We start from the raw sequence: 144,179 nt of genomic DNA, 5'->3' as shown, positions 1-144,179 counted from the left end.
CAGAGATACGGATCCAAGCCATACCACAGTGACAGTGCCAACAGTGGCAATCAAGAAGTAAAAACATCTCAAAAATGATTAAGAGAAATGGGAGCCCCCCCCCCCCCCAGAGCTAATGGTTTGGCACAGCAGCGCACCATCATCAAAATCTCAAATCCCAACTGTGAAACATGGTGGAGGGGGCATCATTCATGGTTTGGGGCTGCTTTGCTGCCTCAGGGCCTGGGTGGATTGCAGTTATGAATGGAAAAATTAATTTCCAAGTTTACCAAGACATTTTGCAGGAAAAATTAAAACCATCTGTCCGCCAGTTGAAGCTCAACAGAGGATGGATTTTGCAACAGGACAACGACCCAAAACATAGAAGTAAATCAACAACCGAATGGATTCAACAGAGTCCTGACCTCAACCCAATTGAGATGCTTTGGTATGACCTCAAGAGAGTGATTCACACCAGATATCCCAAGAATATTGCTGAACTGAAACTGAAACAGTTTTTAGGTGAGAAATGGTCCAAAATTCCTCCTGACTGTTGTGCAGGTCTGATCTGCAACTACAGGAAACGTTTGGTTGAGGTTGTAGCTGCCAAAGGAGGGTCAACCAGTTATTAAATCCAAAGGTTCACATACTTTTTCCACCCTGCAGTGTGAATGTTAACATGTTGTGTTCAATAAAAACATGCAAACATATGAGTTTTTGTGTGGTATTAGTTTAAGCAGACTGTGTTTGTCTATTTTTGTGACATTGATGAAGATCAGAACACATATTTATTAATTTATGCAGAAATCCAAGAAATCCCAAAGGGTTCACATACTTTCTCTTTAATATATTTAATACATTTTGCAAACATTATGGGAATATTGAGTACAGAATGATCTGCTAAAACTGAACAAAAGCTCAACAAATGTTTTTTGTAGGTTCTGTGCAAAAGGTAATACATCTGCATAAAAACATTACAACAGTCACACAGGATGCTAGCAGTGCTCAGAGGCTAAAGGTTAAGAATACTTCCTTAAAGAAGCAGAAACTGACACAAATACCTAGAAGTTCAATTGCACACTGTACGCTTCTTTGATATCAGCACTGTACAGACCAATATCTTAATTTGTGGGTATGCAGATTTCTGCACTGTTCACTATACCATACTGTTCACTACACTGTTCGTTCTTATCTGCCTTCCACTCAACCCCTTGTATATAGAGCATAGCTGACTGCCAACTGTTTAGTCTGTTCATCACTTCCACCAGAGGCCCAGTAGCATGGACTCAATCAGGTGACAGCTGTTTAGGGTTGCTGCGCTATTGTTAGCGTCACTGCGCTACGTTAACAGCGGAAAATCCACCGCGGTAACCATATGAGGATCATATAGTAGGACTCTTTCACATGCCTAATCTAAACCCTGCCTGAATCCAGGTCATGCCACCCATGCTTCCTCTCCACTTCCAGTGTGCTCAGTCATTCAGCGAGCTGTGTTTAAACGGAGGAGGTAAGCAGCAGCGGAGTGGGCCCATCTGATAAAACACTGCCAGCCTTTATCAGTGTCAAGCTATTAAAGCTTTACAAGCCGCTCATGAGAAGTGCTTTCATGACACAAGTGACTAGATATTGATCAGTCACCACTTACTGTCTTGTCTTGACCTCACAAACCCCTGAACTTTAATTGGCTAACAAGTGGTCACTGGTGTTTGGAAAGATCTGGCCTACCAGAGGTTTCAGATCATTCTTTTTGAGATTCTCACAGGCAATATTGTATACATATGCAAAGTTTATAAGTCTCAATATTGAATGATTGAATGAGTGAATGATATTACACCCTGAAATATCATGCCATATTACCCACCCCTAATTATCACAACAGGATACAACGTTTTGCTGTTTTTATCAAAAGAAAAATTCACACTGTTCTCCTTTCCCATGATAAGTCTACTAGAGCGTTGGAGTTCATTATTAGTATCATGACAGTCTGGATCATTGACTTCTGTTACAAATCTGATCAAATTCTTGTATTTTTTAATATCTCAGTTAGGGGTGTGCCATATCATATCGTATGCAATAATAAACATATTTTTTATTTTGTTGTAGTGTACTCTGATAAATATTTTGATAAAATTCAGTGTTTTGTCATATCGCCAAAAGTATCGTTATCGCGAAAATACCTTGAAATATCGTGATATTATTTTAGGGCTATATCGTCCACCCCTACTCAATATCACAAACAGGGATGTTTGATTAAAACCCAGGTAGGAACCACACCATTCACAGAAAGTGCATAAACACAAACACAATGTTTTTTTGTTTTTTTTTTCATTTATTTTTTTTATAACTTAGCGCTGTATTTCTCCCAAAGGGCAATTTCACACCTATGGTCTGAATCAATTTCTGAGCATTTTCTCCCTCTATTTGGTTTGGTTTCACACAAGCATAAACCTAAATGCACCAAAAAAGTGCACCAATAAACCATGCAAGCACGTTGTCTCCTCTGATTGGTCGAGCTGTCTGGCTCGAGAGCAACAAAGTAAATATAGTTAGAAGATTCTGTGTTTCATGTGTTTTCATGGATTGTCCAAGCATGTCTACAGACCTAAACCCTATAGAGCATCTGTGGAGCATCCTCAAATAGAAGGTAGAGGAGTGCAAAGTGTATAACATCCACCAGCTCCTCTACAGGGATAAGACAAATGTATTTGCACACCTGTGTCAGCAATGGATGCATTTTTAAGTAGCTACAGCATTATACTCTAATCATTTTACAGTATTTCTGTATCTGCAATCATATTTATCACCCAAACAAACTTCCAAACATTTAAATAGTGTAGTGACTCCAACAGTTGTGCGTAGTGTAAATCAGTGTAAATTATGCTTGTATAAATTTATCTCATGCACGTGTTCTGAGAAGACGATGAGAATCAAACACACATTGACGTGAATCTAAATCTGCACATGAATTGAAGTCAGAATCCAGGTCATAGGTCACGTCAGCAGTACTTGCATTCCCTTCCCACCAGCAGCGCACCCATAGTTCCTGCGTTCCTGTACAGTACAGCTCAGCCATGAAGCCACAGCCACACAGCACTCCCAGCAGGATATTCTTGGGATAGTGATGAGGTTTTGGCAAGAACGTGAGAAGGGGAGAGGCTGTTTAAAAAGGGACCGTCCTGACATGTTCCCACACACACACACACACACACACACACACACACACACACACACACACACACACACACACACACACACACACACACACACACACACTCCCTCTCGTGCCTGTCGGTATTTGAGAGGAACCTATCAGAAGTCACTGCTGTTGCTCAAGTACATGAGAGAGTTACACCTCACACATGCACACACACTCTTCAGCAGAGGAATGCTGCCGCACATTCCTCACACCAGCACCCAGCCTGAGTGTTATCAAGACCTTCAGTGGAGGACAAAAACTAAGAAAAGTAACCAAACACGCAGATTAAAGGCCATTTGATCTCTATAAACTCTTAAAGAGACAGTATCAGCAGACAGGCTGTGATAGGAGATATCCTATCAAACTGATCCTACACTTCTCTTTTTATAATTATGGGTAAACATGGGTTCTCATTACTGGTGCTGATGATCCATCCCCACATTTCACACCTGATCCAGGGGATTAATGCCTTCAGTATATGTGAATGTTCTAGACTCAGGTGTGCTACATCTGAAATCTATGAAAGCCCATTTCGCAACTTAGAAAAAAAATAAGAGTCTTCTATTAAGTCATACTTATGAGATACTAAGTCATAATTATGAAATGGTAAGTCATAATTGCCAGATACCAGGTCATAATTATGAGATACTAAGTCTTAAATATGATATACTAAGCTATATTTATGAGATGCCAAGTCAAAATGACAAGATACTAAGATCATAATATTACATCTGAAATCTATGGAAGCCCATTTCACAACTTGGCAAAAAAAAAATAATGGTCTTCCACTAAGTCATAATTATGAAATACTAAGTCGTAATTATGAAATGGTAAGTTAAAATGACAAGGCAGTGAATCCTAATTATGAGACACTAAGTCATAATTTCAAGATACTAAGTCATATTTATCAGATACTAAGATGATAATAGACTAGTGTGTTACATCTGAACTCTATGGAAGCCCATTTCGCAACTTGGAAAAATGAGATGCTAAGTCATTATTATTATGAGATGCTAAGTCATAATTACGAGATACTAGGTCAATTTTATGAGATACTAGGATAAGAAGTCAAAATGACAAGATAGTAAGTCATAATTCAGAGACTCTAAGTATGATAGTCATAATTACGGGATACTAAGTCATAGTCATGATTATGGGACAGTAAGTCATAATTACAAGATAGTAATAATTACAAGATATTAAGTGATAATTATGAAATGGTAAGTCATAATTCCATAATAACAATATACCACCTCAAAATTATGACTAAGCATCTCATAATTGTGACTTACTAACTCAATTACAACTTTGTGGAGGACCCTTACTTTTTTCCCATTGATGAAAATGGGCTTCCATATGAATCTCCCGGATGTTAGAGCTCCAGGGTGAGGCATGAGCACCCTGAGGTGAAAGACTACATTTGTCACTGTAAATACATTATTAACTTATCGCACTATAAATGGACAAATGGATCATTACTGCAGACCGCAATATTGCCCATTGCATTTAATTGAAAGGCGAGCAGAAACCGCTTTCATCTCGCGAGTGTTGCTGCATCCGTTATGAAACCCACATATCTGACTCAATCTTAGCCAGAGCTACTGTAGAATAGTACAGAGTCTCTTAGAGGAACAGAGAAATTACATACTGCTATCCTATGACTTTTGGCACAATAGACTGACTGCACAATAGAAATTATTGTATAGTTTTTCCTTTATTGCTGATAATAAAAATGTGAACAGTAAATTTTGTGACGTGAATAGAGCCCATTAACATGAACGAGCTGATAGATTAAAAAATGCTTTTTTTTATTTATGTAGATTTAGTTTTTTATTATATTGCAATTTAGATGTCTGATTATTTATTAAACATTCTTTGCTCTTTAAAAGGGTGCACATTATTAAATTATTATGGTATTATATTATCATAAAATGAGTCTACAAAACAACATCATCATTTACCACAATCATTTCTGGTACAATTTATTAAAAAAATTAAAAAGCCTAGTAAAAGTTTCTCTGGCATCAGGAAAGTGCTTGGAGAAAATGTAAAAAGTGTAATTTAAGATAAGCTATAAAGTACACCCACAGACACAGAGAAGAAGCACCTGTCTCTCTCTCACAGCTATAAAAGGCCACAGTTACAATTGCTATCAAGAGCTCGTGTTTAATATAGACTTTTATTTTCAGAGTCTTCCAGAAATAAAACTACTCCTACTGGATCATGCTTGCAGTTTCTGATAAAACTCTGCAACAGATTAGTTCAATTTTCCATTAGGCAGGTCAGGAATGAGTGTTGGCCCTGGACACACACACAGTACTGTGCAGTATAATTAGGCACCTAATTAACATCAATTTCTAACTATTTAACTATTACATTTTATTAATAGCTATTAATTTCCTGTATTTACTGTAAAAAACTGCAGTTCACACTAGAACGCATACAGGTGAACATACATACGATTAAAAACTATTTTTTGTGTGTGTAGCCTGGATTCTAGGCAAATGCCACTGCTCACAATCATTACTGCCCACTGCACTGTCCACTGTGGGTGGTAATATTAGCCTTCTGTGGATCGAAGTATGTTAAAAACATCAACTTTATGTCCCATCATCCATCTGGCACCCAATATCAGACCTCACTCCACTCTGATAATTCACGTCACCTTGCCATGAGCATGTTGGCCAGTATCCAACCTCATTAACAAGATAACACCTCAAAAATTTTATAGGCCTAGGCTAGGTTTCTAAGCCATCTTCCAAAGTAAAACCTCAGCTAACAATTTTGGTTCGAAGAACATTCTCTAAATGTTACTATTAACTTTTTTGGAACCTTCAATCTGTCAAGTTTTGCTGGATGTTTTAAGAACGTTTTTTTTCCTGGAAACATTGCTGAAACATCACTTTCATCAATGTTTTAATTATTAGCGTTGAATGTTACTGCACTTTTAACATTTCCATATTGTTAGTATTTGTCTGGCTGGGAACGTTAGGTAAGGAACATTCTAATAAAAATTGTGATGCAAACCATTATTATGTCACACATTTTCATAATGTTTTTGGAACAATATTTTTCTGTAATGTTACAGGCTGGAACCTTTTCGAAATGTTGGAAAAAAATGTTCTTTTAACATTTTCTGTTATTCTCTTCTGGTATGACTGTGTATGCTCTGTTAAAGAAAAACTATGCTAAATCTAAACATTTCTCTAAACATTTCATGGTACTGTATCTGCTTATGTTTAAACAGGCACATAATGTTAGACTTTTCTTTTTAACTTAACTTTTATTCACATTGCTTTTTTTTTGCACCTTTGACAGAAGAGACTGGCTCACAAGCAAAGATCTAGTCAACGGAGAGGAATCAAAGAAGACATTAGACTTATTAGAGTTATCAGTAAATTTATCAAACAGTGAGTAGTTTAATGGATTAAAGCCATTACTGCAACTCTAGTCAACAGCCAACAGCATTCTATATGTGTAACAAATGAACAAATACAGGCGTACATATCCACACTACACCAATTAAGCCTGGCTTTACTAATTTCATTCAGCTTAAATGAGATTATTACATTTATTAATTAAACTCGGATGTCTGAGGGTGGCAGGGTGGTGGAAGTTAGATTGTGCTCTTCTTAGAAGTCAATGGCATTTATAATGAAATTATTTCATTCAGCAAGTCCAGTTCAGTTCAGGAAGAGTGCGTACTAAATATACATCCCAGCGACACAAAGTCGGTCTTGTGTTGGCCGGCTAAGTGGTCAGGAAGCCAGCTGGCCTGCAGACAGTTGGAATCAGCGGCGCTGGATGCGCTGATGTAAAAGGTTCAGACTGACTAGCCCTTCCTCACCCCTGGGCCGGGGCTTTACACTAGCGAGGAAAGCTCGACCTAGTTGGCCAAAGGCAACAGAGAAGACCCCTCACTTAACACCAGAGAGGCCCGCCTCCTTGAAGGCCGGGGGTCTGCGGGTTTAAGGGTCACTGCATCTCATCCTAGGGATTCTGGTGTTCATTAGAGTTGACCCGCGCCAATTTCAGACAGCAGCTGTTCCAATGGGCCCAGAGGAAATGACAATTTGAGTGAGTAATTGGGGGGTGGAGAGATTCCAAAACTGGTTTTGGAAGTTTTACTTCCACTAGGCTTGGGTATCTTGGCGTTTCTGACATTTAACATCTGCTATTAGTCATGTCAGCAGGGAAACATTTATCTTAATCTTCTCTGATGTAACTAAAATACAGATAGGAGTCTTACAAATGTGTCTCCCAAAATGAGAGAAGAGCTTAAGTTGCAACACAGAAGCTGTTTATGAAATATCATCCACAACTGAGGCAAGCTTTATGATTTAGACATTTTTCAGAGGTTCTGAAACCCCAAAGGAGCTTTTCTGACTCTCAATAAATCAGACCAAAAAAAGTCTTTCCACATCCTGGTTCCTAGTTCTTTAAGACTGACCCACCACACAACAGTTCAGCCTTTCCTTCATTCCAACGCACCTAGTCACCCCAATAAAGCAACTACAAGGCCTTCATGAGGGTAGAGTGGGAGGTTGGCCATGTTCCCATTATATGCCTCACTGCACAAAAACGTGAGCCAAAGATTCAGATCGAATGAGTTATGGTTGTATCACCACCACCATAAATCAGGTACACACTCATTCAATAATGGATTTGTGGGCTTATAATAGGAACAAAGTTTCAGATTGGGGGATAATACAAAAAAAAAAATATTTTGTGTTTTTCATGGCGACTCAAATAGCAGGATTGTGAAATGTTGTATTGTATCATATGTACATTGCTTTTTTTTCTCACTGCAGGTGTAAATAAATCAATGTTCATGCTTTCTCAACCTTCTCTATATCTGTGGCAACAGTGGGGTTTGATTACAGCAAAAAAAAAAAAAATCACACATGTCCAAACTGAGCTCTAATAAAAGAAGCAAACAACAAAAGGTCCAAAAACAGGTCCACCAAAAACACCCAACATCTACAAAGGATAGGAGATACATTTGCAGATGTTAACTAGCATTCATTACTAACATAGTGGCTTGGGCTTAAACAGCATAGTTGTGTGGTTTTGTAGTGGGTTGAGTTGAGATTTCTGACAACCTTATTAAAGCAGAAGGGACCAAAACTGCCTTATTTTTAAATAATGTTACTTTAAAGTTTGTCTTAATAAGACATCAAAGGAACATTTTTGAATATTTGATCATTTTCTAATTTCCGTTTCTATTCTACAGCCTGCCCTGGAAAAAGCAGTGCGTGAAGTTTGAAATCTATATACTATACTCCAACAGAATAGACATTGGGTGCCAAGACTTTTGCCACGTCCCACTAAAGCTAAATTACCTGTGGGATATGCATGTGGCTGTATTATATTGAAATGTGTGCGGCTTGTCTTTTCACATGGACTGTTCTAGCCAGATTTCACCAGCCACAATAAACACCACACACTCTACTGACCACTATGGGTAGTAATGCCTTCTATGACATCTTCCCAACGCACACTCAACACATCGCCTTGCTATGAGCATGCTGGCCAGTGTTCAACCTCACTCACAAGATACTACCTCAAGGGCTCCGAGTGATCCAGCAGGCTAAGCGCTGCCACTATGATCAGGCTTGGGCTGCCACTATGATCAGGCTTGGGCTGAACTTCGCCAGTTCGAATCCTGTTCATGTAGCTTGCCATCGGCCCTGAGAGAGCACAACTGGCCTTGCTTTCTCTGGTGGGTAGATGGTGCTCTCTCCCCACATCACTCCAAAGAGATGATGTTGATCAGCACAGGGCATCTGTGAGCTGATGTATCAAAACACGGCAATGCTGCATCAGCGGCAGTTTGAAAAGAGGTGGTGGCTGATTTCAATGATATACAATGATTTCTTGCATGTCAGAGTATAGACATGCATTTCTAACAATTATTCTTGGAATTCAGCAGCTGCCCCTTGACTTCTATTTTGAGGCAGATCTTTCTAAATAAAAGCAAATGCTTCAAAATCTTCACATTGTGGCTGCGAATCTTCACAGTCTGTGAAGCAAATAAATAGTGCTGACAGATACTGGAATATTCCTTTAACCCTTGTGTGCTGTTCGGGTCTGTGGGACCCGTTTTCATTTCTCATCAAATGATACTAAAAATATATTTTTTCTAACTCAAACTCATTGGCATTGGCTCATTTTTTGTGAAAAACATATATCAAAACACATTTTCGATAAACACACATTGTACACCCCCCACCCCCAACACACACACACATTTATATTACATACAGTATGTATAGCCAAGGGCTAAAAAAACATGGCTTCATTTGTAAATTTGAAACTAAACAAATTTTCTACTCATATCTTGAGTTTAATTCATTTCCTTTTACATTTTATTAAAAAACTAATAAAAAAAGAGTAGCACTTTTTAAAAGAAATGTAACATAAGAAAGGTAAAGGGCAAATATTAACCATGTAAGCTGTTTATATTGCTTGAAATTTAGGTGAAGCAAGCATGTGTAAAGCATTTTAATGTAAAATTGCTTAATTTTGCTGAATTAAATACAAGTAACAAAGTAAACGAGGAACAAAAATATGAACACCACACAAGGGTTAAATGCATTTGCTTTTTCAAGCACTTAATGTTGGAAAATGTACTGTAAATGTATGTCTGGATACTTTTTTATTATTTTAAACAAATCGTGAAAGCCTGTGCATTCCTATCATTTTGTAAGTCAGTCCATTGTTTGTACAAAGTGTCACCTAAGCCAACTCTAAAGAGGTAATGAAGTGTGACTAAGACTACAATTTCATGATGACAAACAAAGTCATCTTATGGGGAAATAAAGACCTATAACTTACCATAAACTTTTCAGGCTGAGTATAACACTAAGTAAATTTATGGTGAGTCACAATGACCTGTTAAGCTCAGAATTTGGCAACAAGCTGGAACCTGCTATTGTTGAAGTTGGCTGGAGCGCAAGATTGTAAAAGAAATGCCATCAAAAAAATGTGGAGAGAAAGAGAGAGAAAGAAAGGAAGACTGAACTCCAGTGAACTTGTAGCTGGTCTCAAATGCAGCGCTAACTCGACTAATCTGAGAGAAAAGCTCGCCCAACCAATATACTCAATTTAATAAGCATGTGTAAATCAGAGTCATTGCCCTATAACCTTAAGCCCAGCGAGGTTTATATATTAGCATTCTGGGGAAGTCGTCTTACATCCAGTCCATCTGTTCAACCGCTAGACTTTGCGTCAAACAGCTGTAGAAGGCATATTACACACATTAAACTTGACTGACAGGCACCTCGTGCAACAGGTGCATGAGCTGAATGGAAGGGGGCTGGTTCCAAGAACACCATGCTGTCAGTATAAAAAGTGCTGGAAAGGCCTCCTTTCAAATTTTCATTTCAAGTGGATGTAAAAATGATAAAGTAGTAGAATCACCATAGTTTGGTTTCAAAAGAACAGAACACACTGGAAAAACACAGACATCAACTGTGGTAAGAGTGTTATGGTAGTAGGCTGTAAAGTACTATGCAACTATGTTTATACTAATAAATACCTTTAAAAGGCTAAATAAAGTTTATTACATTTTAACTTGCATCTAAAAATACAATAAGTAAAGTTTTAATGCCCATGTAAAACAAATAAGTAAATACTTCATTTTTTTTTTTTTTAAAAGAGTCACATACAGTCAAACTGATGTTTGATGCATTTTTAGGCTGAGGCTAATCCGCTGTGGTGGGAATCATTTTATACAACAAAAATAGAGATAAGTGTTTTTCATAGGACAGCAACGATATATTGTTCCAGAAATGATTGCGATAAACAATATTATTGACCATTTAAATATCACCGACATAATGATTCTAAAATTGCAAAACAAAGCCTTTATCCTCTTTTAAAGCTCAATTTTATAATTAAGAATAATTTGGGAAATACAGACTTTTTTCTTCACTTCTTCACTACTGCAGTCCACGCTGTGTGGATGCAGTCGCAGTTATCGAAGCATTGGTTTGGTAATGCATGACTGGCTACAATACTCTTCACTGTTATTTATGTGAACAACATACAAGTTAACACAAGAGACAATATCATGATTAGCAAATATTACTGAGGTCATGCATATTTATTGTACGATAAGCTGATGTCAGGCCTTACAAAAACTTTCAAATAATACTGTAAATACCTGCACACACAGAATCTGTGGACAGCATCGAAACAACTGCTAGCATGAGTTCAATGCTAAATCTATTTACAGACTTTTTTTTTTTTACATCTCAAAATGAGGACATGTCCAACGCTGTGGAATCATGTCCCCGGTTACCTAACTAGGGAGTGGACAAAGTCTAAAATAGACAGAGTTCAAATACAATTTTTTTAATAACGGGTTACATTACACAACAACCAAGCTACATGGCTACAACTGACAGATGAGTTGTTTTGTTTTGTGTTGATATACTAAACTACCGTATTTAGCTACATACTAATACTAATTATTAGCACAATAGTTATTTAGCTGTCCTAAAAGTAGTCAACGTGAAAGCATGCCACTAAATAAATTATAAATAATAATCATGAAAAAAAAAACAGCTTAATATGTATTAAAAAATTCTAATATGGCCACTAGTAAGGGACAGAACAGTAGGTTGCCAGAATCTAAAAAAGGAGACTACTCCTTTTTTAATTAGCTTGTCCAGTTGACTCGACGCGGTCAATCAGAGTCAGTCTTGGCAGCGTGAGGCGCTGAGGAAATAAGAGGCCACGTGCAGGAGTCCGTTTTCACTCAAATTTAATGAACATATCTGGAAGTGATGACACATGGGCTGCCAATGTCACCCGCAGGAATGACATCACAGACAGGCAGCCACTGTCCGGTCGGGATGGTTTTTGTACGTCCGCCGGGTCATAAGCGCTGTCCGTTCATATCCGGCCATTAATTTTTTTACGCGCCATGAAAATCTAATGAACAAGGGATGACGCTGTGCGCGCCTATAGAGCTGCTCCTTCATTTCCAGCGGAAAGAAAGACCCTATTGTCAAAGTGGAAGCTTCGGATGACACAGAATTTTTCAATTACACTTTATACGTCCTGTGCTATTTGTTATGGAATGTCAGAGAAAAGACGTACAGAGAGAGCGACACAGAGAGCGGATTGTGACGGAGACGTGTTGAAACACTGATTTTTGAATTATCAGATATTGCGAAACTATTAGCACGCTTGTTTTGTCAGTACGGCACAACCCCGACGAGGCTTCCTGGCAGTGGAGTTTTATTGAATATTTATCTTGGCTTTCCAAGTGTGAAGATCGCTGCATCATCTGGCACACTGCCAGGTACACGATGAGCTGGTATGACATGTCCCAGAGTTCCCTCGGTCTGACTGACGGGCGCCCGCCTCGGGCCTCCAGCTGGAACAGCCGATAAAGGGCCAGGTAATTTCTCACTTCGCTGACTCCTGTCGAGACACTCTGAGGACAAACCCGCTCTCGGGCTGACAGCGGAACGGCCCGGTGCATCTCGCTCAATCTGCCGTAAATTAAACTTGAAACTTGCAGCATCAGAGCTTGCATAAGCAGGCTGTAAAGAAAGCAGCGCACAGCCTCCAAATGCAGCGACCGGTAAATCGCCCGCCATCGCTCCTTCCATTACAAAACGCCAATCAGGATGCCAGAGGAGTATGCAGTGGAAAAAAAACTGTACTGTGCAAAAATGATTATGATATGACAATATATACAAATTAGGGGTGGGCAATATGGCCCCAAAATAATATCGCAATACTTCAGGTGCGATATTTTGCGATAACTAAATTCTTGGCGATATGACAAAACCTTTTTTTCAAGAATATACTTTATATAAAACATAAAAGCTTGATTCAAAACTTGATTGAGCAGAGGAGCTCATTCAGTGGCAGACTGCAGTCCCAGTCCTGCTCCATGGACAGACTCAGGAGTTTTTTTGTCCCTCAGGCCGTGAAAAACTGTTTAACTCCTCTCAGCACAGCAAACTGAAGACTCTGTTATCACTTTTTCACTCCGGCAACTCTGGTTCACTCCATGGACACACCCCCATCTCTGCAGACACACTCAAAGATGCTCTATTAATAGTTCTATCCTATTTTGCACTAGTAGTTTAATTACTATTCACTGTTAACATATCTACAAGTTTGCACTGCTAAATTTAAATTACAACATAACTGTATTTGCACTGTCTGTATGGCTGACATCAGTTATCCTCATAATATACTCATCAACTGGCATTCACTGTCTACTGTGTTCAACTGCACTACCTCCATTACACACACACTAAAGACTGTTTTTTTATACTTTATATTTTATTGTATTTTTATAAGTATTGTTATATCTTATCCTTCTTTTGTAACTTTTGTGTAATATGTACAACCTGCTGCTGGACGTCCAAAAGTTCCCCTCGGGGATCAATAAAGTTTCTATTTATCTATAGATTCAATTATTACTGAATAAAATGTAAAGAATCGAGTAAAAATATGTTTTGCAAACAGTAAAATAAATGTAGTAAACATGCTTATAAAATACAAACATTCAAAAGTAAATACAATAAATTTTCAACAATAAATATCAAATACATCTAATAATCTCAGTGTCTCCCTCATGAAGAAATAAAATACCAAGAGTGAGCAGATCCGTCCTCAAAGATAAATCTGCTACTTAGAAGAATCTAAAGTATCAAACATATTCTGGTTTGTTTAACACTTTTCTTGTACTTGTGTAGCTTTAATTCTCCAATACATAAAGTACAATGTAAAAAAACAAACAAACAAAAAACATTAAAACACAAGGAAACACATTGAATGAGAAAAGGGGTGTCTAAACTTTTGAGAGAACAAAAAGTACATTTTTCTCATTACACAGAAGTTCATCTGAATTTTTACAGTGGATTGTTGGTGAAGATACAGGAAATGTATTATGTATATTCAGTGTTTGCACAGTGAATAGTAAAAGTAATAACTCGGAGCTCTAATCAACAGCTTTGCATCTCACTTTCTCAGACGTTTCAGACGTTTGCACAGTTCCGTATGTCAGCAGTAATGGAATTAGCAGAGGAATGCTGTCGTTCAGCACACACGTGCTTTGGCTCTTGGATTATAGTGACTGTTGACAGAGGGCAGTGACAGGCAGTGATGTAACTCGAGATGACGCGGCTTTCTCTGGTTTATTTTCTCCCCCCCCTACCCCATTAGTTTAGCACTAGTGCTATAACCCACCAATTAACACTGCATAGTTAAACTGCATAGCCAAAAATAAATAAATAAATAAATCACTTCTTTCAAACCACATAAGTGATGATACTCAAGTACTTCCCATAGACTTGTTTATGTGGTGTCTGTATGGTATCCGGTTTACTTGAGATTGCTTTACTGACAGGGGTTTGGGGTAAATGTGTCACGGTTAAGGCATGCTGCTCACACAGTTTTCACTGCTTGTTAACTTTTTTTTTCTTTTTCTTTTTTTGGGTGTGGGGGGTAGTTACTCTTGATTTGTGTTGTATTCAGTGTTCAGTGTCAGTGTCTCCTTAGTACAGCTCCATCTACAACATTATTAAGGACAGAAACTGATTCTCAGTGGGTTGACTACTTTTTTTTTATATTTTATCAAATCTAAATTGGTCTATAACCAAATAATCTGTTTTTTAAATATATATTTTAATATACTATAACAGTTTTTTAAGACGTAAGTAAAATTTAATACAACCCAAAAGGCAAGGACGATGCATATTCACACAGTAACAACTGGTAGTCCTTTGAGTGCTTTTAAATTTAAATAAAATATAACTAATGCTGATGAAAATAATAATATCAGCCAGTGCTTCTAAAACGTTTAGCTAAAGCACTTTCTTACTACTGGAACAAGTGATGAATTGAGTAAGTTTGTTCATCACCTGAAGTGTAATATAATGAGTCACAGTGAGAAACATAAAATGAATGACCATGTGAGCACCTGTCAGCTTAGGTTTCCTAAGGTTAACCAAAGGAAGCAGATTCGAAACCTTTATTATTTTTTATTTAATAATGAATTTTACATTTTCATCTCTATACAAAGTTAGGTAGTATCTTTTCCTTCTCCTACAAAATTAACAGTTTGGAGCCAGTTTAAGGTTCTACTGATGACAATGATATGCTACTTATCACATCAACAACAGCAGAAACACATTTTTTATCATCAGATATACTGGATCAGGATCCGGGCCAATCTGGCATATTTGCAAAAGTGACTAAAGTGCAGTGTTTTAAAGGAACTGGGAACTGAAAAGTCAGGGATGAGGCTCAGACTGGACAAGATATTAGAAACTATGAAGTTTATTTTGTACAAAAAAATACTCAGAAGGTCCCTATATATATAGCGTTAGTGAAAGTGATTTTACATATATTAAATATATACACTTACTTGTCAAAAAAAATAAAAGTCACCACCAAAACAAAAAGGCCACACACTAATATTTGGTTGGACAGCCATTAGCTTTGATTGCAGCACGCATTCAATGTGGCGTTGTTTTGATAAGCTTCTGCAATATAAATCAAAAGATTTATATCAATCCAGTGTTGCATTCATTTTTCACCAAGATCTTGCAGCATTGATGATGGTAGAGTCTGACCACTGCACAAAGTCTTCTCCAGCACATCCCAAAGATTCACAATGAGGTTAAGATCGGAATTCTTTGGTGAACAATCTGTGAAAATTATGATCTCATGATGAGCTCCCTGAATCACTCTTTCACAATTCCAGCCCCATGAATCCTGACAGTCATCTTGGAATATGTCCGTGCCATCAGGGAGGAAAAAAAATCCATGATGAAATAACCTGGTCTATATTCAGTATATTCAGGTAGTCAGCTGACCTCATTCTTTCAGCACATACTGTTGCAGAACCTAGACCTGAACAACAGCTTGTATTTACAGTATTTATTAACAGCACATCTTATCTAAACTGTGCTTAAGGGAATTGACTGGAGGGGCAAAATAACCTGACTGTGACATCTCTATCAATAACAATGCTCCTCACTTAGTTTCATGAGGAACAGGCTAGAATCAGATTTCAGAAATGTTTATAGCAGGCCACAGGGTTGCAGAGGGAACAAAAGCACTGGGCGTTTTTGGGCTGAGGGCAGTGGAACAAGTTAACACGGTTTTCCTCCTACTCATGTGGTTAGGGAGGGCAAACGAGACATGATGTCCACCAGTTCAGCCTCACACACACAAGCACACATGCACTATTTTCCACACAGTTGTGTACATGAGAGTGGGAGAGAGAGAGAGAGAGAGTTAGAGTTAAATTCACCCTCAGAGAGTCAGACAACAGGCCACAAGTGACCACAGTTGCTCTCTTCCACTGCAGTTTGGGCTGGGCTGGATTGCAGGCTTCTATTTTAAAAGGTGTTCTCAATACAGAAGATCATCTCACAATACAGTGTCATGAATGCCCTCTTACTGTCTCACTGCTCAAAATAAGTCCCGCTAAATGTGTGTAAAAGCACACTGGTGGTATATGTGGTTCCCTATATAGTCTTAAATCTCAAACCTTTTCTTTCAATCTTGGCTTATCATGATATAAATCAATTTAACTCAATAAAAAAAAACACTCAAGTACTATAAGTACTATATACAGTACCACTCAAAGGTTTGGACACCCCTCTTCTCATTCTTTGTATGATTTTTTACATTGTAAATTTAATATTGAGGACATTAAAGCTATACAAGAAGACATGCAAACAAAAAAGTGTTAAAACAGAACATGTTTTATAATTTAAGATTCTTTTAGGTACCACATTTAGCTTTGAGGACAGATCTGCACACTCTTGGTATTTTAATCTCAGTATCTTCAAGAGGGAGAGTCACCTGGAATAGCTTTCTCAGCATCTTGAAGAAGTTCCTGGAGCTGCTGAACAATAGCTGCTGCTTTAAGCTGTGAAGCTCCAGCTCATCCCAAATCACCTCAAATTACCATCTCAGTTGGGTTTAGATCAGGGGATTGTGGAGGACAAACACTTTTTTGTTTAAAACAGAATTTTATGTGTGTCACTTAATCATTTTCATGTCTTTAATATTAATCTACAATGTAGACAATAAATAAAATTGAGAAACAGAAGAAGTTGTGTACAAACTTTTGACTGGTACTGTATAAAATGCAAAGTTAATAGAAGCTAATAAAACACTGAATAATAAGTGGACAGAACAGGTGTGTCTGATCTTTTGTTATGGATCATTTTACCTGCTGTTAAATGAATTTAAAATTTGGAGGCAGTAACTTTTAAGCCCCCCTTTAAGTGGGTAAGAGTCACAAGGTCACCTGAGGTCAGGTCCATGGAAGACCACAGTGACCTAGAGGCCGCGGGACAGCTTAGGCACACATCCCTCAGGCACAGACGCTCTCGTCAATCTTGTAACAAAAATGTAATAGCATTTTAAATACATTTTTACATGCATGCACACAATTTTAAAGATAAATATGACTTACCTTCACAATAGCTTATTTTGTGTTTATCAATATTTTGTTTGTATGTTCATGAACGTCAAACACCTCATAAGTTAATACTAAGCAATTTCTGCTCAAATAAGGGAAAATTACCTGTCTCTTATCAAATAGTGAGCATATATTTATCTATACTGTTAAAGCTCAAAGCTCAGATCTCAAATTTGGTCCCTTTTCTAAATCAATGTAGAGTTCTACAGCTCAGCTTCATTAGAAAGTTGTTCTCTAAAGAGTCTGCTACGTATATCCTCTAATTCACCGTACAGTGGTTTAGCTTCTCCCCTGAAGTTACAAGAAGTGTTTCACCTATTTTTTATGTTACTTTTAATAGTGATTTGTAATTTTGAATATACTAGTCCAAAGGTTACAAGACAAGTCGATACTTGTAAGCTGTAAATTGCTGCACATGCAGTCAAAGAAACACTATTTTATCCATACTTTTTAATGTGTTTCTATCTATATAGATAGATCTATGCTGCCTTGTAAAAAAAAAAAAGGCTCCAAGCATTGAGATGAGATATTTCTGCTGGTTCACCTTCATACTGATTATGTTTTCTCATTTCAGCTTACACTGCAACCACATAACTTTTTTTTTCCTCCCCAAAATGAATAAGAAACCAAAAGCAAGTCTAAATAAACCAATATTGGCATTCACATCAAAGAAACAAGGGCCCAGGTTTGCTTTGCTTCGTCAGCCCACGCTCACCAAACAGCTGTTCATTCAGGCCTGTCCCAGCCTTCGCTTTTGTCTGGCTGCAGTGATCAGAAGTGGACTGAGAGAAAACGACTCCATTCATTTCTCCGGGAGCCTTTGAACACCATGCAAGACTGCGCTAAATATTTACATGGGCCCCCGCTGTTTGTTTAAAGGTTGGGGGGGCATACTGGAGAGCGTGGGGCAGAGAGAGAAAGAGAGAGAGAGAAAGAGTGAGAGAGAGAGAGAGAGAGAGAAAGAGAGTGAGAGTGAGTGTTTAGACAAAACACCTTCAGCACTGTGATGACTGCCAGACCACACTGTTTCAGAGGCACTCTGAAAGTTTCTTTACCTCCTTTTCAGGGCATGACAATACAAGAGAGAGTAACTTACACAATCATGACCCTACAGACTGACTCTTCTTAGCTTTAGAGTTGTCTTTCTTTATATGAACACTTAGGCCCAATTCCATTCTACCCCTTGGCCCTACCACTTACCCCTACCCCTTCTTTTTTGAGGGTAAAATCCACCCAATGTGCACCCGGTACCTCATCATGAGCATGAGCATCAAGTTCAGTAAACTAGCTGCTGGGTAACTAGTTAACTTTAGGCTTTTTCAGAAAGGGGGAGGTGGTGCAGAAATTAATTATTATTGTCCATTCCTTAATTTCTCGGTGATGGGGAGCTGAAATTGGCTTATGCCCAATCCCATTTTTACCTCTTGGCGCTACCACTATGGGGTGTCTTAATTGTTGTTAAGCTGGAGGGGAAGGTTAGGGGAAGGGATAGAGCTTGTTAGCCCTTCAAATGAAGATTTTTCAGATGCACTCGAGGGGTATGAGAATCACTGGTAAGATGGCAGCACAAGCAACCAAAGAAACACACAAATGTAAATATTTTCCTTTTTAAAAGTGACAATGAGCACTATATTACCATAGTTTAATGTGTAGTTTCAAAGTTTTGTGGCCAAATTCTTCATAACAAGCATAAAAAAGATTGCTAGTAGTTTGTCTCAGTGGCTAGCTAGCTCGCTAACTTTCCTGTTCTACCTTAAATGGTGCAACAGATGGCAGGGGCTGCAGCATTAAAGGCAGAACGGAAAAGTAAAATAAAATAAAAGCTAATCAAAGCTAATTTCAGCTCCCCATCACAGAGGAATTAAGGAACGGACAATAATAATAATAATCAATTTCTGCACCACCTCCACCCTTTCTGATAACATACAATAAACCCTAAAGTTACTAGTTAGCTAACCAGCAGCCAGGTTACTGAACTTTAGTGCTCCTGATGACGTATTTGAATGTTAGGGTCCTTAGTTAATCCTTAAATCCTTAAAGGGATAGTTCGGTATTTTTGACATGAGTCTGTATGGCATCATCATAACCAGTGTCGTGCATCCACACTGACAGTTTAGGTCAAAGCGAAAGTAGTCCGGCATGTTTGCTGGGGTCAGGAAAATAACTCCTTTTTCTTCCCAAAGCAGTACGTGTTCAAAAGAGTGATTTATTTACATCACAAAAAACTAACCCTGCAAAAGTCACGCCTCGTAAATCACTTGGGTCCTACTTTCTCTCGTTTCGTATCAGTGCGCGTCATTCTGACAGCGAGCTGCGCACGCGTCAACAAGCGAGAAGTAAACAAAGCGACCCAAACACGTAGGCTAGCTGTCAGGTTGCAGCGCTGCGCGCATTGATATGGAACGAGAGAAAGTAGGACCCAAGTGATTTACGAGGCGTGACTTTTGCAGGGTTAGTTTTTTGTGATGTAAATAAATCACTCTTTTGAACACGTACTGCTTTGGGAAGAAAAAGGAGTTATTTTCCTGACCCCAGCAAACATGCCGGACTACTTTCGCTTTGACCTAAACTGGACAAGAACTCGGCTCACAGGACGCTGTGGGGGGTAAGTCAGTGTGGATGCACGACACTGGTTATGATGATGCCATACAGACTCATGTCAAAAATACCGAACTATCCCTTTAAAGTAATATTTCGGTAAATGTTAAACTAACATTTAAGATATCTTAAATGTAGTGAATGTCTCATGAATATTTCCTCAAGAAAATTTACAAGAAATTAATAGCATCTACTGCTGCTGCTGCTCCAGGCTTGATACGCTATTAACTGAACTATGTACCTCTGATGGAGCATGAGTCATATAATATTACAGTACTATAAATGGTATATAAAAGCAGTGAAGAAAACATGTTATCAGTAGGCAGCATTTCTGTTATAGAGTAAGTTGGCTACGACACCGTATACCCAATTAAATATATACATGATGCAAGAATTTAGCCTCCCAAGGAGAATGTTTGTCAGTAGGCTCAACTGTCCTAATGTCTATGGTTACATAGAGGTTGTAACACTCAGTTTATCAGGATTATATCTGGCCAGGCCATATAAAAATGCAAGTGTAAACACACCCAAAAAGCACCCAATTCCAATTGCTTTAACCACGTCAGGAGCTGATCTGATGGTTGGTGTGGTGCAGTGGATAACACCACTACCTGCTAGTGAGCTACCACATTATGTGGATGAATGGGGTTCAATTCCTGGTCTGGGTGACTGTGCTGTGCTTCACCACAGTCCTTGGGGAAAAAAACTCCTAATACTACACTGTCCTACACTGCCCTTCCTCTGCAACAGAATTTACCTTGTAAGTCACTCTGATTAAGCGTGTCAGCTAAATACAATTAATGTTAATGCAAACGTATCTGAGACACATTTGAGAAACAACACATTATTGTTATAGCAGTGTAAACACATCCGTTTCTCCAAGACATATTCAATAACCAGCACTTTCTGCACGCTAAAAAACTCCAGTATAAATTTCCGTCCATCTAATTTATTTTTCATATTCTGTCCAATACTATTGGAATTAAGACCAAATGGCTAAAATCTGATCAAGAATACAATCCACATACTAATCCCATGAAGTGACCAGGTGTAAACATGGTCTAAATTGAAATATAACCTGAATACTGCTTTGATTAGGGGACAAGACTGAAAAATATAGCACACACATTGTGTTTTTTTTTTCATGTTTAGCATGCACTTCAAAATGTGTGTTTCAATTATTTAGCAATCTAAACAGTGTGTTCTCTCTCATTATCTAACAACTAAACTCCTGTCAGTTACAGAAGGGAGCCCAACAGGAAAGAGCAGATAATCTGTAACAGGCACACACTGTATTCTTCCTATAGTGATTCAGCATTAACTGAAAATAACTGACTAGAGGAAAAAACAGACTAAAGGGAGACAGGATGAAATCATTTCAATCACACAAGGAGGTATATTAGGCATATTATTAAAAGAACTTTTAAATCAACAATTCCACATAATCGAATACAATATTAAGCTACTACTGTTGTTGATGCATGGGTATAGAATTCTAAAAGGTGTTTCTACAACCAGTAATGAACACCCTGCTGTGTTCTTAAATTAGTTACTGCCCTTCTAATGAGTCTTTTTTGCTGACACATGCTTTACTTACAAATTACATAACTCCACAGAGATAATACAGGACGCTCTGAAGAAGCTACACATCTAAGAAATACTGAGAGTAATGTCAGTGTTTCATTCTTCATTCCAAAGCCTACACTACAATAGAAAGTGCCTGGGTCCTCGTTCTCAGTAAGAGTGTCCTATTAAGTTTCTTGCTTAGTAGCCTATTGTTCACATATATGGACAGTCTAACAAGGCTTTACTGACATATGAATGTTTTAATGTCAACCGAGTTAATCTCAAACAGCAGAAGCTTACTTAGCAGTCTTACTATGCATTCTGTAGTTTTAGGGGTGGAGCTTCCTATTTATGTCTTATTAATCTCATTTTTAATAATTCTTCCCTAAAAAATGACATTATTTCTCAAGTCTGAACACATTTTACATGCTTTCACCCAAGAAACAGGGATGACTTTACTTAGGGTTCAAGGATTCAAGGGATTCAAGGAGAATTTATTGTCATTCGCATCACATGTGGTACATGAGGTGGAACGAAATTGTGATCTCACGATCCAGTTTTACACCCAAAGAGCTGTTATTAATAGATATATAGATTAAAAAAAAGAATACAATAAAAGAAATAGAATATACAAAATAGATAGATAAATATCCCAAAGAATAAAAAAAATAAATAGAGAGTAGAAAGGTTCAGAGTGCAAGTGTGCTATAGCAGCATGATAATGTGAATTAGAGCAGTGGAGATAAAGTGTCTCAGTGCAAGTAAAGTGACCATGTTGGTAAACAGTAAACAGTAATTTGTCCTTGGTGTCAGTGCAGTGTGTTGTTAAGTGGAGTTTAAGAGTCTTACAGCTTCCGGAATGAAGCTGTTTCTGAGTCTTGTTGTTTTGCACTTAATGCTCCGCAGCCTCCGGCCTGAGGGGAGTGGGACAAAAAGTGCGTGTGCTGGGTGGGTGGGATCCTTCCTGATGCAGGTGGCCCTTTTCCTGCACCTGGAGGTGTAAATGTCTGTGGTGCTGGGGAAGCTAACTCCAACAATCCTCTGTGCAGCCTTCACCACCCTCTGAAGTGCTTTCCTGTCTGCAGCAGAGCAGCTTCCATGCCACACATTGATGCTGGAGCACACGACGCTCTCCACCACACATCTGTAGAAGGAGGTGAGGACTGCGCTCCCGAGTCCAGCTCGTCTCAGCCTCCTGAGGAAGTAGAGCCGCTGATGTGCCTTCCTGACCAGAGTGGAGGTGTTGTTGCTCCAGGTGAGGTTGCTGGTCAGGTGCACACCCAAGTACCTGTAGCTGTCAACCACTTCCACCGCAGATCCTCCAATGTGCAGGGGGAGGTGGGCATGCTTGCCCCTTCTGAAGTCCACAATCATCTCCTTTGTCTTTTTTACATTGATGCAGAGGTTGTTTTCTCTGCACCAATCCTCCAGGTGTTCCACCTCCTGCCTGTAGCTGGACTCATCTCTGTTCGTGATGCATCCAACCACTGCCGTGTCGTCAGCAAACTTCACAATATGACAGCCTGGATGGAGAGGTGAGCAGTCATATGTGAGCAGTGTGAACAGGAGGGGGCTCAGTACACAGCCCTGAGGGGAGCCCCTTCTGCTGGTGTCACGCTGAGGGGCTCCTCTCCTGGTGAGTGTGGGAGTCTGGTGCTGGGGGGTGTGTCAGGGTTCTCAAAGTAACTATGTAACTATGTTTTTAACTATGTTTTTAACAGTGAATTAGCTACAATTTAATGTAATCTGTGGGTGTGTTATCAATAAATCTGCAGGTCAGACCCAATAAATGACAACTGTGAACTGCTAACTGCACTATGTAACTCTGGTGGAGCTGCACAAGTTTTACAATATTACAAGACTACAATTTTGAATAAAGGCAGTGTAGACATATTGTCTAAAATGCTCAAAACAAATTCATTATCTGTTAATGGGCTGCCACATTGGGTTATACCCATATAATATACTAACGGGATATACAATGGGCTACCACATTGTATACCCCATCCTATATTAATGGTGCAGGAATTCAGGCTCCATGCTGTGAACTGAATGACATTTTACCAATTAAAAAAAAAAGTAGATTTTGATGCATCATGCACCCTAACAACTAGGTCTTTCACAATAGTCACATTATTATTGTATACCTTCTTACTGTCCAATATATGGATATTACCTCTTTTATTTTAAATGTTATGGCCTTAATATTGTAATATTTAAAAGAAAAAAACAATATTCTATTTTATTTACAGCATTTTGTAGTATACATGTTCTTAATCATTAAAAGTTGAATGTTCTGACTATGATCAGGAGATCGCCGGTTCGAATCCTGTTCATGTAGCTTGCCATCAGCTACCAGAGCCCTGAGAGGGCACAATTGGCCTTGCTCTCTCTGGGTGGGTAGATGGCGCTCTCTCTCCTCATCACTCCAAAGGGTGATGTCGATTAGCAGAAGGCGTCTGTGAGCTGATGTATCAGAACCGAGTCCGAGAGCGCTGTGATTCTACTCTGCAATGCTGGCGGTGGCTGACTTCACATGTATCGGAGGAGACATGTGCTAGTCTTCACTCTCCTGGTGTTGGGGCATCACTATTGAATGGGGAGGGGAGGAGTCCTAATGAGTGGGTTTGAAAATGGGTTAAAAAAACTAAATAAAATTATTTTTTTAAAAGTTGACTGTAAAAATTGCTTTATTATGCAGCCATATCATTATACAAGTGGCATGAAATTACAATAGTACAGATTATCACAATATACTATATCATCCAAACAAAAACTGCTATAATGACAGGCCTACTACCAACTAACTATACAGTGCTGAACCCACGCTACTCAATGAAGCTTTTACGCTATCTGTGAACATACGGCCTACAGATACAGCAAACTGCTACCACCAGATTTCATTGAAAGTCATTACTGAGGAATGAGCCTAGATTACTTAGGAGTGACCTAGAGAATGAAGGAAATGTCTTTGAGAGAAGTAATCCAGATAAACAGTAGACAATGTTGCAATGACTCTCGCAATAAATCTTTTCCAGTAACTGTATTGGACTGAAGTCTGCGCAATACTGTCTTAAACTAGATGAACCTGTTACATTATACAATGGCCTTCTTCTTCTCTCTCTCTATCTCACACTCGCTCTGTACCTTCTTCTCCACACCTTTCCCAATGTCTGCCTGAAGCAAAACCACAACACCACACTCCTTAACTTTTCTCGTAACCCCATTTTCCCTCTGAATCCTCTTCCCCTGCTGAGAAGCTACAAATGCCCCATTTGTCATCATCACCTTTCCTCTAGGGGCTGCCGTGACCCTGCCAGCTCCCTGCGGAGTGACCTTTGACCTGTAATCGCCTATACTGCTCCATGGGTGAAGGTGTTAACCAACATAAAATACAAAATCCATCTACATAAGCTTGATCTTCGCCTATTTTTTAAAAGGGAGAGAACACCAGCTTAATGCATCCCATTCTAGAAGATGATTTTGATTATTATTCGCTTATATGATATTTTAACAACATTTTTTATCATAGAAAAATACACCCGGCAAGTAGGAAAGAGCAACAGCTAAAAACGGTCTTGTGTTTCTAAAACGTGTCTGGACGCAGTTTATAACAATGCAAGCTGCATTCTGAGCATTTCAGAAGAGACAATATAACCACAGCCAAGCCAAGTGGAATTCTCAACCATCACACCAGACCAGCAGTTTAACAGATCTCTCACCAGTTCACTTCTGTTAACATTAGGGTTGCAACGATATGAGATTTTCACGGTATGATAACCTTCTCAGAAAATACCGCGGTATCACGGTTATCACGGTATCACAGTTTGTTACATATATTATTAAACTGACCCTCAAAAATTAAAACAAAGGTTTTTTGTTCAATTAACTATTTATTGTAGAAACCTTGAACAATTATAATTTTAATGTCTCCTTTAAAAAAAAATAAGCTGTACACCATCAGGTGAAGGAAATCAGGTTTTTCCACTATTCTTAAGGGCATTAAGAGTGTATATATAAAAAAAAAAAATACATATATATATATATATATATATCACACATACACACACACACGTTACACACATTACATGTCCTCTAGGAAGTAAAGATCCTGTATTTAAAATATTCAGTTAAATTATTTAATATCTGATAAACTGAGCCTGGGTCAGTGTCTGATCAACAACTGTTGTAAACGTCCGTTATACTGCCAAGTTGGTATATAACCAGATACTGCAGAAAGAGGGGATTTATAGATTTAGAGATTTCTATTTTAAGGCTTTCACACCGAGTCTGGTTTTAACATATAAAAAACAGGCACGTCAGAATTTGAAAATGAACGCATGTAAATGAACGGCGTCTTTCACATCCAGTCCGGCCAGGACCTTTACACGGACACGTGAATCCGTCGCAGCACGCACTTCACGCCTGTACCTGCGTGCCCAAATTTCGGATAACTCAGCGCGATTGCGGGCGCTTATCGCATGGGTTGTGCACGACTACAAAGAGGTTTTATTTAGGTTCAGATTAAAATTATAAACTAAACACATACTTTGCGCTGCACAGCGGGGTGGTGTTCTCGGAGATGGGAGAACAGGTTTGACGTATGTCCACCTTTACCTTATTACAAATCGGATAACCATCCTCGGGTGCGTTCGGCGGGTACCCGAAATAGTCCCACACTGCTGATTTTAGTTTAGCTTTTTTTAGGCGGACGGAGATTTGTTTATTCTGATGCACTTTCTGCTGTTCTCACCGCTGTGTGCTGAGAAGCTGAAGCGGAGCAGAGTTGCGCATGCGCGGGTGAGTTTCTCCGCTGGCTTGCGTTTTACCGGTAATAAGCAAACACACACGGTATGATAACCGTGCATTTTAATACCACGGTATACCGTGAAACCGGTTACCGCTGCAACCCTAGTTAACATATATGTTACATACTTGTCACTTTAGCACACACTCCTGCACTGTTGACATGTTTAGTTACTGCTAATGGAAGAACAGTGGATTCAGTGGAACAGATTCTCTGTTTTGTTCCCCATAGCCTAATCTAATGAGAGGCATTCTAATTCAACATTATACATTTTTGTAGTATTAAATTATTAGTCTGATAAAAGAAAATGCTATAGCTCAGCATTAAAATAGAAGGTAACACTTTACTTAGATGGTCCATTTTATGGCCTTGTTGATGCTCAACTCACACTGAATTGAATGTCCATGAAATTGAACTTAACCCTATGTTGAATGTAAATTATTCAAAATAGAATCTAAATCATACACCTAACCCTAACCTTAACCCTTAATCAACCCTAAAATCAAACCCTACACCTAACCCTAACCTTAACCCTTAATCAACTCTAAAATCAAACCCTACACCTAACCCTAACCTTAACCCTTAATCAACCCTAAAATCAAACCCTACACCTAACCCTAACCTTAACCCTTAATTAACCCTAAAATCAAACCCTACACCTAACCCTTACCCTAACCATAACCTAAACTTAAAATCAAACCCTACACCTAACCCTAACCTTAACCCTTAATCAACCCTAAAATCAAACCCTACACCTAACACTAACCTTAACCCTTAATCAACCCTAAAATCTAACCCTAAACCTAACCCTTACCCTAACCTTAACCTAAGCTTAAAGTCTAACCCTAAACCCAATCCTAAAATATTAAGATAAGCGTTTTGATTAGAGTTGACTGTAGGGTTAAATTCAATAGAGAATCATTTACTTTCACCTTTTAGTTCATTTGCATTTAATAGACATGTAGTTGAATGTTAGTTGAGCATCAAAGAGGCCATCAAATGGACCATCCAGGTAAAGTGTTACCAAATAGAACATTAAAATCATTGTAATACTCCACAGACCTGTAAGAGAATAGCATCTCTACCTTCCATGTCACAGACTGGATGGGGTAAAGTCATGTGACTAAAAACACATGAGTACATATTTTTTTTCAAGGGGACAGAACATTCATTCATACATATGCAAATTTTATAATTTCATATTGTATACAATAAACGCTACAGGCAAGATTTTTTGTGGACGATATATATATATATATATATATATATATATATATATATATATATATATATATATATATATATATATATATATATATAACCCCAGAAATTATTGCTACAAACAATAAAATAGGACCACCAACATAATAAATGATAATAGAATAGCGAACTCTTTAAAAGGCCGCACATTTTTTTTTATTTTAATTAAACATAGTTTGGGAAATGTGAGTCACAGTTATTGAAGCATTGGTCTTGTATTGCATGTCTGTCTAAAATACTGTTCACTGTTATATATGTGAATAAACAAACATAGACACAATAGACAATATCATGATTATTAAATGTTATTGGGGTCATGTCGATTTACTCTACGATAATTCAATAATGTAATTATCGTTACAGGCCTAACTATAGGTTGTGCTTTGCACCACAAAACTGCACAATATATGAATTAATTTAAGTGCATAAAAGTGCATTGAACAGTGGAATGAAACTAACAGAGCCACATAATGAAATATCATGTGCTTTATTTAATCATTTTGAACATTGTGCTTCAACATTACTGCTGTACATTTTTTGTATGTTTAAAAACTGTTCTCCTTTTCCATGACTTAATAACTCTCTCCAGATATTATTTACCCAATAACAGGGATGCACTGAATGTTTAGCAAACGAAATTAAGAAAAATAACAGAATTAAATCAACATATTTGATAACAAACAATGATGTTATATTAAAAACTGTGGAAAACTGTGGAAAAAAGTGGCAAAATGTAGTGAAAAAAACATGTAAAAGTTTTGGCCAAAAAAAAAAAAAAAATTGAGTGCATTTATTTTACACACAGAGTGCATACAAATCATGTAATTTGTTGGCTCACTGATGTCTGGTGAAATCTGGTAGTAATAATCCTTGTATTTTTCAATATGGCAATTAACATAAAATGTAAATGTCTTACAATGTCAATTTTTTCCAACATCATGCGGTCTTAATCAGGAGTTAACTAAAAGTAGTAGAGATTTGTGCTGTTTGTAATGTGAACATATTTGTAGTCTGTAGGCCAGTTTAAACTGTGGTTAATTGCCCAGGCCTACATGTTACTGCAGTACAAAAATAATTTCTATATCCACAAGGCATGTCTGTTATTGGGGCACAGCACCCATTGAAGCTCTACTGTAGTGTTATATCTCTCTGTGCAAAGCTAATTCAATATTATGCATTTCTCATTTATAGCTTATAGAATATTTTAAAAGAATGCCACTCATTTGTAAGTTAATATGATTTTAATTTAATAAAAGGCATCATATTACATAGTCTTACATAGTCTTTGACCTGTTTAGGTTGAAACATGTTAAATGCAACTCTCAGTACAACTAATTGGTGTTTATAAAACGTATGCATTTTTATGCGGTCTTGAATCCAGAAAACCAATTAAGTTTATGTAATGTAAATAAAATCAGTGCAACATCTGACTTGAGTTTTCCTCGCTGCATCACAACCACAGGCACTCTTACTGTATTACTTATGTTACAGAGATGCACGTGGCGAAGCAGAAGCAGCCACAAGAGTTCATCTTTCCACACTGACTGCCATCAGTCTGTCTCAGCCACAAAAACCAAACTAATTAGCTTGCACTACTGTTGCACTGTTTATTGTGCTGAGCATTGTATCATAGCATGCATCATATTGCTACAGAGTGCACCAGATTTACCCCTGTCTGAAGTTTGATTACCTGAGGCCTAGCATATATAGAAGCAGATCTGAAGCAGAAGTCAGACACTTTTTGACTGTGGACACCGACCTAACATATCTAACATAGCATATCTGCTGTAAACCTTAAAGAACCAACCATGGAAAATCATGTTTAAGTGAATGTAAAAGTTGAACACTGCTTTAAATATATATATAAAAAAAACCATTAGAACAGAACATCTTAAATCCACTATTTTTGTACGATCACAAAAAGCAACTAATTTATATTTTGCAATTTAAGTTTAACTCCTCAATTTTACACTGAAATTAAAAGAAAAAATTCACCCGGGCTATAAGACATTAGACAAAAAGAATATATTGCCCCCCAAAATAATTGGAAAACACACAGTCATACACAACATTTTAAATCACTGATAAAAATTACAATGACCCTTTCAAAGACTAATAAACATGCAACTTTATTTAGGTATTGGAATTGAAACAAAATATTCCAAAAAAATAACATAAAATCACTGTTGTTAAACAAAGATGACATACCAGATCAAAAACATTAATATATTATTTTTAGGAAACACTAAGGGTGGCAATTATGATTGCAGGGCATCTCATGATATATTACAATGTTACCCACAATAACAATATTACGCAACTGTGCTCCTGCCCTACTTGATATATTGCAGGACAATTCTCTACAATACTTCACAGCTTCTGTGTTACTGAAGAGAATAAAATATATATTTATTAGCATCAAATTTACAATACTTAAATGGCCACTATTCCTCACTACAGTGGCTAGGTTTTGATTCATCCGCTCACAGAGAGCTCCATCTACCCACCCAGAGGGAGCAGGGCCAATCGTGCTCCCTCTGAGCGCCAGCAGCTGATGGCACAATGACCAATGTGTCAATAACTGCGACATCATAGACACTGTTATTTTCCAAACTATGATTAATTAAAAAAAAAATGTCTTAAAAAAGGCTATAACTGTTTTGTTATGCTATTCTATTATCATTACATCAGTGGCATTGAAATAGTCTTAAAATAACCATATAAAAGTACATCATCGCAATAATTTCTGGGACGATATATCGTACAGAATTAGTTTTTTGTTTTTGTGACTGGCCTATCCGAAGTTTTACTCTATTAATTTGATTAGAGCCAACACATGAAGTTATAAAGCAGTAACTTTGAAAAGGCATGAAATTTTTCATTAAAAAATATAAATATTTGTAATTTATTGCAAATGAAAGCAATACAACATATTGTTATGATATTTTGTCCCACTTTTAGTGAACACAATGGCTAATTGGCTAATTCTGAGCTCAGCACAACCTCTTTAATAATATCAGCTTCATAACTAAGTACTTCATTAATATCTCCAAAATGCTGACCTTTAACCAACATTAGCCAGGCCACACTTTACTGCTAGCAGGCTAATGTTGGCTTACTTTCCAGATTTTATGGTTAAATGCCCTTTTCAAATCCCCTTTTTTGGTCTGAGTCACTGCTTCTCTGAATGTCTGCTCACAATTCCTTCAGGAGTTGAGTGGGAGAAGACTGCCCTGAGGCCTGTGTCAGCTCCTCTAGCTCTGCACAGACTTCAGAGATTAGAGACACTTCAGAGATATTCCTGCCTGATCCCTCAGCCTCTGCACTGCTACCCCTCTGTATTTGTCATGTCACCCTCTCGTTTGTTTTTGAGAGAGACCACACTGTGAAGTGAGCGTGAGGACAGTTCTCCAGATGAGGGCTGGGAGCGTGATTAACAGCCAGGCTTTAACACACTGTCTCTGAGTCAGTGTGTTTGTTTATGGCGGGTCAGTTAAGAGAGCCGGCCACGTGAGAGGAACACGCTGTCAAAGAACATGAGAACATGTACTGTAAATAAACAGGAGTTAAGTGTACAACACACTTATCTGTACAGATGGAGGAAAAAAACTCAGGGAGAAAGAGCAGCTACTACTGTTTTTTGTTTCTTTGGCTATGTGAGTGTTAGCTTTCCTTGCAGGTAGCATAAACAATGCTAACTGGTGGGGTATTAACTTCCATTGTTTGATAACTTTTATAACTGTCAGGCAAAAGAAAAAAAAGTCATGTACCTCAATTTCTCGTTTTTTATTCATTTATTTTTTACTTTTCTATAAACTGCTACAAATGTTCTTGTTGAATTTACCAACAAGTAGCTACAAACCGACTAGGCCCCTTTTTTATATGTATATGAATTCCATTGAAGTTCAGTGTTTTTTTTATCCCTCCAGTAAAGTTGACTAGCCTTGTACAAAAGTAAACCAAACAAAAAGTGCAATTGTTAGAATTTCATATTGATACTGTACATATGTCATAGACCACTTGACAGTGAGTGGTTATGATCATGACCGGCAACATCTGGCTAGAATTGTCCATGCAAGCAGACCACTGACTGCAAAGTAGTCAGTTAAAGCAGTGTTCTTTACCTTCCAATACAAGTCCCTGTCCCCTGTCAGCACTGTAATTGTAACTTATAAAATTTAATTATATAATTCTGTCTAAAAAACACATATATATATTTTATTACTTTAAGCACGTAATGCTGTATGACATAACAGAGATGTATGCTATTAAAAGCCTTCATGTATAATATATAGTTTGCTTGATTATGTAACAGGAAAGAGAAGAGGGAATGAGGAAAAAAGAAAAATAGAGAAAAATAGAGAGCAAGAAATATTGTTATGAATAGGGATGAATGCAAAGTTTATAAAAAAAAAAAACAAAAAAAAACACCTTGTTCCAAATTAAAAGAGCAGGTGTGAAAGGTGTTGGGGGGGGGGGGGGGGGGGACTTTCTGGATCAAAGAAACCAAATTTGGTCTTAACAAGTGGTCTGGTTCGTCTGCAGTGTAAAAAGGTTATAATCACCCATTAAACTACAAAAGAAGAAAAAGAATCAGAGTTCTGCCAAAATCCGGATTTCATTTACATGTATATACATCACACAGCGGTATGGACATAACAGATTAAGCTAATCAAACCTGTATCTACTGTAACTGTAGATTAACTCAAATTTATAAACAGAAATAAAAATGGAATCCAAAGTAAATCTGTTACTCTTATTCTGCTGTGTGACAGACTCCAGCAGGGAGGCAGAATTTAGCCCAAAACCTGGAAGGGCATCATACAGAATTGATCACAAAACTATACAAACTGAACCAAATGTCTACTTAGACTCTGGTCCAGACTTTTAGGCGTTAAAACACTCAAAAAGAGACACTGAGGAAAAAGATCAGAGTGGAAAAGAGAGAGTGAAATGGAGATTTTTCAATGCAGCTATTTCAAGCTCCTAACATGACAGTGATGCACCCCTACACTAGACATCTCCGCGTGTCTTTCCTCCGCCACTGATTAAATTCTCACTTGATTGACAGGTATGTAAAGGATTATGAGCTAGCTAGAATAATGCTTTTAGTCACCCTTTCATCACTCATATCCTTCTGCTAAAGAAGGGGAACAGTTTTTGAGGGAGTGTTTCGTGCTCAGTTCAGCGATGCAGAAACACAGCTGACAGGCCAAGCCTCGGGGCACGCTCTACCAAGCCCAGATGTGGGGTGCTTTCCCCCGCAAAACAACCGCAACATCCCCTGCGCACCAATACAAACATTATTAGCACTATTAAACCCCTCAGTCCTGATGGTTACGCCTGTAGTTTCAGCCCTGTCACTTAATCCACTCTCCTGTCAGTGCGGTAGATCCCCCTTAAGCAAATGATGTGGAAAAAGTGAGAGACTCTGAAAATTAAAGAGTATCAGAAGAGTCATTTAGTTTATTCAGTTGGGCTCTTATTGGCAGGAGCGTCACATCTACCATAGAATTGCATTTTTCCCGACATTAGTGACGTTAGCATGCCTTCAGAGAGCGCTGATTCAGATGCGTTATACAGCAAGATCAAACACAGCTGGATAACCATACAATTACCCATAAGCTCAGCTGTAAAAAGACGTTCCCTCAAAACTGACAATGTGATTCTTCTACTGAAGAGCTGAAGAGCAAGTTCATACATGAATCCACTTCAGGAACACTTCAGCAACAACGCCCAAGCAACATTATTATAGCTGTGAGAAAAGTTCCCACAATTAATGCTGGGCATTCACCACCGCCCCTCTGACAAACTACCACACCAGTTCTCTCCTCCTGTCACTCGCTCTCATTCACATGCATTCACTGAGAATGAGGTCACAGTTCAGCCTGTCAATCACTCATATCAGCCCGAGGCAGGGAAAAGGAGAGAGAAAGAAAGACAAGAAGGATCACAGATAGATAGACAGACAGACACAGACAGGCAGAGAGAAACTAAAGTAGTTAATCAGATATAGGCACACATACCACAGGGACTTTGTTTTAGTACCCTTTAGGGGCTACTAAAACTATGGGACGTAGCACTTGGCACACTCCACGATCATTAAAGGATACTGAGGCAAAATAAGGAGACTTAGGGCATTTTCACACCTGTAGTTCATTTCTCTGGTCCAGATCAGTTGATGAGTTTGTTTGGTTTGTTTTCACACAAATCTAAACGCATCAAAATGCACCCCATAAAACAACGCAAACGTATCGACTCCTCTGATTGCTCAGAGCTGTGTGATGCGGGAGCAAGATAGTAAATATACAAAGAAGGTTGTGTTCCAGACCAGTGCGTTTATTTGTGCAGTGTGAAGCTGAATGCATAAAAATTGCTGCTGCACTTTGGAACAGTCACTTTAAGTGCCTTTTATGAGGTGCATGCGCACTAGAATGTTAATTTTTGTACATGTGAAAAGGGAATTGAGATGTGAACCGATATGGACGCATAGTGGTTAGCTCCAAGTTGTAGCCTGTGTGTTTTACCAATTATGTTTTCCTGAGAGTGATGGGTGAACTGTGGGTGTTCCATGGCCCAATGAATGGTCTCCATTTCCTTCATAGCAAGTAGCTATCCACCCAGGGAGTATTCGCCCACTGGCCCAGCCAATACAGCTTTTAAACACAGTGTTTTCATTGGGATGTGCAGCAAAGTAAACACAGTAGCGTGCCTGTGACTATGAGCAGTGAACACTGCACATACAGCATTCAGTGTGTAAACAGTGTAGCACGGAGCAGCAGCAGAGACAGCGTTTGTTCGTAGCTGTGATAATTATCCGGCTAATATATCGGGTTACTGCTGCAACTGAACAGCAGCTGTTTATCTACTGTTTATCTAGTTTTCTTGATACTTGGGTCGGATCGAGGCCGGCTCACATTCTCACAACAAGCGAACAGCTCCAGAGTTCCTTTTGGAAGTGGTCTGAGACCACCTCCTCACTCAGGGTCTTGGTACGGTTGTTTTGATCCAAACCTGAGTGTGATTACTGCATTCACACCTGCTGAAACGAACCACACAAAAGGAACAAACAAACCAGTGTCCACTTTAACTGGAAAAAGGCATTGAGTTTTACATTCATTTTCCGTAACAATTTATGTTCAATTATGTTAATGTGTGAGTTCATGTATACACAGTACATTAAATTTAATTTACTAACCATTTATTTCAATTTTTAAGCCAGTCTTAATACATTTTATAGCTGTTTCTTTTACTGTGCCTTTAAGACTGAGACAGCCAAGAGTCAAGAGGATTTTATTGCCATTAAATCTGAGTACACAGTGGAGTGTAATGACTTTCCTCCAGGACACAGCCTATATAAAGTGTAATTGTGCAAACATAAAACTAGACACAACAGACACAGTAAACAGACAGGACAGTGCAGTGCACACACAGCTTGTATTACTGAATGTGAAGAGATACAGGAGGTAAGAATGAAGTATGGAATCAGGACATGACATAGGCACGCGCTGGGAGTATAACCTATACTGTACTAGTACTAGTATAAACTAGTATAAACATAGCAGTCACTGAGGTAAAAGAACACAGTGCTTAGCTATAATACAGTATTTGAATGCATTCTGATAGGTGTGCAAGTAGGTACCAGGTGTGAGCATCAGTCGAGGTGTGTGTGTGTTTGTGTGTGCGCTTGTGTGTGTGTGAGAGAGTGAGTTACATGTGTGTGTGAGTGTGTGTGCGGGGGGTTCAGTTCAGTCCTGTCCTTGTGTGTTAAGGCGTCTGATGGCCGGAAAGGCTCAGCTGGCTAAATGGTGGGGGGGGCGGAGAAGACTTTGTTCTGATTGGCTGTTCTGTACTGTGTCTTACTCGGAAAGCATTAAATAAGCTGTGTGATATCAGAAAAATAGTGTTTTTTTTAAATGTTGATTTTTTAAATGTACTGTGAAGCTTTAGGTGTATTTATTGTAAAATTGTTTTAGTTTGCAGTTTATATGCAGGCACTAAATATTCTGCAGTATTATTTGCTGCGTTATATTATTTTATGCTATATTATTTATTTTGCCACATTATGATTATACTGTTATACTATTATACTATATTCCTGAAATGAATGAATTATTTTAGTTTTCCTATGTCGCCAAGTATATAGTTATCGCAAAAATACCCTGAAATATTGTGATATTGTTTTAGAGCCATATTGCCCACCCCTAACTTGATCACGTCAAAAGAACCTTATCCAACCTGTGTAATCAAACAACTTACCCTTTCATTAAAAACAGATTCTGTCAAAAATAATGCAATAAATGAGCTTAACCAAAACAGAAATATGCACACTAGAAGTTCTCATTTGGTTGATTATGATATATATGTTAACATTTGTAAAGTCTATACAACTTTAAAGTAAAGATTGCTGTTTTAATTCCAAAATACATACATTTATAGATGATTATTTTCTATATTATCTAAGCAAAACTTATTTTATAGATTCAAAATAAAAAAAATGAAAAGCTACATTCTGCAGGATCAATACTTTATAACTGCACCTTTGGCAGTTTTTTAAATCCTTCTTTGGGGAATTTTCACACATTTGTTCTTGAAAAAAGCTTCTATTTGTGTGAGATGCTTGGGCAGTCTTGGATGCCGCATTCTACTGAGGTATATACACAGATTTTCAAATGATGTTCAAGTCAGAGTGCTGTGATGGTCATGGCAAAACATATGAACATAGATTTTAAAACAACTAAATTATAATTATTACAAAATTAAAAAATCTACTCTGCAACTTAAGGTCTCCAAGCACTCTCCAAGCATTAGTCCAGTTGTAGACCACCCAAACAGTCCTCACTGTGGTGTCTCTATTTTGTACGCACCAGAAACAAAGAAAATGAAATTAGCCCATTTAATTACGCTACTCGCTTTCCGGTCATGCATGTTTAATGGAATTAGTTCTTCCTAGCATTCAACATGCAAAATGTATTGAAAACAAAAGACACACACAGAGCATACTTCCACACAGAGATAAACAATCAAAACTATTCACTTTACCTCATTACACTGACTCACCATATTAACCAGTCCAGTGAACCAGGTTGCCCCACTGCCCTGACAAATTCCTCCTCGTTCTCGCTACGGCAAGTAAACACAAGCTTGGTATTTAAAACCGAAGAGCTGGTTCTACTCATTCAGATGATGTTTAACCTGGAACACCTATGTTTATTCTAGCTGAACGCCAGTTTGGTCAAAATTCGGTCTTGTGCTTTCGCACAAAATGGAAGGTGCCCTTAGACTAAGAGTGCAGTAAAATAGTAAAAAGTGTGAGCATAAAAAAGTAGAGGTTAATAGTAGGGGTGGGCAATATTATATCGTATACAATATATCGTGACAGAAATATCATGGTATTAAAAATTCATATCGTGATAATAGGGCTGTTCTCTCTTAAAAGTAGTCTATTATTTACTGTGAAGCTTTAGGTGTATTTATTGTATAATTGTTTTAGTTTGCAGTTTATATGCATGCACTAAATATTCTGCAATATTATTTGCTGCATTATATTATTTTATGCTATATTATTTATTTTGCCACATTATTATTATACTGTTATACTATTAAACTATATTCCTGAAATGAATGAATTATTTTAGTTTTCCTATATCGCCAAGTATATCGTTATTGCAAAAATACCCTGAAATATTGTGATATTATTTTAGAGCCATATCGCCCAACCCTAGTTAATAGTAGAGTGTACTAAAAAAAGAAAAGGCCTCAATAAGAAATATGACACTGATTAAGAGGAACATTAAATAGATAATACATCAATTATTGTCTATACTATTAGAAATGCAACATTGCTATAGTTATTGTTAACTTAACATAACACAGTGTAGAAATATGTTTAATATGTCCAATATGTCAAACATTGCTTGAATCTGTAGAGCCTGCACTTTCGATTGCATTTTACATGAGATCATACATGACTCATACTTGGAGTTACGAGGTTATGAAAGAAGGTTGATATTTTCTTTACTAATTCTGTCTAATTCTTTCCCCTCATTGGAGAAACAAGTTACTTTGAAAGGTTTAATTTAACTAAGTGTCCATTAGTCAGTTTCACACAAATCATTAGACATGATAAAAGGCAAAAGATGAGTTTCTGAACTGTGCTGAGTTATTACAAAGATATTATTAAATACATCAGGAAATATCAAATTTGCAGAGCCAGCACATTTGTTGACTACTGAGGTTAATGACCAGCTGATAGCTTTTTGAGTGAAGCACAACTCAGGGCAGCCAATCAGAGCAGAGCTGATTTGAATGCCTTACATCAGCCTTAAAGAAAAAATCTAAACAAAAAGGCTGTTGGATGTTCTAAATACTCTTTACTCTTTAAAATAAAGGAGTGAATTTGTCGACTTGGTAAAAAAAAATAATAATAAATAATAATAATAATAATTACATTTACATTTTATTTAGGACATTTCAACATTCAACATCAATGTTCCGATGTCAGCGTATGAATGTTTTTACTAAGCAAAAGGTTATTTATCTTTAAAAATTGTAGTACCATTATATCAGTAGAATAAAATGTTCTTATAATAATAAGAATATAGTTTATTGCAATAATTTCTTAACATATCTAAAAATGGTTATGATGGGCCTAACCACTGCCAATTAATTTAAGAACATATTCTCATTTCTGCAAAATACTGATTTTTTCCTGTTATAAAGCCCTAATAATTTGGCACACAGCACTGTTTCCTGTCAGAACAGCAGCAGCTAATGGCTCAAACAATGTCCCTGACGCATTTCATTCACAACGATAAATAGTCATGATTTATACACCTACTATAATCAAGCTTAATCACCGGCAGTATCGTAATAACCCCTACACACACACAAGATCTTTATTTCCTCCCCATGTTTGACTCCTACTAAACAATACAGGCTTCAAAAAGGAAGGGCAGGTTTAATATCTAATCTCTGCTTTAGGATTAAATAGAGCTGCTTCCTGTGGGAGGACCAGCACCTCTTCTATCAGCCCGGGGCTCAGGAACCCTCCACCAAAATAGGTCAGTTGTACAGCATGGAAATGAATCACTCCTTGGTGTGTGTCCGTAGGCAGTGTGTGTGTGTGTGTGTGTGTGTTTGTGCATGTGCTTCCCTAGTATTCAGAGTGCTGGCAAGAAATGAACACACTGTTTGTAGTAGCAGTGAGTCACATGCTAACAGAAGCTGAAAATCGGCCAGTGAGAGCTCCTGCTTTCTTCGCTTTCTCTGTTTTTTTTTTTTCCTCAGCAGCTGCTGGCCATCCCGCTGTCTGGCTTCCAGACATGACTGAACAATCCCTGCACTATCGTTTCCTGTTAGTATATTTTTACAGCTGGTGCTTCCAGTGATTCCATCTATTAGTAGAATAAAATAAACATGTAAAAATGTGCAATAACTTTGTGAATAAAAGCAAACTCAAAACGCATTGCCCATATGCAGCAATACAGAGAGTTCTTAACACTACAGACTGTGCTCATGTGACGTAACAAGGCTGGAGGTAGAGTGAGGTAGAGTTCCACAGTGAAAGCACAAACCAAACTATTTCTCAGCCTGAGAAAAATGACTGCAGTCAAGCTATAAGTGTTGAAAAAAACCTTAAACAAATTTAGGATCTTAATTGTTTGTGTTTCCCATCAATAATTAGGATGTCAAACAGCTATATTGCAAATCACAGTTTTTGTCCATATTGTACATCCATACCTGATATTAAAATTTAAGTTGTCAGTGAACTTAGTCCGTACCTACACAACTCTTTTTTAAAACACAAGATCTGCTGTACCGCCTCCACTAAGTCAACTACATACAACTCTGGAGGAAAAAAAAAGACCACTAAAAAAATTATGAGTTTTCCAAATTGAAAACTTCTACAATATCATCAAGAGAAAGAACAATGATCACAAGCTATCAAATCAAGCTGAACTGTTTGAATTTTTGCACCAGGAGTGGCACAAAGTTATCCAAAAGCAGTGTGTAAGACTGGTGGAGGAGAACATACTAAGATGCATGAAAACTGTGATTAAAAACCCGGACTATTCCACCAAATATTGATTTCTGAACTCTAAAAACTTTATAAATATGAACTTGTTTTCTTTGCATTATTTGAGGTCTGAAAGCTCTGCATCTTTTTTGTTATTTCAGCCATTTCTCATTTTCTGCAAATAAATGCTCTAAATGACAATATATTTTTATTTGGAATTTGGGAGAAATGTTGTCCATAGTTTATAGAATAAAACAACAATACTCAAACATAAACCTATAAATAGCAAAATCAGAGAAATTGATTCAGAAACTGAAGTGGTCTCCTCATTTTTTCCAGAGCTGTAGATGTTTTTTTTCTTCTATAAAGCTGCATTTTGGAGGCACAAGATTTTAGATTAAAGGTATATTAAGCCCTTATTATTAATTATTTGAGCCTACACAAAAGTGGTTCTAGTTTATACTGGCTCATATTTACACTGGTTTTCAAATCAGTTCATTTGATTGGGGACTGTGTAATTGGTCTTCCAAATTGAGGATTAAAAAAATATACATAATAATTTCTCTTTCTAACGGTATGGATCTGATGGTTGATCGTTACATTGTGTCAAGCTTTCACAAAGTAAGGACCAATAAACATGCTCTCAACAAATGACTTGCCATTGTGTAGGTGCAATGTTTTTGCTCATCATTGACTAAATTTTGTCTACATAGGTCAAGCATTGATATTTAGTAGCTCACATATTTAAGAAGGCCTTTTGACTTCCAAGCAGTTCCACAGTAGTTTATAAAAGGTCAAATCCATTCAAATACACTTCAGTCATTCTCAGGACATCCCTACTGTGTGATTTCATACACTCAGATTCCTCGGCTTGCCAGTAAGTGAGATCTGTGTGTGTGTTTGCGTGACACGGCTAAACTCTCACAGTGGGACACTGAAGCTAATCCTGCAGCCCAGCAGGCTAACTGCCCTCAAATGGCCCACAACACCACACCCCACCCAGACACACACACACTGCCGCTGCCCATACGCCTGCCAGCCCTCACCCGCACACACATCTAGGGATTCACACAAGCACTCAGAAACCCTCTTTACAGCTTAGCCTCCAAATAACAGCAGGTTTGCTTCTGTAGCTTTGCCTGTTGAGTATTAAGTGTTTTGAATGTAATTACTGTAATCTGACTTTTTGCCTCAGACTTGTTTACAGTGACGGTTGGACAAAATATACATTTTGCAAAAATGTCCCTTATTTCCTGATTCCTGAACAATTTTATGGAGAGTCTAATTTTATATGAGACTGTAAATTTAATTTTATGTGATTTAATAGCACAACAATTTAGCAGAGTACAGTGCTGAATGCAGATAAGGACTTTTCTCCTATTTGACATAATTATTACTGAAACATTTCTAAAACAACAGCCCTCATCAACCGCAGCAGCCTTAATCCAAAATAGCTTACATGTATTAAACATACAAATTAGAGTGATTAACACCTGTTATTAGATAAAGTAGTTCACTTTTAGCTTACATTATACCTAGCACCATTTACAATTTAAACTTTCTCTATTTATGCCCTCTGCTACAAAAAAGCCCAGATCGATCCATCACAGGCTTAACAATTGGAGATACTATTCTCATCATAAAAGCCTTTTTTTTTTTACCAAAAATACAGGTTATCTTCTGATGTATATGCAGTAGGGGTGGGCGATATGGCTCTAAAATAATATCACGATATTTCAGGGTATTTTTGCGATAACTATATACTTGGCGATATAGAAAAACTCAAATAATTCATTCATTTCAGGAATATAGTTTATTAGTATAACAGAATAATCATAACGTGGCAAAATAAATAATATAGCATAAAATAATTTAATGCAGCAAAAAATATTGCAGAATATTTAGTGCATGCATATAAACTGCAAACTAAAACAATTATGCAATTAATACACTTAAAGCTTCACAGTAAATAATAGACTACTTTTAAGACAGAACAGCCCTATTATCACGATATGGATTTTTAATATCATGATATTTATGTGTCACGATATATTGTATATGATATAATATTGCCCACCCCTAATATGCATCGCTGCACAGTAGAAGAGTTCACCACCACTCCAGTGCCTGCAAGTCAAACAAGATTTGATTTTCCTACGGCTAGTTCTCTTGAAAAGATTTCTTAATCTCAATAGCCATCTCCTGATTTGTGATCATTAATTTCAATGCATAGATTGCCAGGCAGTTTAGAGGAGCCTATAGCTGATTGCTGCAACACGGTTTTAAGAGCATTTATAAAGTTTCTTTAAAAAAAAAGTTTTCCTCAAGAAAACTGTAAAATAGTGCTAAAAAGCTAATTAAGTCCTTGGTACATTTATCAGAGAGCTCAGTTTTGCATGTAACTGTATGCATGTGTTCCTCTGTAAGTGTACTTAAGTGTATGTATGTCATTTTGATGAGTTCTAGCAATAGCAACTAAATCATTACTGACAGAATAACAGACTAGGCCACATTACACATGGAAAAAAGACAGTTGCCTTTATACAGTGTTGTAAGACCCTTACATCACATAACCTAGTGCTGAACAACACGGACAAAATTTACTGCACAACGTGCATCTTAACTTTAGTCAATACGATACAATTCTTGATATCGATATGAACACTATATAGGCCTCTGCCCATGGTGTGTGAGATCAGGCATTGATAAAAGCTGGGCAATCCAGCAAAATGTTACATCACAGTATTGAAAGATCTTATGATACAAAGTATATATTGTGTTTTGACTCGCAGACAAAATACAACAGGAGTGGCAGATTCTTAATTTCTAGATTCATAATATATAAATAATAATAAATAACGATATTTGATTGCCATACTGTCCGTAAAATAATAAAAAATATCACAACACGATAAATCATGAAGATATTGTCCAGCTCTGCATTAAATCTTAAACTCTTTTTACCTCTCTACGATAATATTTTGGAAAAAGCAGCTGACAGCAGATTCTGCTGACAACTGAATGTTTTAAACACTAATGTTCAGTGAAATTCAGTTACTTCTTTTGAAAAAAATGTCTTATCAAGCACAACTCATTTCCAAAGAAAAAATCAGAAACAGGAAGTGGGAAAGGTTATAAAGTGTTGCTTCTCATACTTATGCAAGTAGGCCTGGGATACAAAACAATGACAACTGTATTGACACTGATTATGTAATTGGAGAATTTTTTATAAAATCTAAATTCTGTTTCTGAGCTGGCAACATGTGCTCACCATTCACTAGATGTCCAAGCTAACAGGGCAGAATTAGCTAGACAGGTATGCAACTACTGAACAATTTTATTTTAATTTTCTTAATTTTTACTTAATGTTTTTATACATTAAGTAAATCACAAAACATATTAAATACAGTACAGTTCTGTCATGATTCTTTTTTCTCAACACTGTAGACATAAGGTCTAGCTTATTTCCAATTAGATTCATCAATATGAAACCAAAGCAAAAGTTGCTTTATAGAGTTATAGGAAGTCCAGGACGTGCGATGCCACTTAAGGCAATTAAATCAAACACGTCATGTTGCAATGTTTTGATTCTTGATACAAGAAGTAGATACACAGTGTTGTCTCAGTGTAAGTGTCTGTGTAAGTGAGGTGGGGGAGGTGGGGAGTTCATAAACATGAGGTAACCACATGGTTGGGCACGTGCTTAAAAACGCATGTGTTAAAAGTTGTGCACCTCAGTCCAGCACAGTTTTGTGCAGATATTTCCAGTTACAGCAGAATTAACACGTTTAATCCCATAAAAACACAGTGAGCAGTGAACACTATTTTAGACAGACGTGCAATACCAGACCATAGCTTCGATAACTGTGACTCCACACAGATGGTGTGAACTACTGTAGGTGAAAAATAAGTATAAATTCCCCATTCTATAATTAATTACAATTAAAATGGCTTTGTTATCCTATTCTATTATCAGTATGTCAGTGACATTTAATTGTGTTAAAATGACAATAAAATAGTTTATCACAATAATTTCTGGGGAACATTATTGTGACAGACCTGATGATACGATATAATCCCATCATATTGCCCACCTCTACAACACACCAGAGCATAAGAACTGCAGATGATCAGTGATACTGAATGCTACAGAGATTTTGCCCTGTAGCCCAGCTCTAACTCTCAGCATATCCGAGGACTGTTTTGAGTCAAGAGCCAACCAGCAACACATGGAGGCTGACATCACACCCAAAACCCTCAGCAGCTGTTCAGAGACCATGTGTGTGTATGTGTGTATATAAATGAGAGAGTAGGGGAGAACTCAACTGGCTAAATCAGACCCTCGCTATGAGATTTTAAATTCCCTAAACTATGAACGAGCGGCGTGTCAGGGAGAGCGCTACTTTCAGGTGGTCGTTGTGCGTCTCATTAAGCGTGCAGACGTGGGAGGCCGAGTTTCCAGCAGTGTGCTTTCGTGCGCAGCTCTGGCAGCCAGACAGCTCAGGGTCAGAGCGGCCAAGCAAAACCCAGACACCGCTGCCGCCGCTTAAGCTGTCTGATGGGGGGAGACAACAAGAAAAAAGGGAGAGAGCGAGAGAGAGAGACGTACTACAGAGAGTAGTTCTATATAAGGCCTCTACGAATTATTCTATGACTTCCTTGCTTACATAACGTGCGATGGAAAGCAATGAAGTAAGTAGGAAGGGAAGAGATGGAGAGAGAGATAGGAGGAGTGAGAGAAAAAGCGAGAAGAAGAAGATGGGCTGGGACTGTTTGAAATGTATTTTATGGGTTTATAGTTGTAGCATTAGGCATTCCAGTTAAGAGGGGAAAAAAATCTAATAATCCACCACCAAAGCAATCACAGTTTCTCCAACATTCCACCCACTTTCAGCTTTTCACTTTTTACATCCAGAGAGGGTGTTTTGCTAGTCTGACATTTGCTAGTTTACATTACCAGGCTGAAGTGACTCAAATCTGATTTTTTGCTGAATGTGGCTCAGATCAGATTTTTTTTCATGTCTGTGTGAACATGCCAAATCCGATTTTTTCAAATCAGATGAGTCACTTTCATATGTGGTCCTAAATCGGATATGTATCTAATCCATGGACATGTTAACGTGAATGTAAACATGAATGTGAACAGTCAAATTTAAATTCATGCATCTTTTTGCTTTTACCCATGCGCTACATGCTTCTATCTCATACTCCACACATCTCTTGGTGCAGCTGTGCAGGTATAACTGCAAAAACAGCAAAAGCAAACCGCCTGACCTTTTTTCTCCTCCTGGAACTGAACATGAACTTCAGACCAGCTGTTTACTCTCCACTCCAGCAAAAGATGCTCCACATATGCTCCACAACGTTTATACATGTATCAATGTGCGCTTGTGAAATGTTTCAGGGACAGATTTGTTCACATTACACACAGATACAGCTCACTTACATTTGTGAATGTGAACCGTCAAGATCTGAGCTGAGCAAAAAATCTGATTTGAGCAATGTGGCTTGTAATGTGAACGTAGCCAAAGAGTCCCATTCTGGACAGGCAGACACATCTGCAGATGTCACAGATGAATGTGACCTGGGTTTCACAAAAGACCCTTCGATATAAAATCTGCTCATGCACAGTAGCCAAAAACAGAATTAAGAATAAAAAAGTATTATTGTGGCAAACACTCTTTTAATTAGATATTTTAACACAATTTTATCAGCAATTTAAAATATGTTTTAGAAAATGTATGTGTAAGATTTGTTCAGTTTGGAGCATTTTGGTGTGCCCCATTTATAGATAAAGGAGTTGGATCTTGTGTGCCTGGAAATAACTGGCTTGTAGCATTGCAAAGATGGCAATCAAGTGAACAGACTGAGCATTAGCAGGCATTAGCTATTTGTTAATATAGCAATAGCCTAACAATTTAATTTCCCCAAGAAAAAAGCTTCATCCATTCAAACTGGGGGTTTTATCTGCTGGTTTTGAGGTTTCATATCAGTTCAAAAAGTGCAGAAAGATGATAAATGTGAAGATGTGGAAAGTAATTAATGGAGGAAATGAGCTGCTGATAAGCAGTTGATTGTGTGTTACAGTTTTACAAGCAGGTAGAGTGATGAGGTCAGTAGGAAGTGATGCAGCAGCTTAAAGGAGGAGGCAGGGGAGATGAAGAGAGCAAGAGAAAGAGGGCGAGAGAGAAAGAGAGACGTAATGCACTCAGATCTCCATCTGTCTGAGTGTCTGGCGCAGCAGGGACCATCCATTCCAAAAGGGAGGGATTACATAACCCATGGAAACGAGTCAAGAAAGAGGCCAACAAGTCCGCCTGTGTGCGAGAGTCCCTCCTTTCCTGGCACCCTAAAACACAGCTGATAGCTTTCACTTCCCACAGCTCAGCCTTTAAAGCAGAACTGAAGGAAACCTAGGAGGCCAAGGGAGCAGTTCTCTACACTGCAAGACCGAGGTCTAGCTTTCACAGCATGCAGGACACCATTTAACAAGAGTCTTGACCCTGTTTACACTTGTATCCTGTAGCCATGTGACTTCAGTCACATTTTAGACAAATGCATCTGATTGCTGGGACAAAATATGCGAATTTTACAATTTTACAACAATTCTTACTGGTGTTCTAGTTGTACTCGGAGGGGATCTGGTTGTAGAATGAACCTCAGAGAGACAGATGTGTTTACACTGCTACGACATGTGGCTCTAATATGCATCAGATCACCTCCTAAAGTGGTGATCTGATTTGCATCTGTTTTAAATGCTTAATGTGTGTGTGTTCATAGATAGAAATACGGGTGGATGGATACTTTTGGATGGAAATATTGAATGTATTTTTTAAGGCTTGTTCTTCTCCCAATATAATCCTGATATTTAAGACACAAAAGGAACCAGGTGTGAAGTGGATCAGTGTGTGATTAGTACCATCATAAACTATACTCCTGAATCCAATGTGACTTTTCTAACATGCATGTGCTACATTTGGAAAGTACTGATTAAAGATCTGCTAAGATTAAGCAGTTATGATTCGTTTTATATAAACATTACATTAACATTGAAACAAATGTGCATGTGAAGTTTGAATTATTTTTACTGCACATAATTAAATAGTCTTTGTTTACTTAATTGTGAGTGCCTAGGCGGGTTGTGATCCCTTTTTTTTGGAAATAAATTGTCACAAAAATAATTACGATAAACAATATTATCATCATTTTAAGCCACAGAAACAATGATAATATTGTGCCATCACAATCTCATTTAGGTGCAACAAACTTTAAATACAGAATAAACAATATTCAGACACTGGAATTGTAATGTAAAAATAAATATCCTAAATAAAGAAAACATAAAATAAAACCACTATTTTAATCATAAGAAATTCTCACTGGAGACGACTGATTTAGTCATTGAATCATTGACATCATACTTGTAGGTCAGCTAATATGCTGGCAATATCATGTTGCATTCCACTTAGTAGGCCTCAGGGCCTAATGACTGGTGTTACAGGTTACACAACATGATATAGGCTTGAAAATGATGCATATTAAAATCTCTTTTTGAACACCTCACTATAAATTGATATTCAAATAACCGATTCTTTATTAGGATGCACAAGATCATTAAAATTATAATAGTATTGGCAGACAATTTGTCCTTGGGCTCTGGAATATTGTGCTAATGCTAAATGCTGCCTTTTTGACATTTTTTAAATTATTCTGTTAACCCAGACTGATATTCCAGCTATTCCAGCTATTCTATTTTTAAAAACAAATCTAAATTTACATTACTTCCTTTACATGAAGAGTAAAATGATTCTGGTTGTTCTATACACTGTGTCCAAGTTTCACGATAAACACACCAATACAAATGCTCCAAAAAAATAAAATTAATAGAATAAACTTCATTTACACTGTCTTCCAAAGAAAAAAATATGATTTAGCATTTTTTCCTCTTCTGTAAAGATGCCATTATAGTGATATTAGGGTTTTGCATGACAGCGACAAAAATATAACAAAAACAGCACACACCTCAATAAAACATATTCCCATATTGCTGCATCCGTACTGATGACTAATAACAGCACCACTAGATAAACAGTTCCGGCCTAAACCTTAACTGTAGTCCATCAGCCTAAACCTCAAACCCACAATGCATTAGATACTGGCCCGCAGACAGAGCGCTTTACTCTCAATAAAGTAAAAATACTCTTTTTGTTTCAACACTGTCTTACGAGGTCTGTGAGCTTATTAATAAAAGCATGTGTAAAACCATCTGTGTGTTTCTCCATCTGTCTGCGTGTGTTTGTGTCTGAGCAAGGGACTATTTTTGCCAAGTATGAGATATGTAATTGCATTCTTATTATGGGACTTACTCGTGCATTTACTGCCACGATGAGGCTTTATACGAACCAGAGTGAGCACAAACTCTACAAACATATTCAATGTCAATGTATTTTTGATAGCATACATTTTTGCAGATCCTAATTCATATTTATTATTCACAGAAAGAAAGAACATGTTAAAAGTACCACATCTTTAAAAAAAAATGGTTTATCTAAAGGTTTAAAAATAATATAATAATGTAAAAAAATAGGTAGGAAGATTTACCGGCTGATTATAATGTAAAAATATCTGATTTAACCGCATAAACTATTCATTTAATCCTGGAATTAGAAGAATAAAAAAAAAAAAGACATTGCAGTAATGCAGAGCTTTTGCCCAAAGCAAATCAGCAAGATATACCGAAGCAACATGACTGTATTTCGTTCTGTAAAGAAATATGTTCAGTAAGACGGACACACAGACAATGGCAATGGGTCTGCAGCTAAGTACACTAAGCATACCGCTTTTTCAGGTAAATCTACAGTCGGGCTACATATAAAAGGACAACAGACTTGTACAGATCTGATTAGGTAATTCGTTTAGGTGACTTAAGCAACATTATAGCATTATTAAAGAACACTGACCTATTGAAAAAAATACAAGACAGACTTATGACATGACTGTAATCAGACTTCTATTAAAATAAAATAACAAAAGAAAGATAGCTGCATGCTGATGTTAGCCTGTTAGCTGAATATGGTCAAAAGATGCATGGATATTTCTTGGTCCTAGCAAAACTACAAATACAACATTAATAGATAAATGCTCCTCATTAGAGAGAGAGAAAGAGAGAGAGAGAGAGAGAGAGGATGCACACTAACATTAATATTTTAACTTATAATGACTTTAAATCTATATATATATATAAAATTAGGAATAATAACCTACTGAAAAAAGGACAATAGGTGTGAGTGGCCATTAAACAATTATTTTTATAATAATGCAACAAAACACTGTATGATGATATTAGCCTGCCAGCTGGATATGGTCAAAAGAGTGCTTAGTAAAAAATAAAACTAATAAATGCTTTTCTGTAGAGAGAGCTTACACTAGTATTTTGCTAAACCCAGCATACACACACAAAAATGTTTTAAATTATAATAAAATATAATAAATTATAAATTATAATAATGGAACAAAATAACAATAGCTGCATGCTAATATTAGCCTGTCAGCTGGATATGTCAGAAACAGAACTGATAAATGCACTTCTTTAAAGAGGAAATGCCATGTAGTGTTTTGCTAACACAAAGATATATACTTAAAAATAGCATTTGACATTTTTTTAGGAATAATAAAGTAGGAAAGAATAATACAATTAAAACAAGACAAGAGAAAACATGACTCGAGGTGTATCTGTCATTAGACCATTATTTTTTTGTATAATAATGGAACAAAAGAATAAAAGCTGCACGCTGAAATTAGCATGATACAGTGCTGGAATGTTTATTTTTCCTAAGAATCAGTAGAAACAGTTCTCTCAAGATAACAACCCTTATCTCTACTCAAATTTGCTTGGAAACTGATTCCTATTGCTTTATATTTTAAACAATAACAATGCATAACATATTTGAACATTGCTCTGCGCTAGTCATGCATGTGATTTGGGAAACTGAATACTATGGCTTATTTTTTTCTTATAATTAGCAGATAAATGCACTTCCGCAGAGAATATTTAGCTTAATCTACAATATATACACAAAGAAATGCCATTTTATAATTGTTTTAAATGATAAACAACTGTAAACAAGACAAGACAAGAGGCGTGACTGTCATTAAATCACAATTGTTTTTCTAATAATGGAACAAAAGAATAAAAACTGCATGCTGATGTTAGCTGGTCAGCTGGATATGGTCAAAAAACAGTGCTGGGATTTTTTTTTACAAAGAATTAGTGGAAAAAGAACTGATATATGCACTTTTCTAAAGATAACAACCCTTATCTCTACTTAAATATAATAGAAAACTGATTTATATTGCTTCATATTTATTAAAATAACAATGCCATGACATATAGTAATGAACATTGCTCTGCGCACATGTCATGCATGTGATTTGGAAAACTGACTCCTATGTTTTATTTCTTTCTTATAATTAGCAAATATATGCACTTCTGCAGATAAAATTTTGCTTAATCTAAAATATATACACATAGAAATGGCATTTTAGCAATATTTTAAATAATAAACTACTGAAAACAAGACAAGAGGTGTGACTGTCATTAAACCACAATTGTTTGTATAATAATAGAACAAAAGAATAAAAGCTGCATGCTGATGTTAGCTAGTCAGCATGATTAAAATACAGTGCAGGGATTTTTTTTTATTAAATATAATTGAAAACTGATCCTATTGCATCATATTCAATAACATAACATAATGCCCTAACATATAGTTACAGCATTGCTCTGTCCACATGTCATGCATGTGATTTGGGTAGTCAGATTATATCATTTTTTTGCAACCTGACTGTTTGTTTGCTTGCTTGTTTGATGGATTGATTGGTTGCTGGCACAATGCAAAAAAAATGGGAAACAAAAAGAGGGAAAGAAAGAGAGAGATAGACAGAGAAAGAGAGAGAGAAAAGCTGAAAATAAAGCAGACACTTACCATAAGCTCGTGCCTCTCTGTGCTCATATTTATTGGTTATATATTCCCACTCAGGTGCTGTGGAGCTGCTGTTTGGGGGGACAGTCTGCTTGTCTGCTGGACTCCGCTGCGGTCAGCACCACGCTCACCTCACCTCGCGTCCATGTGCTCGCTGGGCACGAGCGCGCGCGCGCGGAGACTTCTGCGTGCATGCAATACGGTCCCGTACGGTGGGCGTGACGTCACGGGCGCGCGTCTGCGCTGTCACGAGGAAAGATGGAGCACGAGGAGAAAAGTCTCAGCACCGAGGAGCAGATTTTATCTCATGAAAAAAAAAATACGTGTGATAATAATACAAAAATAATAATTCCTCGAACGCTGAAGAACTTGTTGACGCAAGCGAAGATGCTTTCGAGTGAGGGGCATAGCGCGCAGACGCCAGTGCGCGTGCGCGTGTCTGGAGCAGTGATTATGTCTGGCTCATGTGTCTGTCTGTACTGAAGCATGCGCTCGCTGCTCAGAGAAGGGGCGGTGTAGCATCGCCATTCGTTTCAGTGCATCAAATTAGTCCTTCAGTGGAAACATTCACAATGCTCTGCAAATAAAAACTGCAATGCATTGGCAATAACTAGAAAAGATACGTTTAAATTGAGACGTATATGCGTATATTAAACACACAAAATCTGCTAATGTGGTAAGATTGTTTTCATTAGTCTCAAAATGAGAAAAGTAAGACTTAAATCAAGGCTTGCATTTGTACCCAAGTATCAGAATAACGGAAAAAAAAGATTGTGTATGCTCAGTTCAGATAAAATAAGGTGAAAATTCAGGTTAGATTGATTAAGATAATTATTCCTATTATCATTTTTCCTAAAATAAGCAAAATAATATTTTAAGTACAATGCTTACTAAGAAAAAAATAAACAGAAAAAGCATGACCATTAAGACTAAGATGGATGACCATGAGCAGCTACACAAGCTTGTTATTCAGCTTAACCAACAAGACCAAACTGGCTGACCACCATGACCAGCAAGACCAAGCTGGTTGTACATGATGACCAGTAAGACCGAGCTTACTGAACAGCAAGACCAAAATGACCAACAGGACCAAGCTGGTTGTCCAGAATGACCAGCAAAACCAAAAAAAAGTTGTCCATGATAACCAGTAAGACCAGGTTTACTGAACTGCATGACCAGAACATGACTGAACTGGTTGTCCACAATGATGAGTAAGACCAATTTTACTGAACAGCATGACCAGCAAAACCTAGCTGGTTGTCCAGAATGACCAGTAAATCCAATCTGGTAGACCAGAATAACCAGTAAGACCCATCTGGTTGCCCAAAAAGACCAGCAAGATCAAGCTGGTTGTCCAGAATGACCAGTAAGGCCAATCTGGTTGTCCATGATAACCAGTAAGACCAGGTTTACTGAACTGCATGGTCAGCAAAACCAAGCTGGTTGTCCAGACTGACCAAAAAGACCAAGCTTGACCAAGCTGTGCATGATAACCAGTAACACCAGGTTTACTGAACAGCATGACCAGTGAGAACATGCTGATTGTCCAGAATGACCATTATCAAGCTGTCTGACCAGCTTTACCAACAAGACCAATCTGGTTGTCCAGAATGAGCAACAAGACCAAACTGGTTGACCAGAAAGACCAACCCGGTTGTCCAGATTGACAAGTGAGACCAAGCCGGTTGTCCAGGAAGACTAACATGGTTGACCAGCATGACCAGTAAGAACAAGCTGGTTGTCCATCTATCATCAGGGAGTCCCTTGACTAAGAAGATAAAGCTGGTTGTCCATAAGACCAAGCTGACTAACCAGTAAGATCAAATTGGCTTACCACAAGCAGCTACACAAGCTGGTTAACCAGCTTAACTAACAAGACCAAACTATTTGACCACCATGACCAGATAGATCAACCTGACAAACAACCATGATCAGCAAGACCAAGCTGGTTGTATGTGTAAGTATGTGGTATGTATGTAAGTTTGTATATGTGTAAATGTATGTATGACTGTGCCCAGATATGGATTGGCACTCTGTGCTGGGTAAATTTTGTAGTGCCCGATGCAGTCTTCCAGCTGGACGGTCGTTTCTGGTTGAGAGTATGCTGTGCGCTATTGGCTGCCGCTTCTCACTGGTGTGCGGATGAGTGCTGAGTATAAATAGTTGTGTGTAAAACATGTAAATTGTAAAGCGTCCTCGGGTTTTTAGAAAGGCACTATATAAGCTGAACTTCATTCATTCATACAATCGAACTGCCCCCCTGTTGCTACTGTGCATTTTCACCTGATTAACCAGCTTTTAAACACGGTATATTGGTTTCTTAGTAGTTCCTAATATTCAGAGGCGCTCTGCAGGAGGAAGAGCTTTCTCTTATAAAGCTCCCCAACTCTGGAATAATCTCCCCGAATATGTTCAGGACTCAGACACAGTCTCAATCTTTAAGTCTAGACTAAAAAGTAATTGTTTAGTTTAGCTTTCGGTAATTAATGTTTTTTTCCCTTAAGATAAGGCTGCAGATCTGCGGGTTCATGGACAGAGGGAATTGTGGTAAACTGAGATGCTGGTGCTGCTGTTCTCCCACTGCACACGGTCACTCAGGTTTGTGGACGGTGGAGTGGGTGCATGCCAGTGTTTCAGGGAGCCTCCATGTCTATGTTACCTTCTGTCTCTCTCCCTTTAGTTAGGCTGTTTTATTCAGATCTTCCAGAGTCATTAGCCACACTCTGATAATATTTTATACTCTCTGTTTTACATAAATCCAGTCAAAACTAATTCCATCTCTCTGGCTTCTTCCGAGTTACTGACTGCCCACCTGTCTGACCCCCGATACTGATGGATGTTGGACCCTCAGGCTCTCGCGTCTCCTGTCCGCCCAGACTGATGGAAGTTTCTGAAGTCAGCTCTTCTCCATCCACCACCCACCACAGATCAGTTGCTCATCATCCATCTTACCCTCCACTACAGATTACATCCAAGCTTGACCAGTGGTAGAATGTGAGTCTTGGTCCTCCCGCAAGGTTTCTTCCTCCTCCTGCAGCTCTGAGGGAGTTTTTCCTTGCCTCAGCGCTCACTGGGGGTTCTTTATCTTGTATTTCCTATGTTTAATGTTTTGCCTGATTCTTTGTTCTGTGATCATGTTTCTATAAAGCTGCTTTGTGACAACACCAGTTGTTAAAAGTGCTATACAAATAAATTTGATTTGATACATTATTAGAACAATAAAACTAGAAAACATAGTAGAGATGTGTTTGATTCATGTCTAACTGTACCACCCACACAGTTTCTGTTGATCCGCAACAAAACACTGATTTAGTAGCTTAGTTTCTCCTGGCTGTATATAGATACTACTCCCTTTAAGTTTTAGGCAGCTTGTACACCTGACCTAGCTCAGTAAGGGCTTGACAATTAGCTGATGTCCTGGATCAGGTCCAACTAAGCGGGAAGTAGCTGAAACTCAGCAGGGTACCCAGGTATTGGAGTTGAAACCCAGAAGGAAGAAGGAAATATAGTTATTTTACATTTTCGTTTTGTTCACATTGGGAAACATTATGTTTGTAGTTTTTGTAGTTTTCCAACCCTTTATAAAGGCCGTTATCCAAGACTTGTGTTCAGCCTATTTGTGTAATGTTTTTTATTTCTTTTTTAACTTTCAGAAATGCTGTGTAGGACTAGTATAAGTCCCTGTTGAGGATTCCAGCCCTTAGCATCCCTACTTAAATTCACATCTTCATTGATCCATTGGGATTGAAACTCACATATGTTTGAAATTAGCATTTTTATATATGCAGGATATTAAATTGTGTGTATTACTTACTCAAGACTTAGGTGATAACATAAGGACATTATCCCAGACTGTATTTTAATGGGATGGAAGTTTTACAGTTGGGGCAACACCCCCTATCCCTCGCCACCCCAACCAACAAAAAGCTCTGACCAGATTTTTCTGGGTGTGTTTGCTAGGGAGGGGTGGGTCAGAATGTCTGTCTATTATGTACAATGTTTTCTTTTAAAATTGATTGTAAAAATATATTTTAAAAAGTTGCTGACAAATTGCTGACAACACAGCTTGTCTAGTACAGTACATCACACCTGCCATGTCCAGAGATTGAAGAACACTGGTCTAGTTCCTGTATTAGTATTGCCAAAAGAATAGGACTGTTTGGAGCAAGTAAAAATGAATTTTTGCCACCACAGCTAAAACCAAGCATTGGCTTGAGCAGTATAAAGCCCTATTTTCATCCATAACTATAGTGGTACACTTTTTGTGCTATTCAGCCAAAGAGCATTCAAGATGTTTTTTGAGCTGTTGGTTTACACTTTGCAAAATGAAAGATGCTTTAATGTTCTATAAGCCATGCTGTAAGAGAACCGCTTACGGTTCCATGGTTTTAAATGATCTAACTGTAACCAGTTGTAAGAAGTTTGCTCACTTTTGAAAGTCAGCATGGTAATATGTATTAATGATTGTGTCAGTGCAGCAAGTCTACTGAGACTACATGGAACCCTAGGTGTTAAAGGGGCTGGTCAACTGACTTCTAATCTAGCACCTGTAAAATGTATGTTTTTACTTACAGTACAGTAATTATGAGAGTGACGAACTGTAGTGTAGGCTTACACACAGGGTCTAACAGGTTATGCACTAAACACAAATAAATGTTTATTCTGAAATTGCAGGTAAAACTTTATAGCTTTCAATCACTAATATTTTTATTGTATGCTATACATTCTTTGGGCAACTGCTGCACCACATTGAGATGCTTTACATGTAACAGTTTAGGGACCACTACCCTATGGCACTGCACATAAAGTAATTTAAAGTACCTCTATTGTGTGTATACACTGAACCTTTGCCTTTACTAATGAACCCTTTCTGAACCCATTTTACTAAGTGAAAAAAACAATACAAAGACAGTCAGTTTTCATAAAGAAATGCATTTATGATTCTGAATTGTTGAAACATAAACATACAGTGAAACAAAATAGCATCTGAAGAACTCAGACAATACAGATCCAAAAATACGATTCTTAGGAAATATGAATCCATTATATACAAAAAAAACATACAAATTATTTATGTGGGCTGTAAGTACCCTGTGTTTTCTTATTTTAATAACAAAAATAAATGACTTAAATACAAATTATTCTATTTGACCACCTCTTTTAACTTTAAATTGTGGCAGTTTTGAACATGAACAAAAAAGCAAAACCTGACAATATTCAAAAACAAAATTGCATTGAGCATGCAAAATCACAATTATGCCAGCAACAGTCTTTAACTTGCATAAAAAGCTGAAAAAAAAAGTTTTTCTAAAAAGTCTGTTTTCGTTTTCTTATAAAAAAGTCTCTCTGCATCTTTTTGTTCACACAAGTTCATAGCTGGCTCCTCCGTAGCAGCTGTAGTCTGTGTTTTAACTGTTCGCTCTTTCTCCTCAGCTGTTCTTTGATGGACAGCAGCTTCTGTTCGTCTGACTGCATGGTGCGGATGCACTCTGTGGCTTTCTTTAGGATGACCACCTTGGCCGCCTTCTCGTTGTTGGCCACCTCAGGGATCTCGTCCCGCAGGGCGAAAAAGCTCAGTTTGAGTTCATTCCTGCGCTGGCGCTCCAGCACATTGTGAGTCCTCCGTTTGTCGTTGTCCTCAGAGTCTGATGTCCGGGGACTTGTGCACTTCCTCTGCTTGCTGTGTCGGCTGCTGCTAGACAGGGAGACTGGCTCCAAGCGCGCCCGCTTTACTGCGGGCTGCTCGTGTCGTGTTGAGGGGGGTGCGGCGTAATTGTGCTGATGTGTGGAGACGTGACACCTTTTCAGAACCAGTGGACTTAACTGCCTGGACTCGCATGCCTCTGCTTCGCTCCGCCTTTGCCGCTTCTCTACTGTGACCACATCAATCTCCTCATCTTCTTCCTCTTCCTCCTCCTCCTCCTCCTCTTCTTCTTCCTCCTCTTCCTCTTCATCATCATCTGCAAATAAGAATAGAAACCATTAAGTTCACATGTCAAAGATGAACCTTAGAGCTGTGGGAAAAACTGGAATGTAGCAAGTGGTATTCGACACATGCACTCAGGGAGTGAATGAGGGAGGGAGGCAGGGAGTGAGAGCGGGAAAAAAAAAAATCTCTGCATTCCAGTCCCCACCCACTTTCCTCGTCAGCTGATATTTGAACACTGCAGCGTTTAAAGCTTCCCTTATGGCTCTGACTCGTCTAGCTGTTCTAGTCAAGCAAAGTAGTGTGTAGAAAAGGACGGAAGCTTACGCAATCACCACAAACCCGGAACATCCATTGAAAAATCATCAAGGCCACTTGCACTTTCTGAACTCCGACAGCATCCCAACCGGCATAAAAATTACATGAATTACATTTTCCTATCTGCCCACTGGCTCAGATCGTGCCTCCTTAAGACTGCAAACTTAGACATTTGTGCAAGACTAAATGCATAATGTACTTTGAACAGAATGTGAATCCTGCATGTTATTGTTATCATAACACTTTTATACAGACTATGTGTTTGCTCGAAAGGGTATTGATTGCTTTTATTGGGCGTTTGTCTGGGATGAAAAAAGTGAACTAGGTACAGTTCAGCAGTGTTGCTGGGATACATGTGTTAGGTGTTACTAAGGTGCTGCTAGGTGGTTGCTCAGGTGTTGCTATATGATGGAATGCCAATAGAGATAGCTAAACGATGGGCAAACACAATGTGCTAATAGTGCTGTCTCCTGAAACTTATGGCTAAACAGTGCAATGCATATATGATTGGGTGACAGAGCTGTGTCCAGAACTTTTTGGCTAAGTAGGGAATGCATATATGATCAGCTAAAAGAGATTTGTCCAGAAACGTTCGGCTAAATGTTGGGATGCAAAAATAATGGCCTGACAGAGCTGTGTATAAAAACTTTTGGCTAAAGGTCCAAAAACATTTGCCCAAATGGTGAAGTGCAAATATGACGTGCTGATAGAGCCCTGTCCAAAAACATTTGGCTAAACGGTGCAATGCATATTTGATTGGCTAAAAGAGATGTGTCCCGAACTTTTTGGCTAAACATCGGAATGCAAATATGACTGGCGAAAAGAGATTTGTCCGGAAATGTTTGACTAAATGTTATTGGGATGCAAATACAAACTTTCGGCTAAAGGTCCAAAAACATTTGGCCAAATGCTGGAATGCAAATATGACTTGCAGCTAGTTCCCTGTCCAGAAACATTTGGCCAAATGTTGGAATGCAAAGACATTTGGCTTAATGTTAAGAGTGAAAATCTAACTTACAGATAGAGTCATGTTGTAGTCCAAAAAGCTTTAGCTAATAGAGCTGTGTCCAAATACTTATGGCACAATAATGTATTAAATTATTACCTGAATCGCTGCTGCTGCCGCTACAGCTGCTGTTGGGCGGGGTGTCCGGCGTGAACTCCGTCACCCTGGGGGACTCGGTTAGCGGGTAGGGGAACACCACGGAGGGGTCGATGCACTCGGAGGCCGGCGTGCCGAGGTCCTGGAGGTAGGAGGCGGTGCTCATGCGGGCGGTCGCGCTGCGCTCCAGCGCCGAGTCCCGGCGGGCGGCGCGCAGCGAGGCTAGCCGCTCGGAGACCGCCCTCTCCAGCTTGGCGGCGGCCGAGAAGCCGCTCCACATGCAGTCGTGCAGCACGATGTCCTGCGCCTGCGACGAGTCGGCGTCGCAGATGAAGCTCTGGCTCAGCGCGTCGTCCCCCAGCAGCTCCGTGACCATCTCCAGCTGGTCGGCGGTGGACGGCCGGCGGCTGGGCGAGAGCGGGGGCGTGGGCAGCAGCTCGAACTTCTTCCAGATGTCCTCGCTGGGAGCCGGCGGCTGCCGCTGCTGCTGCTGGTAGAAGTCCTCGTGGTCGTCATCGCAGTAGAAGTAGGGCTGGAAGGAGTCGTAGTCGTAGTCGTAGTTGTAGCTCTTACACGACAAGCTCGCACTCATCGGCATGATGGCTCTGAAGGAGGAGGAATGGGGAAAAAATGAAAACGTTAAGCAGCAGACTACTACAGCAGCATCATCATCATCATCATCACCATCATCATCCTGAGCATCAGCAGCGGCATCAGCATGATGCACCAAAACTAGCTAGTTAGATATCTAACTAGTTAACTATAACGTGCACGAGTATGGATGGATATAACTTACATGAATATATGCATGAATGCATGCAATTATCAGTGCAATCGCATGTGCAAGCTACTGTTGCATGCAGCCAGACATCAAATCAAAATATTTTAAAACAAACAAAATTACCTGGAAAATGTATTTTAAAAAAAACATAATTCCGGTGCATTTTTGTCTTTTTTGCACTTGAATGCTCCGCACGAGCTGATACAGCATACAGCGAAACACACACATATAACGTTACATGCATGCAGTAACGTTAGTATGCATGTGTACTAAGCTCATGCATGCATACTATCGTAGTTAGCTAGTTAATTACTTATAGTAGCTAACTATGATTATAATCTTTAGCAAAACTGTTTAAAAATCCCACTGACAAGCAGTCACAACGCAAGCATTAGCTATCTATCGATATATCAATCTGTCTTACTACATCAGTCCCCCAGTAACGTTAACGCTAGTTATCTAACCTATCTATCTACAACACACTCAGACACCCGGCTATATGGTTCACTTAGTAATCTCCAGCCTAAAACTCACCGTGTATCATCCAAAACACTCTGAGAAAAAGGGCAGCGAGGCGAAAACACCACGAAACGATGTGATCAAGAGTTAAATCCAATAGTTCCCGTGTGATCCGGTGGTCTGGGGGTCTCCTACAGCATGCAGAGTGGTGCAGTCAGTGAAGCAGTAGTAGTAGTAGTAGAGCAGTAAACAGTGTAGCAGCAGTAGTAGTAGCTCTGCTCTGTGCTCTCCTCCTCCTGCTGTCAGTGAGAGGACTGGCTCCGCTTGTCATGGCACAGCGGATAAGTCTGGCGTTACGTTGCGCACTGCGCCGTGTGTATATCCATCCGCGCACTTTCCCGCCAAACCACTACGCGTTTGTTAAAGACTGCTGTCTGAGCACGAAATATGCACAAACACATCTCATAATTTCACGTTTCCTGCGTGTACATGCATTTTATCTCGAACCAGTATGATGCTCGTGCAAGGTCGCCCGAAGCGTGCCGGTGCCGGGACTATTTCTCGCGGAAGGGTACATAAGCCCAGCGTGGGCGAATGTCTGTGATGAAGCTGAAGCTGAATGAGTGGAAGAAGCGCAGATGATCACACAGCGGCGCAGAGAGGAGTCCACGCTGGAAATTAACTACAGCCTATTCTGTGTTTGTGGCATTTCCACACCACAACATGCTGACATACTGCACGTCACAGATACATATTTTGAGCAGCAGGCAAATGACATGGAGCACATCATAGCTAAATGGTTTACTATACACAGAAAGGCGTTGGCTACCTAGCTAGTTCATTTGTTTAGGTTTTGAACCATGTATTAGTCCCCTCCACCAGTCCTACACACTGCTTTTGGATAACTTTATGCCACTCCCGGTGCAAAAAAGTCAAGTGGTTCAGCTTGGTTGTGATCAGCCAGTGATCATCCATCTTTCTCTTGATTATGTTCCAGAGGTTTTCAATTAGGTAAAATCAAAGAAACTCGTCATATTTAAGTGGTCTCTTATTTTTTCCAGAACTGTTTATATATCTATCATCGCTCTCCACTGCAAAACAAGTATCTCCATTTTTGATGATTAAAAAAAAAACAAAACAGAAATTCTCTTTTATTTTCCACAAAACGTTAAACCTAAGGTTTTATCTCTCTCCTGTAAAGTAGCTATTTTGGAGATGCTTGTTTTCACAGGACAGTGATGATATACATATGCACTGTGTTTTATGCACATAACTTTAAATAGTGCTTTAAATAAGTTGTTGTCAACTAAGAGCTAAAAATCTGAATCGCTCATATATTTGAAGAATATCAATATTTTTTTAACAATATCGCCCAGCCCTATTAATTAATTCATTAATTAATTTATTTACTTATTTATTGTGATAGAAAATGTTTCATCAATTGTGATATGAAAAACACATACATTGGCAAAGTCATTATATGATTGTATATTATATTGTATAATATATAAATATGTTGCAGTCCATAATGTCCAGCCTTAGCTCTATGTTAGCTAACCTAGGGTAACTGTGCTGAACGTCAGCCTATAGGAAGTAAGAGAGTTATTTAGCTAGATGCCTGGGGAGTAAGTTTGTTTGCTAGGTGTCAGTGAGCTCCAGCTGCTCACAGTGGGGGTGAATGGCTCACTGTGTAGTCTGTGTGATTCACTTGCCAGCCATTTGTCCTTAAGTTGGTTGGACATTCCCATCAGTCTTTAGAAGAAAACAGTACAATTCCCAAAACCAAGGGTCTTTCAGAACATGTACACTGTCGCCTTATGGGCTGAGGGTCTCAAACTGCCAACAGTCTTTTATTTACAATGAGTTACACAGAACTTTCTGGAAACTACAAATAACAAATAATAGTCAGTTATTTAAATTCTCTTAAGTCTCTTTGTTTAGAGCTAATTAGGCAACTTTCCTAGCTAATTAAGCTCTTCACCATCAATATGTTTGCCATATACTCAACTTACAAGGAATGTTCCGGCAACTGTGACTAATGTTATCTAAAAGTTCCCCCAATGTTAATAGCAATTTGTACAGTAGCCTAGTGTTAATAGACCATTCTAAAAATGTTACATGACCTTGAGAATAGTTGCAAATAAGTTTGAGGTCACATGCTGAAAACTTAACTTTACATAAATCAACATAAGAAAAACCTTCTGGAAACATTAAGAAAGCATTCCAACACAACGTTCTGGTAATGTTTAATCGTTGCTGCAAATAAATAATGATGTGCCTGTTAAGAACATTAGACAGATGAACATTATCAGAACGTTTCTTAAACAGTGGTAGTAGAATGTTAAATTGCAGCAATTATGGTTAAAGCAACATAAATATGCTGAAAACGTTAAGAAATTTGAAGAGATTAACATTTCAGGGAAACATTGCAAGTAACTTTCCCACATGCATCATTTTATTAATTAAAAACATTTAATAAATCAAGTTTTGTTATTTTTCCAGTAAGATCAGTTGGCGTAATTCAGTTTTCATTCAACAATCACTTCTTTTAAACGTTTGTTTGGTTTCTCTCTAACAGGAAAACTGTAGGAAAACAGTATTTCCTACCCTTTCCAGCCACACAAGGTTAAATCCAAGGTTCCTTCCAGATGAACACAGACTTCTGACCGCAGATGATAAGGTTTGACTTTGAAAATATGGTGTGTAGCGCCCCCTGCTGTTGCTGGCTGGATTTTTGATTGCAGTGAGGTGGATGCAGATGTAGAGCAGTAGCCTACTTTTTAGCCCTCTTTCTGGAGACCTACCTTAATGCAGGTTTCACCTCCAGCCCCAGTGCAGCACACTTCATTTAGCTTTAGCTCTCAGATTCTAAAGGAAGTAATTAGACTGATCAGTTAAGGCTGCTCAGCTAGATCTCCCTAAGCAGCATTGGTGACTACTGGCCTAGAGGCCCATATCTTCTTTTGCATCTTTGCAGAGATATTTAAGAATTATTTGAGTTTGGAAGTTGACTGCAAGCTTAACATTCTTTATATTCTTAGAAATATCCCATGAAAAATAACAGTTTGTTGGGAACAGAATCTGCAAACTTTAATTACCAACATAACAAAGTATTTAAAAAAAAGTTTTTTAGTATGAAGTATAGCTAAATAATGTAACAGTCGTCTGTGTGCCAGCCATCTGGGAAGCTTATTTTTTCTGTAGCAGAATGGTAACAGCATGCTAGTGTGTGCTGTGCTGGTACAAGTGCATCAGGTGCAGCAGAATCACTGGGGATTTTACACACCTTCAGTGTCACTGATGGGCTGAGAATAGTCCACCCCAGAAAAATCTGGGCCTTCTGGGTTTCTGACTGCAGTGGCCCTGCCTGTGGTCAGAAACAGAATACAGATGGGCTTGCACATGCTGTGCACAGAAAAAAATAAAGTACACTATTGAACCGTACACCTGCAAGGTGCACTAAAACATGTTCACTTTAAACAATAAAAGTTTATTTCTCACTAGTGAGATCTTTTTGGGGCTACACCAAAAGAGCACTTTATTAAGATGCACATGGTCTGCAACTATCCTAAAATATACTGTGGCATTTGATGATTATTAATGTGTTAAAATCTAAGTAGATCAGCAGGTCAACCATAACATCCACTAAGTCAAGTCAAGTCAAGTAGTTTTATTGTCATTACGACATACAGGTCCTTCTCAAAAAATTAGCATATTGTGATAAAGTTCAATGAAATGAAATGAAATGATAAACATTTAACTTTCATATATTTTAGATTCATTGCACACCAACTGAAATATTTCAGGTCTTTTATTGTTTTAATACTGATGATTTTGGCATACAGCTCATGAAAACCCAAAATTCCTATCTCACAAAGTTAGTGTGACGCCCACAAAGTGATGGTCACATTTGTAATTATTTTTTTGTTATTGTTATCATTTTTTGTTTATTTTATTCTGCTACCTTATGAACTTCTGCTGTGAAAGCTCAAATCAGATGTTGTTGTTGCCTAAGATGTCCAGTAGGGTGCACTGTGGCGTTTGATATCTACTGCAGCTAGCAGCTCTGCTTCTCAGACTTGAGAAGCTGCTGAACAGAGAAGCCACGTTTCCTCGTGTCTCATCCTTTTCACCCTGTTTACAGGTGAGAAATGTGGTAAAAGTACACAAAATCTACACTCAGTCGGTCTGTAGACTGTATAAACACATATTTTTTACATATGAGTTAAGTTTGAGCACAGTAGAAGTTCATAAATCTGTTAGACCTTTGTCTAGAAAATGGTGTTGGAGATCAGAAAATGGTGGCTGTGTTAGTGTTCGTGTTTTAAAGCAGTACTCCTTGGCATTTCATTTTCATTATTTTTTATGGTTCTTTGGTTGTATAAATTGAAACTGCAGCACAATTTGCCTGTTTTTGATTATATTTTTTTTATCTAATAACAGTTAAAAGGCAGTATGTTAGTCTTACTTACCTCAGTTTGTATTACTAGTGTGTTTTGTCCTCTAGATATTTTCCTAAGCATGTTAGCCTGTTGGCATCTGAACATCTCTCTACTCGTGTGACTTTATAAATATATTTTTACAGACACAACATATATATATTTCTGTAAAGCTCTTAACACATAAAAAGGGTATCTGCTGATGTGTTATGTGTTAACTTTATGCTCTAAAAGTGTTTAAATATTGCACTGTATCACTAAGTAAGCTACAGTGGGGAAGGAATGTCCTATTAAGCCTTTAGTACTAAGGAATATGTTCAGTTGGGCTATAAAGTATCATTAGCCTTTAGTATACATGAAATTCATGATGTAGTTTAAGAGTTGTATCTATATATGCATATATTTTGTGTTAAATGTATATTTTATATATGAATGTGTCTATATAACTGTATATGTACGGCTATATTTTATATTCTTTTCTTTTATGTTCAATTCATATTATTGATACCAGTAATTAATATTAAAAACACGAGACAGAGACTATAGAAGTAAGAAACTGCTGTTGTTTAATAAAAAGAGACTTGAGAAGCTGCTGAACAGAGAAGCCATGTTTCCTCGTGTCTCATCCTTTTCACCCTGTTTACAGGTATTTAATTTGCTTACACTGACCCTGGGCTCGGGGAGTGTAACAGATTCTTGGGGGCTCGTCCGGGATTGGCGCCCCCTGGTGGTGGGAAGCTGATCCAGTGATTTCTGACATCCGGGACCAAAGAGAGTTGCGGCTGCGTCGAGCGTACGGTGGAAGACTGCTTGGGAACTGGGCATCAGACAAGCTAGATGGAGAAGAAAGGTACCAAGACAGACGATGAAAGGAAGAGTCTGGTGTGGGAAATCAGAAAAGGCCTGTTCACGCTGTCGGCGGAAGAACTTTTCCAGATCGCTAAAACCATCGGCCCTGTACCCGAGAGAGACTCCTCAGAGCTTCGCGATTCGGACCTCGAAGGTTGTTTTGATTATGTAAGCTGTTTTATGTATAGCAAATCTTTACTTGACTCAGAAGACATGGGTATGAGTTCATTGCTAATGTTGAGGGATGTGGTTAATGAAATCCTTGAAACCCGTGGTGCTGCAGCTCAGTTAGTTCACACACAAGCAGGCACAGACTCACATGACACTCATATGCTAGCCTCCCCAGCTAACCCAGGCCTGGGAGACACCACACACCTGTCTGACACCATGACACCTCCTTGTTTACCCAATGTAGCTACCCATAACATGGATGACTCCTCTCACCCAGATTTACAGAGAATGCTAGCGAGTTACGAACAGCTAGGTAGAGAGCTCCAACAATACACAACCATGTCTACACCACCATCAACATTATCGGGAAGCGTACACACTGTTACACCCTCTGGTAAGACCCCACACACTTCTCAATCTGAAAAGCCTACACACACAAGTGATACATTGGTCTCCCTAAGAGATCTCTCATACCTTCATCGCAGGGAGTTTAAAGTACAGGGGGGTCAAATTGGTGACCATAGCTCAGACATCACTTACAATAATATACACAAGCAGATCGAAGAGGGCATCAGAGAGAACTTTAGTGAGGCAGAGATAGTCAGGAGTGTGTTGAGAATAGTAAAACCTGGGCATTTCAAGGATTTGCTCATGAACAAAGAGGATATGACTATCAACGAGCTGAAGATATTCCTACAATCGCACTTAGGGGAGAAAAGCAGCACTGAACTACTGCAAGATCTAATGTGTGCAAAACAGAGTGAGTCCGAGACACCACAGCAATTCCTCTACAGAGTAATGGGGCTAAAACAAAAAGTCCTCTTTGCATCAAAACAAGCTAATGCAGACATAAAGTATAGTCCAGAAACAGTCCAGGGGGTCTTTTTACACACCATATATCAGGGACTGGGCCATAAATACAATGATGTCCGCCGAGAATTGAAGCCACTTCTATCAGACAGCATGGCGACAGATGAGGCAATCTTGAGACAAGTAACAAAGATAACCAGTGACGAAACCGAAAGGCAGCGCAGATTAGGCATGATGCATCGAGCAAAACCGACAGTGGCTCACAGTGCTCAGCTTGAAATGGACAGTCCTAAAACCTACAACCTCAGCCACGATACTCTTGAAAGTAAAAGTAAGAAAGACCCTTTGAAACAGCTTAGTGACAAGATTGATGCTCTTACCAGTGTTGTTGACTCCATGCGGCAGGCAGGCCTGGGTAAACCAATACACACCTGTAAGTGCCAGATGAATAACCCACCTTTAGCTAAGAGGGAGAGAACATATGGATGTACAAAATGTGTTGAAGGAGGCTTACCCCGTTGCAGTCACTGCTTTATCTGTGGTGAGGGAGGACACAGAGCCATTGGCTGCCTCAAGAAAATGGAGCATCCGGGAAACCAGGGCCGGTCATTGGCGAGGGACCACCAGTGATCGGGTCAAATGAGTCCCACTTTAATGACATCCCGGTGCTGCAGTCTATCAGGGAGGGCCAGAGCCATGTGCACATGTGTCCACAAAAGACAATATCTGGAAAGTGTAAACCAAATGTGACTCACCTTTCATCTACGCCTGAGTTGCCAGTCAATAAAAGTGAGCCTGTCGTAAAGCTCATTGGGAAGAAAGCGATTATACATTGCAACCTAAATGGGTTAGCAGTAACAGCTTTACTGGACACGGGGGCCCAAGTAAGCATCATTGACCAGAGTTGGAAAGACCAATACCTACCTAATCATGACACAAGACCCCTCACTGAACACCTTGACGGTGATGAAAAGCTTGAGGTATATGCAGTTAATGGTGACCTTATACCATTTACAGGCTGGGTGGCTATTAATGTCAATCTTCCTGGTACAGAAGACCCTAGTTTGTCTATTAACGTCCCTTTCTTAGTGAGTAACTTACCACTTGAAAGGCCACTGCTAGGGTTTAATGTTATAGAGGAATTAATTCGGGGTCAGCCAGAGCGTGTAATGCCAACACTTGTCAATCTGCTTAGCGGAGCTGTCTCAATCCCAAGTAGTGAGGCCAAGACACTAGTCAACTTTGTACAGACAAGAAAACCCATCATCTTAACGGGACGTCTTCGCGTCAGTGAACAGAATTTTGTTGTCCCTGCTGGACAGGTAGCATGGGTGAAATGTAGAATTCCATACAACATGAACCCAGCCAACTCCTTAATGCTGTTTGAGCCTGTTGAGAACAATGCACTGCTGGACATGCTGGATGTAGGTGAGGGTCTGTTGGAGGTAAAAAATGTGAAGAACCAATATGTTGTGGTGCCAGTTGGGAACCATACAAACCATGATGTAACATTACCACAGAGGTCCCTCATTGGTTCAATTCAGCCAATTGACAAAATCATTCAGACTGGCTCAGCAAAAGCTCAAGAACCCAACATGAGTATTCAAAGAATTACAACAGCATCCACTGACAAGGTTCCTCCACCACAGCTATGGCATCCACCAGTCGATGTTAGTCATCTGGAGCAGAGGCAGCAGGATGTTGTTAAACAGATGTTATTTGAGGAGTCAGCTGCCTTTGCAAGGGACTGCAATGACGTGGGATGCATTCCAAGCCTACAAATGTCCATACAGCTTAAGGACAATTTCCCAGTGCAGAGGACATATTCATCAGTGCCAAAGCCATTGTTTAAAGAAGTGAAGGAATACATCCAGGATCTTTTAGCAAAGGGATGGATAGTTAAATCCAAGTCCCCATACTCTGCTCCCATTGTCTGTGTTCGAAAAAAAGATGGGGCGCTTCGTCTTTGTGTCGACTATCGACTTCTCAATCAGAAGACAATACCAGACAGACATCCTTTGCCGCGCATTGGAGATATCATCAACACACTGGGTGGATATTCATGGTTCAGTATTTTGGACCAAGGAAAGGCATATCATCAAGGCTTTATTGCTGAGGGTTCCAGACACTACACTGCCTTCATCACGCCCTGGGGACTCTATGAATGGGTACGGGTCCCGTTTGGGTTATCTAATGCCCCAGCTGCATTCCAGCGAAGCATGGAGGAAATGTTGGATACCCTCAGAGATGAGTGTTGCGTCCCGTACCTTGATGATATACTTTGCTATGCCAAGTCCTTCGAAGAGCATGTTGAGGGGGTCAGAAAAGTACTCAGAGCACTCCAAGTCCATGGAGTAAAGCTAAGACCCGAAAAATGTGACCTTTTCAAGCAGGAAGTAAGATATGTGGGCCGCTTGGTGTCCAGTGAGGGAGTGAGAATAGACCCAAAGGATTTGGAGGCTGTGCTATGCCTAAAGGGGAAAACACCACAGACTGTTGGCGAGGTCAGGAAACTTTTGGGGTTCCTGAGCTATTATCGATCCTTCATACAGGACTTCTCACGGATAGCCAGACCAATATACCAACTGCTCCAGATGAAGAAAGGAGCATCACAAGTCCAGCTGGCTACACGGAAAAACAAGGGCCCACAACTGCCATCAAAGACCCCTATAGAGTGGACTGGTGAGCACAAGATGGTGCTAGAACAACTAATTGACATGCTGGTAACACCCCCAGTTGTGGCCTATCCCGACTTCACCTTACCATTTACCCTGCACACAGATGCATCAGAAGAGGGTCTTGGTGCCGCCCTGTATCAGCGTCAGGGTGGGAAATTACGAGTGATAGGGTATGGGTCTAGAACATTGACGCAGGCAGAGAGGAACTACCACCTACACAGTGGCAAGCTTGAGTTCTTGGCGCTAAAATGGGCAATTTGCGAAAAGTTTAGGGATTATTTATTCTATGCACCACACTTCACAGTGTATACGGATAACAATCCCCTAACTTATGTCATGAGTACTGCCAAACTCAACGCTGTTGGCCATCGGTGGGTAGGAGAATTGGCAGACTTTTGTTTCGATGTGAAGTATCGACCTGGGAGGGCAAACATCGATGCTGATACGTTGTCACGCATGCCCTTCAACATTGACAAGTACATCCAGGAGTGCACAGAGGGGCTACCTCAGGATGTGGTGCAAGCAGCATGGAAGGGGAGTAAAGTGGCTGAACAAAAGGACGTGGCATGGATTGCTGCCCTACACATTTCTGCTGAAAACCACAATGCTCAGATCTGCAAAATTCTACCACCCATTAGTCATGACGAGTTAGTGAAAGCACAGAGAGAGGATGAATCCATTGGAGAGGTGATAACACTTAAAGAGAAACAGGCAACCCTCACAAGCAACCTGAGACAGAGAGTGAGTGGGACATCAAGAAAGCTTTTGAATGAATGGAGCAGACTACACTTGGAGAATGGACTCCTTTACAGAAAAACTAGTCAGCGAAAGCAACTGGTTCTGCCTACAAAGTACCGACCCATTGCATTAAAACAACTTCACAATGACATGGCCCACGTTGGTACTGAGCGTGTCCTTCACCTGGCAAGAGATAGATTTTATTGGCCATACATGAAGAGAGAAATTGAGGCTTACATCACACGCAAGTGTCCATGTATCGCTCAGAAGAAACCAACCACACACATTCGTGCTCCACTGGGCAGCATCTCCTCCAGTTCACCCCTTGAGCTTGTATGTATAGATTTCTTACATCTAGAGAAAAGCCGAGGAGGATATGAGTACATCTTGGTGCTTGTTGACCACTTCACTAGATTTTCACAGGCGTATGCCACAAAGAACAAGTCTGGGCGGACAGCAGCACAGTGTATCTTTAATGATTTCATTCCTCGTTTTGGTTACCCCTTCAAGTTACATCATGACCAAGGCAGGGAGTTTGAGAATGAGCTCTTTAAGGACCTTCGACGGCTGTCAGGGGTAGGCCACTCCAGAACATCACCCTATCACCCCCAAAATAATCCGGTTGAGAGATTTAATAGAACATTACTGCAGATGTTGCGTACACTAGGAGACAAAGAGAAAGAGAATTGGAAGGAACACCTGCCACAAGTGATTCACGCGTACAATTGTACCCAGCATGAAGCCACTGGGTACTCTCCTTACTTCTTGCTGTATGGCCGTCACCCCCGTTTGCCTGTGGACATTCTGTTTGGGTTACTTGAAGAAGAAGATGGAGTCACACAAAAAGGCTATGCAGAACAGTGGTCTCAAAGAATGGTAGAAGCATACAAGATCGCAAAAGAAAACAGTCGGCGGTCCAGTGCTCGCGGCAAGTCATATTATGACCGAAAGGTAAAGGGTGTGGTCCTGCAGCCTGGAGACAGAGTTCTTGTGAGGAATCTCAGTGAGCGCGGAGGTCCCGGCAAATTAAGATCTTACTGGGAAAGAGTCATCTATGTGGTGAAAAAGCAAGTAGGAGACAATCCAGTGTATGTGGTTGCTCCTGAAATGGGTAGCCCTCACAAAACGAGAACGCTGCACCGCAATCTACTGTTACTTGTTAATGACCTTCCTGTACTTACACCGCCAGTATCAGCCAAGCAACCAGTGAAGACGCAGTCCAAAACAACACATCCGCTGGCAAGTAGAGATCCAGGAAATCACAATTCTGCCAGTGACTCAACTGAGTCTGAGGATGAGCGAAGTCCGGGAGGCTATTGGTTAAGGATACCTGTTCGTGAGAAAACAAGAGAAAGAGAGACCTACCATGAAATACCTACCTTGAGAGAAAGAGAGACCTACCATGAAATACCTACCTTGAGAGAAAGAGAGACCTACCATGAAATACCTACCTTGAGAGAAAGAGATACCTACCATGAAATACCTACCTTGAGAGAAAGACATACCTACCAGAGAGATCCAGCCCAGGAGGAAGAGGGTTCCATCCATGCAAGACCTATAAATGAGGAACAGAACCAAAATGAGCAAATTAGTCAAAGTGAAGATGAACCAACTCAGTCACCTGATTATGAGCCATTACCTGATCTAGTTGAACCTGAGAGGATGAGTGAATGTGGAACTGAACATGAACTATCGCCAACACCTGAAAATAGACATTCCACTAGGGAGAGAAAGCCAAAGCACATTTTCACATATGAAACATTAGGCCAACCCTCCACTCAGCCTTACCCAAGAATTAACACAATTGCAGCTTACACTGGGCCTCATTTACTCACATGCAATCTAGTAAAGCCCTTCACACCACCATTCATACCTGTGACTCCCCCAACACACTCTTATGTACCATTTACATATGTTTCTTATCCCTATACCACTTATGTCAATTGAAGCACAGTGTTAGATGTTAGAAGAAACAGAAAAAAAAGGGGTTTTGTCAAAATAGTTATCTCTGCCAAGGATCATTTTCTTTTGTCAGGGAGAGTGTGACGCCCACAAAGTGATGGTCACATTTGTAATTATTTTTTTGTTATTGTTATCATTTTTTGTTTATTTTATTCTGCTACCTTATGAACTTCTGCTGTGAAAGCTCAAATCAGATGTTGTTGTTGCCTAAGATGTCCAGTAGGGTGCACTGTGGCGTTTGATATCTACTGCAGCTAGCAGCTCTGCTTCTCAGACTTGAGAAGCTGCTGAACAGAGAAGCCACGTTTCCTCGTGTCTCATCCTTTTCACCCTGTTTACAGGTGAGAAATGTGGTAAAAGTACACAAAATCTACACTCAGTCGGTCTGTAGACTGTATAAACACATATTTTTTACATATGAGTTAAGTTTGAGCACAGTAGAAGTTCATAAATCTGTTAGACCTTTGTCTAGAAAATGGTGTTGGAGATCAGAAAATGGTGGCTGTGTTAGTGTTCGTGTTTTAAAGCAGTACTCCTTGGCATTTCATTTTCATTATTTTTTATGGTTCTTTGGTTGTATAAATTGAAACTGCAGCACAATTTGCCTGTTTTTGATTATATTTTTTTTATCTAATAACAGTTAAAAGGCAGTATGTTAGTCTTACTTACCTCAGTTTGTATTACTAGTGTGTTTTGTCCTCTAGATATTTTCCTAAGCATGTTAGCCTGTTGGCATCTGAACATCTCTCTACTCGTGTGACTTTATAAATATATTTTTACAGACACAACATATATATATTTCTGTAAAGCTCTTAACACATAAAAAGGGTATCTGCTGATGTGTTATGTGTTAACTTTATGCTCTAAAAGTGTTTAAATATTGCACTGTATCACTAAGTAAGCTACAGTGGGGAAGGAATGTCCTATTAAGCCTTTAGTACTAAGGAATATGTTCAGTTGGGCTATAAAGTATCATTAGCCTTTAGTATACATGAAATTCATGATGTAGTTTAAGAGTTGTATCTATATATGCATATATTTTGTGTTAAATGTATATTTTATATATGAATGTGTCTATATAACTGTATATGTACGGCTATATTTTATATTCTTTTCTTTTATGTTCAATTCATATTATTGATACCAGTAATTAATATTAAAAACACGAGACAGAGACTATAGAAGTAAGAAACTGCTGTTGTTTAATAAAAAGAGACTTGAGAAGCTGCTGAACAGAGAAGCCACGTTTCCTCGTGTCTCATCCTTTTCACCCTGTTTACAGGTATTTAATTTGCTTACACTGACCCTGGGCTCGGGGAGTGTAACATTAGCATATCATGAAAAGGTTCTCTAAACGAGCTATTAACCTTATCATCTGAATTAACAAATTAACTCTAAACACCTGCAAATGATTCCTGAGGCTTTTAAAAACTCCCAGCCTGGTTCATTACTCAAAACCGCAATCATGGGTAAGACTGCCGACCTGACTGCTGTCCAGAAGGCCATCATTGACACCCTCAAGCAAGAGGGTAAGACACAGGAAGAAATTTCTGAATGAATAGGCTGTTCCCAGAGTGCTGTATCAAGGCACCTCAGTGGGAAGTCTGTGGGAAGGAAAAAGTGTGGCAGAAAACGCTGCACAACGAGAAGAGGTGACCAGACCCTGATGAAGATTGTGGACTACAGAGAAGCAGCACTGGACTGTTGCTCAGTGGTACAAAGTACTTTTTTCGGATGAAAGCAAATTTTGCATGTCATTCGGAAATCAAGGTGCCAGAGTCTGGAGGAAGACTGGGGAGAAGGAAATGCCAAAATGCCTGAAGTCCAGTGTCAAGTACCCACAGTCAGTGATGGTCTGGGGTGCCATGTCAGCTGCTGGTGATGGTCCACTGTGTTTTATCAAGGGCAGGGTCAATGCAGCTAGCTATCAGGAGATTTTGGAGCACTTCATGCTTCCATCTGCTGAAAAGCTTTATGAGGATGATGATTTCATTTTTCATTTTTTTTTTGAGAAGGACCTGTATGTACAGGACATACAGATAATTGAAATTATGCTACTCTCCTTCCCAAATAATGAGAGACACTAAATGTACAATACAACAGGGTCACGGATAAAGACATACGTGAGTCAAGAGATACAAGACAATAGTGCAATAGTGATGGGGTGATCAAAGACAGTACCAGACAGTACCAGTATAAACAGAACCTATATAAATCATTAGTGCAAATACAGAGTGCAAATAACAAGTAAAGTTAATAACATTAATCATCTTTATTACATTAGGCCTGTTATTGCATTGGTCATGTATTAGACAGCAAGTGAACAGTCCATTTTTGAAGTTGATGTGTTGGAAAAACATCTTTTACAAAGGCCAAATAGTGATAGCTTGACAACTGGGTCAAAAAACATCTCTAAAACATAAGTGTGGTATTGTGATGTGTTCCTGGTAAGCAGTGGTGAGTTCTTACCCAAAGTGGTCCCAGGAAACTACAACCATGACAGGGTCTTGGGGCCTCAAAGCTTGTTAATGTGATTCATAGACATAGAGGATCTGACGCTAATATATTGGTGCCATGTATATGTGTAATGTGACAATTTATGGTCATGTCCATTTTACATTCCTTGATCCACAGTGTTATGTGTGTACCAGGCGTTACCACACACAGTAGACAGCACAGTAGGTGGTTATGGTCATGTCCAGTGTGATTTTTATCCTGCCCAGAACGACCATGTGCGTGTTTTTCTCAGAAGACCTCTGAGAAAATTACAGGCTGATTTATCTACTGTTTTTTCACTAAACTCTGTGGTTGTAAGGTAATTTTAGTCCCGTCAGGATGCACATCTGTGAGTTTCGTCACCTCTTGTTTAATAAAATAGCTATTTGTCCACTGATACGCACCGTAATTACACTTTGGTCGCGCATTTCCACGGAGATCCATGTAAACACAACAGTGAGTGGAAATGGAGGAGCTACTGAACACCATATCATGTGAACGAGAAAGTATAAATAATAAAAACTTACTGGTCCTCCTGTTTTTTCAATTGCAGTCTGGATGCAAGAGTTACAACTTAAGACTACAATGAAGTGAGTTCCACATTTTTACACCTAGGATGAACATTTTCTGTAGTCAAGACTTTGTTAAAATGGTACTCTATTTTAATAAAGCATGAATTACTGAGGGTCCTTAGGTGTGGACCACCTGCTGCTTCTCACCTTGTCCACCAATAGAAAGACAACTGAAGCTCCACAGCTGACCAGAAACTATCTGGGTGGTGGGCCGTTCTCAGCATATCAGTGACACTACAATAGTAGAGGCATGTTAGGGTGTGTTGTGCTGGTATGAAGGTGTCATACAGCTCAGTGTCACTGCGGTGTTGGGACTGGTCCACCAGTCAATTTCCTCTTCTCTACTGAACCTAATGTGCTCTGTGTGCCTCTCCTCGTAGATTACAGCAGGGCAATGCTGTAAACCCTGACACACTCATCTCCTATCCCACTGCTGTTGGTGTAATGGACATTGCTCATTGCTGGTTTATTGTGTTTGTTACTATGTAATAGATTTCATTTTGTTGTCCTTGGGAAACATAAATCTGCCACTGACATTTTACACAAACCATCCCACAGGGCTCAATCCTTGGCCCCCTACTTCTTTTCATTATCTACATGTGTCCCTAGGTCAGAACATTCATTGCCATTGTCTTCATGTTTACTGTGACACTGATGACTGATTCTGACTATACTTTATGTCTAATGTTCTGTATTTATGATACTAATCATTGAAGCCATTCTACCTGATACTGAATCCCATTTAAACAGAGCTTTTACTGTCTTACAAAACGATGCCTGCCCATGCCCAATGCCTAACATGAGGAGCACAAGTATGGTCCACCCAATGTCTCTTGACAGTATTAACTGACATTCCAAATGTAATGGGATAGGACAGGGTTGATTTTAGGATCAGAGGGCTAGGGGAACACACCTTCTCATTCAATGTTTCTATTATTTTATTAATTATCATAGATTGTTAATCAATACTGAAGTCATCTAGTCTATAAAGGAACACATTAGGAATCATATAGTAAATTAAAACAAACCAAAATACTCTGTGTAGCATTTAGGTGGCTCTTACCAGAGGAGCTGTTAACTTGTGTTTTTTGAGGCTGGTATCTCTGATGACTGTATCTGGTGCAACAGAGGTAGCTCTTACTCTTAGCTTGAGTTATTTGTGCCATTATATGTTTTAGAACATTGCTCAAATAGGGCTACTCACTGTATACCAACTCTACCTCATCATAAACACATTAAGACTCTTGATGAGTTCAGCACAACTGTTAACTGAAAGCCATTCTAAGTGACCCTACATCATAAAGCTGACTGAGAAAATTCCAAAAAGTGCTAAATTGTCATCTAAGCACGAGATGCTGCTTTGGAGAATTTAAAACATATTCTACTTTGTCTAACTTTTTTGTTCATTAAATTATTTTAGACATTTTTTTCATAGTTTGGATAACTGTAGTATTAAACTACAATCAGAAAATTTAAATGGTGTGTCCAAACTTTTGACCGGTACTGTACATAAATTTGTTGTTTTTTGTGATGTAACAAAAACAATGAACTGTTTTTGAATCTGTTAGTGTTCTATTAAATGGGTTCTTTTGATAAAGAAATGTATTACAACAAATGAAATTATATTTACTTGTTTTCAGTGTATTAATTGAATGAATGAGTGGTGTTCCAGTCTGAAGGAGGCCATATGATACACAGTGCACCACTGAAGCTCTGTGTCGTTATATGGTCACTTTTATGCCCATTACAAGGAACTTATGGTCTAACGTAGATTTTTTTTTTCTAAAAGGTGATTAGCTTTATATTTTACATGAGCGAGCCTGAGGCTACAGTGGCAAAGGAAAACTTCCTACATGCGTTAGGAAGAAACCTTGAGCGAAACCTGGCTCAGAAGGAAAACCCATTCTCCTCTGGTGACACCAGATGATGAAATGACAGTAAGAAGAGATGTATGAAAAATAAGGAAAAATTAATAAAAACAAATTCTTCCAGATCATTTAGAAAGTTTCAAAATATTAACTACTTATGATTTTAATTTAACTCCAGCAGGAGCAGATGATGTTTGTGTCAATAGTTTGCTTATTGTATTCATGTGCTCAACTGATGTGTCTTAATTTAACAAAGGACTATATTCAAATTAGGTTCTTTATGATTTCACACAGAACTCATACAGAAGTCTCAGGATATTAAATTTGAAATGATTTACTTGATTTTGATGTAAACTGCTGATGATTTTTAATTTGCAGGGTTATTCGGCCATGAAAAACCTGGAAAAGTAATGGAATTTGAAAATAGGAATTTCCAAGGCTGGATATGTTTTGGAAAAATAAAAATGTCCAGAAAGATTTTGAAAAGCCATGGAAATTTGGTATAAAATCTTTGTGTTTCAGTTTATTAAATGAGAAAATCTATTTTGAACTAACAAATACATCAGCTCAGAGTTAATTCAGTAATTTAGCCCTACACAATGGAGCTCTCTGGATCTGACACACATTTCAATTTTAAAGATTGTGTGTTAACATTTTATAAGATTCATTTTTGGCCTACAATATTATATTAATTTTTTTATAATTATATTTAATTATAGTTTTAGTTTTAGTTGATTTTTGGTTTTATTGTCCATGTCTGCACTGATGTTTTAAAAATCCTATGATCATGAAAATTTGCCTTGAAGGCATGGAAAAGTCATCAAATGTATTGGTTAAAATGTGTATGAACCCTGGTTTTTGAATCCATAGTTTGTGTATTTTATTTATATGCTCAATTGATGTGCCTGTAGGTGGTCTGTCTTACCCATATATGGGCCAGGGCCTTTTAATGTAGATAAATTCACCCATTACTGTTCCATTTTAGTCGTATTCAACAGTCACATTTTACCAAAAGTCAGGTTCATAAAAATGATCATAATAATAGTAATAATAATAACAACACATTTACCATATTTAGATAAGCAGTACAAAATAACATATTTGCTGGAGAAAAGATGAATCTGTGGGAAAGTTTATGGGCGCGTCTAAACCGTGTTTTACGGTAGCCGCTGATCTCGGTCTTCCAGCAGAGACTAAAAATAGAAAAGAAACGAGTTTTACTCCTCAATAAACATAATTTAACCAGCTCTAAACAAACACCATATACACCAGAAACACAACTACCGATCTGTGAAACAGTGTGACATGTTGGACATGCAGACCGTTCTCTTATTAACCCTTTCAGACTCTGCGTCCATTACAATGAATATCATGTTAGAGAGCTGTTGTGCATCAATAGACCATGAATCAGCTAATAATCAAGTTTATAAACCAATAAAACAGTAGAGCTTGATCCCGCCTTCTGCATTGAAGCAAAGAAACAACTAATTTTTACTAACTAAATTTAATTTAAAACAATGTTTTTTTACTGTTTAGGAATGTTTTTGTTGACATAAAAAGGTCAATATAAAATATAAATAGTACACACAGGCTTCACACAGACAAACCAAGGAAAAATGTCCATTCAAAACAAAATGTTATCAAATGACCCCATTCAATTCTTAAAGAAGCTTTTCTATGCAATTAAGTATAAAGATATATTACTATGCATTTGGAATAATGGGAGGTCAAAATTAGGTTTTACATAAACCATAATTTGACATACTGAATTATTGTGTGTACACCTTCGATGAACAGGTGTATTAAGGCATTACATAGTAATGGCCACCAGATGGCGGCAAAGATTAATAAAAAAAAAGCAAAATATGATTTTCTTATATATCAGACATTATTTTTTTATATATCAGACATTCCACAGAAAGGTGCCACTACTAAGTATTAAGTTATAGATAAGTAAAAAAAAATATTTATAGATAAGCTAAATCATGTATTATTTTCTTTCCAAGAAAAAAAAAGTTTGTGGTTGTAAGGTAGTAAAATGTGAAAAGTTGTATGGGGTATGGATACTTTTACAGGCTACTGTATCTATGTATTTACTTCACTCAAGTACATATATATATATATATATATATATATATATATATATATATATATATATATATATATATATTTTTTTTTTTTTTTTTTTTTACTCCAAACGTTAATAATGTTCTCACGTACTTCTCTGTTTTGGCAAATCATAGGGAGTTATTTCTTTCCACTGAACTACTAAAACGTGAAATGACCTTTATTATAGTTTTGTTTTCACTGTAAAAAAAATCTCACGCATTTCCCTTTTCTGTGTCACTCTCGCTTCTGTTGATTGGAGCTTCTCGAGCTCTCCAAACACTCGTGGAAGTGCTGAGGTTGGGCGTGGCGTGATGGGCGAGGGCGTGGTCTGTGTGACGTGGGCGTGGCCTGTGTGTTGTGCCGCCCCACGTGTGTGGTAAAAAGGCTGAAATGTCAGCGGTGAGGCTGAGTGTTGTGGGAGCTGCTGCTGCTGCTGCTGTGGAGGAGAGCTCCTGCAGGGCTATGGTTTGAGAGGTGAAGTTATCGGCAGTGTGGCGCGGTGAGCTGAAACTGAGGGGAACATTCTGGACTGAGCTCGAGCTGTGAAAGAGTTTTCCACTGTGAAGCTGCGGAGGAGAAGTTCTCACACTAGATAACTAGTTAACTAGATAACTGCAGCTCTCTGTACTGAGGAGGGGAGGTTTAGGTGGCAGAGGGAGGTGTTGACTGGCTGCTGGGGCTGCGGTGGGTTTGAGTGTTGTTAGAAAGGTCAACTAAAGTCAACTACCGGTAACTAAAACTAGCTGCTGCTGCTGCTGCTGTTGTTATTTCTCCAGCCTGATGTGAAAGTGAGTAGAGGAGCTCTCCTCCTGCAGGTATCATGGTGAAGCTGACATCCCTCACCTCCTACTGGCCTCTCATCAGATTCCTCCTTCCTCTAGCCGTCACCAACATTGCCATCGACTTTGGAGAACAGGTAAGAGACTTAAACTAGTGAAGAGTGTCCAAAAACTCTCTTATTTTACAAAAAAGGAAAAAAGAAAAATGCATGTATGAGTGTATGCAATATTTATTTATCAGCGAGTTTGTACACACCATAAAATCTGTGTTTTTATTATTTTAAATTTTTATCCATTGTAGATTAATACTAAAGTCATCCAAACTCTGAAAAATGTCAAACAAACCAGTATATGTTTTATATTTCATTTTTCAAAGTAGACACCTCTTGTTTAGATGACAGGTTTGCACATCTTGGCATTTTCTCAGAGTTAGTCACATGGAATGATCAGCTATCAGATAACAGCTGTGCTGAACTTGTCAAGAGTTAATTACTTGAATTTCTTGCCTCTTAATGTGTTTGAGAGCATCAGATGTAAAGTTCTGAAGAGGTAGAGTTGGTATACAGTAAATAGTTGTATGTAAGTAATGTAATCCATTTTATGGCACTACACAATTCAGTAAACAAAAAGGTCAGTCAATCCAAAAAAGAACTTTCAAGAACTTTGAAAGTATCTATAAATGCAGTCGCAAAGACCATCAAAAACATTATAATGGAACTGGCCCTCATCAGGACCAGGAAAGAACACCATGTACACACATTTAAGTGTACTATATGTTTCCTTATGTGTTCCTTTATAGTCTGGATGACCTCAGTATGAATTTACTATGTAGAAAACATTGAATGAGAAGGTGTTTTTTCAGACTTTTGACTGGTACAGTATATACTACTTTTTATTTCATAATAAATTTCAAATAATATAACATTAAAATAATGAGGACAAACTACACACCAAACTAAAGTGCAGAATATTTAGTGCAAACATAAGCAATTATAGCTTTACAGTATATAATAAAGTATACAAACATTATCACAATATGGATTTTTTTGCTTTAAAAATGACTACAAAAATATTGCACACCTCTATTATGCACCATGAATAGGCAATATTTAAAGGAGCAGTGCCTAAGATTTTTTTTTATAAATAAAATTTAGTAGTATTCCCGAGATTCTAATAAATGGTCTCAGTGTTCTGTCACAACTATCCAGATAATGTCCAATGTCCAAAGAAATCTGGAAGGTTTGTTGGCTGTAATTTCTCTCTACATTATGAATGTCCCACAGCAATTTTATATATAATTTACATTAAACCAAATTAAAAGGACTCTTCCACCTGATATGTGCAGTTACACATTCTCACCAGAGAGGTCTCTAAATCCTAGAAGCTTCAAAACTATTGAATTCTTGCTTTAATGTTATAATGATGTTTTAATGACCTGGCTGTTTAGGTTACTGTTCCTTTAAGACTCCTGCCTGCTGAAAAGAAACATTGTGTCCAGCTCAAGCTGGTCAGGCTGGTTAAACTGGTTGACCAGCTTAGATTTTAACTAGTATAGGGTATGTTTTTGCATGAGTTTCATGGTTAAGTTGCTTTACAAACATGACCAACCTGACTGAGTTTTACAACTACTAGGATCGAGCATACCAGCTTCTGCTACCAGTCTTGAGCTGGATTTTTCAGCAGGACTGTAATGTTCCTCTATTTTCTCTACTGTCCAAGAGGGTAATTGAGGCCAGGGTGTGGCCTTATCACCACCGCACCACACCGCACTGCACCTCATCCCCAACTTCCCAACTCATATGGATGGAGCTTTGTTAATTGACAGGTTTATAGCATCAGTTGCGCTTGAGCAAGAATGGCAATGTACAGAAATCTGTCCCTCATTGTTTTTAGCTGGTGGAACCTTTAGCAGATGAAGATTTTTTTTTGTTCTAAACCATTTTCTATCTGAACATACTTTTGCACAGTAGGCATGTTCAAATGTTTTTTCTGGGGGGACTTTTGATGAGGGTCATATTTGTGTATGCACAGTAGAGTACTGCACCAGCACTCCTGGGCAAGGGTAAGGAATTATGGTCCTCGGACCTCAATTTACTGCATATATTTGGAACTTTGATGAGTTGAATTATGAGTGTTATAGCACAGACTGTGCAGCAGTGCACCCCTGCTAAATATATGTTACTGTGAATACGATCTGATTTCCAAAATGCAGTACTTTCATATTTATGTATTATAAAATAATATATAATATTATACACTTACATGTGTGCACTTTGCATGCTGTACTTCGCCATACACACAATGTGTCATTTAACAAAAAGTCATTTGTTCTGTCTAGGGTTGTGTCATTTATGACCCAACATCGCGATGGATGGTAACCATCACAATGCCACGCCCACTTTTTTTCCAGAAACATTCACATACTTTTGTTACTCGCCCCTTAAAAAATGTACAAAAGAAAATAAATTATGTAATTTCTATTATTATTAGAAAAATAACAAACAAAAATGAACCCAAAATTTTGAAAAAAATATAATCTAACGAATTTCAAAACATAGAAACGAAAAACATTAAAATGGTTTTAATATAACAGCTGGATCAAACAATTTAGTCAGTCATAAGGAACACGCACGCGGCATTGCGATTTAAAAAAAAAAATAATAATAATAATAAATAAGGTCCTATCAAGTGAAGTAAAATATATGGTATTAAAAGGTATAAAATTCACATATTTATTGATATTTAATCAAGAGAAATCAGGCAAAATGCGCCCCTTAAAAAATTACAAAAGAAAATTAATTATGTCATTTCAATTATTATTAGAAAAATATTAAACAAAAATAAAGGGATGTAATACACAATTATCCCACATAATTCATAATCTGTATGTATTCTTAGCTTTTGTATTTATTTACTTTATTTGTCTGCGTTTTTGTAATTGCATGTATTTGTCTGCCAGACTGCCAATAAGAGGGCCAGCTTTCTGTACAGTTTGTGCCATTCTTGCTCAAGCGCATCTGATGCAATAAACCTGTCAATTAACAGGTTTATTTTGTCTTATTGGCTGTTCAGACTGGACAGCCAGAAACCACATGAAATGCCACATGTGGATTTTTACAGATGCGTCTAGCCAATCAAATGTGACTCCCCTTTGTTCAGATATGTTTGTGATGTCCAGACATACAAATTCAATCTGATCAGTAGCAAATAACAGTGTGGGCTGTCATCTCCGCAGATCTGATTTGAAGCATAAAGTCTAAAAAGCCTTAAACCAGGGAAATTGGCAAACTATGCCATCTTTTGCAGGTAAACAGATGTTTTAATTACAAATTCTAGCAATCCTGCAAGCAGGTCTGTCTGAAAGATGACTTCTGATTGATGTATCAATGTTTGAGTAGTCTGGCTACAGTCTTTATAAAGCTTTGGAATTTGCATCGCTTGACCTTTCCTTTTCTGGTTTTGAACAAGCCATAGCCCTAACCAGAGCCAATGCTACCAAAGGCTAACACTACCTTTAAGGGCTATTAGTACCACAAGGGCTAAGACCTCCAGGCTTCTATTCACTATTGCCTTGCAAATAAAAATGATGTTGTTTTTTATTATACGCAGATCAGGGCTATATTATAAGAGCTTCGTATTTCATGATGCAATAACTTTTTGTCTGTGGTACATTCTATTCTACATCTATTAATGGACATTTATGCACACTGTCTTCTTGTGTCTCTCTTGTTTTACTGCGTTGAGTACAGTATGTGTGAGTGTTTATATAGATACAGGCACATGTAAAGCAGCTGCCCTTGTAGTTCATCTGCATGCTGATCTTCAGTACCAAAACACCCCAAAATCTGCCAAGCAATACAATGCTGCATTAATGGAACTTGCATTATAATGCATTGAGTACTGAACCAATGCATTACAAAAAATAACTGCACAATTTAAGTATGTAAACAACAACTATAGTATCTAAAATCTATAGCTACTGTATTACTGCTACTGTATACTAGTTTTACAGTTTTTTTGGGATACACAGTGTTTACATTTAATACCTCAAAAATACCTTAATACATTTCATTGTGACTCGAATTTGCCTGGGCACCCTATTTAAATATCCCAGTTCAGCCCAACCAACAGAACAGTAGCATCAGTCTACAGTCTCAGTAGAGTTGTGGATGTAGCTCCATGTTTGGAAGTTTATTGTTACGATTAGAGCTGAAGGTAAACGGCACATAATATTTAGTTTTTTATTAGAATATATCGAAAATAGAAATAATGCATTTGCATAGTCTAAAGTCGAATTTGAATCTGAAAGGCTTTTGTGTTTATCCTCTTTGTGCTCTCTATAGCCCTGTTTACACCTGATCACTTTATGCATTTTGAGAATCAGGATTTTATCAAGATTAGGGGTGGGCGATATGGCTCTAAAATAATATCACAATATTTCATGGTATTTTCACGATAGCGTTACTTTTGGCAAAATGACAAAACACTAAATTAGAAAAATAATTTTGAATTTTATTATTGCATGCACTATATGGCTAACTGAGATATCAAAAATATATATTTTATCAGATTTGTAACAGAAGTCAATGATCCAGAATGTCATGATACTAATAATGCACTCCAAATATCTCCATATATCCAGGATTAAAGTAAAATAAATGTTACTGGACAGATACAATTTGTCTCTAGTAGATATATAATGGGAAATGAGAACAGTGTGATTACTTATTTTGCCAAAAACGGCAAAAAGTAGTACTCTGATGTGATAATTAGGGGTGGGTGTTATGGCACGATATTTCAGGGTATAATATAATTTACGATATAAATTTTTTTTGGCGATATTATCACGTACGATACAATTTGTAACACCCCTAATCTGGATATATAAATGCAAGACATAAAAATGCATACACACTTAAGACACATTCATAACAGATACACAAATCCAATCACTCAAACCACTTCAGGAGGTGGTCTAAGACACATTCGAGTCACATGTTATATCAGTGTAAATGCATCTATACCTACAAGACAAATTTAACAACCAAAACTCCTCCCAGTTCATTGAAAGCACCAGTAATAATTGCTTTGCTACAAGTGAATTTGGACATTCTATTCTACACAGTAACCAAATTACAGTCTGATGAAATAATGACTCATTTGGCCATCAAATGTAAAGGCGTGTGGCTTCGCTTCATACCTGCATCAGGGAAAGTTTAAGGATTTCAGGAGACTTTATTGTCATTTGCATCACATGCAAACATGAGGTGGAACAAAACTGGGATTTCATGGTCCAGTTCCACCCTAAAAAGCAATTAGTAAGCAATATAATAAAATTTAAATTTAAAATAAAGAATAAAATAGATGGCATAGATAAATAGACATAAGAAAGTATATACTTAAGTTATACTTATTTAGTAACTAACCTTAAACTGAAAACTATTTTGTGCTGTATATATTATATACAACTTATGGGTATATTATTACGCTACAACAATAATAATCAGGTGTGGACAAATACTTTAAGATTTGACAGATATTTCAAACCACAATTTTATTTCCACAGGGTTCAACTGCATTATCATTTTACTTTATGTATAACCTTCTACAGTTATCTTCACCTCTTCCTAGCTAATCCAGGTAAAATATGGGCATTGGAATCGACCCACAACTCCCATTATCAATGCACATCTTCCACATATCAGTATGTCAATCTGTGCCCGTCTTCACTCTTTACTGAGTAATTGAGTTAGTTTGGATTGTGGTGTGTAGGCCTCCCAAATGTACGTGCACTGTCATCCTCTCTTACTATTCCTGTTCTGGGACAGCGAGTTCCCCTATCGAGTATGTGTGTGTGTGTGTGTGGGGGTGTGTGTGTGTGTGGGTGTGTGTGTGTGTGTGTGTGTGTGTGTGTGTGTGTGTGTGTGTGTGTGTGTGTGTGTGTGTGTGCGTGTGTGTGTGGAAGGGAGGGCAAGGGATTAGTCTTACATAATGTCAGGGTGTAAAGGAGACTGTATTAATAGAAGCTGGTCACCTCTGAAAGACAACTGTGTGGGTTTGACAGAGAAAGCTGAGGCAAGAGTGTGACTGAGTCAGGATTGTGCTGATACTGGTTGAGGTGTGTGCTGGTTCAGGTGAAGTTGCTAGGGCTGTACAATTAATCATATTTTTATTTCTTTTTTTAATGGTATTTTTCATTTATTTTTTATTGTTATTATAGTTTTCATGATCAACACATCAAAAGAGTTGTAATGCCATTGTCAATAACTGCAAATAAAGTTAAATGGTATAACCAGCATACAACAACAAAGGGAGCGATTTACACCGCAGACTCACACGAAATAATAAAGCTGGAGGTAGAGCGAGGTAGAGAGAGGTCCACAGTGAACACACACACACCAAACTACTTTTTAGCATCTGTGAGCTGCTGTATCGGAACCGAGTCGCTGCGCTTTTCTCCGAGCGCGCTTTGATGCTACTCGGCAATGCTGGATCAGCAGCAGCTCAAAAAAAATGGCAAAGTCTCTGGGGTATTACAAGGGATAGGAGGAGTCCTAATGAGTGGGTTGGGTAATTGGCTTAGGAGAAAAGGAGAAAATAGGAAAAAAATAGAAATAAGTTTATATATATTTAAAAAAAATAAGTTATAAACACAGACATGTGGATATTTAGTGTATTCTTATGGCAGTGTGAATAGAGGGCACCCAATCCAGGAGCTCATTACCATATTTGGGTCTTACAGGTACAGGAACAGGAATGCAAATGGTCATGTGCAATTGATTTCCACCTTTTCTGTTTTTGTACATGAATCACACACACATTTTAACTAAACTGCCAGCAATAAAATAAAGAAAATACTAAATTATAAATGGTGAATGGTGAAATGGAGCAAAAATGTCTAGGTCTTCATCAACCCTTAAACATTCCTAGCAGGAGTGATGCCCATATGAATGTATGAACTGTTTTCTTCATGTACAGTGTTAGTTCAGTCTTAAATTATTTTGTCACTAGTTTATCTTCATGATTCAGAAACTCTGCTGTTACATTTTTGCTTCCCCAGTATATTGGAGTACAACATATTCATAATCTGTCCTTTTCTTTCACTTCTCCCACAGGCTCTGAACAGAGGAATCGCCTCAGTAAAGGAGGACCGTGTGGAGATGCTGGCCAGCTATGGACTGGCCTACTCTCTAATGAAGTTCTTCACAGGACCCATGAGTGATTTTAAGAGCGTGGGATTGGTGCTCGTTCACAGCAGGAGGGACAGAAATAAGGCTGTGCTCTGTATGGCTGTGGCTGGAACCATAGCAATGATCCTCCATATTCTCATAGGTATGTATGTGTGTGTTGAGTTTATGAATAACTATGTTAAAAAATGTTATATAAATGAAACTTAAAAAAAATAAATACATAAATAATGAAAACACTTAATATTCCAAAGGTTTGAAATCATTGCATGTCTAAATATTGTTAATAATAACTGGTACAGTATAACTGGTTTGAACATTGTTTCAAATTGATCCTCAGGGACATGTGGATGGTGCATATTTTTGCTGCTGTGTGCTACAGGTTGAGTTGCAGCAAAAATGTGGACTGCCTGGGAGTCCCTGAGGACCAGTTTGATCACAGCGTAAAGTATTTTATATGTTTAAGTTAAGTATTTAGAAAACAACAATATGTTATAAATTGATAAATAATATACAGATACAGCTCTGGAAAAAATTAAGAGACCACTTCAAAACGATGAGTTTCTTTGATTTTACCAAATTAAAAACCTCTGGAATGAAATCAAGAGGCTTTATTTGAGGTCTGAAAGCTCTGCATCTCATTTTCTGCAAATACATGCTCTCAAGGACAATATTTTTATGATAATTTTTATAATGATAATATATTTTCTTAGAAATGTTGTCCGTAGTTTATAGAATAAAACAACAATGTTCATTTTATTCAAACATCTACCTATAAATAGCAAAATCAGAGAAACTGCTTCAGTGGTCTCTTATTTTTTTCCAGAGCTCTATATTATTTGATAGTAAGGTTCTATTTGCAATCATTTTGTCATATTTTTTTAGCTGTTTTAAATTATCTATTTTTTAAACAACTGTAATTCAATGTGCTAGTGTTGGACATTATTTACAAGTAGATGGTTTTAATGCAGTATGCAATAACTAGTGATCAAATTTCTACATTTATTAAGGGGAATAATACATTTGAATCGCGTGAATCAGAATTTTTGTAAATTAAAGTCTATTTGAAGAAAGGCACATTTAGATTTTTTAGAAATGATGATGAAATCTGAGATTTGTACAAACAAAAACAACCCTGTGAAACAATTGGATTTAAAGTGTATTATAAATGGTGTCATTATGCATCAGCCTACACAGATCTGGGATATTACGTCATCAACAAGCTCCACCATGTGGACGAATCTGTCGGCAGCAAGACACGAAGGGCCTTCCTGTACCTCGCTCTGTTCCCTTTACTGGACTCCATGGTGAGTGTGAGCTTCAGAGTCTGTGAAGACCAACATAAATTTACCATAATGTACTTCATAGTGTTAAAGTATGTATACTCAGACAGTGATGACAACCAGAGCTGCACAGTACAATGAATTTCTCCTCTAGTTAATTTCCTCTATTAGCACATATTATATAATATGTGTTATATATTATTTTAATTATTTACTTTTGCAATTAATTTGTTTATGTAATTAAATTTGCAGATCACCGGGTGAGGCAATGACTTGTTTAAAGCAAGTTCTTCTGTGATGCTTAATTTATCTTTCATAGCATTTGCTGTAGTCCAGTGCTATACTAGATTTATAGAAATGTATTTGTTTACAGCTTTTTCTTCAGCTCTTTTACTTTAAATCACACTTTGGACTGTGAATCACTTTGTGTGGACTATATCAATTTGATGCTCAATTTACATGAATGAGGTTAATAATTAACGTAAAACCGTCTGCTTTTAGTTCTAAAACACTTGCATTATGTGAATATTAAATATGTCAAATGTTGTTATATTTATTTAATTATTATTTTTTTTATTATGTCATTATGTCAAAACGGTAACCATCTCCAAACTTCTCAACTAAATATTTGGTTGATTGCTTTATAAATAAAGTCTAATAGAATAAATCATATTTCTTCAAAATAAAGACAATTGCCTTCTGGTTAACTGTTTTGTTTAAACACATCTTACAAAGGCATGGATTCACTCTGGCATCCTTCTGAAGCACAAATACAGCCTGCTGGTGGGTTCAGCCTCCATCTCAGATGTTGTAGCTCAGGTAAATTGAGAAATTAACTTGTATTTTTTTTATAATTATGGCTTTCTCTAATATCAATTTTTACTAAGTTTAAATATGTATTCTGCACAGTTCTTTGGTGGGCTGTAGGTCGTCATTGCTTGTTAGCTTATGTTTTTAATGATGACTGAACCACAGTCTGAACCTTGATGGCTCTTCTTTGTTTTTCATTCAAATTCATTCAAAACAATAACATAATGCAAATACATAATGTTGATTTGATATTGTATGTACGTTAGTTTGGAAAAAGTTCATGATATAATTACTACATTATATAAAAGGACTTCTATATTGGAACATAATGAATGATATTAATGCTTTGACACATGTTTAAATATGTGTATATCGTCATTCTCCAATGAAAAACACTTATCTCTGTTTTTGTCGATTTTTACTTTACTACATAATTTGAACAGACAAACTCTACCTTATATTTTGCCAAAATATGAATGAACCAATTGAAAATCTTCAAAATTACCTGAAATAAACTATTTTTACTTTGACTTCCAGCGAAAGTTTACAAGGTTTTTTCTCTCTCCTGTAAAGTTGCTGTTTTGGAGATAAGAGTTTTTCATTGGACAGCGACGAAGTGTAGTGTGTGCTCTGCAGTCTTTTGTTTATTCAAAATGTCAATTTCTCTTTTTCAGATCGTGTTTGTAGCAATTCTGCTCCAGAGTAATCTAGAGTGTATTGAGCCTCTGCTCATTCCCATCCTTTCTCTGTACATGGGAGCAATGGTGCGTTTTACTATTGTGGGAATGGGATATTACTGCAACGTCCATGACACAGTCCCTCTGTCCAGCAGCCAGGAAGTGGGGGTGAGTGTATGAAGTCATGTGATCTGTCTATTATTATTATTTTATTATTATTTTTTTTTTATATTATTATTATAACAATGTTATTGATTACAGAGTACTTGTATGAAAACGATGTGCAATGGAGAGCATTGATGTTGGGAATTATTCATAAGACTTTATGACATGAACATAAACTGCATGTGTCAACTGCATAAGCATTAAAAAAGTTGTTTTTCAACTAGTGTCAGTTGTCATAAAAAGTGATTTCACCTTAGAAAGTTTGATATGGAATACACCTGAATACATGTTTGTGTGGGTTTATTTTAGTTTTGATTTAAAGGCTTTTGTAGGTGTCACATTGCCTTATGAACACTGACAAGCCAAGACAAAACAACCATAGTAACCATACTTGTGCTTGGCACAGACAGAATTTGGCCTCCCCCTTTAACCCATACGTGGATACACACATGCATACTAGTGAACACAAACACATACTGACATACCATGACCACATGTGCTCCGAGAGCCAGGGGAAGAGTGAGGGTTAGGGACCCAGCAGTGGCAGGTTGCTGAGCTTGGGTAGCAAACCCACAACCATGTTATCTTAAGTGTCCATTGCTCTAACCACTGAGCCACTACTGCCCCTCTTCTTTAAACCATTGTTTTTAAATGTATTGTTTTATTGCAAGCTCAAATAGCATTTCTTCAGGCATATTTTACTAATCGTGATTGGGATTACATCACACTTGTTTTTATAACATGTTTATGGGAAATGGATGGAGATAATGATCACTGTGGTTCTGCAACTCTAATACGAACATGTTAGTTACTGTGCAACACTGAAAAAAAATTCTCAGGATTCAAACCTAGTTTGACAAAATATAAATAGTTTCTTTGTATACTTTTATTTTATTTTATTTTATTTTATTTTATTTTATTTTATGTAGTCTATCAGCCAAGCTGTGTGGTGTACAATTGTTGGGTAGTGTGTTCATTTTCACATATGTATTCCTTTTGTGTAGAGTCTAATTCTTATTTGGCACCATACACCCATCCCAAACTGCTGCTTCAGTTTATTTTAGTTATTGAAGTAATATAATATAGTGCCATGTTAACTATTTATCTGTACAAATGAATGAAAGTAGGACTATAATTTTTGTTTTTGAGTTTTTTTTAGATAACATTTGACTGTTTTTAGCAGTTATTTTTGAGATCACTTAATCCTAAGAATGGATCATTCATCAACTGCTCGTTCTTTGCGTGTAGCATAATGTAACTTGGTAATGCTTTGATGTGGGTGTGTATGTGTTTATTTAGACATGCAGTTTGAGCAATGCTAACTTGAACTAACTTTTGCTCCAGTTAGCTCTAGTCCAAAAATAAAGAAGCAGACTTGGGATGAAAAACATGTCTTGCTGTTTGACTGCATATGGAATAATAGATAAACTCATATTTTAAATGTATTTGCAATACAATGAAAGTCCCCAGATTTTATAAAAAAAATTGCCAGAAATGTCTTGGAAATATTGATGCATTGAGAGTAAGATTGCATATTTTGCTGTTACAACTACCACAGCAATACTTCTAAGCCACTACAGTTCCCACAAAACCATGCAACTCTAACAGTATACAATATAGCTTCTTCTTGTGGGTTGCGAAATTACCATATTTACCCTAATAGTGCTTTCTGTGTATTCTCTGTATCGTGATGGTTTGGTATGAATGTATATTCCATCACTGATACACAGTACATCATTAGTCATTACTATAAAAAAATGCAAAGTACAGATTTATTGCAATAACCAAAGCACCAGGAAGCTCTTATAATCATGTTTATCTTCTTTCACGTTAGGTTTACGCTTGCTGTTTTTTAGGGAGATACCACAATAAGGACGATGATGAGTTTCTGGTGGCCGCTGGCTCTCATTTTGGCCATGCAGAGGATCAGCCGGCCCGTCGTCAACCTCTTCGTGTCCAGAGACCTCAAAGGCAGTACTGCTGCAACAGAGGTCAGTGGTTCTGCAGTTCAGATTGTGTTCTGGCATTCGGCTGGATCAAATAGGAACCTGCTTCAACATTCCAATGTGTTTGTGTTGCAAGGCTGTAGCAGTCCTCACAGCCACCTACCCCGTGGGACACATGCCCTATGGCTGGCTGACAGAACTGCGAGCTGTGTACCCTGCCTTCGACAAGGTACGTCCCCATTTCTGCCTTATGTCCTAGCAATTATGACTGCCACCCTAGATTGGTCACAGTCAGACGTCACAAAAATGTCATTCAGCCTGATGAGAAGATAAAGCACCACGTGACGATCTAAAATTGTCTTCTTCTTCATCGTCTTCTATGTCTTCTGCTTTTTTTTCTTTTTGAAATTTTGCAGCATATCTTGTCCTGCGTTTTTTAAATAACTACACTGTTCCAATGAGGCACTATTTTCAGTTACATGCATTACTTGCTTTTAGGCATGGGGAAACTGTAGGCATGAGATGGGGACAACCCCTGTTTTGCACTGGACCCTATTTTCAGTTTATGAACAGTTCCAGCTTTATTTGTGCAAAAAATACATTTTTGTCTCTGATTGATATTAAAAAGTCTTAAATGTTGTCCCCCCCTTGCATACAGATACCCTGATACAGCTTTATTTTTATAATGTTTTCCTATACTGATGAAAAGGGTGCAAACTTTTATGCATCTTATATCATCTTTTTCTCACAACGGTACAAATATGATAGTAACACCCAACCAACCACATGGAGCACAATGACAACATTTTCTAACAATTACAAATCAACACCCTAACAACTACTAAGTGTAATCATAGTATCACCTAAAATAATGTAACAGTTTTTTAACAGCTCTGTTTTATCTATCATCAATCACTTAGGAACACCATAGCCAAGACATGAAATAGCATAGAAAGCATGAAGTAGCAACCACCTAGCACCACCATGGGAACCACAAAGCAACCAATTAGTAAAATCATAACAATAAAAAGTGTAGGGACAAATACATAATAGCAAGTGTAACCCATTATGTAAGTGTGCATATGCATATAAAACATATTTCAAAATGACAATAATGGCTGTAGGTGTCTTATAATATAAAAATTACTTAGCAATTAATGCTGCACAGGAAACAGGCGTTGCTGTGTGTTAATGGACACATTGAATAAATGAATTGTTACTCTTATGTAAGCAATCTTTGCAGTCTATTTAGTCACGCAGGAGCCTTTAATGTTTTTTCCCTATTCTTTTTTCCCCCATAATGAGCTCTTTGTGATCGTATTGAAATCAAATCACAAACATGTCTTGGTCTGTCTTAAGACAGCGGAATGTTCCAGCACCAACATCCACCGCCCATCTCAGCTAGTGTGTTTTTCATAAAAAACATGCCTGTAATTACATAACAGCGGTGTAACCGTGACCGTTTGACTAACACTCAGCCCCTTGCCTGTGGTGGTGCAGACCTACCAGAAGGGCGATGATTCAGTTGTTTGGGTTTGCTGTGGCTAAAGAAGCACACAGAGTGCATGGACAACCCCCCCTCCCTCCACACATCCATTTTTACATCTCTTTTGTGTGTAGGGAACAGTCAGTTTAGCAATTATTATCATTAGTTAGGTAGGTTTTTTGTGTCTGGGCTTTTACTTTCTGACTGTGATCTGAATGAGTGAGTAATTGCGTAGGTATGGAACTGATTGAAGTTTAGCCTTGGATTAACAGTAGAATCTTAGAATAATTCAATAGCAACTTTTTTTCACGTGTTATTTACTGATTTTCATTAAATTTCCACTCTATCCAGTTTAAGAGGAGTAACGAAAAAGTATTTGTAATAAAGCGTACACTGTTCAGATTTCTGTTGTTTCCGAAGCAATACTACAGTATAATGACCAAACTCTTTAACATATTTCTCCTGTGAATCACAGTAGGCTGCAGTCATGTTGAATAAGTTTTCTTTTTCAGCAGTTTAAACGATTGCTAGTTTATTATCATGCAGACAGAAAGACATACACTGGCTATATAACTGACACAGAAAGCTACAGCAAGATAGAATATTACTGTATATACTAGAAATGTACAGTAAAAGGCAGCCAGTCTTCTAGCTTCTCAGGTGTATGCTAGCGGTCGGTTACTTTAGCTTGTGCTAACATTTAAACAAGCCTTTTTAGCTTGTATATTTCAAATGGTAAACAGTCAGTCTGTGACTGTAAAAATAAAAGCTTTAGGGTTTATATTCCTATCTTCCTTATTCCTCCTGTTTATTTGAGTAGAGTGTATTATTCAACTTCAACTTGTGTTGTTTATTGACTCTCTGCTACAAGATAACTAGCTTACATATCTAGCACTAGCTACACTGCACTGGGAGTTTGGTGTAGGAGTAACATGACTGGATAAATGTTTGTGTGCCTTGCTAGTTAGTTATGTGTGTAGGTGCACTAACTTTGGCCAACCTAGCTAGCTAGTTAGCGTTGTTAGCTAGTTAGCTGTGTTAGCTAGTTAACAAGCTAGTTCCTTTTGTTGAAACTATCCCTCAATTTTCTTTGCTAGTTAGCTAGCTTAAAGGGTAACTAAACCACCTGCTCAATTTTGAAAAATGCTAAAAAATAGGATTATTAGTTGGGAAGGGCACTGGGTGATGTATGGGTTTAGGGGTGGGGCAGGAGCTGATTGGCTGAGCTGCAGCAATGTGCCTCTGATAGCGTTGAGACGCAGACAATTGGACGTCAGCAGGGAGACAGTATTATTGATTATTCATAAATATCATCCACGCCTATAGCACAGTTGAACCTGAGAGGGCGCTGCAGAGGTGGAATTGACCGCAATAAAAACATTTTTTTCAATGTTAGGAAAGGTTTACAAAAACATTAAGCAGGACAGATATGTTTCATTACTTCAAACTAATACATTTCAGCTATCAATGAAAAAATATATGCTTTAGGGTTTAGTGCCTTTTTATCTAGCTATATGGTTTTTGGCATGTTTACATTTTCTGTTTATCTTTTTTATGAATCTTCAGGAAAGCACTGTTGTTATAAATCGCAAAAATTATTTTAATGTACTTAAAAGTAAGATCTTTTTAAATGTTAAATATTATACAGTAAATGGAATTTATGACAGTCTGTAATTAGTTAACTTTTTGTAATTTACAATGCCAAAATTAATGCAGTAATGCATTTTAAAGTAGTCTAATATTAAAAACAGCAGCCTAACACTGAAATAAATTACAGGACAGTGACTATTACTCATTTTTAATAGCAATAAAAAAAACTACAACAATTTAAATGTACTACAGTTATATGTACACTATATGCATACTGTTAAATTCACTAGATAGCTAATGCTGCCATGCTGTATGTTTCTTTGAATTAAATGATTAAAAAAATAAATATATTTATTCCTGAATTCACATTGGCTAGACCACCTAGACTGCATATTTTTACTGCTGTTATTCTCATCAGAGTTATGTGGTCAACAACCTAAAAACACATTCACAACATGCCCTATGTAAAGACATGGTAATGGAGTGGCATCATGTGTTTGCAGATATATTTAACCCCATGGTGTCTTGTCCCTTTTGAGCTTATCCAGGTCAAAGTGCATGTTCTCTATTTGATGTTTTATTTGATCTGTATTTAATGACTTATGAATTTGTACTATCTTTTTTGTTTTAAACAGAATAATCCCTCCAACAAACTGGCTGGTGCTTCTGCAGTGACCAAATCTCAAATCAAGAGGTTTACATTAGCTTGCTTTACCCTATCTGTAACGGTAAGAAGCACTATAAATCATTTTAAATCATCTGTTTAGATACACAAACGCACTGCATGTTCAGAAGTGTCCAGACACCTTAGTGAATATTAGAATTGGCCATTTCAGATACCTGCTGACACAGGTGATTAGTTGCATGCACAAACACACACACACTGTTTTTGTTATTGATCGAATGGGACACTCTAGAGCAGCTACATGTGAGTCTAAGGTCAGCATGCCTCGTGTCAAGCAGCATGATGGGGTCAGATGGGGTCAAAAAACAACCACAACACTGGGCTTCCTATTTATACCTTTACTGTATGAAGAAAGCAGGTGTCTTCAAAATTTTTAGACATGTGGTGTCTTAGTGTTTTTGTTTTCATTTGTTTTTTTACTGACAAAATCTAAATTGTAAGAAAAAAAACAGAGTAACTTTTAATGCATTGCTTGAGAATTATTCTGAGGGCTGCTTTGTTTTGTACAGTACATCAATTTGCATACATGTAGCATCCAGCTGATTAGACTGACAAATGCAGCCTGTTGTTATTTTATTAATGTTGGTGTATGGTGAGGTACTTAAGTATTCAATATGTATTTTATATTATAGCATATTGTATTATATATAGAAGGTCTCCTTTCACCTTGTTTTTCGAAAAAAAAGAAAAAAAAATGTCAGAGACAGAAGCCCATCTGTTGCTGCACAGTTTGTTTTGCTTCTCCTCTAAATCTTAATCAGTGGTCACAAGATGCTGCCCACAGGACATTTTTAGCTGGATATTTCTGGTTGACACAGTGACACTAAGGCACTAAGGTGTGTTTGTGTGTGTGGCTTTTTTATTTTAGAGTTAAAATAGAATATGTGAATATGTACACATGGTCTACTATTTTTTACAGTTTATTACATAATGATTTAAACATTTAGGCCTTTTCTCTATGTACACTAAACACTGTACACTGTAATAGGCAACTTAGCCTCTTCAGGAACAGTTCAATCTGTAGATTAAAAGCAGAATTATAGTGTCTCCACTGGTCCACCTCTACCTGCCATAACCACAGGCTCAGTGGTCTTTATATTGGGATAAGTTAAATGAGACTGAGACTGTGGTTGGAATGTTATGGAGCTGCTTGTGTGACTGTGTGATAGGCATGTTTAATAGCAGTGTAGCAATTATCAAAATATTTAATTTTGTTGATGTATAAATGACATGTCTGGGCATTTCCTTTGTTTAGATGCCACAGTTAATTCTCCCAGAATCATGAAAGTCAGGAATCTCTTTTTTATGCCTGTACCTTCCTCTTTCTTACATAATGAATTGTTTTCAAGCTGAACAGAGACATAAACTACCAAGGAAAAAGGCCAATTTCCATTTCAGGCTGACTTAATAAGGTTTAACCAAAGCAGGGCAAACAACCAAAATTACTCTTCTAAAAGTACAGATAGGAGATTAAGTTAACTCAGCTTTGCACCTTTAATACTGTCCAACTCTGTTGTTTTAGACTGTGTTCTAGCTGCAGGCAAATAACATTTTTTTTATCTTGTTTGAGATTACTGTCGCACTGTTATTTGCAGGTAATTTGATTTAATTTTCTGTGGTAATCTGCACAAATCAGATTCTAATTGGATTTCAGAACAGTTCCAATTTTTGGTTGGACCTGATTTGATTTGATCAGGTTTTATCTGATTTTCATCTGTCTAAACTACCAATAATAAAACTAAATGTGCCAAAAATGTCAAAAGCCCTACCGGACAGGATAAGTTTCTCAGGGGGTCCTGGGATAATTTTCTCTTTTATGAGGGGTCCTCTGTGATTTTATTCCCGTCTGAAATGACCATGTATGTGTTTTTCTCAGACGTCCTCTTTTTTGCTGAACTCCGTGGTCCTCCGGTAATTTTAGTCCTGTCCAGATACACATCTCTGAGTTTCCTCACCTCACGTTTAATAAAATAGCTATTTGTCCACTGCCACACACCGTAATTACACTTTGGGCATGGGTTTCCACGGAGATCCATGTAAACACAACAGCGAGCGGAACTGGAGGAGCTACTGAACGCAATGTCATGTGACAGACAAAGCCAAAAACAGCAGTCCGGATGCAAGAGTTTTATTACTGAGTAGTGTGAAATATTTTTCACAGACTCCCCCCTGAGACACTAATCCCATCCGGATAGGGCTAAAGACTGCCAAAAATCTGCCAATCTGAACATAGCCTAAGATGCCATTCACTGGTGTTAGACAAAGATGATGAGGCATTAAAAGATTGGTTATGGCTGATCTAAAAATCTGTTTTCATTCCTGTTTAATGCATCTGTCTGTGTTTTTTACAGGAGCTAAAGTTATAAGCAGCCCTGCGTGACTACAAAGCATTCCAGGAATAGTTGTTTTGTTGTTATTTAGGATCTTTAACAGCTGATAGTAATAGATCTATTCATGCAATAAAAAGGAGCCTGTGGCTTTCCCTGACTAGTCCAGGGTATTTACATGTACTTGTCTGTTGCTAGCGTACACATGTTCTGCACATGGAGACGTAGGAGGAGAATTACATAAAAGACTGAGAGTTGGGGACTTGTGCTCACCCACTGCGATTGTTTAGAGCAGCGAGGATCTGGCATCCGTACCAGCAGTTCAGGGAGGCTCGTTAAAGAAGGCAGGAAATCGTTGACTTTTATGTGTTAAAGATCAGAACATGCCTGGACTGATATTAGAACGATTGCATAATCAGATGAGGTGTACATAAAGATTGCATTTATAGTCAATTTGCTTTGAAGTAGGGATGCTCCGAAAAAAAAAAATGGCCGAAACTGAAACCAATTTTGAATAATTTGCCATTTTTAAAGAAAAAACTATTAGAAAGCTACAGTTTAAATATATCTGTTGGATACTGAACATTTATTTCATTATTATCTGATTATGTTTAACTTATTTAGCCAAACCCTCACAGTTTGGTGCTATTTTCACTCAAATAAATTTGGTTGATGAATATTTAGTGCTTTGAAAGAATAGTTCACTAAACCCTGATTTATCACTTACCTCAGATGCAGTGGATCAACCAAGAGGTGATTGATAGGTGAAGTTTGCTTCTTCCGTTTAGAACAGAAGATGTTCGGCTAACACTGTTTATATCTTTTGGACGTAGTCTGTATTAAAAATATAAAACATGCTATAAAGTGGTAATTTTAAAAAGGTCACAATGTTCACTTTGCAGTTCTTTTATTTTTTAACAATTTTAAACAAGCATATATAACTACTGTATAGGGGTGAGTGATATGGCCCTAAAATAATATCACAATATTATTTTTATATATTATTTATATAAAATATATATATATTATATATTATTTATATAATATATATATATATATTTTTTTTTTGTGATAATGATACTTTTGGCGATATTGCAAAAAAAAAAAAAAAATCAAGAATACACAACTGCAACAAATTAAAATTTAATTTTATTATTGCATACGATATGATTTGGCAACCCCTAACTGAGATATTAAAAAACACAAGAATTTTATCAAATATTAGAGAGAAATATTATAACAGAAGTCATTGATCCCGAATGTAATGATACTAATAATGCACTCCAAATATCTCCATATATCCACGACTAAAGTAAATTAAATAATACTGTATATATATAATATATATATAATGAGAAATGAGAACAGTGTTCATTTTTTCCTTTCCTAAAAACAGCAAAACATTAGTAGCCTAATGTGATAATTGGGGTGAGTGATATGGCACAATATTTCAGGGTATAATATTGGTCATGATAATCAAAAATGTTGGCGATATTATTGCATACAATACGATATGGCACACGCCTACTACTGTATTTATCATTAAATTCTTGTTCTAAAACTAGTTGAAATGCTGGTGTTTAGTGTGTATTATCTAGCCCTTAATACAAACAATTGTGTAGCATTTATTGATGCTTAAAGTATTTACTAGACCTTTAAGAGGATGTTACAACAAGTCTTTCAGCTATGTTGGATAATAACCTTGCCTATAAATGTTTTGTAACATGTGACTCATGCCACTTTCAGTTAGACAGCTCACAAAAAGTACAATATATAGTATATTGCCCTATATTGCCTATATAGTACAAAGTTCTTTTTTTTTTTTACTTTTTTTAGGTTTATTTTGGAATTCAGGTGTAAATGCAAAGCTAGTTAGTCAGAATTAAATATGTTGCAAAACTGACTCTATTGCAAAACATTGCATGGAATGTCTCTTCAAGGGTTAATCTCTGCTTTTGTTTTTCGTCTCCAAAAAGTGGTTGAAGAGTGTTAAAGAGGTGTAGTAAAGCTGGTATTCCTATAAAAGGTATCCAAAATATGCCCTCGTAAACAGCTCAGACTGCAGATAACACGCTCGGGTCCAACCCTGACACATGCCGAATTGAGGTCTTTTGTTTTTTTGTTTGTTTTTTTGGAGAAATAATAGAGCCAATAATAGAGTGCGTCCAAAGGTGTAGTTATTGGCAGTCTGGCGGCTGTTTTGTTTTCAGTGGCTTGACCATTGATAAATGTTGTAGCCAGAGGTGCCTGACCTTACAGGGAAAAGAACAAAACAATAAAACCCACACTGGTCAATAGGGATGAGGCAGTGTGCTTTGATGTCCAAGCCCTGGGGACTGGCCGTGGTTGGAACTGGGTTTTTCTCAGTTCAATAACAGGATGTTTTGTGGTCTGGGCAGAGTTTCAGGGGGCGTGGCGAAGGGCCGGGGGGCGGACAGACAGGCTCTCTCCTGGAGAGAGGCTGTACATTGTAAACAAGTGAGTCAAGCCTGTGCCTGGCTCAGCGTGCGAGACACGGGGCAGAGAGGCATGGCCGCGGGCGCTGGGCGAGGGAGTGGGCACGGTGTGTAAAAAAAAAAAAAGCCCTTCGTAAAAAAGCCGCTCCTGCTGGGACGAGTCCTGATTGCATGTCTGTGCTGGAATGATGACAGGCGTTCCAGCCCCTGGACGCAGTCAAAACACCATACACGTTACAAAAAAACAGCCTGCAGAGAGACAATGCACACTGCAGAGCAAGACTGACCGGATTAGGGTGTTGTTTGGCTTAATATGACATGTTTTGTTTGAGGAATCGGTTATTTGCATTACCTCTTGCAGGTTCTTTTGAACCAATAATGCTAAGTAATGCTGATGCATTTGTTTCTTTGTGTGTGTTTTCTGTCTAGATGTGTTTCATGGTGTTCTGGATCCCTGGTGTGTCTGAGCTGATTCTGGTGGATGTAATTGGAGTGGATGCGGAATTCGCTAAACTCTGTGTGGTTCCTCTCCGGATCTTCTCCTTCTTCCCTGTACCAGGTGAGAGTCCACCCACACCTATTCACCACCATCAGTGTTCATGTAATATGCCTTGTGGAAGTATTCAAACATAATAACAGATAAAAGTATCTTACTTTTTCAATTTAGAAATGGGGAGTGCACGTTTATTTCAATCAACACAATTTTTCAAGTCAAGTCAGATCAAGTAGTTTTATTGTCAATACTGCATATGTACAGGACGTACAGAGAATTGAGTTTACATTACTCTTCTTCTCAAAGTTACAGAAAGTACAGAAACTAAAATTGTAATATAGAATAATGAGACACTATTTGTACACTGATATAGACAAACGTGAGACAAAAAACACAAGACAACAGTACAATAATGTCTTAATTTTAGATATGTTAAAGCTAGTGAAAAACTGAAACATGCATATCTCTGTGTTCTTATATGAGGACATCACATTTTTGAATTATACTTAATAATTTTGCAAAACTTTGGCCTCATATGGACACACTGCTGTATCATCTAGTGGTCACATGACAACATTCAACACTCAACTGATTAAGCTGGTGGGAATCCCAGTCAAAGGTTTCTACAGCCAGTTGGCCACATGGGCCAGATACAAAACTCTCATCCGATTTTATATATTCTCTTAATGTTTATTTGCTCACTGTCGAAAGATAAAAGTTGTTTTTTGGAATAATTGGGTCAAAGATGGTTCTTAAATTTTAAAATAAACAACAATTTCAATTTTTTTGCTTGTTAGATCCTAAAGTCAGGGTCTCAGGAGAATATATATATATATTTATATATATATTTTTATAAGATTATATGAATACCAGATAACTTATATGCAGGGACAAAAAAGTTAGACAGCAAACCAATCCTATAAGGACAACAGCAATAGTATTGTTGGGTTGTTGGGGGTATCTTGGAGTGAGATTTAGTTCAGTCCATCTTGGGTTGGAGAGTCCATTATAAATCATAAACAGCAGTCTCAATTTTACCTGCAGGTTGTTTATGACATTTAGATATTACTTTTTCATTACTGAGCTGTATAACAAAATTTAGAATATAGTCACACACCCAAAAACACAGGGAGTGGTGGGCAGTCTTTTCAATGCACATAAAGCATTAGAAAATGTCTTGCTTAGTGTTAAAGGGAGAAGAACATGCAGTTTATTTACTCTTCCTGAATTGTTTCCTGCCAGTAAAGGGGATTGAACCAGAAACCTTTTAGTCACAATCAGCTTCTCTAACATTTAGACCACATCCGTGGTTTTGGGTGATTGTTACAAATGTTCAAGAAATTAGATCAGTGCCAATTGCATGACTTTTCCAGCCAATAAATGACAGTTTCCAGCCCTGCCTTAAAGAGAATCTTTCTAATCCACCTGGTAGGCTCAGTCTAGGTAAGATGAGAACTAGCTGTCCTGCCAAAGCATCATTAAGCAGCCAAGTAGCAAGATGTCAAGAAAGCTGAAGTGCGAGGACATTGAATGCTTCTCTGTGGCTGTGTGGTGAGCTTCTCTAATTGACAGGATAGTGTCCAGACTTGTATAAGGACTGGTTGGTGTGAAGGAGGTTATTCATTTTAAGGTGGGAGGATGGGTGCGCCAGGAAGGAGGGAACAGTATCTTTGGTTGTATCATTTGTTGCATTACAGGCAGGTGGGTATTGACATAACTGATAACTGGAAATAGGAGTAACATGACTTCTTAGTGGTAAGTTTATTATCCAGATGGGGGTCCCAGATAGTTGGTTCTCAGAATTATGGCCTTGCTGTTTCTGGATTAGTAAGATGGGCCTCCCTGTCCATTCATTACCAGAACAATACAGAGAGAACAGAAGTGAACCAATAACTGAGCCCAGGGGGGCTCCAGCAGTAAGGCTTTGCTATTCTAAAAGCAGGGCTTTTAAAATGTGTAAATCAACTTGTTTTCTTCAAAATAATCTTTTCTTTCACAAAAAAAATTCTTTTCTTTTTTTGTAGTGACTGTTCGAGCTCATTTCACTGGATGGTTGATGACCCTGAAGAAGACCTTCGTGCTCGCCCCCAGCTCTGTGCTGCGAATCGGCGTTCTGATCACAAGCCTAATTGTGCTTCCCTACGCGGGGTATGCAAAAACATCAGTGTTCAAAAACAAAGTGTTCATATAGTGTTGCATAAGTACCTGTTTTTCTTGTTTTGCAGCTTCATTAGCTTGTTTGGTTTATCAGATCGTCCTGCTTCTACTGCATACTTAACCTCGTTTCAAACCAGTTATGTTTCACTACTTGGGAAACATGGGAATATGGGAGACCATGTGTAGCTAAACAACTTAAAAAAAAGAAACTTTTGTTTATAATAAGTACTTTAGAAGCTTATAACACATACATATATTTGCATAAACTAGTTACATAACATTAACATGCCATAGCATGTCTTGGCAGACAGAGGTCAGGTTGTAGCAGATTATGTGCATTAATGTAACAGTGTGTTGTTACTTTTACTTGTTATATTCATGACTGATATTTTAATTTTATATGTAATAACAGTGTATATCATTCTAATTCCTAAGTAATAAAATTGTATAAACAATGCACAATTTTGACGCAATTTGCAACAATAGGGTTCTAAGGGTTAAATCTTGACATTTTACTTAAAAAAAAACTTTCTATGTCTCAGGTTAGCGTTAATAGCAATACCAGTGTGAGTAGGGAAATTGGACTTGTGGGGGTGTTACAGTTGAAAATCCACCTAGACTTGGAGGATTAGCAGTAAAATATCAATGTTTTATGTAATTTTACTCTAAATGCCTTTTTTAACAACACTAGTCAGCTCACTAAGCTTTTAATTAACCCAACGCTTTGTAAAGTTCCTTACAGTCCTTCAATTTAACTCATGAAGTCCCTAACTGACATATACTGATCATCCTGAGAGCATCACTGCAGGACAGGGTGTGAATCTGTGTGACCTAATTTACATAATGAAAGAGTGCTGGGTTAGTGCTGGAGATAAAATAGCTCATTTTAAACGTGTGTGTTTTGCTTTTGCCATTCTATTCTATTCTTTTCAATTCATTTTAACAATTCAAATGATTTAAATCCTTTTCAAATCTTCAATCCTTTAATGCATTCTATATAACTAAGAATTTGTTTTTGTCATTTACATTACATGATGATTTTAACCTTAAAATATTTACAGTAATGTGCTTTTTATCACAAAAAGAAAAACTGTGAATGAGCTGCTCACTAAACTGATCCGATTCAATTTGGGATCAATATTCAGTAATGGGTTTGGGATCTTGGGATCTTTGGGAGTTAACACTGCATGAAGTGACTGAATCAACAATCTGGAAATTAACCCAACAGCTTCTTTGTAGTGTCTGTAATAAAAGTTACTGGTAGTGATGACCTAATATGATATGAACGCCTGTGTCATGTCTTGACATGTTTGTGGCATAGTTATATCAGTGTTATGTAGTAAAGCTCAAGGTGCTATGCTAAATGTCTAAAACTGATTTATTGATAAGCGTAATTTTTTTTTTAATAGTTTGGATCTGTTTTTGAAAATGTTTTTTAACCCTAATATAGAGAGAGAGATTACCAACCAAAAGTGCTCCCAGATTCTGCATTGCTGCTTGTGTCTGGCAGTTCCAGAACTAATTTAAATATGTCATGCTACATGTGATTTTTTTGCGTGTCTAAAAATATGTTGGAGATTAGATGCTCTAGACTGCATTTGAAATATTTATTTTTCATAGCTGCATATCTACAGACCAGTCATTTTACTTTTTTGTTTCTGCAAAACATATAAACCTAGTTTTTACAATTTTATCACTGTTTTATGTAATAGAAGATTTGTGAGTTAGGACATGATATAGAGTACTTACCTTTGTTGAATAACACACCTACAGCTCTCCTACAGCTTTCAGAGATCCAGTAATTGTGTGCAGTTTCTCCAAACAGGCTTTAGAATGGCTAATATGGGGCATATTTTTTCCCCTGCAGATAAATCATTTTTACACCGTTATCTAGGCTCAAAGTAGCTCCACACCTCATTGGTAGAATCTGGAGAGTTCTGACATTTAAAACGAGGCATTAATAACTTTTTAAAAGTGCACAAGAAGCTTCTTAAAAAACACTGTTTACAACCCATAGCATCCATTCTAAAGCCTGTTTGGAAAGACTGCACAATATTACTGGATCTTGGAAAGCTGTGGGAGAGTGGAGGTGGGCTACTTAACAAAAGTTAGTACCCTTTATCATGTTTTACTACACCAAAAGTCAATTTTACACCTGAGTTCTCCTTTAAGTAGATAAAGATGAAGATGTTCAACATGAAAATGATGATAGTGATAGTGAAGGGTATTTATAGTGAGGAGGAAGAGGAGGAGTTAAGGGGTGGTCCTTCTCCCAAACTTCAGTTATTTCATAACTCCACATATAATTGTTTAGAATGTCCGTTGGTTTTGTTGTGCAGAATGTGGAAGATGGTTCTGGAAGTGTATATTTACTTATGATTTCTGTATAAGATATAATGGTGATTGTACTCTTGTACTACAGGGTGCATGGAGCTACACTGGGTGTGGGCTCTCTACTGGCTGGATTCCTTGGAGAGGCCACTATGGTAGCCATAGCTGCATGCTATGTGTACCGAAAACAGGTGAGCAGCAAAGTTTGGTCCATACTACATTCCATATGTCAGTACTGTAGGGTTCGATTAGAAAATGGGCAAAATTACATGACTTCTGACGTTAACATTGTGTTCCTGTTAAACTTGATTTAAATGCTGCAAATATATAGTGGGTAAAATACAGCTCTGGAAAAAAATTTGATCAGTTAGAAATGATGAATGTTTTTGATTTTACCAAATCGAAAAATCTCTGGAATATAATCCAGAGGAAGATGGATGATCACAAGCCATCAAATCAAGCTGAACTGCTGGAATTTTTGCACCAGTGCCATAAAGTTATCCAAAAGCAGTGTGTAAGACTGGTGGAGGAGAACATGCCAAGATGCATGAAAACTGTCATTGATTAAAAAACAGGATTATTCCACCACATATTGATTTCTGATCTCTGATCTAAAACTTTATGAATATGAACTTGTTTTCTTTGCATTATGTGAGGTCTGCATCTTTTCTCATTTTCTGCAAATAAATTCTCTAATTGACACTATTTTTATTTGGTATTTGGGAGAAATGTTGTTTGTGATTTTATAGAATAAAACAACAATGCTCATTATAATCAAAAATATACCTAAAAATAGCAAAATCAGAGAAACTGATTCAGAAGCTAAAGTGATCTCTAAATTTTAATGATTTTTAATCACAAAGGGCCCAAATATAACATTTAGAGATGTTATTGACCCTAGACTTCTTTTGTCTGCCCTTTTTCTTCTACCCAGAGAAAAAAATCGGACACTGAAGAGGTCATGCAGGCACATGACTCCGCCCCAATGACCGAGGTCACGCCCAGGACTCAACTGGATGACATCCAAGAGATAAGAGAGGAGCATGCAGAAGATGCAGAAGGAAGAGCTGAAGAAAGAGAGGGGTTTGTGCGGGGGGATTAAGATTGGGGTTAAGCCTGGACTGAAGAGAAGAGGATGAAGATGAAATCTAATGTCTTGATCAGGAGGTTTTATACAGTATGTCCTGAATATTAACTCAAATAGCTCTAAAAACTATTAAAACCTCTGTATCCCACTCTTTTAAAACATGAGACAATACAACAAGAACATCTGCGGTGGGACAATCAGACAAAAGCCTGAGTTTATGTATCGGCTATGGCACTTTCTGCACTGATGGATTTTTTTTTTCTTGCACTTACAAGTTCTCACGTTTCTGCACAGCAGCCGACAAACGATCCTCTGCCAAAGCTGGTGATGTAGCCGGAGGATGTTTGTATTCTGTTCTTCACACTTAACCATCACAAACAACTAACTATGTGAAGGGAGAGAGATGATCCAGCACCCTCGGATGCATCAGCAGAAGATTTGAAGGGGAGGGAACTTCTAGCTGCAAGACTTTTGCCAAAGTGAAACGTACCGGCTGCTCTTGTTTTAGGCCTTGAAATGCACAACAGCTGTTAACGCACAACAGTTACACAAGATTTATTCTGGTGAAATGTATATTTTTTGGGGGATAGTAAATACATACATTTTATTATTTTTAACAGATTCTCAGCTATTTTTATAAATGTTAAATATAAAGTCTTTGTTTTGTCTAAGTCTTCTATTTTTGTATCATTATTGTAGAGAAACTGGCCTTAATTGATTTATTCTTTGTTTCAAGGAAAGCCCCCAGAGTTAACATGAATGCAGACCTTTTATTCAATGATCAGCTATGATATTAGTACCACTGATGGGTTAAAGGGGAAGAGATGGGACCTACATATCAGGCTGCAGATGAACAGTCAAAAATGGGAAGCCTAGACTACAATAAGTCAGAGCAACTCCAGGACATCAGGCAGGTCTTGTGGAATGTTCCTGGTATAAGGAGGTACCAGCGACATGGCCACAGTCACCTAAGACTATATGCAGTAGGCTATGTTCACATTACCAGGCTGAAGTGACTCAAATCTGATTTTTTTTTTTTGCTTAATGTGGCCCAGATCTGATTTTTTTATGGCTGTCTGAACGTGCCAAATCCGTTTTTTCAATTCAGATTTGAGTTTCTTTTGTATGTGCTCCTAAATCAGATACGTATCCGATCCATGGACATGCGACATGAATGTGAACGTTCAAAACGCAATTCATGCATACTTTTTTTTGTTTTTACGCATGCGCTACCTGCTTCTCTCTCGTACTACACACATCTCTTGGTGCAGCTGTGCAGCTATAACTGCAAAAACAGCAAAAGCAAACCGCCTGACCTTTTTTCACCTCCTCGACCTGAGCATGTACTTCAGACCAGCTGTTTGCTGTTTCTCCACTCCAGCAAAAGATGCTCCACATATGAGCTGATAACGCATCTATTACCCTTTATAAAGCTACGAGTCGTCTCTCAAATATCACATTTTTTGTTGTGGTGAAGAAGGCGACATTTATACACATTGTTCACATTACACACAGATACAGATCACTTACATATGTGAATGTGAACCATCAAGATAGCCAAATCCAATCTGAGCAACAACAATAAAAAAAAAAAACAGATTTGAGCAATGTGGCTCGTAATGTGAACATCGCCAAAAAGAACATAAAAGATTTGCTGCTGATGTCTTGGTGCTAGCTATCACAGGATGTTTTGAGTCTGATGTGTTAAGACCTTCTAATGTCATGTCTGATCATTGTATGGTCATTGTTCTTCTAACCAATTGAGAACCAAGTATGATATACTCTAGTTCTGTGCTGGTTGGTTTGTACACAGCGTGAAAAGCTACATTGACTGATGGTTTCTTTTATTCTTTTGTAATTATAGTTCCAGTGAAGCTTTTAGAACCACAATCAAAACAAAGTCCTTGATTTAAATCACAGTATCTGTGGACTCAATGACCTCTTCAGACCTTCATGCCCTCATGATTCACAAAGTCTCAGAAGGCCGGCACAAACACAACTCTCAACTTTTTTTTTTTTTTTTTTTTTTTTTTGTTTTGGGCGATTCAATTTTTTTGCTGAAAAAGATTGACTAATTTTTACTGAACAGTGACTTTTAATTTTAAGTCATGTTGTGGTTGGTACTGTATGCCTGCTGGTATCTTTAAACTGTTAAGTGTTCAATTAATACTTTTTCTTTAAGAAGCAATACAAAAATACATTTAAGCTATTACGCTATTTATGCAATGGTACAAAACGTGTAAAATGACTTTTAAAAAACCTGCGAAAAAGGTCCAAATTTAATTGCATGCAATATTCCTTGTCATGTATCATTAGAGTTAGAGAGAAAGAGAGCATCAAATCATTTGATGTTTGAGGCATTGTAATGGTAATAATAAGCTCCTAAATATGAACTGTCAGCTTCCTGGTCTCTTAGTCTTTATCAAGTATCTATTTACCGGTAGATGTTCTATATGCATGTGGTTTGGTGGGCTTGTTTTTCAGTTGCACATTAGATTTTTTCTCATCTGTTATTACAGAGGTAATTACAGTGTGATGCACCTAAAGGGAGCAACAATACTTCATTGAAAACTGGTCTCAGTGGAACAGTTATGCAAAGATGAGATGGTCTCTGAACTTGATGCAGGTCTTTCGGGCTTGTAACATTTCCTCTGGTGCTAATATTGTGTAATCAGTGTCCTCATAGATCACAATTAGACCAGGTACAAGGAAAAACTATTGTTTTCTGTTCTATATCTATCAGAGCTACATTAGATTTGCTCAGTGTCATTTATTTCAGTCCATTTTCAGACATGTCACAGTAATGTCCATATATCGTACGAGAAGTCAATAATGTAATGACCTCAATCATTTTTGCTGACCTTGAAAATTGTCCTTAACTTTTGCTTAGCACGATAGCCCAATAAAGGTGAACGAGCTGGTACTGTATACTGACTTCTTTTTATTTTTGTTTGTTTGTTCGTATGTATATATTTGAATTCCAATGTTTAAATATTCTTAGTATTTAAAAGTTGATTGTAATTATATTATAATTATATCAGTAACACAAAATGTTAAAATTACAACATCATTTATTGAAAATACAGCTCTGGAAAAAATAGAGCACTTAAAAATGATGAGTTTCTTTGATTTTACCAAGTTGAAAACCTCTGGAATATAATCAAGAGGAAGATGGATGATCACAAGCCGCTCAAACCAAACTGTGAACTGCTTGAATTTTTGCACCAGGACTGGCATAAAGTTATCCAAAAGCAGTGTGTAAGACTGGTGGAGGAGAACATGCCAAGATGCATGAAAACTGTTATTAAAAACCAGGGATATTCCACCACATATTGATTTCTGATCTTTTAAAACTTTATGAATATGAACTTGTTTTCTTTGCATTATGTGAGGTCTGCATCTTTTCTCATTTTCTGCAAATAAATTCTCTAATTGACACTATTTTTATTTGGTATTTGGGAGAAATGTTGTTTGTGATTTTATAGAATAAAACAACAATGTTCATTTTACTCAAACATATACCTATAAATAGCAAAATCAGAGAAACTGATTCAGAAACTGAAGTGGTCTCAAATTTTTCCAGAGCTCTATGTCCTTAATTTCTGCTTAGCATGATAGCCCAATAAAGGTGCAAGAGCCGGTACTGTATATTACCTTGTTTTTATTTTGATTTATTTTATTTTTATTCATAACATTAAATACACATTTTAAAAATGTATATTTGAACTCCAAAGCCTAAAAATTCTTAAGAATTAAAAGTTAAAGTTATTTTATTATCATTATATCAGTAACAGAAAATGTTAAAACTGCAATATTATTTATTGCAAATATTTCTGAGACAAACATAGTTGTAACAGGCCTGCAGAGATTGCATTAATAATATCAGGACAGGTTGAATCAGTGACTGTTTTTTATAAAATAACAGAAATAAAATGTTGCATGTATTTTTCCCAATACTGTGCAACCTTAGCTGCAGTCTTTATTGGAAACATGTAAAACCATTACAATCAATTTTTCTTTTATAAAATGGTGCCGTCAAGCATGTTTATTTCATAAGGATACATTATTCCATGCATTCTTGCAGTCAAAAATGGGGCCAGGTATAAATAAGCTTGTTAGAGGCTGTATCTCATATTGAATTTTACACATTTAAGGACATGATTTTATGCTGACTAATTTATTGTAATAACTGATTATCATCATGTTTGTGAAATAAACACTTGGCCAAAGTTCTGTTCTTTTAATCATTTAAGGTTTATATTAACATTTCAATTTATTTATTTATAAAACATTTTTTTATTTCCACAAACAAATGAGAGTTTCAAACACCACAAGAAAAGACATTCTGTTTCATGACCAAATCAAACCATACCTACTCATCTAACCATTATTTTTATATCAAACAAAAACACCTTGGCTTAATGTTTGACGTGTACTCTCATATTTAAACTAACTGTATGCAAACTGACAGGGGCACGTCTTGCTCCTTAAAAAACGATTAGAAATTCAAGTGTTCTGGGTATAAGATTGGCACATTGTTTAGAGCACCATTTTTGTTTTAAATTACCGGTATATATATATTTTTTTTTTCTTCGATTAGCCTAAATGTACATAATAGTTATACTACAATCTACAGAAAGAAAATCTTTTTGGCAGCTAGACAGACAAATTTTACACATTTCTTTAAAAGAAAAAATATAATCATTTAAAACATTAAGCAAATGAAACACCATTCAGGATCCATTTCTACTGTCTAACCACCACATAGCTCATTCCACGTTTCTGACCTTATTTAGGCCAAACAAACCTGTTAGTTTCTGTTTAAATGTTAAAATACTGCAAAAAATGCTCAACTACAGCTAAAGACATTTTTTATGGTTTTCTGAAACATTAAAGATTATCTCACATTTCTTTTAAAATTCACTTTTTAAGTCTTTTTTTTTAAGTATAACTTTGTTTTTTAAGTTGTAATCAAAGTTATCTTTGTAAATAATAGTAATAAAAGATATAAATGGAAAAGGACTCCTGGCAATGTTGTGTAAATTGAATAACATTCTTAACATTCTTATATTCTGTAGCTACAACAGTGTTAAAAAGAGGTCCAGAAGATCTCCAACACTTGTTATTTAAAAAAAAAAAAAAACGATTCCAGATCCCAACACACCTGAGCCAGATAAACAGCGTTTTATAGCCCTTCATTACGCAGTTCAGATGTTTTGGAAGTTGAAATAGTAAAAAATGTGGACTGGCTGGTCTCCCCGTGGTCTGATGGGAACATTTGATGTAGTGCAACGAAGCAAAACAACAATTAAAGAAAACAAGAAAACATTTTTTTAAGTCACTGGGACCTTAAAACCTAAAACACCAGAACGATTTAATCATAAATACTGTGTATAATAATCTTTGCCAATGTAGTAAGAACTTCAGCAATCAAGCAAAAAAAGGCACTCTGCTTTGGCCTCAAGACTTAAGACTTTTTCACCTGTATTATAATAAACGACACATTGGCCTTCAGTAGATAAGCACGTAAGTTCTATTAATTTATCATCAATTATTACACAGCATTTTAAAACGTATAAACCCACATAGTGCCGTTAAACAGAATGCATCCCCCGTCTGAATATAATCACATCTAAAACTGATGTATTGTGCTGCTCAGGTATTAGATTTCAGGGATCTTGATCACATTCAGAGTCAAACATGTAAAAAAAAAAAAAAAAAAAAGATCAGACAGGTCAGAGTTCAGCTCATTCAGGGCTTGGATATAAAGCTGATAAGCCTGTGAGCTGTGAAGTAATACATTCTCTAAGTAATAAGACTTAGTATGAAGTCAGCCTGTGTTAATGTTTTGCTCACTGTGATCAGTGATGCTCATGCCTGCACAGCTGCAAGAGCAAATAACTGTAAAATAAAACTTAGTAACACTTTATAATAACAGTTCTAATATTGTAGAACTAATATTTTTTTAAATAATGAATGTTAACAGTATATATTATACAGCACCAATCAAGCATTTGGACACAGCTCTTCTCATTCAATGTGTTTTCTCTCTTTGTAAATTGTAATATTTGTAATTTTGAAGACATTATTAATTTTATACAGGAACGCAGGTGGAATTATTTTCTGAACAAAAAGTGTTAAACAGATTTTTTTTATACTCTAGATTATTTTAAAGTGCCACATTTAGCTTTGAGGACAGATCTGCACACTCTTGGTATTTTAATCTCAGTGTCTTCATGAGGTAGAGTCACCTGGAATAGTTTTCTCTGTGTCGTGAAGGAGTTCCTGGAGGTGCTGAACAATAGTTGCTGCTTTTCCTTGACGCTGTGAAGCTCCCTGTAGGTCCTTTAATTGTTTTCATGACTTTAATATTAATCTACACTGTAGAAATTAAATTAAATAAATAAAGAAAACTGAATGAGAAGTTGTGTCCAAACTGTCCAGACTGGTACTGCATACAGATTACTGATGCCATGCAAAAGATCCGTTTTCCCAAAAAGGAAACAAATTTCTTAGCTTTCTGTAAAATGTTTTACTCTAAGCCACTTCAGGACATTTCCATTTCTATATGTTAATAAAAGGACATTCACATTAAGTGAAAAATGCCAAAGATGTAAATGTATATTTTTTCAGACTATGATGAAGTGTTCTAACACATATAATTAACCATTTACTTAGTGATATAAATAAAACATTTTGAAATGTGTCAATCTTATTGTTAATTATAGTATTAGAGTAACTATTAATTAATAGTTTAAAGTACAAAAAAGTTCATAATCATAAATAAATAAAGTTGTATTTATTTTTTTTGTACAAGCAATTATTAATTTCTTGCTACTTTAAGACACCTAAAACTTTTGTCAATATTTTGTCAATATTTAGCAGTTAATACATACTTAAATAAAACATTTATTTATTCATTATATCATTCAATTTGGCCTCGATTGCATTTATTTCTGAACTTCACAGTAAATCGTATGACTAAGTAAATGGTTAATAAATTAAATCACATAAATACCCAACTATCATTTATCATTACCTAAGTAGTAGATAATAATCAAGTATTACTATAGGAGACTGTTCTTATAAAGTATAATCTGAAAACAAAAGTCTGTAAAGAAAAGTTCATTTTGCACTCATCATACCCAGAGTCTAAATCTTAACTTATGTTTTGGCAACCAATTTACAAATTCGTGCAACTTAAAAAAAAAAAAAAAAAAAAAAGCAATCAAAGACTCCTGTGCTGAAATTAACACTTTGTCCTAGCAGCAAGTGAACACACAAATGTACGCCTACACTGAAATTTGGTGTTGGATCTGGAATTAGGTATTTACATTACTGTACATGTACAGTATCTGTTTTTTTTTATTATTCTTCACTGTAGAATAATACTGAAGATAACAACCTAAACACAACTGACAGTTTGGAATGAGTCGAAAAGCAGCCTAAAGGAAATGCAGCCAAAAAAAAGGCCTAGCACCTTTGAAGTCTTACTCAAGATTGTAGTAGAATCATTCAGACGGCTCTATTTCATAAAGCTGATCGAGAGAATGCCAGATGTGTGCACATCTGTCATTAAAGAAAAGAATTCTGCAGGTACTTTGAATTAAATTCTGGTTTGTTGAACACTTTTTTAAATGAAATAATTCTATGGGTATTCCCTCATAATTCTGATGTCTTCAATATACATCTACAATGTGGAAAAATAAAATAAATAAAAATAAATTAAAGCACTGGATGCTGCATGTGTCCAAACTTTTGACTGTTACTGTATATAAATAATTTTAAAAGACATAATTGATTGTTTTTTTTTTTTATAATTACAAGCATTTGATGGCCGTTGCTTTGAATCACGTTAACAAATCTTTTATTTGGACAGCCCTATTTTCCTGAACATCTTTAAATTATCATTAGAAGAAGAGTCATACTGAACTCTTATCTCACCCTCAAGGATCATATTCTTTGTTTTTTGAAGGTTTAACTGTGTTTTGACTAAAGGCAGCTTCTTTAACTGTAGGTTTTGATAAAAAGGAACATCAGTGTACAGAAATGCTGAAAACACAGCATCATATCATGGTCTTTTGTAGACAGGATTGTTTATATCAACGAGGGCATTTTTTCTCCCCACAGTCGCTCACTTGCATTGCTTGCTGTTAGGACAAAGTGTAACTCAATGACCTTCATCCCTACTCCTGGAGAACTACCTTCCTACAGACTGTGGATCCAACACTAATCTACCCCTCAAGATCCAACTCAGTACTTTTAGAATTTAGTCTCCGACTGTCTGAATAGGATGTGTTAGATTTGAGATGGAGTTTAAACCTGCAGGACAGAAGCTCTTCAGGAGGAAAGAAAGGGAGGATTGTTGTAAAATATACGCCTCATTCTGTAAAACCAAAAATAAAAAAAAGGTAAACATTAAATGTAAACTATCTTCTTCCCATTCATTACACTCAAATCATAAATATGGAGTCAGTTGGAACTTATACTTAAGTCTGTTCTTCTTATTTAAGGTCTCAGTATTCCAGAAGTCCATTTATAATATTCATAAGGCCAATCAGCTGAGGTTAGGCCACGGCACTGAGAGGTCGTGGTTAAGCTGGTGTTGTGCTTGTTTCCTGATGGGGACGTTGTAATGTCGATCGTCCTCCGTGACGATGCACACACAAGGCCAGTCCTGCTTGTGGTCGTCCGGGTAGTGCGTCACAAACTCCTCTGTGTCCATCTTGTAGAGGCGGAAGGTTTGAATGGTGTGCTGTAAGGCATAACCCAGCAAAAACATCTCCACCTACAGAGCAGGAGATAAAGAAATTTACACAATTTCTCTAAGGATTACAAATGAAGTCAATACTAAAACATGTTTCAAGTTTAAACAGGACAGATGGGTCAGTGATTAAGGCCTAGTCTTGGGCTACACAGTATTTTGAATGGACAATATAGTACAGAACTACTCTAAAAAACCCAATATGTCTAAAGCAGTGCTTCTTAACTTTAAACGCAGTGTACCACCCATCAAACTAAAACATTTAAAGTTCTCCTTCAGCTAAAATCTACTTTTTCATGTTTTTTTGTGAAATACTATAGGTCTCTGAGTTGTATATGCTGCAAATGAAACTGTTTCTCAACTTTCACTGTCTGCAGTAGCTAAGAAAATAAAATACTGAGACCTTAAATATACAAGAAAGCACCGTTTGACAAGGCAGCACAACTCAACAGAACAAAGTGGGTGCCGCTCACAATCGATTTTATGATATAGAGCGGACTCTGGGGCTTCGACGGGGGAACTGCCCAAGCACCGAACATTTTGTATTTTGAGTTTTAGAGCTGTAAAATTGATTGTGGAGGAAGGTGGGTAGCGTTCTCTGCTGCAGTGCTGTTAGCCAATCAGAGGCGATATGTTTGCATGTATGAATAATTATGAGAGAACCAAAATCCTGTCTTTCTTCAGAGACCACTAATCCAGTGAGGAACTAAAGCAGGGTTATACAGAAACCGCAGAGCAAAAAAACAAAAACAAAAATAAATAAATAAAAAAACAGCTCACATGGCATTCATTTAAACTAGAGGCCACAACTAGACATTTTAAAATGACCTTTAAGTACCACCTACTACATTACATTACATTATATTTGAAGAGCTCAGTCTTCAGGAGTTTCTTAAAGATAGTGAGAGATTCTCCTGATCTGGCAGTAGAAGGTAATTTGATCTATTATTGGGGAACTCTGTATAAGAAGAGTCTGTATTGTGTTGTGTGAATGTCTGGCAAAGCTAGGGGACGTTTACTGAAGGAGCGCAGCGGCTGGGAGGTAACGTATGCCTTCAGGAGTAAGTGCAAGTTGGAGGCAGTCTACAATCGCATTGTACAAATTATTAATTATGCATACCAAGATATGCCAGAAATCTTGAGAGAGAGGGAAATAACAGGAGTGTAAGAAAATGTAGTGGACTACAGAGTCTACATGGCATTCACACTGGAATGCGACGAGTCGCTTGTGTTGCCCAGCGTTTGTCGCTTGTGGGTGTGTTAAGCTCAACGCGCGCATGTATCATGGTCCAGCCTCCGACAAGAAAAAATGCACAAAAAAGGAAATCGCTTGGTCACTTTATTCTACAGCTAAAATTCCAGAGCTTGTTAGACTCTTGGCCGTTTCTGTGATTTACCTGTGCTGAAAATGCAGCCGTTCCCGCAGATTGATGTGGGTCCACCCCATTCAACAGAAAGAACAGCGAAAGAAACAAAAAACTCAGAGAGCAAAAGCCTGAGGACGTTGGACCGCCTTGTTTGCGAAAGGTCCAAAGAAATGCTAGAAGCCAATCGGGTTAGAATGTTGCTTCACCGCGTCATAATTCATTTGCATAAAGTTGAGAACATTTCAACTTCGTGTCGCTTGTCGCTCTGCCGCTTTGTTGGTACATGTACCACAGTTTGAGAACCACTGGTCTAAAGGATTACGGACACTTCTAATGAATGCATTCAGTTTGATGTTAAATTAAGTAGCACCCACTGCTGACACAGATGTGCAAACACAGACACACACAGCTTGTCTATTCCCTGTAGAGACGTACTGGCAATAGGACTCTATCTGCAGCAGATAGACATAAGCCTATTGGCACCATGACCAATACCAGACGTGGGGTAAAGTAGTAAAAAGCCCCCCAGCAGTAAGTTGTAAAGTAGTGGAACTGTGTTCTTTGGAATGGTGGTGCTCCATCCATTAATATAAAGAATCCATCTCTGTATTTCTCGATCTCTCTATTTCTCTATCTCTCCATCTCTCCATCTCTCCATCTATCTTATTTTTGGATAAGCTGGGGTGGATTTTGGATTGTAACGTTACACACCAATAAAGAGCTACTTTCCATGTAGTTATACTGTTTTTTTCACTCAAAAAAACAAAGCAAAAACAAAAACAAAGAGTGAATGTTCCAACAACACAACATGGAGATGCCACCCAGTTCATTAAGTTAAACTCAGGCACAATTTAGGCCCATTTAATCGTGTGGAGACAAAAAATCCAACCACTGTGGCTGGCCTGTGGACAACAGTGAAGAATGTGCGGGAAGAAGCTCCTTTAATTTAGCTCCATTTTAAGAAACTTGAGGAAAGTGTGACAAAACATTGTGAGGTAGTCTTCAAGGCTGGAGAAGCTACAAAATGCTGAGAATACTATCTTTCCAATTTAAAAAAAAAAAAAATGATTTATTGGAGTTGCTTCCCACACATTCTTCACTGCTGTTCACAAGAGTCCATGGTGTTTGTTTTTTCTTCTCCAACTTCCACAAACATTAGTGGGTTTTAAATCAAGCCTCAATTTCATGTAATCTGGTTGGAACATCCGTCATTTGCTGTGGTTCGTCTGTGACAGACAGGAGAAACACATCAAAACAGCTGCTAAACATATGTGACATGTGGGAGCATGTCTTTTTGACTGCAAGCATATATTTTACGCACTGACAGCATGTCCTCTTTAAAATACATTGGCTTACGTAAATAATAAATCTCGCACTTTAAGCCTATGTACAGGTGCATCCCCCCCAAAAAATTATATCATTGAAAAACTACTTTATTTCAAGAATTCAAAAAATGTTAATATATTAAAATATTATTGAAATTATAGAATATTTATAGAATACTATTAAAATGTGAAACTCATATAATTTGGATGTATTACACACAGACTGATCTATTTTGAGCATTAACTTATTTTATTGTTGATGATTATGGCTTAAAGATAATAAAAAATATTTATACCAATTGGTACTTTGGCAGTGTGGGCAGTGTGCCAAGTCCTGCTGGAAAATTAATCAGTGATTGTTTGGAGAGTCATGTGATTTGCTGGTGTTGGTCCACTGTGTTAAAGGGGACATGAAACATTTCAGTTTGTACAAGTTTTCTAAGGGATTAAATATAATGGAATTTATTTGGGGGGAATTTTTTATATAAAATGTTTACACACTAAATTATAATATATTTATGTTTGTTACGTTTGAGCTAGGGCGCCGCCATGTTGCCCGTGCAGCGCTGGTGACGTCACGAGGTTGGTTGGTTTAAGATCCCAGGCATATAGCTAGAGGAAAAGCGCTTATTGTTTGTCGAGATTATGGATGAAGACGAAGCTGAACTAGGCTAACATGGAGCATTTGCTCAGAGATCTTTCCTGTATAAACCTGAGCAGAACTTTTCAGATGCTTTTCTGAGAGCGAGACGTTTTGGGAGTGTTTATTCTCTCTCTACGTGGAGCCGTGCAGAACCCTGCAGCACGTCCACAGCAGGTACTGCCATCCAGTTAACCAGCTAGTTTATATACATTTAGCTATTTAACATGCAAAGTCCAGAGTTCATTAAGACTGAATGAAACGAACATGATTTAAGTGGATATTGAAACACCAAGGCGCTGTTTGGTTGATAAACCGTTCAGTTTAGAAGTTAGAATGCTTACTGGGTACTTAGCTTCATCTAGTTAGTGTTAGCTAGTTAGCTAGCGTTGGCTAGCTAGAATAAGATAGCTAGCTAAGTAGCTAACGCTAGCTATGTTATCTTTAAATTGTCATTTTATCTAGATTTTCGGCAACGGTACCTCTCGCTGCTCTGCTGGGTGGGCGTGTTGTTTGGCTGGTGCGGCTCACAGCTGCTGCTCTCATAGTAACGTTACCCATTCAGACGGTCTGTACATCTCAGCTGATCAGAGGAAAAATAAAAAACGGAGGAAAAAAGCCTCGGACTGCAGCTTATTTATCCGGCGCTAATGCTCCTGACTCAAACCCCTCTCCTTCACATAGTCCTGGTCTAGAAAGTGCTCGCCACTAACCCCTAGCGTTGCAGATAACCGGAGGATTCTCACGATTCAGCGCTGCGAGGGTATGAAAGTGAAAGTAAATATTTCTCATTCCTCACCCTATTAAATTTCACTACTCCCAATATTACTACACACAGGGGCAATACAAAAGTGCCCCCCCGCTCTGCATTGAGTTTTGGTTTGGATTTTATTATTTATTGAGGAGCTAAATTACGGTATTCTCATAGATTATAGTAGTGAGGCGTGCGAGAACCAACCTCGTGACGTCACTTTCAGCGCTGGGACAAGATGGCGCTGCCCTTACTTAAAAAAATGACATTTAGATTGCTTATTATTTTAATTCCGCTTCACTGACAACTGTTAAACTTCTAAAATTTGTTAGAGTGAAAATACATCTTGTGAATTAAACTAAATACTTGAAGTGTTTCATGTCCCCTTTAAATCCAGTCTAAAGTCAGTGCAGTGTTTCCCCAGAAAATTTTACAGCACTTCATGCTTTCCTACGCTGACAATTTTTATGGAGATGCGGATTTAATTTTCCAGCAGGACATGTCACACTGCCAAAAGTACCAACTGGACTTAATTTAAAATACATAATATTCTTATTTTCTGAGATACTGACTTTTAACAATAAAAGAAATAAAAACTTAAAATAGATCACTCTGTGTGTAATACATATGTATAATAGAGGAGTTTCACATTTTTATATGAATTACTGAAATAAAGTTTACTTTTTAATGATATTCCAATACTTTTGGGATGCACCTATAGGTGTATAATACTATTTTCAGCAAAATTGTTCTTTTCAATGTTTAAAAAAGTTATAATGAATGAACCACCCTGTACAGGAGATTGTGAAAACAATACCAGCACATTCACTGTGATTATGAAGTGGTATCTACCTGTTCTAGCCCTCCACTGAAGCCGACCTGGCTCAGATGATTGTTCAGGAGTGTTTTGGGGGTTTCGGACGTGTCCCGGGCGAACAGTAGCCAACAGAACACAGGCACTTCCTGTCCCGCCATCATTTGGCCGTGCAATTCCACTGCTGTGGCCAGCATGAGGAACTTCAGCACCTCCAGAAGACCATACTCTTCTTCTCCGCTCTGAAACACGCGCTCACACAAATGCTGCCTCTCCTCCAGGCTCACCGACTCCACTGCTGCCTGCCACTGGAAGCACATGGAACCACACACACACACACACACACACACACACACACACACACACACAAACACACACACAGTTAGCTAGCTTCACTTAAAATCCCACTTATGGTTTTATCACAGTGTAATATAATGTTTATCACTTGAGTACTTCATCAATATTCAACAGCATCTATTTTTTCTCTATTTTCTCTCTCTATTTTCGCCTGGAGAATCTCATTTAAGCTGTGCACTCCTTTCTGTGTTGTCTGTGTGGTTCACTTTGACCTTGACTTTGACTTAGTAGGACCGGGATAGGGAGCTTTAAAAGAAATTTCACTAGGTCCTCTAATTTATGCCAAAATGAGTTGCAAGCATCTATTATCCCTGCCCATTGAAATGGGGGAGAAAAAAAAAAACAAAAAAAACAACAACAACAAAAAAACTACTAAAAACAGGTTGTATATAAAATTTGGTATATAACACATTGTATCTAGCATAGCTTTAAATGAGAGCTTAAAAATGACTGCGATGCTCCAAAATAATTGCAGAGCTCCCTTGTATAACAGGAAGAATGACATCTGTTATTAGTAAGAAAACACCCACAAGAGCTGTGTAACCTAGACCTAAAACCTTTCACATGAAGTACAGTTCTTTAATATTACTATGCCACACTAATCCAAGCCTTTTTTATTTTCTCAGCTTTCTTTTTTATCTCTCAGCTTGTCCAGAAATGCATGTGTAAAACATGTCCTTCTGTGGAGGCCCAAATCATGAATTTAACGTTATGAATTTAACAGAAGGGGAACTGTCAGGATCAAGAAATGCCAATTCTCACATAATGCTGCTTTAGCAATATTTACTATTAAATTACTACGTACTCTTCTACTGCCAAATTGACCTAACTGTTTTTATATGACACAGTTTGTTGTGAGGCTGTGCGTTTTCAGTGTTTAGCCGTGATGGCTTGTACTTCAAAAACTGGTTAAAAACATATCAGATTTGGAACACTTCCACAGGGTGTAAGTACTCAATTTGGACCAAATAGCCAGTCAGTAGGCCCATCATGATGATTACATTATCAAATTATTGTACTTTATATTACCTTATAATACTTACTGCTTACCTAGAAATCTCCTGCCCATTAGTGAGGAGACAAGTTCATTGGTCTTTTAATGTGTGTAATTGCATTATTATTATTATAATAATATTATTATCATATAATTTCCGGCTCTGGTTTACTCCCAAAACACTTCCTTCAACCATAATGCAGATAAACCGGCTTAAACTGAAATGTGAAATTAAATTAAAATGTGTATTAAAGCTCAGTAAGGAACATGTAATCATACAATTATATTTTTATTACCCTTTTCTGCAGGAGCTCCATATAGTGCTTCAGCTTTTCTACAGAATTCTCTTTTTCTCCTACTCGTCCACACTCTGCAGGGAACCTCCATCCACCAATCAGGTGCTCTTGAGCTTCAAGCTTCTCTGGCAACTGAGGAAATGGATCAGAAATGGAAGTTAGTACATTGGTGGATAAAGTGTAAACAGTACAATTTATACAGGTTAAGAGTTCAATATGTAAGTGCATACTAAATAATAAAATGATCATGAAATAAAACAATGACTTTTCCTTTTATTCTAGTTTTAACAACGCATTATTAGATATGCATATTGTTCCTCCTCATAAATATCATGTGTGTCATCTGTTTTTAATCACTGATGCAGCGACTCAGCATGCAGGGAGAGCCTCTCTCCTTTTGACCTGCTGGCATTGTTTCATCCACCTCAGAAGAACAATGTCATGCATTGTCCTGTATCTCAGCAGTGATGGCTTCATCTGTGAAGAATGCGTTTATGAGCACTCACTGAAGTGAAGTCTTCTTTCTGCAGCCAGGCCGGAGTCTGCGTGGTGGTGGCCAGTACCTGGAACAGGGTAGCCCTCAGAGCACAGTAGTTGTCTCCTCTTACTCTCCTCAGGCCGTTAAAACTGCAGGACATCTCTGAATAGCCCTGAGGACATCCAAACACAGGATAATTTATGGGAATTTATGCAAGAAAAAAAAGAAGAGTGACACTGATAAAAGTCAAAGAATGCATGTATAACAAAGTATTTGTTAGCGATGCCCTAGAGACGTTATGTCCAGTCATGCAAGACTTGTGGTATCATGTTATTTTTAAAGAACTTTATGTACTTCAGCCACACCCATCACTAACAGGTGCAAAACAAGCATTCAGTTATGCAACCTCCACAGACAAACCTTTACTGTAGTGCACACAGAACAGCTTTCAACAACACAATGTTTTGGCATGTCTTTCAAATAAATGTGAAACCATAAAGCTACAGCATACAATCACATGCTAGGGAGTGTGGAACTGTTTATGGAGTCGATATGTAGTATGATAAGATATGAAGTGTTTAATTTATGCACAGCATTAAATAAATAAACAAAATAAATGTATGATTTATAAATTATTTATGGATTGTGTTTCAGGTGGCTGCTCCGGTGTTTCCAATTTGTTATAAAACTGTGGCACATGAAAAATATACAATATTCTGTAAAACATTCACTCCTATGGTAAAACAAAACCTGTATAAATCAAAGTCAAATGCTCGATAGGTAATAAAGCAGGGAACTGGACAGGCCAAGGAAATGTAAGCAAATACATTCCTGGGAAAGCCTTGCTGTGTGTGGGTGAGCATTATTCTGCTGACAAATATTTTTTGGATGGCAGGCAATTTGTTCAAACTTCCCTCCTGCTTCGCTCAGTTCAATGATGCACACCCTCTCAAAGTCTGTCAACTGTGCAAAATGTCTTAGTGAATCGTATGTCTACCAGCAAAAGATTTCTTAGCAAGAGGTACACTTTACTACCCAAAAGTAGCTTCTAAAGCATTTTTCTATGGAAGTGGGGGAATCACTTTTACACCTTGTTGTAGCAAATAAGTGCCACAGTGTCAAATCAGACCACACCTGTCATCATTTACATATCTGCTTCTGGGCTGCAACGATTAGTCGATATATAATCAACAATGTCGATTAATTAAATTTGTAGACTACAAATTTCATTGTCGATTAATTGTTCATTTGTAACAGTACTGCATTACACAAAGTTCTGGGGACAGAAGTGCAATGAGAGATGGGTAAATGGTCCACTCACACAGTTTACACTCAGCTTAGTCTGTGTCTCCAGTAGTTTCTCAGTAGTTTACACGTAATAAACAACATCTAGACATTTAAATGCCTTTAAAATCTCATGTCCAGCTTTTTCTATTGTTTTTGAAGATGGAGAACATGGCAGAAATAATCGTTGACTAATCGACTAATCGAAAAAAGAATCATCAGATTAATTGTCGGCTACCAAAATAATCATTAGTTGCAGCCTTAATCTGCTTATGTCAGAATGCATTATATATTAAAATATACAAGTTATACACTAGCGTACATATAAATCTACAGGTTCAGTTTCTCACTGTACACATTCTTTCACTTTCACAAACACAGTTTATCTGTATTTTTCCATTCTTGTTGGTGCATCAACAAAAACATCTCCTTCAAACATCGGCAGTCGTGAGAATGAGGCATGATGGCATGCAAACAAGTTCTCACTTACAAGTCAGTAACAGCTGTGGGGCACAATCAGACAATGGCATATTTGACACAATTTCATAAGCTTTGCAAAACATCACAGAACATTTTGTTCGTGGCTCAGTTTTGGGTAGGAAGAGTTCAGCGCGATTACCAGGCCTTTATATTAAGCCTGCATTGAAGTACGCAGGCTTCAGCGCACCGTCACAGTGGGATCCATCACTTCACATCTGTCACCTGGGTGCGCTTTGGAAGGCCTGTATTTTCTGGGCTCGGGAGGAGGCGGACTTGAAATTCCTGTCCTACAACACGACAGCTGTTTTTGTAAGCCAAGCGCACAAGATTCTCTGCCTTTGACCTTTGTCCCAGTGCTTCCAATTTGTTTGGCTTCGCCTTCATGTCTTCCTACATGTGCTGTGGCGATGAACAGGGCCTTTGTGTCATCTGGTTTGCATGATAGGTCAGTTCCGTGAGGAACTGCCTGGGTGGATTTATCTGATATGTAAACAAAATGTAATTAAATCACACGCACTGTAAAACATTCCTGTGCATCTCCTCAACGAAGAGCAGCACAAAGACGAATGTTGAGATATTTCATTTGAGTGTGATATAGTAAGAACGTGCTGGGGAGAAAAAACAACACTGCTGCTTAATGTGTGAGTAAGCTGTGGAGAGAAGGCCTTCTACTAAATGCTAGGTTAGGGCATAGCTGTGAGAGTTTAACTGTATTTAGTGATAAAAGCATTAGTGAGGTCAGGACATTGAATTTTTAAATGGATTGTCCATCTCATTCTAACAGTAGTTTATAGAGAAATCTGGAATGACCGCAAAACATTAAGCTGAACTGCTGATTCACCTTTTCTGTAATCGTTCAGATTTAACAGACGTCCCTTTTTCCTTCCTGGAATTCCCTTTAAAGTTTCTTACTCACCTTTCTGATGAGTGTGCTTTTGGCAGTGTTTCCTTTCCATTCCCTCTCACTGTAAGCCAGTATGTCAACAGCAGCTGCTAAACTACACCTCTCTTCCACTCCAGGGACTGAGAAAAAAAAAACAACACACATTACTGTCACTCCACTGCTGTTTATTAACTAAAATTTCTACTGCTGCAACAAAAAACATAAAATACTACAGCAGCAAAATAATAGATACTAAAATCTTTTAGCTAACACCACATTTTAAGTGCAGTCATTTTCAATTATTATAAGCGCGCATGCTTATCTCAATAGAGCTGCTTAATAGTGGGGAATAATGGGAAATATGATTGGATATATTAAAAAAATAATAATAATAAGTTGACAGTTAATTAGCAATAATGGACCAGTAAAAAATATATTAAGCTTTTGAGACTCTCAGAACTCTATTTCTCCAATTTATTGTACGAAACAGAAATTTTAATACTGTTTAATACTGTCAAAATATATTTACCTGTTTACTATGCATCTATATTATTTAAAGAATAGATATACAAAAAAAAAACAATGGACTACATTTGGAATAAATTTGCATATAAACTGTTTTATTTTGTAGGACATCTACTGTTTGGGTTTAAGAAATGTTAACATCTGACAACTGACAACACCATGAAGCAGAAAAGCAGTGTGTACCTAAAACTTCTGATATCTACTAACTAGGGCTGTGTGATATGGCCCTAAAATAATATCTAAATATTTTAGGGAAGTTTTGCGCTAACAATATTGGCGATATGACAATATTTAATTTTTTTATATTTAAGTTTATAATAGGAATATACTACTGCAATAAAATAAATAGTATTTCCTTTTTAAATATTCAGTTCATAATGTGCAGTAATTTACTGTAAATAAGACCTATTATTTTATACAAAATCAGTGTAACAATAGAAAATGTAAAAAAAAAAAAAAAAAAAAAAAAAAAAAAATGTAACAAATAAATCTATTACAAAACTAAATACAAACTAACAATAATAAGTAAGTACAGTAAATAGCAAAACAAATATCGAAAATATTGTGATATCACAATATGAAGGGTTTTTCTTTGTATGGTATCAAAGAATTTTGCTATATTGTCGCATACGATACGATACATTCCCATTAGAAATCCTATTCATTCATAAGGAAATTGTGTGTAGGGGAGCTTGTGTGTTTAAATTATGTAGTAAAAATCTACAAATATGAGGATGCATGTTTTTTTAGTTTGCAGCAACAATATGTTAGTATGAACCTTGCGAAGTCTTAGTTCTAGTATTTAAAAAAGCTTTTGAAACATCTCTGTCCTAACTGTCCTAAATATTATTTTAATTGTGTAGCCATTCTGTACATTTCAGCCTTCAGTAAAATACAAAATTGTGCTACAAATGAAAGAGTTGTACTTGTGAACTCCAGAAGAGGCTTTGATTGCTTTTCTTTTGGCAGGTCTTTTTCAATCTCTTCAGCTCCCCGGTAGAGGTCTTCACTTTAATGTATGAGAGATGGAGAGGGGGGGGGAGAGAGAGAGAGAGAGAAAATGACTAAGAGAGACACGCATCACTACATCATCTATTCAAATCATTACTTTTACTAGATTTGCCTATTCTGGTAACTGATCAGGTGTTCTCCTGATTTACAGGAATTCAGTAGGTAAGATTGGACACCACTAATGAACACAGTGAAACTGAAACATGGTGGAATATCTGTAACTTCATGATCCACAAGCATTAAGAGGATGATACTTACACTTCTTGCAGTTCCTCTTCCACTTCTGAGAACTTCTCACTCACAGGGATCAGCGCAACCTCCACAGCATGGCTGCTGCTCAGTATAATCTCTCCTTTTTGACCCTTGTGACTCTCTGTATGCTCTTTTTCTACTGGCTCCTGGAGAGTTGGTTCTGCTTTCTCCTTCTCGCTCAGCAGGTGCTCTGGTTCCTCTGCTTTCTGTACATGTTCATCCAGTGTTATGGCTTCCCTTTCAGTGGGCTCAACACTCTCCACATGAACAGCATCACTGCAAATGGAAAATAGGTTTAGGTGTTATTTACATAGGTGTGCAAAGCCAAATTAAATATAATATAGGTTAGAAACATTACTAAAAAGTTATGTCACACTGTATTTATCTGTGCTGGTGATAATGTTACACAGATTATTCCTCACACCCTATAAAAACTATGCTTGTAAATTCCTCACTATAATGCACTTTCGCTTTCACCCTCTCAACAGTGTTTTAACACATTACTGCTATGTGCAGGAATCAGCAACACAATCTTCTCTGGTGAGTCAATAGGTTTAAACTGTAAAACAACTTCAAAATGTACAGTAATGAAATGTGCAGCACTGAATAGTGAAGGTATCATGACTTTGCAAGAAGGCTTTCTCTAAAACTGAGAGACGCCCTAGATCAGTGGTTCTCAAACTGGGTTACCTGTATCACTGGTGGTACATGAAGCACACCAATGTGTTACACCAACAAACAAACAAACATTTTTAATGTATCAAAAACAAAATATATTATATAGGAAATTGCATGTGGGTACCAGGGATGTCCAAATGACTGGGTCTTAAGAATTTGCCTGGTTTAATTGGAGATAGACATATTGTCAATGTTGAATAAAAACACTTTATCTCTAAAATTAACTTAATTGTCTTTTAATCTCATGAACTTCAAAGTGAAAGTAATTTTGGGGCATTTCTATTGGAATTTGGAGTACACATATTAATAGCATTACTTTATTGTGTTTCATGTCGACATAATTCAATAGCTCCTTAAATGGCTATTCAATAGTTGTATAACAGGTTAGAGTTTTTGTCCATATCGGTCACCTTTAGTTAACTTGAAGGTGGTACTTTGAGTTTTTAGTTTGACTCTGGGTGGTCCATAATCTAAAATGTGAACCACTGCTCTAGATCATATATATTTAAAGTAACCAGTCACATTACAGGCCTGTTAATGTGGCCACTTCTTTTGAAAAGAAGCAGAATTTCTGAAATCTATGTTTTTATTAACAAACATTAACAAAGCATATTAGGGTCAAAACAGCAGCTTTGTTTATGATTTGTACTGTTAATGTATACAAAAATATAAGTACCTTGTTTTATTTTGTTTTAATTCAATATCAGAATATATTTAAAAATTAGAAGTGTATAGTCCTTTATTATATCATTACTATATTATCATTCTATTAATGGCATTAAATGATTTTAAAAATGTCAGTAATATTTGTCTTTGGAAAATATATCATCCAAACAAAAACTATTATCGTGACTTTGGCTAAAATGTACTAGTAGAATGTGTACAGGTAGATGAATTGACCTACAAATGACGCTGAAATTAATATTTAGATCTATCTACAGCCTCTGTGTTTGTATTAGGCAGGTTCTAGAGAACATCTGGTTCTAGAGGACATCATGTCCTTTTTGAGACAGCAATAGAAACAATATGGGACATTTTACAATTTGGAACACAATCTGTGACCAAGTAAAGTATAAATATTACTTAAATATTACATCATGGGTCAGTTTCTTTAACTGCTCAGTTCTGGTCTGCTAGGCTGTATGCTGATACTCCTGTGCTACAGTTTCAGGGGCAAACATACAAGTTTTCTTTTTAAAACCAAAGGAAGTGGTGATACATCCTCTAGAGATTTTTTTCACAGGCCAAATTAACCCTGTGGTGGATTCATGAGTTTGTTAGCTTCCTCTTATCTGGTGCATTTGTGCATCCATTTATGTTTTGTGTGAAACTGACTTATGGACTTTTCAGGACGTCCCAGTTATTTTATGTAGTGCTTAAGGTTACATAAGATTGTTCTAAACATTTCAAAGGTTTAAAACCTGGGCTGTACAGTGTGGACAACAAAATACAATAACACTGTTTAATAACCTGATTTCAATGTGATTCTAAATTAGCTTTAGCTTGCAGCTCTTTTAGTGTTTATTACAAATTTTATTTCACGAAAACACAAAAAATAAGATTCAATGTGCAGCCGTAGTATTACGTCAAATGCACGTCTTTAAAGGTCAGTATAAAGGCATTTGTATGGACCCGTTTATCATGTCAGATTTACAATATATCAATTATAAATCATTTCAAAAATTTGCAAAAATAAAGATAATTGATTTATTTTTTTCAGACAGTCACAATATGCAAATATTATTTTTTTTTACGCAATAAACCACACAAACATCTAACTGACTAATAATAAATAATAAACTGATTAGGCTCTTTCCTGACAAAAGTAAGCACTATGTCCTCTCTAACTCCTTTTCTAGGACTAGTGGTAAAAAAGGTAAACAGTGTCAAGTCATAAGCATGTGCCTGCTAATTACAGCACCATCACACGCCTCCAGACACGAGCCACACCTGAGTTTGCGCATCCCTATAAAAACATTTCACACATTCTCTTGTGATGTGGTAGGAAGGCTGATCTGAACTCCAGGAGTCCTGTAATGAATAGCTTTCAGCAAGACAGTAAACACAGCCTACATGAGCTCAGTTCATATCCGTCTACTAATCTTAAGACAAAAACAGGTGGGCGGCTGCTGTAACAGTTTCTGAGCTTATTTTGGTCTTTGGTTCCATCTGTTGGTGGTATTGGTAACAGCAGAAGGTACGCACCCGTGAGCTTCTGTGGATTCAGTCTTCTCTACAGGAGTACTAGAGTCCAGGCCATTCAGAAGACCCTCGGCAGACTTCTCCTGATCTGCTGCAGCATGTGGGGGCTCAGACTTCTCCACTTGCTCTACAAAGCTAACACAAAACAGGAAATAAGATTATAATTGTGGATCATCTCACAAGCAACCTGTTGCACCAGTTGTACTCAACTGGACTGAACTGCATATTTAATACAATCAATTTAGTGAGCAAAAGCTTGGTTAACCCTGGTAAAATCACATGTTGGTTTTTAGTACAAGCAGTTATATGGAATGCACAACATTCATTTAAGTGTCTGGAGGATTAAAAGGTTGGAACAGATCTGTAGAAGCAAATAGCACTTTTTTAAAGGAAGACAGTTTTATATACAGAACTAACCCAGGACTCCTACATTCTGTAAATAAGGTGGGGTGAACGAACACACGTTCACACACTGTCCTGTGATGCTCTCAGGATGTTCAGTATATGCCACTTAGGGACTTCATAAGTTCAAGTAAAAAGGAAAGACCACACCATGGGTTCTTTTGGGTAAAGTGCAAATAAGAGCACTCTCTTCATATAGTATTTACCTGTGCATGTCAAATAACTGATGTAGCCAGCTGCTTGCTCTGGTGTGGCTGAGTGGCTGCCATGTAGGGGTGTAACAGCACCGAAAATTCACGAATCGGTTCACACCTTGGTATAAACCCCACGGTTTGGTACGTTTCCGGGATGGAAGGTGAAAAAAAAAAAATAAAGAGGCTGGCCATTCTGTATAGCTTTACCTTTATTAACTTCATAATATGGATGGATGGATGGATGGATGGATGGATGGATGGATAGATAGATTTTTTTATTCTCCTTTCACCCTGTTCTCCAATGGCCAGGACCCCAGAGGGGGATGGTGATAGCTGGTGAGCAGCTATTATTTGGGTGGTGGCTCAGACACAGCAGTGCTGCTGAAGTTATTAAACACTGTCCACCCACTGTCCACTCTATCCTGTAGTATCCTGAATACTATAGTCTGTAATTAAGGGCTTCTACATGCTCAGTTCAGCTGTAAAAATATTAATAATAGGTGTAAAAACAAGTAGGTTGTCATTGTGTTAGGCCTGATCTGATTTTTCTGATCTATGTTTTCCTACAGAATTTAAACAGTGGTGTCCAAATGGACACCTATACAGCTGTAATACAAATACAAACATATAAATCCATGTTTAAGAGTAGTTTACATGTTTACAAATCCAAGTAGCTCTGGTCTGAATCTGTCCACTGATATAAACCTGTATTTATTGCCAATACTTGGCTACTGCAACATTCACTAGTCTATATATTTAGTATATTGCTAAACATAATTTTAAAATCTATCAAAATAATCAGATTAATTTGTGACGATATTTCATAATTGTTGTTTCAGTGACATGTTTTCTAAAAATAAATAATGAACTGTATTACTGTGAGATCAAAGATTCAAACCACTTGAATGTATCATGCTTACCTGCTCACATTGGCAGTGGTTTCTGACAGCTGTGCTTTAGTCTCAATACTGGAAGTTTCTTCAAGGGTTTTCTGGACTGGCTTTGTCTCCTGGGGAATCTCCAATACAAGTGCAGCATCCACATTAGGCTGGCTCTCGTCTTTCAAATTATCCCCTTGCCCATTCTCTACAGTGTGAGGAGTGACATCACTACTAATTTCTGCTGCAAGAGAGGTCACCACTCCACAATGTTCCTGAGTTTCAGAGGGCAAGCCATCTCCCTTTCCTTCAGCTGTAGCAGCTGCAATGTGCTCTTCATGTTTGTCCTCTACTTTGTTTGTAGGCTTTTCTGCAGGTTCTTCAGTGATCACCTTGGCTGGCACAGGTTCCCTTGAGGAATCTGGTGAAGATTTCTGAGGTTCTGCATCACCATTTTCTCTCACGGAGGTCTCTGCTTTTTTATTGTTCTGTGCTCCAGCTGAAGGTGCTAGATGTTCATGTTTCTCAATTAAATCATCAACAGGGGGGATTGGTTTCTCCTCCGCTGCCTTCTTCTCAATGTTCACCTCAGCAGGTTCCTTTTGTTCGTCCTCGTCAGCTGCCACCTTCTTTACTTCTACCTCAGATACCTTTTTCTGTACCTCTACTACAGCTGCCTCTTTCTGTACTTCCACTACAGCTGCCTCTTTCTGTACTTCCACTACAGCTGCCTCTTTCTGTACTTCCACTACAGCTTCCTCTTTCTGTACTTCCTCTATGGCTGCCTCTTTCTGATCATCCGCTGCAGCTGTCACATTCTGTACTTCTACCTCAGCGGTCTCTTTCTGTGCAGCCACTGCAGATGCCACCTTCTGTACATCTAATTCTTCTGCCTCCTTCTGTGCAGCCACTGCAGTTGCTTCCCTCTGTACTTGTACCTCGGCTGCCACTTTTTGTGCAGCCACTTGTACTTCGGCTGACACTTTCTCTACAGCCACTGCAGCTGCTTCCCTCTGTACTTGTACCTCGGCTGCCACTTTCTCTACAGCCACTGTAGCTGCCTCCTTCTGTATGTCTACCTCAGCTTCCACTTTCTCTCCAGCCACCGGTGCTGCCTCCTTCTGTACATCTACATCAGCTTCCACTTTCTCTCCAGCCACCGGAGCTGCCTCCTTCTGTACATCTACATCAGCTTCCACTTTCTCTCCAGCCACCGGAGCTGCCTCCTTCTGTACATCTACATCAGCTTCCACTTTCTCTCCAGCCACCGGAGCTGCCTCCTTCTGTACATCTACATCAGCTTCCACTTTCTCTCCAGTCACCGCAGTTGTCTCCTTCTGTACGTCAACCTCAGCTGCCATTTTCTCTCCAGCCACCGCAGTTGCCTCCTCCTGTTCTTCTCCTTTGGCTGCCATCGGAGCTGCCACGTTCTTTACATCCACAGCAGCTACTAGCTTCTGCAGTTCCTCCTCAGAAACCTCTGAAGATGCCTCCTTAGTGTCTGCAGGTACTTCCACCTTCACGATCACATCAGTCATATGCACCTTCGGTTCCTCCATCCCCTCAGCTGGGACTGTCTCTATTGGTGCGTTAACTGACTCAGCCGTTACAATTTCTTCTATCCCGGCATCATTTTTTGTTTCTTCTATTTCTACAGTTGCATTCTCTGGTTCTTTCTGTGCTTCAGACGAGGAGCTTTGGCTAGCTATTGCAGCAAGAGAGACTTCAGTGTGCAGAAAGTTTATGGTAGCACTATAGGAACTTTGTGCCTGTTCTGGTTTGGTAACCGCAGTCGGCTGATCTGTGACCACCTCTTGGCTGTTGACCACTTCATCACTTTTGCTGCCAAACAAAAAGTCAAGAAATTAGAAATGAAAATTAAAAAGCCCATAAATGAATTGACTACATAATTTGAGCACTTGGAGATCATTCAATTTGATTTAATTCAACAGTATCTGGTTATCTTATTTAAATATATTTAATTTTAGCATATAGTTGGTGTGAATTTATAAATCAGAATCAGCTATAGTTCATAATATATTAGCCTGCCCCATTCTGGTCCATATTCTAAAATCTCTGTATTTTTAATTTTTTTTTTCTTTTTTTTATAATTTTATTTTCTAATTTTTCCCATTTTCTCACCAATTTACACAGCCAATTACTCAACCTACTCATTAGGACTCCCCCTATCACTAGTAATGCCCCCAACACACCAGGAGGGTGAAGACTAACATATGCTTCCTCCGATACATGTGAAGCCAGCCACCGCTTCTTTTCAAGCTGCTGCTGATGCAGCATTGCCAAGCAGCCAGCGCGCTCGGAGGAAAGCACAGCGGCTCGGCTCCGGTAAATCAGCTCACAAACGCCTTGTGCTGCAGACAGCACCCTAGGAGTGATATGGGGAGAGAGCGCCATCTGCCCACCCAGAGAGAGCAGGGCCAATTTTGCTCCCTTGCTTGATGGCAAATGTATTTTTAATATTTTAACATTTTTAACACTTTAGCTTCACCATAGTTGATTATTTGTCCCAGAGTATAATTGGCCTTGATTCCTCTTATAGGGATAATAGCCACTGTGGATGCTGTTAGCTTACATAATTGATTTTTCAGTTGGTGTACTCATCCAAGTATGTTCAGCTATCCAATAATGTTGCATTAGCAGTTTGAAAAGATACATTCATGTGACCTAAGCGGTGAGTGGTAATTGGAAACAACTAAAATGAGGGAGAAAACATGAAAAATGTAAAATATTATACCAAATTATTTAATCGTTTCACTTTCTTTACAAGCTGTACTGTTTATTTAATACTGGAATATGCAAAGCCCCCCCCACAGACACACAGTACATCAAAATTCAATATGGAAAATGAAATAGATCACCTCTCCTCTGCTGCTACCTCTGCTGAGTTGAAGTTAACTTCCCCTGTTCCTTCCGCCTTGGTTGAATTCTTTGACTCAGACGAGCTCAGCAGCCCCTTCGTCTCGTCCACAGTATGATCGCATGGATTAGAGGGTGGGCAGCAGGAATTCCCCATATTGGCAGTTTACAATCACTGTCTTCCAGTCCACAATCAACACATGTAGTGGGTCTCTACACATTCACTTAAAAATCAGTTACAGGGGGGGATATGCTTCCACTTAATGGACACGAACATCCTCTGTCTTGCGTAAATATTCCTTAAAAACAGTGTGGGCATGTCCCACACTTATGCATATGTCCACTGTCTGTAAACGAAGCACATCTGAGAGATTACAGCCCAGTTATGGCTGATCATCTGTGCAGGTCACAGAGGATGTCAGGACATAAATTCAAACCTGTGAACAACAAACAGGACAAAACATTGATAAGACAACACAAAAATGTAAGCACACAGGTTTATCTGTAGACAGTGTACGTGCACAGAGACACTGAGTAAGATAGTGAGAAAGTACACAGAAAAAAACAAAGTTATAAAGGTGCATGTATTATTGGTTGTATTGAGTAGCAAATAAAATAGATACATCTGCACTGTAGACAGCTTAACCTCCTATCACCACCACTGTAAAGAAATCTAATGTGTCTGAGGTCTCAAAAAATGACTATTGTTAAAATACACAGCAAACATGGCACTACATAATGTGTTTTGTCATTTCAGACTAGATCTGTAACAGGATTCACTTTACTCTCTTTGTAATTCAAAACAAAATTTTCTTCTGACATGAACAAGATACCCCACTGATTCCCCTATACCCTCGTTAACATGACCTAAACATTATCTGGATTCATTATTTCTTTTTGGTTTATATATAAAAATGCAGCTTTAATAAAGGTGAAACCAATAGCATTGACAAGTGAAAAAACATGAAATAAGAGCAATGTTTTAAACATAAATCCATTTACATTTAAAAGGACCACAGGTTGGGGCAGATAGTCAGAAGCACAGTGAATTACTGTGGTAGTTTATTAATATGTAGCCAAGCTAGCTCATCTTGAAGCTTTCTGACTTTCCAACAGATTTTGTATTAAATGTTAAATGTGTTTATAGGTGGGGTTAAGGGCTGGAAAATGTTTTGTGAAGAGCAACATGCTAATGCTAACCAGCTTTTCTCTCCTGACTATCAGTGCTGTGCAAGTTAGATTAGCTAACCTACCAAACTAATGCTTTTAATGGTCTAAATTATATTTACAAACAATAGCATGAAACCATATACAAAGTTAAAATATTATCAGTAATTTGCAGTTAGTTTATTCAAACTCTGCCAATATAACCTTTTGTTTTACCCCGTTTTTGGTCACTGAGCTTTTTTGACGAATGCCAAGGCTTTTTAATCTGTGTAGCTGCTAGCCTGCTTGCTAGCTTCCATGGCTGCAACACTGCTGTTGTGTTTTTAAACCTGGCAAACTCAGGGACTTAGAATCAGCATTGGGGAACGAGCAACTGGTGGAGTCAGAGGCCACACACACAGAGATTTCTGTGAGATACTGCACAGTTCTAGTAAGAAAATACTAGCTGACAACAGCCAACAGTGCTTCAACTGTGCATGTTTCTTTAATATTTATTAACACATCCTGATTATTTTATCATTTACTACAGAAAATACAATCCTTTAAATTTTTTTGAACAAAACAATTGTCATAGTATAAAATACACTATAATATTTACAAATTCTGAATAAAACAAATGTGTACCTTCTATACAATTAGAACAGTGGGATCTAACAACAAAGTACAAGAGTGCTTTCTAGTGGGAGGAGTTTAAAACACAACACAAAATGAACCACTGTCTGACACCAATCTTACCATGCAGGGGAAACTAGATAATAACTAAAAAAAAATCAATACTGTGTTTTAGGACATCTAACGTTATGTGCTAGTGCTGCAAAACAAAATAATGCACCAATATCACCAATATTAAACACAGTTGCTGTTACTAAAGCAGCTAGATGAACTAGGAATTAGCCAGAAGCTAAAGTGTAAAGTGTAAAGTATTTCTTCATACATACAACTGGGAAAGTGATACAGTAGGTCTGCTGTCGTTTAAAAATAAGGAAAGTACAGATCCATCACATGTTCATAAAGTAGTGTTGAGGCTAGATTAGAGTTAGATAACCCATTCAGGTTAGCTAACTAGTCACTAGCTAAACGCCTCTTAGCAACAAGAGAATCTAATGAATCACTAGGTTATCTAGCTAAGTGGTCAAAATAAAACACATCCTCAATCTTATAGGTGAGAAACGGAGCCAGATTTTACACATTTACAAATCTGCAGTGCTCGTAATTCTCTCAGCCCAGCTGTCAGACAGAATCAACAAGTCACTCGAGCTGCAGGACGACTTGAATTAGATCTGTACCTCTGGAGTTTCCTTTCACTGCGGTATTCTCACTATGTGCTGTGTGTTATTCAGCTAAACAACTGTCCACGTTCAAACCATCGCCTCTTTGCCTGTGTTTTTAACCCAGGATTCAGAGCCAGAAGTTCTCCTGTAGCTAGTTAGCTGTACCAGGCGGTGCACAGCACGGACGTGAGGAGCATATAAAGAGCGATTGTTCACGCCACTCCTATAGCAGCCTCCCCATACCCAGCAGCAGCAGCTAGCTGAGCTGTTAGGTTACTGATGCTGCAGTTAGTTATTATGGCCAACGAGACACAAATTCATCATATCTGACCTTTACAGGGGCTCGTTTTCTAATTCTACCGCGCACAGACACGAGATATGCGGCTGCTGATATCGTCCATGTGGCGCGTTAGTTAACTAAGCTAGCTGCAGTGTAGCGCCGCAGAGGAGAGGCGAGCGCTGGCTGGGCTAACGGCTAGAACAGCGAGCTGAATACGCTGGAAAACTCCACGTCTGGCTGAAATATAAGCGCCACGCTTCCCTACCTAAATCCTGAGCCTCTTCCCTGAGGTTTTCGGTAGCCCGTCATAGCCGCCAGCAGGAAGTTTACACCATTTAACCCGCACTAGTTTCACTTTCCCTCCTCGGACACGGTATTATTATTTTCCGCACCCGATTTTGGACTAGTCCCGCTTAGCCGCGCTCCCATTGGCTAGTAGTTCACACTCGCCGCTGTTCCACCAATCCTAAAGAACTAAGGCGAGCGTCAACAGCCAATCGCAGGGCGCGAGGTGAGATTTGCTAAAGGAATATAGGTGGAGGAAAAAAAAATAAAAGGCACAAGCTTTTTGCACCCGAGTGTAAATACCTGTTTACTATTACTGAAAATATTTCAGTATAAGTCTAATTTCTAGTCCCAAAATTTTGTTCCAATTCATCAGAACATTTTGACACAAATTAAAGAACAATAACTGTCAGATTCAAATGACGTCTGACAACAAAAAACAGGTACCAGGTTTTTGCATGATGGTGACAATATTGGCAATTAACCAGTGCATCTAAAAAATATATATATAACTGAAAAGTTACTTTATTTCATATTATATAGATGTATTGCACACAGAGTGATGTATTTTAAAGGTATATATTCTTTTATTGTTGATTACGTCTTACAGCCAATGAAAACCTAAAAACCATTAACTCAGAAAATTAGAATATTATATAAGACCAATTGGTATTTTTGGCAGTGTGGGCAGTGTGCCGAGAGAGCCTAAGCTAAGATTTAAGGGAACCCACTGAAACACAACACTGAAGGGTGACAGAGCACCCCAGTGCTGCGTACCACTTTCTTGGACCCATGCCGCAGAACCTAGCCTAAAAAAAGGCCTTTGGCTGCCGCATCAGTCTTAAATGTTTCTAGAGTTGCATGCAGTTGGAATGCAATCTCTCTCAATAGAGAGGGAGACTGTTATGTTTAATTCTTCTCTTTTGGTCTAAAATAAAACTTTATAAAGATAGTTGCTCCAGACATATCCATTCAAAATGCTGGGTAGTCTAGGGCTAGGTGTAATCCCTGTCTGGGGAAACTGGCCTATAGTCTCCTGATGTCAAGGAGGGTGTGGCCGATCACAAAGCAATGCAGGTCCTGTCAGTATTGTAATTCAATGTAGATTAATTAAAACAGATTAAAAATCTGTATCTAAATATAAAACAATAGGGTTTCTACATAAAAAAACTGTTATATGACTTAAAAATACTTAGCACATTTGACTAGAGATGCACAATATGTTATTTGAGCATCATCACCGCAATGTTTACCTGAGCAAAGTCATGCAAGACAAATTATATCATATTTCATGCTAAGATTTGATTGATACAAAAGGAAAATTTAGAGTGCTCTGATTTTTATGACATATCTATCAAAAGCAGATCATATCTGTCCAGTACTGTTTATTTTATGTCAATCTTGGATACATTGTTAAATGAGTGCGTTGTTAAAATCATAGAACAGATTGTTAGATTAATGCAATGGTGAAAAATCCTGTTTTTTGTATATCACAATACATATTGTGGTATAAAAATTACAATGTCAGTTTTACCAATACTGCTCCAGTCTTTTAACTAATGAAACATGAAGGTAGGACAAGGACATTATTTTCTGGAAAATCATTTTAATTATACTCATTGTAAAAATCCTAAACAGAGAGGTAGCACAGCATAAAATGTGCCACCTATCATAATGGAATAAATATTAACTGGAAATTTAAGACATCAATTTTCTTAGATTCATTAAATCACTCTGAATTAATACAGTGCACAAAAGTTCTTCAATGCAGTCCTTCAATTATTCAGTAACTGAATAATCAATGTATAAAATAATCCTAAAAGATGCCCAATGATATAGGAATTCTAGCAGTATCTGCAGATACAGCTCCAAGAATATTAGCCTTATATAGATGTTTAGATTTTATATTTTAGTATGTATTTATAGTACTCCAAAATATATGTAATTCGTTCACTTAACTCCAATCACATCCTTTTAAAAAAAAAGGTTAATTCCTAATATAATAGGAAATATTCATCTAGTATCACATAGGCCCAAAATTCCTATATATCAGTGTATCTCTGATGGCAGGCATTTATCAAAATGCATGTGCAATGTCCTCATTGTACTAAATAGTGCTCAGAACCCAAACACAGTCATGCAGATGGTCAAGAACATGGAATATGAAATGGTCCACACAAAACTTGCTTCTCACAAAAAAAAAAAAAAAAAAAAAAAAAATGAAATCAATAACCCGCATTATAATCCTGTCCAAGTGCTAAGTGGTGCTCTCACCGTGAAATGTCCAAAGTCATGCATGTCTGAGCTGCTGGATATGAAACGTCAGCTCTTCAGACAGTCCCATTTCAGTCACTAGCTCCATACAGCTCTGAAGTAACTGTTCCAGACTCTCTCCCGTCTGAAACGAACTGCGTGAGGAAATCAACAAACTTCTACTCATGTCCTTGTCCTGCCCACATCGGTCTCCCTCCCCATCCTTTCTGCAACAGTCACTGTCTCCATCCTTCCTACAGCAGCCAGAACCTCCCCTATCATCACTCTGCTCTACTCCCATGTCCTCCAGATCTCCCGCCACCTCGGACACACTGGGGGGCGGTCGCTCCTGAGCCTTCCGCATGGCCTCCACCAAGTCTTGTTCATGCTGATCTATCCTCTGGAGCAGCTCTGTGATGGGGGATAGCACTGAGCTCCTAGAGAGCTGGGACTGACACCAGCACCGTAGAGCACTGTGGAAAGCACAGACAATGCACACACAGCCACAGTTATGGACAATGAGAGAGATGTCTGGCACGGGCAGGAAAATGAAGGGACACAATGAAGATGAGCATAATGGAGCACTCACATGACTTGACACGAATATTGGTGGTGTCATGACAGAAGCTGCTGTGACCTAAACAGTAGATGTTCCCCTAGTTTTCTGAACAATCAGGAATTTTCTAGGTCATTTTGATATTACATGGTGGTGAAATTAACTGACTTCGGACAGGTGGCAAGAAGGCACCACAAACTGCGAGCTTAACTAGTTAGGTTTAACTGGATGTAGTGAAGGAATGTGAAAAAACTATACCAAGAGGGTCTCATAGAAGTTTTTAAAACTTTGCATTGGTAGGGCACTGCATCAAAATGTAAAAAACTGAGGAAATGTCTAGGTAGGTATCATAAACAGGGATGAAGAACATTTGGCACCTGACTGAAAACATTCCAGCAATGACATTTTTTTATTAGGTGAATAAATCACTACCATTGTGGAATGAGGTGTTCTTTGTAAAGTCAGCGATAGTAAAAATAGTGGGAAAATTGACTAAAAAATTAAGAAAAAAATATGTTCCGCCTTCAACCAAGTATTTTGTTCAGTTTCAGAGTGATTTGATTTGTCTAATTTGATTAATTTCTAAGCATAATTAATCTTATTATTACTATATAATCCTAGAAAATGGTCCACTAATGGCAGTGGAGCTTAATGCCATAATTAATGGAATTTGGTTTATATCAACGGTTCCCTAAATCATGTTGTAATTACTTCACATATTATACAGCTTTGTTGGTTAATCAACTGCTAATAACACCACCAATATGATAAACCTAGCCCTGAAATAAAATTGGGTGACCAACAGCACAACAGACACCAGCAATAATGAAAACAGCAAAAAAATGACCACCAACGTGGATTTAAACACTTACCTGACGATTCCTTTGAGCTGGCCGATGGACTTCAGTTTCACAGCACCTTCTTTATATCCCAAGTTGAAGCCAACCTGAAGAGAAACCTCTTTCCCCGAGTCTACTCCATCTATGTATCCATCCTATCAGTAAAAATACACACCGACATATCTATTTCACATAAATCACACACATTATCACCGCTCCTCACGTTTCACAAGCTGTTCTGAACAGATAAAGCTAGATAAATGTGTGTAACGGTGTACTGAGCCTCACCTTGACTCGTTTTTCCATATTGCATTTCCATTCTTTGTTTTGGAGGCTGATGTCATCCATATCCTCGTCGAAAACATCGTCGCTGCTCGGCACCGCTTTCACCCACGACATGCTGAACTCCCCCCGCGCTGGTTTCAGCTCATGTGCCGCCGGTACACTGCGAGTTCAGGGCGCTGTCGGGGAGCGCAGCGCTTTAAACCGGCTATAATGAAGCTGAACACGCCGGACTCCACACAGCCATTCCTCTCCACACGCTCATGTGACCGGACGACATGCAGCCTGTGCAGTTTCTTCATGAGGGACCAGATCCAGCCAATCTCACAACACCGCCCCCTACAGGCAGACTGAGACTCATCGTTTTTTCATTTATTTTAAAATGTCTAGTTCAGGGGTGTCCAAACTTTTTTTTGTTGGGGGCCAGAAGGAGAAATATATTTGAAGTCACGGGCCACACTCTGTAATAAAACAAATAATGAAATATACCACTTTAAATAATACATTTTCCTGATTACTTTCATTTACACACCATTTTACTTGACTTACTATCTTTATCTTTGACAGTGTTGTGTAAACTAAGATTTTTCAAATTGATGTTTAATTTCCTGTCTCTTAACATTTAAACTCTTTAATTACGGCAACTTTCAGACTCATTTGCCCTTTTTCTGCGCTAAAACTGCGCACTTTCTTTGTTTTTAGACTCTTTGGCCGTTTTTTGTGCTAGAAATGCTCACCCTCTCCGCTTTTAGACTCTTTGACCCGTTTTTCTGCGCTAGAAACGCACACCCTCTCCGCTTTTAGACTCTTTGGCCCTTTTTTTGCGCCCAGAAATGCGCACCCTCTCCGTTTTTAGACTCTTTGGCCCTTTTTTTGCGCTAGAAATGTGCACCCTCTCCACTTTTAGACTCTTTGGCCCGTTTTTCTGCACTAGAAATGCGCACTCTCTCCGCTTTCAGACTCTTTGGCCAGTTTTTCTGCACTAGAAATGCACACCCTCTGATGAAGCACTGAAGAAGCATAGACCTATTATTTAAGAAAAACGTTCATTAATAATCTCCCCATCTACTCTAATTTAATTAATCATTTTTAAGAAACAAACACAATTTCTGAAATACTTTCTGAAAAAAACATATCGCCTATAGCAAAACACAAAAAAACTACAATAAGGCTACCTGCACACTAATTAAACTGGAAAAAAAACAATAACATAATTTACAATGAATTTCGTCTACTCTAATATTAACAATGTTTTATAATATAAAACACTTTCTTAAACACTTAATTTAAGCAAACAGCATAAGCGCAATACAAAAAAAAAAAGGCAATTAGGATACGCGCCATCTTTCTGCTGTGGAACGCTAGGCGCATGCTGAATTAACACTCGCTGACACCCGTTATTACTATCAACAACTAACTTACCTCTGACTTTCCTTTGCATTGGGCCAAAGTTAGCTCCCCTGATGTAATTTTTCTCCTCACTTCAGAGCTGACGTGTGCGCAGTGCTCACTGTGCAGTTCCAGAGCTGCGTGATTCTAACTTGTGCAACATTTTTATTTAAAACACAGTTTGAGTTGTTACTTTACTATATTGTGATTATCGTGCCAAAGCTTTATATAAAATAAAAATAACAATAAAAACAGAGTGTGACCCGACCTGGCCCAAAGAAAGTGGTGGGAAATCTCGGCCAGACCTGGCCCGAGTTTAAGTCGGGCCTTGGGTCGGGTCAGGTTCGAGCATCTAAGCTCTACACGGCTCCCGTTTTGGCCGAGAAACTACCATATTTTACCCCTCTTTCCCGCCATCCTCCCGTATTAGTATTTTCCCGTAAATGTCCTGTTTTATATTCTAATTTTAAAAAACATTCCTGTGTCTCTCCAAACAGAAATGTTACTAACCTCGAGAGAACTGCCACCCAGGCTGCCACCCTCGCAAGAAAATCCACGCCGTGGATTTTTACTTTTACTTTAACAGAACTGTTTTAAACATACAACTACCTATCACTGGGCTCTAACTACTTGTTCCTTAGCCCTGAATTACTGGGCAAAGCATACAACACTGATGTGTTATTTGCACAAATAACACAGGAACAAACTGCCATGCTGTTTCTGATGCTGTTAGCTCCTGTCTGACCAGACAGCATAGCTGCCTATCTTCAGCGCTGCTTGTGAGCGGTTGCGAGCCAAGGTGGGTGAGGCCATGAATACATTGTGTGAATACATTCATGTGTTAGACATGGGTACTTTTCATGAACATTTTCTTTTCTGCAGACAATGTGGGTTGAGACCGATTTCCCCAAAGAACAAGAAAAAGTGGATTTTAACCAAAGGACACCTTTAAACTAATTTAAACTAGGGCTGTCAACGTAAAAGCATTAACACACATGCATCATCTTTACAACTAATTTGGAGCTTACCTCATAAATTTGTGACTAATAAAATAAAGGAATTACATTCAAATAAACTATGTAGATGTTACCCAACAAACCATTCTTTAACCTAATTTAAAAAAAAAGATCTCAATTCAAATGGCTTGTTCTGTGATGTATACCCAGAAACCCCATTACATTGGTTTTGGGATTGTGAGTTTGTTTAAATGTTTTGGGAAAAAAATATAAGATTTGTTATTGATCATATTGCTGTTAAATTTTCTTTGTATATGGAAAATATTTTAGTTGGTTTAATAATGTTATACATAAAATAGAGCAATATTATATTATTAATCTAATTATAATGTTAGCTAAATTTTATATGCATAGATGTAAAGTTAAAAAGAGCCCCCCCTACTGCTTTGAAACTGAATTCACAATGTATTCGCAAACTACACTTGGAATGACCAAAAAAATAATAATATGTTGTTATGTTTTGCTCTTGATTGGATTGTTCATGTGATTTTTAATTCAATAAAAACGTAAAAAGAAAATCTACTTAAGAACTACTAGAGAACTTCTACCAGAACATCAGTTTATGGTAAGACTGCTTATTTTCTATTTCCCTGTTATATTCAGAAAATGACTGTTTAACGCTAGAGGGAGCCCTCGAGTGAGTGCGAATGGGGTGAAAGGAGCTAAACGGCTAGAAACTCAAATGTCTAACTATTTGTTGAGGATATTCCTTTATTTTTGTACACTATAATAAAATATATATTTCTACTACAACTATGTATTTCCATTTTCTATAACAAACAGTTTTGGGACAACAGAGACGCTAGCATTAGTTGGTGAGCTGAGGCTGAGGTATAGTATATGTTTAAATGGCTTGTAACCAGGGATGAAAAGCTTTAAAAATGATGACCATATTGACGACCTTCTAGTCTAATACATTCTCTGGGTGTGTCAGACACTAGAGGGCGCCCCCGAGCAAGTGAAAAAATAATGGGTTTTAATGGTGCTGTAGGACAAACACAGCTTACAAATGTTGGATAATATTTACAGTACATTTTTTTACTTATTTCCTTAACACAGAACATTGGCAAAAACTAATCAAAGTAAATGTAAATTTAGACGTACTGTATATAAATTGTATTAAGCAAAAAAAAGATCTGCCAAAGGTATAAACATTTTTTATTTTTTATCTTAAAATCTTTTGTTTTTGTGCTTATTTTGAATTATAATAATTTAAAATTAGGTGAAAATATGAAATAAGGTAGATTAAGATAATTATTCATAAAATAGGCAAAATAATCTTACACTTACAATGTTTAGTAAGACAAACTTATCAGAGAAAACAATGAGCTTTATTATCTTTAAATTAGATCATTTTACTTGCTTAGATTTTTTTTTTTGCAGTGAACCTTTTTAACATGCTCTGACTGTAACCCCAGCATTAGTTTATCAACCAGTCAACTCACAGTTGCAGTAATGCTACACTGTAGGATTTTCTCTAAACTTAAAGATCTAAGACTTTTCCTATGTACACAAAAGGCCTTTTTGTTCACAGTTAATCTGTGTTAGTAAGCATTTCTCCTTTGCTGAGATAAACTATCACCCAGTCACAGGTGTGGCATATCAAGATGCTGATTAGACACAGTGATTATTACACAGGTGTACCTGGCCTCAATAAAAGGCCACTCTAAAATGTGCAGTTTTACAGTATTGTGAGAATCTGGGGGGTTCAGAAAAAACAGTATCTGGCTACGTTTTAGAGTGGCCTTTTATTATGGTCTGATCTTGATATG

General features: G+C 37.7%; 5 protein-coding genes across 8 annotated transcripts; 2 read left to right on the top strand and 3 right to left on the bottom strand.

Annotated features, from left to right (window-relative positions):
* Positions 1 to 55,796: 55,796 nt before the first annotated feature.
* Positions 55,797 to 59,805, bottom strand: myca (MYC proto-oncogene, bHLH transcription factor a). Its single transcript, XM_007258595.4, has 3 exons — positions 59,542 to 59,805; positions 58,230 to 58,831; positions 55,797 to 56,840 (listed from the first exon to the last, which is right to left on the bottom strand). The coding sequence occupies exons 2-3, from the start codon at positions 58,822 to 58,824 to the stop codon at positions 56,251 to 56,253; spliced, it is 1,185 nt and encodes a 394-aa protein (XP_007258657.3). The 5' UTR covers positions 58,825 to 58,831; positions 59,542 to 59,805; the 3' UTR covers positions 55,797 to 56,250.
* A 3,553-nt stretch (positions 59,806 to 63,358) lies between these two features.
* On the top strand, positions 63,359 to 66,678 carry LOC125780868 (uncharacterized). The gene is made up of 2 exons (XM_049463297.1): positions 63,359 to 63,610; positions 64,552 to 66,678. Exon 2 carries the CDS (start codon positions 64,743 to 64,745, stop codon positions 66,363 to 66,365), a length of 1,623 nt encoding a protein of 540 aa, XP_049319254.1. The 5' UTR covers positions 63,359 to 63,610; positions 64,552 to 64,742; the 3' UTR covers positions 66,366 to 66,678.
* An 11,882-nt stretch (positions 66,679 to 78,560) lies between these two features.
* Positions 78,561 to 108,545, top strand: ankha (ANKH inorganic pyrophosphate transport regulator a). The gene is made up of 12 exons (XM_049463298.1): positions 78,561 to 79,074; positions 86,053 to 86,269; positions 87,313 to 87,431; positions 88,143 to 88,226; positions 88,892 to 89,062; positions 90,916 to 91,050; positions 91,142 to 91,234; positions 94,717 to 94,809; positions 99,979 to 100,108; positions 102,067 to 102,190; positions 104,622 to 104,721; positions 105,465 to 108,545. Exons 1-12 carry the CDS (start codon positions 78,979 to 78,981, stop codon positions 105,630 to 105,632), a joined length of 1,530 nt encoding a protein of 509 aa, XP_049319255.1. The 5' UTR covers positions 78,561 to 78,978; the 3' UTR covers positions 105,633 to 108,545.
* A 4,274-nt stretch (positions 108,546 to 112,819) lies between these two features.
* Positions 112,820 to 136,370, bottom strand: LOC103034960 (calponin homology domain-containing protein DDB_G0272472). Of its 4 annotated transcripts, none has more exons than XM_022667010.2 (12): positions 136,053 to 136,370; positions 133,072 to 133,506; positions 131,164 to 132,034; positions 130,235 to 131,130; positions 128,722 to 128,853; positions 125,845 to 126,114; positions 125,502 to 125,584; positions 124,084 to 124,190; positions 121,432 to 121,575; positions 120,926 to 121,057; positions 119,317 to 119,586; positions 112,820 to 114,405 (listed from the first exon to the last, which is right to left on the bottom strand). In XM_022667010.2, exons 2-12 carry the CDS (start codon positions 133,224 to 133,226, stop codon positions 114,175 to 114,177), a joined length of 3,291 nt encoding a protein of 1,096 aa, XP_022522731.2. In that variant the 5' UTR covers positions 133,227 to 133,506; positions 136,053 to 136,370; the 3' UTR covers positions 112,820 to 114,174. The 4 variants fall into 4 exon arrangements, with proteins under 4 accessions (XP_022522731.2, XP_049319252.1, XP_049319253.1 ...); XM_049463295.1 differs by having other exon boundaries at positions 130,235 to 131,253; positions 131,308 to 132,034; positions 136,053 to 136,369; XM_049463296.1 differs by having other exon boundaries at positions 130,235 to 131,253; positions 131,362 to 132,034; positions 136,053 to 136,369.
* Positions 136,371 to 137,658: 1,288 nt separating this feature from the next.
* Positions 137,659 to 140,300, bottom strand: otulina (OTU deubiquitinase with linear linkage specificity a). Its single transcript, XM_022667011.2, has 3 exons — positions 140,009 to 140,300; positions 139,754 to 139,875; positions 137,659 to 138,798 (listed from the first exon to the last, which is right to left on the bottom strand). Exons 1-3 carry the CDS (start codon positions 140,117 to 140,119, stop codon positions 138,363 to 138,365), a joined length of 669 nt encoding a protein of 222 aa, XP_022522732.2. The 5' UTR covers positions 140,120 to 140,300; the 3' UTR covers positions 137,659 to 138,362.
* Positions 140,301 to 144,179: the final 3,879 nt, after the last annotated feature.

The sequence above is a fragment of the Astyanax mexicanus genome, chromosome 1 (assembly GCF_023375975.1).
Source record: "Astyanax mexicanus isolate ESR-SI-001 chromosome 1, AstMex3_surface, whole genome shotgun sequence".
Classification (NCBI taxonomy): Eukaryota; Metazoa; Chordata; class Actinopteri; order Characiformes; family Acestrorhamphidae; genus Astyanax; species Astyanax mexicanus.
This window is presented reverse-complemented; position numbering and strand designations above follow the sequence as displayed.

Coding starts and splice junctions, on each gene's coding strand:
- myca (XM_007258595.4), bottom strand. CDS start 58,824: ATGCCGATGAGTGCGAGCTTGTCGTGTAAGAGCTACAACTACGACTAC. Junction 56,841..58,229: donor CGGCAGCAGCAGCGATTCAG/GTAATAATTTAA, acceptor TCTTATTTGCAG/ATGATGATGAAGAGGAAGAG.
- LOC125780868 (XM_049463297.1), top strand. CDS start 64,743: ATGGAGAAGAAAGGTACCAAGACAGACGATGAAAGGAAGAGTCTGGTG.
- ankha (XM_049463298.1), top strand. CDS start 78,979: ATGGTGAAGCTGACATCCCTCACCTCCTACTGGCCTCTCATCAGATTC. Junction 87,432..88,142: donor TCCCTTTACTGGACTCCATG/GTGAGTGTGAGC, acceptor CATCTTACAAAG/GCATGGATTCACTCTGGCAT. Junction 89,063..90,915: donor CCAGCAGCCAGGAAGTGGGG/GTGAGTGTATGA, acceptor GCTGTTTTTTAG/GGAGATACCACAATAAGGAC.
- LOC103034960 (XM_007258598.4), bottom strand. CDS start 133,226: ATGGGGAATTCCTGCTGCCCACCCTCTAATCCATGCGATCATACTGTG. Junction 125,585..125,844: donor GAAGAGGAACTGCAAGAAGT/GTAAGTATCATC, acceptor CATACATTAAAG/TGAAGACCTCTACCGGGGAG. Junction 124,191..125,501: donor GCCTCTTCTGGAGTTCACAA/GTACAACTCTTT, acceptor TTTTTTTCTCAG/TCCCTGGAGTGGAAGAGAGG.
- otulina (XM_022667011.2), bottom strand. CDS start 140,119: ATGTCGTGGGTGAAAGCGGTGCCGAGCAGCGACGATGTTTTCGACGAG. Junction 139,876..140,008: donor ATATGGAAAAACGAGTCAAG/GTGAGGCTCAGT, acceptor TTTTACTGATAG/GATGGATACATAGATGGAGT. Junction 138,799..139,753: donor CAGCTCAAAGGAATCGTCAG/GTAAGTGTTTAA, acceptor TGCTTTCCACAG/TGCTCTACGGTGCTGGTGTC.